The 144,179-nt window shown below is 39.5% G+C and overlaps 1 pseudogene; it reads right to left on the bottom strand.

The window, feature by feature from the left end:
* Window positions 1–76,435: 76,435 nt before the first annotated feature.
* On the bottom strand, window positions 76,436–138,583 carry LOC117981598 (ankyrin repeat domain-containing protein 36B-like; annotated as a pseudogene).
* Window positions 138,584–144,179: the final 5,596 nt, after the last annotated feature.

The following is a 144,179-nucleotide window of genomic DNA, read 5'->3' as shown; positions in this document are numbered from 1 at the left end:
GCAAGTGTCAGATATAAAAACACAAAAACATCATGTGGTTTCTATCAATGATTTTTCTCAAAGGTACTTGAGACATGAGAATAGCATTGCAAATAGCCTCAGTAGAAAAGACCACATGATCCCAAAGTTGAATCTCTACTTAATGGTTTGTAAATTAAGTTGGTCAAATGGAGAAAAAATATTCTCAAAATAAAAGGCAACTTGAGTGGACTTTACACTGATATGCCTTAATCCAGCTCCGTAACACAAATGTTAATCCTCAGCACATGGATTTCTCCAGTCATTGATCTGCATACTATTTAAAGGGGTGATTTTAATGCCAGAGGGGCATTACTAAATTTACTTTATACTCTAGGTATGATACAACTTATTGAATAAGCTTAAAGTAAGTCATTTTTCTTCCCTGTGTTTCATTTTACTTTATCGTAAGTAGAACAGTAAAATTTCATGAAGATGTCATGAGGATTAATGAGAGGTGCCTTTTTGAGTGATGTAAAAGTTATATATCTTGTTTTGATCTGTTTTTTTGACATATCTCAATATAAGCATGAGGCCATGGGCTAGTTTCTGGATCTTTCTTGGCCTCATTGTTTTTATTTGTTCAGTAATGGGGTTGACACATACAACTCCAAGGCTTTATGATCCCAAAGCCTGAAGCATCCCCTGGGAGCTTGTTAGAAATGCTGCACCCAGACCTACAGAGTCAAAATCTTTACCAAGATCCCACGGCAAATCATATGCAATTTTAGGTTTCAGAAGACTGTAGTAAGCCTTGTTCTAGCTTCATAATTGTAGAAATCCATGACATGGTAAGAAAAGCTAGCAAATGAGAGGCCAAATATTGTTATAGAAAAGTTAAAACATATCCCAGCCCCTCCACCCTGCCTCTCTCCAGGATTTCCTTGATGTCTCTACCTGATAGTCTCCTTAGGACTGAGGATCCAATGGTAGCTGAGTCAACGGGGATAGGCAAATAGAAAAATTGGTAAGTTGCTGCTCCGTTTACTCTTTTATAGTCAAAGCTACATGTGTCTTCATAAAACCTTCTGCTCAATGGGTCAAGCATTCAAATACTAAGAGGCAGCATAGTGTGGGGTTTCCTAGCACTGACCAAGGAGCCCAAGGTCCTGTGTGAGTTCTAGTTCTGCCATTAATGAGCTGTGTGATTTGGAGTCATTACTTTATCCCCTGTATTTCACTCCCCTCATCTGAAAACAGGGAATGATAAGGACCTCCCCACTCCATTTAAATAAATAACTAAATAATATTTGCAAAATTCTCTGGCCAGAGTCTGACCCACAGTAAGCACTACATAAATCTTTGTCCAATAAAATCCACCAACATGTAAGAAATGCTTGCATTTTCCTATTTTGCCTCTAACAGAGAAATCAAGTTCAACCAACACTATCTTGTGGTAATATCTTTGACCAAGGCAAAAGAAGTTTATAATTGGCATTCTGACAACTCATTATGATTTTGCTATTAATTTTTCCCTTCAGATATACTAAATGTATGGGATAGATAAACAATCGATATAGTTTAAATAACATATATATGCTATATATACATATTTAATAAGCATGACAAACTTATGAGATAGATATGACTGGCATCCCCATGTTACAGATGAGAAAAATGAAGCTTTAAGTGACTTACCTAAGGTCAGACAGCCATATGGAGAGTGGGGCTTTGAAATCAGGCAGCCTGGCTTTAGAATCTGCGTTCTTAAATATACTAGAGCATACTTTATACTATATACTAAATGCTGTGCTATGCTCCCTTTCTCATAGGGCTTCATCCTCTCTGGTTTTATTTAATATTTATGCCAGTGTTATTTGTTTTAAATTTATCTCAGATCACATCTCTTAGGGGCAGACTATTTCTCTGCTTTTTTCTGTGTAAAGTCAACCAAAGCAACCTGTGTAGTTAATCACTTACTAAATTCCTAGTAATAACAATGACATAATATATTACCAAATTCTAATAACATCACAGAAAATAAAACAACGTTGAAAACATTTCTTCCCTCTGATGTTCCCCTGAATGTGACTGAGGCATTTATGCTACAATTTTTACAAGATATTTACATTAGGTTTGTACAAAATATTTGGAAATCCACTTGGATAAATTATCCCAAAAGCTAGTAAATGACCCTTTTATGCTTCTTTGACAAGATCAGAGGCAGTAGCCAATCTTTACTATCATAAAGAGAAAGGGAAAAACAACAAACTGAAGCTGAAATGGCACACAGGGCCTCTAAAGTTATATTAGAGATGTTTCCCATCTTGTTATTCCTATTCTGTCATAGGCAAACAGCTTAAAAACAGACAAGGGAGCATTCAGGCTTCTGGCAAACACAGGTGGGTACAGCCTCCATCAACACTGGCTGTAAATGGCAGACTGGGGAGAAGGAGGGAAGTGGATGTTCAGGGCATGTGAGAGACAGGGCACTCTAGACTGGCTGCCTAGATGCAACTGTGAGAACAGCCCAACTCCCCAGTGACACCCACTATGCCTCCCCTGGCCCAAACACCCCAACTCCCAGTCCAGGTTGCCTTTTCTGTGATGCATCACCCTTCTGAACACACACAACACTTAGAATCTGAATTTCCACTTGGCCTAACCACAGATCAACGATCCTGTCCATTATCTCCTTCTGTGGGAGGCAATAGAATTTATTTAAAATGCAGCCTGGAGGCAAACTTTGCATGCTCAGGTTCTAAGCCCTGCCACTTGCTACCTGTGTGATGCTGACAAGCTTCCTACCTCTTTTAAAACCTCTGTTTTCCTATTCATAAAGGAGGGAAAATAATGGTTTCCCAATCCTGGGGTTATGGGGTTATTGCAAGGATCAATTCCAGCTAATGTGTGTGAAGTGCTAAGGGAAGTGCACTGGATAAATGTTAACTATTTTTGCAAAACTTCTTTTCTGCCTAATTAGGTTGTACATTTCTCCCCCTTGTACTCCTTGCTATCCTACGCAGCAGCACCGTCATAGCAGAGCAATTTGCATAAAGAAGGTGCTCAGAAAATGTTAGAAAGACACATTGGCACATTTTTTTTCAGCTCTTGTTCTCAGGTTCATGATTTGCAAATAAATGTCAGAGATCTAAGGACCAGCTGCATTCCAATCACGTCAGAAGCTTTTAAGAAATACAGATTCCTCACTCCTGCTCCAGAGATTATATGACTGAATGCGTGACACAAAGGAGACACAGGAAAATACCCTGAAGCAAAATCAGCCAACAACCAAGCAAACTCCCCATGCTGTAGAACTCTGGGCCAAGCTACCCCTCTTGGCAGGGTCTTTTCCTTTTGGGTTTTATATAACTAAGTGCTGACTTCTGGTGTAACTCAGAGAAACAAAGGCTGTGAGGGCTGGGCATGAAGAAGGAGGTGGGATAATAGCATGCGAGATCACAGAGACGGCGGGGAGCAGGAAGAAGAAATCCACATCCCACCAGTGACACCTAAAGCACTTCTCATCCTGGAGGCCTTGCCAAGCCTGAAGCCTCTGTGGCAGCTTTCCTCTCAGTTGAAATTTGTCCTGGCAGCCACATTTGGTGAAGGGTAATGGCAGAGATACCATTAGATCTTAAAGGGTGTGACTGTGCCAGACAATAGCAGGGGCCCTGCCCCAGAAAAATCCTGACTGCATGCCAAACGCAAAACAGAAATTTTAGGCAAAGCTCCCAGGTATAACTGCCTCTGATGCTCTTCTCCAACTCTGGCTCTGGCTTCTGCTCTATCCTCATTCCCCACAGGCTGAAGGATCTTTGAACTGGCAAAATGAAACCAAGTACCATTCTTTACCCCTCATCTGGGTGTAAAAATTTAAAACAAGGCCTCATACTCAAGCCTGGTAGATCCCCTTTCAATTCCCAATCCCTGACAAGCCTAGCTATTCCTTTGCAAGAGTGAACAACTAAGACAAAAAAAATGTACAAGGCATATAAAAAAGATATGGTAGTTCAAAAGCAAGGGATCACCATGAGAATTCAGAGCAAATGTCTTCCTATAAAATAACAAATTTACTGCAAGGAAAACAGGAAAGTGCTTTAGAACATCTGTATTATGTGCTTACAATAGGAATCAAAAGGACCTGTTTCTATAAAACTATATCAAACATGGAGGTAAAAAACTTAAATAACAAGCTTAATAAAATTAATGAAGGCTTACTGGCCAATGACTTATCTTAAAAATTCAAATTTGTAACCAGAAATTCTCCCCAAACTCAGGGAAAGCAGATTAAAATTGTTAGGGACACGGAAGGTTAATGTAGGGAATTCAATAAAGTTGCAAAGAGAGTCTAAGAGGAATAAAATAGAAAGACATGACTGAAGCAATGATTGTAAGAATAACAGAAGAAACTTTTTTACCTGGAAAAGAACTATTTTCAAGATTGAAATATTTTGCCCCCAAAAAAAAAAAAGAATTTAATGAAAAAACAAAACCTAAACATAAGCCAACATTTTTCAATTTTTCCACTAAAAATATCCCTCAAGCATAAAATATCCCTTCATGAACACACAGACACATATAAACAACCACCACACACAAACATATCCAAACTCAGGCAGACATTTGGTTTCCCTGTAATACTTAATAGAGAAGACAGTAAAGCAAAGGTTACTAGAAAGAGACTGCAACTCAAGAGATCTTAAGTTGTGTTTGTTTGTTTTTTTGTTTGTTTGTTTTTGAGTCTCACTCTGTCGCCCAGGCTGGAGTTCAGTGGTGCGATCTTGGCTCACTGCAACCTCCACCTCCTGGGTTCAAGCAATTCTCCCAAGTAGCTGGGAGCTCAGGCTCCCAAGTAGCTGGGATTACAGGCACGTGCCACCATGCCCAGCTAATTTTTGTATTATTAGCAGAGACAGGGTTTCACCATGTTGGCCAGGCTGGTCTTGAACACCTGACCTCAGGTGATCTACCCGCTTCAGCCTCCCAAAGTGCTGGGATTACAGGCGTGAGCCATCATGCCCAGCCAATTTTTTTGTTTTTTTTTTTTCAACAAGTCTATAAAAGAAACAGAAGGACATAAACATGCAACAGGTCAGGTAATATAAAACTGCGTATTGTTCATTTAACTCAAAGATGTATTCCAGCTGCCAATGGGTGAATTAAATTAAGCCTATTTGATTAACAATTTCAAAGGGTTAAATCTAGTTAATAGTCCCAGCTATTTTGAATTTTTATGAATACTAAGTTCTCATGAGCCCTGGGTTCAGTTCAGGATTCCCAAATTTATGCATCCTTATAATGATAATAATACTAACAAAAACATCTTAATTAAAATAGGCTAGGCATATTACATTCTGTTTGAAATGGGAAAGAAGCAATGTTTTCTTCCTACTCTCGTACTCTACCCACCATTCTCAATACAATACTTCACCTCTGGGTACCAAAATGTGTGTGGGGATGTCTCCTCACCAATTACCAATTCCCCAGTGGACACCAACTGGATGTCCTGTAATTCAATTTAATTAGGAAACTATCTACCTGGAGATAGTGGTGGAACACACAGGCTAAGGGCTCAGTCCCACAAGTCTTCCCCCATTCCAGATGCCAATCACAAGTACATCTGATACATCTGACCAGCCAGCTATAAATCTGGGATTTCTACAACCCCTTCCTTGAGTTTGATCAATTTGCTAGAGCAGCTCACAGAACTCAGGGAAATATTTTATGTTTACTGGTTTATGATAAAGGATACTATAAAGGATACAGATGAACAACCAGATGGAAGAGATGTATAGGGAAGATATGGGCAGGGAACACGGAGCTTCCATGCCCTCTTGGGCTACACCACTGTCCTTGCACCTCCATGTGTTCAGCAATGCAGAAGCTCTCCAAACCCTGTCCTTTTGAATTCTTAAGGAGGCCTCATTACATAGGAGTGTTTGATTACATCACACCACTGGATATTGGTGAGCAACTCAGCCTTCAGGCCCTCTCTCCTCCCTGGAGGTCTGGAGGTGGGGTGGAAAGTTCCAACCCTGTAATCACATGGTTGGTTCTCCCACCAACCAGCCCCCATCCTGAGGCTATCCAGGAGGCCACCAAGAATGACTTCATGAAAACAAAAAATGCTCCTATCACTCAGGAAATTACAAGGATCTCAGGAGCTCTGTGTCAGGGGTCAAAGATCAAATATTAGAACAGATGAGGAGAAGAAAATCCCAAAATATGGTACTTTGGCATTTGAGAAGACTGCAAAAGGTCTTTCTGACCTTCTCCCTTCCCCTTTCTCCTGAAGTGGGCGATAAAAACTCAAATTATCCTCACCCTTTCTTCCTGGAAGCAGACCATAAAACTCTCTGACCTTCCTCCCTTGTCCCCTGAAGGCCCTCAAGAGACACAGACATGGCTTGCCTTATACCCAGAGGGAAAAAAATGTCACACAGGGATACCAAGAAGAAACTGAATAAACGGGCCTTGCTAAGTTTATTACCATTAGATCAGACCTTTTTGTCCGCCAGTCATACTTCTGCATGGCTGTCCATAAAAATATAATTTTCCCGTTTCTTTGAGTGTTGATTTCTGAAGGCTCCTGTGTCATGTAGAACTTATATTAAACACATTTGTATGCTTTTCTCTTTTTAATCTGTCTTTTGTTGTAGAGGTCTCAGTCATGAACCTTGTGATGGGTAAGAAAAAAATATTACTTCTTCTCTACAGAGCAAAAGATTCTCCCAGCACCCTTATCTACAAGGGTTTTAGGAACTCTGTCTAAGAAAAGGTGGGCAGAGACCAAATATATATTTCTTATTGTATCACAATATCACAGATTCATTATACCAAATATTTACATAACCCTGATAGATTGATTCTATTTTCTGCCTTTCATAAATAGCAAAATCATGTCTTAAGGAGATTAAATTACCTTCCAAAGAAACTGTTAATAAATGACAGGGTCAGTATTCAATTACAAGTTTTCTTGTCTCCAAGGCACAGGCATTTCCTGCTATCCTATTTTACTTGCTTTTGGACCCACAAGTCTGTAAGTTCAGAATGGGGATGCTTGTGGATCAGCTTGGGTTAGAAAAAGAGAATGCATGTGACTAGATGCTAACTCCTACAATAGAAATAAGAGAGGCTGTGTACCAGGGAGTGTGTTAACTTTGTTTCTAGCTTCTGTAAACTCCATATTTAACATTTGTTCTACATGCCTTATTGTGCACAACCTAATAATATGCCTAAGTCACTTTCCTTAGCCTCCTGCCTCCCTTGCTACCTCCCCCTGTGCCCAGGAGGAATCTTCTTCCTGGGTACACTTCAACTAAAACCCAACACATTTAGTCTGTACTTCCTACAGTCTTATCTGGCTGTCACACTTTGATCCACTCTACACCTGCCCTAATCACCTTAAGGCCATGTACTAGACAAATAGGGACAACCCTTATGCCCAGAGCCTATTGAAATTATTCCAACTACCCAATCCTAAATTTGTTTACCCTGTATTACCTGTTCCTGCCTGCAGAAACCACAAGGAAAACTTGCCCAGTTTCCCCCTCTCCACCCTGCCTTCTGACCAAGCCCAGTACTCCCCCAAGTGGCCCCCCTGTGGTGGCTACTTTTATGTGTCAACTTGACTGAGACATAAGATGCCCAGATATTTGGGCAAGCATTATTCTCGGTGTGTCTGTGAGAGTGTTCTTGGATGAGATTAACATTTGAATTTGTAAACTGAATAAGGCCAATTTTCCTGCCTAATGCAGGTGGCCTTCATACAATCAGTTGAAAACCTGAATAGAACGGAAAGGTTAGCCTTCTTGTGAGTAAGGGGGACTTCTCCTGCCTGACTGCTTGATCTGTAATGTGAGTGTTCTGCCTTTGGACTCAAACTGAAACATCTGCTCCTCTTGGGTCTTGAGCATGTTGCTTGCAGACTGAAACTTTCACCAACATTTTTCCTGGTTCTCAGGCCTTTGGACTTGTGCTGAAACTACACATCAGTTTGCCTTCCTGAGTCTCCAGCTTGCCAACTAGGGGTTTTGGGATTTCTTAGCCTCCATAATTGTGTGAGCCAGTTCCTTATCTCTCTCTTTCTCTTTCTCTCTCTCTCCCCCTCTCTCTCTGTCTCTCTCTCTCTCTCTCTCTCTCACACACACACACACACACACACAAATATGCTTATTGATTCTGTTTCCCTAAAGAACCCTGACTAATACCCCTACCCTACCTCCAGGATGTGGCAGGCCCCTTCCTTTTGGGAAAATAGTTTTAGTACTAAACTAACTTCTCGATGGTGGTTATTTCCTGATCTGTTGGCCTTACTATACTTCAAATTATCTATCAATCTGCTGTATTTTAAAACAAAGGTTTTAGCAGCATGAGGTACCTACCATTTGTCTACATTAATCTTTTATAGTTAAAGTTTTATAAATTAGAAATCGTATGTGACCCCCATCTGCTAACTCTAGCACATTTAGGACATTTAATCAGAAGTTGAGTATTCTTCTTTACAGCTTCACATTCACAACTGTATCTATGGATTGAATATTAATGAAGCTAATGCTGTGTATGGGCTCACTTTCCTAACTCACCTTGGCACAATCTATATGTTAGAAGAACTAAAGCTAAAAAGCACTAAATCAGCAGTAATTGTCCAAACGACTGAAAAATACTTTCATCAGTGAATGGTTCTGTGACTGGCTTCCCTCACCCAGGTGTATTAGTCAGGGTTCTCCAGATGGACAGAACTAATAGGATATATGTACATATGAAAGGGAGTTTATTAGGGAGAATTGGCTCACATGATCACAAGGCATAGTCCCACCATAGGCTGTCTGCAAGCTGGGGAAGAAAGAAGCCAGTAGTGCTCAGTCCCAGGCCAAAAGCCTCAAAAGCAGGGAAGCTGACAGTGCAGCCTTCAGTCTGTGGCTGAAGGCCCAAGAGCCCCTAGCAAAATACTGGCGTAAGTCCAAGAGTCCAAACACCAAAGAACCTGAAGTCTGAGGGCAGGAGGAACAGATGGAAGCGTCCAGCATGAGAGAAAAATGAAAGCCAGAAGACTCAGCAAGCCAGCTTAGCCCACCTTCTTCCACTTGCTTTGTTCTAGCCCCGCTGGCAGCCCATTGAATGGTGCCCACCCACATTGAGGGTAGGTCTTCCTCTCCCAGTCCACTGACTCAAATGTCAGTCTCTTCTGGCAACACCCTCACAGACACACACAGAAACAGTACTTCACCAGCTATCTAGGCATCCTTCAATCCAATCAAGTTGACACCTCATATTAACCAAAACATCAGGGAACAGTAAAACTAGAGAGAAAACTCATACGACCAAAACCAGAAAAGATAAGGATGCCACTCTACTGAATCAAATTGTTAGTCTTAGAAACCAGAATGGAAAAGGAAAGGACAGGGAGAATTTGTGCAACTGTGCTACTTTCTTGTCACACTGCATGAGTCTTGAGTCTTGAGTCTTGAGTCTCATCAGCATCTGCCCAAGTGTTACAAAACACCCAGGAATAGAGAGGTGCCTTGAAAAGCCAGGACTTGGAACAACTGATTCACTTTAAGCCTGCTCCAGCCTCTGAAAGCTCAAGGAAAGACCATTCACTTGACTAAGTCAACACTGAGCTATTAGTTCGAATAACAGTTTTGTTATAGTTTTTGCTATTTTCAAATTCTAAGATTATAGACAAGTATATTTTTATTGTATTTATAGTAGAAAGTATCCCATAAATTTAAGAATTTTTAATGAGAAGAAAGTATTAGAATACCAATACCATTGTACCAATTCAGTTTCAATCAGGAAAACAGAAAATGCATCAGTTATTTTAACAAAAAGAAGTAACATAAGGAATTGAAGGAAGAAAAGAGCAAAAAAGGTGACATTGAAATACCTCAGAAGTAATTTCTGAGGATTGAAAACTGGCTCCTTTCTTCATGCATTCTGAGACACTGGGCAAGTTACTTGGCCTCCTTAAGTGGTCTGATATACCCAGAGTTAGTTAAAGTGTGAGGTTTGGAAGGCACAGCTGTCAAGACTTCCCCTTCTTCTAACATCAACTGCAAGTCTAGAGGGTTAGCAAAATCACTCTTAGCTTTATAATTCACTACAAGCATACACAGAACTCACTGAAAACTATCGTTCTCAGTTTATGTTTATTATAGATCAACATCAACCAAAGAAGAGATACAGAGGGCGGAGTCTTGAAGGGTTCCAAATGTGAAGCTTCCATTGTCCTCAGGACACCTTAGCCTTTTGGCATCAATGTATGGCAATATGCATGCAGTGCTGACAATCAAGGAAGCTTGCCTATGCGTCAGCGTACAGTTTCTACTGAGGCTTCGTTATGTAGGCATGATTTGTTGACTGATTGCCCATATAGCTAAACTCAGTATCTAGGTCAACTGACACCCTGTATTCCAAAGCCTCCACCCTAAATCACATTGTAGGTCTTTCTGGTGTGGCCAGCTCCCACCCTAAGGTTATCAGATATGGCCACCCTCATCTTAAGAGGCAGGCAGATCATCTGAGGTCAAGAGTTCGACACCAGCCTGGCCAACATGGTGAAACCCTGTCTCTACTAAAAATACAGAAATTAGCTGGGCATGGTGATGAGTTCTGGTAATCCCAGTTACTCAGGAGGCTGAGGCAGGAGAATTACTTGAACCCTGGAGGTGGAGGTTGCAGTGAGCCGAGATCATGCCGCTGCACTCCAGCCTGGGTGACAGAGTAAGACTCCGTCTCAAAAAAGAAAAAAAAAAATCTAGTGTGGTCAGCCCTAGCCTAAGCAAAGCATTTTAATCAGGTATGACACAGATTACCTTCTAGAGCTGATGGCAAAGGCCATACATCTCTTTAACAAAACTAAACTCTCTACTACACATAATACCTCCTAGGTAGAGTGATGATATGTGTTGATTTGCCCAGAACAGTCCCAGTTTATTCTTTTTTTTTTTTTTAATTTTTATACTTAAGTTCTGGGGTACATGTGCAGAACATGCAGGTTTGTTACACAGGTATACAAGTGCCATGGTGGTTTTCTGCACCCATCAAGCCATCATATACATTAGGTATTTCTCCTAATGCTAGCCCTTCTCTAGCCCCCTGCCCCCAAACAGGCCCTGATGTGTGATGTTCCCTTCCCTGTGTCCATGTGTTCTTATTGTTCAACTCCCACTTATGAGTGAGAACATGCCATGTTTGGTTTTCTGTCCTTGTGTTAGTTTACTGAGAATGATCGTTTCCAGTTTCATCCATGTCCCTGCAAAGGACATGAACTCATCCTTATTTACGGCTGCATAGTATTCCCTGGTGTATATGTGCCACATTTTCTTTATTCAGTCTATCACTGATGGGCATTTGGGTTGGTTCCAAGTCTTTGCTATTGTGAACAGTGCCACAGTAAACATACGTGTGCATGTGTCTTTGTAGTAGAATGATTTATAATCCTGCGGTTTATTCTTGATGCCCTGGAATAATAGCTTTTAAAATGTCACACTTCTTTTGACTCTCAAAACTGCCTCAATTTGGTTAATAAATCACGAAGTCATTTGACTTATTGGCATGAGTAATATTAGAAATATTTATGATCTAGTATAGCATAAACATTGGTCAAATTGCATGGGTACTTGCAGCAAACAAGTGGTGGGGCAATAACTATTACACATGGGTGAATTGTATGCTCTGCTCATCAGGTTGTTGTATAAAATTAACATGTACCTATAAATCTTAAAAAAGGACACTAGCAAATCTCTTTTAGAGTGAATAACATTTAATGCCTACCAAGCATCTATTCCCCACTTCCATATTTATAACAAAATCTTAATTTATTATTCCATGACCCTTCTACATCCAGGACTTTTTTACCTAGGGTAAGCTGCTCCCATCTCTACATCAATGGATGAATCCTGAGAAGTATAAGCTAGTGCTTCTCAAATTTTAGAATCACCTAAGGAGACCTTGAAACATCCTGATATTCAGGCTCCATGCCCAGAGAGTCTGACTTTCCTGGCCAGGGAAAGGCCCAAGTATTAGTACTTCAAGAGATACCACCCCACCCCAGTTAAAATGGCTTTTATCCAAAAGTCAGGCAATAACAAATGCTGGTAGGGAAGTGGAGAAAGGGAAACCCTCATACACTGTTTGTGGGAATGTAAATTAGTTCAGCCACTGTGGAGAACAGCAGACTCCTCAAAAAACTAAAAATAGAACTACCATATAATCCAACAATCCCACTATATCCAAAAGAAAGGATATCAGTATATCAAAGAGATATATGCACTCCTGTGTTTCTTGCAGCACTATTCACAATAGCCAAGATACAAAATCAACCTAAATGTCCATCAACTAATGAATGGATGATGGACATGCAGTATATATACATGATGGAATATTATTCAACCATAAAAAGAATGAAATCCTGTCATTTGCAACAACTTGGGTGGACCTGGAGAACATGTTAAGTCAAATAAGCCAGGCACAGAAAGACAAATCAGTTATATGTTCTCACTCACATGTGGGAGCTAGGAAAAAAAAAATTAAAACTATGGAGATCAAGAGTACAATGATGGTTACCAGAGGCTGGGAAGGGTGGCAGGGATTGGGGGCATAGAGTAGCAATGGTTAAGGGGTACAAAAATGCGATTAGATAGATTGAATAAGATCTAGGCTGGGCGCGGTGGCTCACGCCTGTAATCCCAGCACTTTGGGAGGCTGAGGTGGGTGGATCACCTGAGCTCAGGAGTTCAAGACCAGCCCGGGGAACATGGCAAAACCCCATCTTTACTAAAAATACAAAAATCAGGTGGGTGTGGTGGTGCATGCCTGTAATCCCAGCTACTTGGGAGGCTGAGGCAGGAGAATCACTTGAACCCAGGAGGCAGAGGTTGCAGTGAGCAAAGATCATGCCACTGGACTCCAGCCTGGGTGACTGAGAGAGACTCTGTCTCAAAAAAAAAAAAAAAAAAAAAAAAAATATATATATAGTTTTCAGCAGCACAATAGAGTGATGTACTTAAAAATAACTTATTCTCAAAAGAAGACATTTATGCAGCCAACAAACATGAAAAAAAGTTCATCATTACTGGTCATCAGAGAAATGCAAATCAAAACCACAATGAGATACTATCTCATGCCAGTTAGAATGGCGATCATTAAAAAGTCAGGAAACAACAGATGCTGGAGAGGAGATGGAGAAATAGAAACACTTTTACACTGTTGTCAGGAGTGTAAATTAGTTCAACCATTGTGGAAGACAGTGTGGCAATTCCTCAAGGATCTAGAACTAGAAATACCATTCGACCCAGAAATCCCATTACTGGGTATATACCCAAAGGATTATAAATCATTATACTATAAAGACACATGCACACATATGTTTATTGTGACACTGTTCACAATAGCAAAGACTTGGAACCAACCCAAATATCCATCAATGATAGACTGGATAAAGAAAATGTGGCACATATACACTAGGGAATACTATGCAGCCATAAATAAGGATGAGTTCATGTCCTTTGCAGGGACATGGATGAAGCTGGAAACCATCATTCTCAGTAAACTAACGCAGGGACAGAAAACCAAACAGAGCATGTTCTCACTCATAAGTGGGAGCTGAAAAATGAGAACACATGGACACAGAGAGGGTAACATCACACACAGGGTCTGCTGGTGGGGGGAGCTAGGGGAGGGATTCATTAGGAGAAATACCTAATGTAGGTGACGGGTTGATGGGTGCAGCAAACCACCATGGCACATGTATACCTACGTAACAAACCTGCACATTCTGCAAATGTACCCCAGAACTTAAAGTATAATTTAAAAAAATAATAACTTATTGTATATTTTAAAATAACTGAGAGAGTAGAATTGGAATGTTTCTAACACACAGAAACAATATACATTTAAGGTGATGTATACCCCAATTACACTAATTTGATCATTACACATTATATGTCCATATCAAAACATCACATGTACCCCACACACATGTACTATTTTGTACCCATAATAATATAAAAAACATTTTAAAGGCCTCCCTTGTGATTCTAATAAGCAGCGAGTGCTGAAAACTAGCAATCTATCCCAATCAGAGTATTCCCATACTCCTCGATGGGAATTGTATGGGAATGGGCTTGCAGCACACCTGCAAGCCAAGGAGATAGAGATGTGACAGAGTTTCTCCTGCCACTTCCAGAAGAGTTTCCTGCAAACGTCTGTCTATCCCGAGAAAAGAATTAGCAATATTGTAGCCTAATTGCTTCTGACAATCATCTAAAGGCCACACAGAAAATTACTCTCAGGATGAAGCTGATCATTTGGACATCACAGCAGAAAGGGAGAAGCTGGGTCCTTGAGGACATGGTTGAGCTCCTGTATCAGAATGACACCCACAAGCCCCTCCTTTCTTTGACTGACAGTTACATGAGCCAAGATATTTCCTCACTGAGCTTGCTTTTCTGAGGTTTGCAGCTGAAAGCCTCCCAGCTCCTCACTATCTTGTGTTTTACTCTGTGTCATGGAATTACTCTCTAATTACTCCACTAATAATAAAGGAGGATTAATATCATGACTACAAAACACATTTCATTCTATTTGAAAATATGTTTTGCTTTCCATTTTAAAAAGATTTTATCCCACACCATAGGGTATACTATTCACAATCCCTAAGATAACCAATATCTATCAATGAGTGAACAAACTCCACAAGCAGGTCCCTGCAAATTGGGAGAACTTCCACAAACCCTTTTGTGGGAGGACTGCTCGCGCTCCTTGGAGTCTCATTTCGGGTTGGCAGATAATCATTTTTCTAATGCTTCTTGAGTCCTCTCCAGACCACTCTGCCCTTCACTGTAAATGCCTGGCTCTAGTGCTCATCCTCACTCCAAAGCCTTCATGATTCACTTACCCTCTTTTCATTGCTCTTTGAGCCTTGTCCCCAGGGAACTCTGCCCTGGAATGGACAGAGCTTTCTTGCTCATCATCTTGAAATATCGTTATGTACCAGCAGGCAGGCTCTACTTTCAGCAGGGGGGTGCTGACCTGATCTAGCTAAAAAATAAAAATGTGCTCCATGCACTTCACCTTTTTCTCCCTGAGAAAGCAGTGACATCTGCCAAGTATGCTGCTTGCATTGAAAATGGTTTCCTAATGAGTCTTTCCATTCAGCTTTGCCCACAGAGAAAGGGCACTAGGATTGGAGGCAGAGAGATGGCATAACATCCAACACTATTCTCTCCTTCAGGATTGCCACAGACCCTCAGAGTTTCCATCTGTAAATGGGAATAATTACACCTACATCTCAAGGTAATTGTAAAGATTACATAAAATAATGTTTATAGCATGATTTGGGGAATTGGTTGGCATTCAATATACATAAAAATTATGTGCATAGATAAAATAAAAATATTTTAGCCAACATGAAGGTCAATTTTGCTGCCACTGACAGACTCTTCTGAGACTGGTGACTCCTGTTGAGTAAGCAGCACCATCCATACCAATTGGTTGTACCAGGGATGGCCTCTTGGCTCCACATGGGCAATTCATATTCTCTCTCCCAGGAATTAGGAGGCAGAATAAGAAGCCAATTCATTTAGTTGTAAGAAGCTGAGCTAAAAGATCATAAAAATATGGACACTGAGGTCACTGTCACGGAAACAGAGGAGTGAGCAGGAAAGGCAACAGGTAGAGAGAGAAGAGGGCAAAGCAGAAGCAAAGAGAGGAGCAAGAGTGAACACTATTTGTAGAGAGAGGAGAGAGAGGCCCCACAAAGTCCACCTCCATGGACCTGAATTTATGTAGTTCATGTATTTATATTTGAGGTCTCTTTGAGAGCATTTCTATTGCAACAAACAAACCTCAGGACAAACACTGAGACAAAGTTTTAGTCACACACTCAAAAGGAAAGGGAGGGAGAGTAAGAAAGAGAGAGAGACTACATATCTACAGTCATACATAGATTCAACTCTCTAGCCCTCCAACTTTTCAAGACTGGTATCTCTTTGCCGCCACAGACAGACATATCACTATTGCCTCAAGGACTGTGAGAGAAGAAATCAAATTGGGTGGTGAAGGAAAGTGGACTATTTTGAGATTTCCCCCAAAGAGCAAAAATAGGAGCCATGGTAAGGACCCACAGGCATTGCAGTCTAAATGCATCACACATATTCTCCTCTGTACAATCACTGCTCTCCAAAGAACAAGCCTTGGGCTCAAAGCCTCAGCTTCTCACACAGAGGCAGTCAAGTCTCAAGGGCTTAGGGGGAAATACATCAATCAAGCCATTCTTTGGTAAATGTGAGGAACATTAAGATGTTGGTGAGGCCTGTGGCCTGTTATTACCATCAACGGTAATATGTGCTTCTACAGAAGTTCTCAGATTAGGGGAATTTTATAAAAACAGCACCATATTATTATATATTATAATGAGGAAGGAAGTGTTTGGGAGAAGCAATTTTTAGAAAGTAGGATGACAGGGAGATTAAATATTTTCCTTATGGGGTGCCAAAAGGAACGAAATTTATCAGAAATTGGTAAAAGAGGGATGACAATGAAGTGAGGTGAAGGTCTCATGCCATTTACTAACTGGGTAACCTTAAGCAAGTTCCTTTACTACTCTGTGTCTTGCTTTCCTCACATGTAAAATGGGGATAATAATAATAAAATCCTTACCTCATAGAGTTGTTTTAGCAATTAGGTGAGAATCACACCTTGCCAGGCATCAAACACATCTCTACATTCAGCCGTGTTTACTGTTTTTAGCTGGGCTTTCCCAGAAAATGACAATGAGACTAGGGTTTCTGTGCAAATAATTTATCTGGGAGGTGATCTCAAGAAGCACCCGCAGGGAACTGTGGAAGTGAGATCAAAATGTAAAGAAATTAACTTAGGGAGCATCCAGAGCAGCTATCACTGCGGGCACTTGGTTCAGTCACACTAACAGGCCAACCAACTCTCCATCATGGCATTCAGACAATGCGAAGGAGACATATTCAAGGGACATTAGAATCATCTTGTTATCCCACAAATGTCACCATAGGGCATAGACCAACCTGTATTTGATCAACCTTGGCCAGTACTTTTGTTGGGAGACCTGAAATGCCTAAAATTATAGCTTTTGGGTTTGAAAGTATGCCTGATAAAAATTCCAAGCAACCTAGTCATTTCAGTAAAGCATGTATGTACATTGGGAATGAAATCACTAACTATATGGATTCCCCAAAGAAAATGAATATCCCTTAACTTTCTGAATGCATTCAAGCAAGGGCCTAGCCAATGCAATCTGAGGTTCCACATGGTTTTCACCCAGGCTTCAAGGGAAATAGGATCACCTTAACATTTACTGACTCATATTTCACCTTCATGTTCCCTCTCCAAGTCTGTTCTATTGTTCATCCTGTTATTTCTGGCTGCAGGATGAGGGTCTCACATCTGTTCCTGAATTCATCTGTCAGTTGACAACTCAAACCTACTAGAGCACCTCTATTCTTACACTGTGGCTCTTCACCACTGTACAAGAGTGGACATCCTTCCCAGGGTAAATGTCTCTGGATGCTCCCAAATGTCCTTTCCTCCAGGCTCCAGGGCAGCACTGTGTCCCCTAACCTCTCCATGCTGCAAAACTCTGTTGTGTTCTGGGGAGTATAAGGTGAGTGCCCCTCTCTGCTTCATAGCACTGTCTACTGCCTGAGGCAGAAAAGTCTGGGTCCCTAAATCTCACCAAGCCCCTCTTTCTAAACAGCTCAGTGAGCTTTCTGTCCACAAACACCTTATCCACGGGGCTCAGACACAGACACAAGCCAGTCAGGCACATAAATCCCTAATGGACCTACTATATCTTATAGGACCCCATATGATCCAGCCTCTGCTTACCTCTCCAACAGCATCTCCCATCAGTCTTCCTCTCATGCACTCAGCTCCACGCATACTGGCCTTCTTGATGTTTCTGGAGAACTCAAGATGCTCTTTCTAGCTTCAGTGACTTTGTGCTGGTTACTCTCTCTGTCTGGAATGTTCTTCCCTGTGATCTTTGGAAAGCTGACCCCTTCTTGTTATTTAGAGCTCAGCTTAAATGTCATTCTGATCATCAGTGTTAAATTGTCAGCTATCAGCTCAGTACCAAGCCACCAGGCCCATCTGAGGATGAGAACTATGTTTCCCAGAGTCCCCTTTTCTGTATGCTTCTAGATTAGGGTTTTCCAAGGAGAAGAGTTCAAGCAAGATGTGGAAGGCAGAAGTCGCTATTATTGGGAGGTCGTGAGTGTAAGACAAGGCCACTCTCACGGACACACTTCACAATCCAACTCAAAGAGCTAGTATTGTGCTACTTCTTGAACTTCGCTTTGAGTTCCAGCTTTTCCAGGTGAAAGTGCAGAGAGTTTCTCTGATTCTAGAGCTGAAGCTTTTCAGGCCTTCACTCTCCAACTCCTCCCACATTCATACCACCCAATATTCCTGGAATACTTGACTTGCCTCTGTTTTTCTTCCTGGAACCAGGGTTGCTACACCACCTATCTGAAGTAGCTCCTTATACTCAACCTCATCACCCTCTTTCAATTCTCTCCTTAGCACATCTCAGTGATATTTTCTTTCTTCATTTACTTGTTTGCTTTCCGTCTCCATTGCTGCCCTACTCCCACCATAGGAACACAATTGGGAACTTCGGCTATTTTCTTCACTTCTGTTTTGTCCAGTGTGTGGACCCAGAAAATCTGAGACAGGTGTCAGTTAATTTAGAAAGTTTATTTTGCCAAAGTTGAGGATGCGCCTGTGACACAGCCTCAGGAGGTCCTGATGACATGTGCACAAGGTGGTCGAGGCACAGCTTGGTTTTATACATTTTAGGGAGTCATGAGAACATCAATCAATATTTGTAAGAAATACATTGATTAAGTCTAGAAAGGTGGGACAACTCCAAGCAAAGGCAGAAAGACTCAAAGCGGGGAGGCGGCTTCCAAGTCACAGATAGGTGAGAGACAATTGGTTGCATTCTTTTGAGTTTCTGATGAGCCTTTCTAAAGAAGGCAATCAGATATGCATTTATCTCAGTGAGCAGAGGGGTGACTTTGAATAGAATGGGAGGCAGGTTTGCCCTAAGCAGTTCCCCACATGAATTTTCCCTTTAGCTTCGTGAGTTTGGGGGCCCAAGTTATTTTCCTTTCACAAGTGCATGGCTTCAAATAAAATCCTTCTTTTGAATAGAAGTTCTAATAGCTTCATAATTGTACAACTGGTCAGATGGAAATACAGGAGTAGGAAGAATATTGTTACATGAGAATTCCACTAAACAGCATTTACTTACAGAGTATAAACCAGTATAATTTTTACTTCCTTTGCAAAGGAAGTACAGATGCATTTATTGAGCACCTACTATAGTCATGCCAAAAACTGTGCTAGGCTCTTTAACATAAATTATCTCTTTCACTTGCCTATAAAATAAAGTTTCTGTATTATGAGTGCCTAGATTAATGTAGGATTCAATAAGCTTCTCAGAAAACTCAGACCAGATGTCTCTATCTTAAATTTCAAGATCTTACTTGGCCCTGGTCCTGTTCCCTCTAGCCAGAACACAACAGCAGGCTCCTAGAAGGAAAAATGAACTATTTAAGGATTTCCTGATGGAAGCAGAGGCTCACAACTTGACATAAACTCAGAGAGGAGCTCTGTGGTCAGTTCAGAGTCTGATATTTGAGGTTAGAAATTATGTCTCTGCCAATGCCTCATTTTAAAGCCCAGGATTGTTTCTGGTTGGCCATCTACCAATTAGAAGCAAGACAAGAATGAAATAAACTAAAACACTACTGTGATGACATACCTGAGATGAGTAGTAAAGGTCACCTTCATCTGTAAATAGCTTCTTTTTAATGAGCTCCTTTGCACATGTCAATCACTGAAATACAGTGGACTGTGGCTAAGAGTACAGTGTTCACCTATCTGTGGCTCTCTGCTCCTTCCTAGGCACATGGGACTATACTTCCCAGGTATCTTGCAGGTAGGTGGAGTCACATGACTGTTTCTAACCAATGGAAAGCAAGTGAAAGTGATTTGTGCCACTTCTGGTCAACGAACTTCAGAGTAGGTCTAAATGCTCTGTGTTCCCTCTTTCTTTCTCAGGTAGACCCTGGAAATCATGTTTGTGAGCTGGCATCAACATGTGATAGTGAGATACAGGACTAGCTGCATTTCCTAGGCTGACTTAAGAATTCCTAAGCTTAGCTGAGAAGGTGACTGCACCAACCTTTAAACAAGGGGTTTGTAACTCAGCTCACACCCGACCAATCAGGAAGTACAGAGGGCTCACTAAAATACAAATTAGGCTAAAAGCAGGAGGTAAAGAAATAGTCAAACAATATATCGCCTGAGAGCACGGGGGGAAGGACAATTATTGGGATATAAACCCCAGGCATTTGAGCTGGGAGAGGGCATCCTCCTTTGGGTCCCCTCCCATTGTATGGGAGCTCTGTTTTCACTCTATTAAATCTTGCAACTGCACACTCTTCTGGTTCGTGTTTGTTACGGCTGGAGCTGGGCTGGAGCTGAGTTTTCACTTGCCATCCACCACTGCTGTTTGCCGCCATCGAAGACCCGCCGCTGACTTCCCCACCTCCGGATCAGGAAGGGTGTCCACTGCGCTCCTGATCCAGTGAGGCGCCCATTGCCACTCCCTATCAGGCTAAAGGCTCGCCATTGTTCCTGCACGGCTAAGTGCCTGGGTTCGTCCTAACTGAGCTGAACACTAGTCACTGGGTTCCACAGTTCTCTTCTGTGATCCACGGCTTCTAATAGAGCTATACCACTCACCGCACGGCCCAAGGTTCCATTCCTTGGAATCCGTGAGGCCAAGAAACCCAGGTCAGAGAACAAAAGGCTTGCTGCCATCTTGGGAGAGGCCCGCCCCCATCTTGGGAGCTCTAAGGACAAAGACCCGCCAGTAACAATAGTAGGGCTTATTCAGGCCGGATCTCAGCATTTGCAGCAAAGCATCCCACTGTAAGATATACTGAATGAATATAAATTAAATCTTTTTTCTGTTAAGCCACTGAGATGTGGGGATTAATTTGTTACTCCAACATAACCTAACCTGTCCTAACTAATGTTAACTCCAAGATCCTCTTTCCTCATGATAATTCCTACTGTATAAGTGAATAATAATTAATGAGATCCTGGGTAATGATTCTGAAGGACACTGTACTTTTCTCTCGGGTATACAAAAGCACTTTGTATATATTGTCTCCTTTATGCATATAGCACTTCTGTAATGAAAACTAGAATGATCATTTCCATGTGAAAACTAAAGTAAAAGAAGTGAATTGATTATCCATAGATAATCACAGCTCATTAGAAAGAGCCTGTAAAGAAAAATCCATATGGACTTATTACCACCATCAGGCCTCGTTCATTCACAAAACAATCTCTTGGGCTTTTCTGGGCTAGCATCCATTTCTTGCCTCTCATAAAACCCCTTACCAGAATACAACAGTGCTAAAAGAATGGAAAAAAAAAAGTATAATAGCTTTTTGGATATAAAACCTGAAGTAATTGTATTGTATGGCATGTCTGTGGCCTTAATGTAAATTATTTTTTTCTTTTGATTTCTTCCCACTCTGCTAATAGCATGCCCTCTAGAGTAATCAAGTTACCCAGCAAACTAAGCTCTTGCATTACTAAAAAGTATTACCCAAGAACAGCATGCAACCACTAAAGCTTTTTCCCCCATCCTGTGAAAAATGTAACACTGGCTAAAAAGGAAAGCCATTCTTGGAACCAATTTGGCGTTTGTTGGTTTTTTTCTTCCCCTCAGCTCCTCCTAACAATTTAAAGACTGAAAAAGAGTCAAGGATTATATTGAATACATTGGCAACACTAGTTATTCTACTTATTGTTATATTTCGGAATATATATTCAGATAGATAGATAGATAGATGACAAATATTAAGTGGCTTTAAAATTTCCAACTGGAGCCTTTTCTTTTAAAAAAAATCAAATTGAATTTTTAAACGTTGAAGAAAGGTAAGTAATAAATAATAGGACAGTGAAATAAAATAAACTTATTTTCAATCATTACCATATTCCCTCTATGAGCTTTCTGGAATCATCTAATATGGAACAGAGTTATCCAAAAATAATGAAGAGGAGTGGCAATATAAGAAATCATTACCAATAATTTTGGACATAATGATTGAAAGCCTTTGTTTGTTTTGTTTTAATTTTTTATTTGCTCTCGGATCCATTTCTCTTCTCTCCCCCACTCTGCTCTATTTCCAAGCTCCCTGAACAACATATTTTTACCTAGGTCCCGCAAGGTAGTCACTGGCAGGGGATTAAAGGTGGAATTGCAGAGAAGCCGGGGATCTCTCCAACCCCACCCCAACTTTCTTTACTCCCCTCCTCCCCTCCCTTGGGCAGTCTCTGAAACGGATTGCATCTCTTCAGAGAGTTCTGGATATGACAGAGAAATTCCAGCCTCTGTAATCCCCATATTATTTCCTAGAACTTTTGTTGTTTTGCCTTTGATGTTTAGACCTATGATTGGACCCAGAATTTTGTGTTTGTGTGTGTGTGTGTCTGTGTGTGCGCACATGCATGCAATGTAGGATGGGAGTAAGATTCTTTTCTAAATGTGTGTATATGATTAACTCAGCACTATTTATTTAAAAGACCATCTTTTTCCTCACAGTGCTCTTCCCCACTTTGTCATAAATTAAGTGATTTTATATATGTGAGTCACTTTTTGGACTCTCCCCTGTTTTATTCGTATTTATATCAATATCACACTATATTACTTATAGCAGCTTTATGTTAATCTTCATATTTGAGAATGTTTTCCTCCAACTTGGTTCCTCTTGTTCAAGTTCATCTTAGTTATTCTTGCCTCTTTGCATCAAAAACTGTATATTCTTAAATACACATTTAAGAATCAGCATGCTACTTTTCAAGAGAAACAGAAAATAAATAAACAAACCTCGAATTGCATGGGACCTATAAGTCCATATAAGAGAACTAATATCTTTTTAATGTTGAGCCTTCCAATCAGTAAATATGGTTTATTCCTCCATTATTTTGGTCTTCTTTAACTTTTTTCTGTATAGTTACTTAGTTTTCAGTGAAGATTTACAAATCTTCCATTGCATTTATTCTAGAGAGTTGATGTTATTTGATGCTACTGTAAATTTTTTTAATTTAAAATTTTGAATCTCTTAATTATTTTGCTAATATATAGAAAATCAGTCGATATTTGTATATTGACATTTTATCCAGTGTTTGTTAAACTCACTTTTTAAATTTTTGTAATTTTGGGGGGATTTTCTGTGTTCTATATTCACATCATGTCAGCAGTGAACAACGAAAATTTTATTGCATCAATTTCAATTCTTATATACTTTCTTTCTTTTCCTTGCCTACTTGCAGGAGCTAGGACCCTATCTTGTTCCTGATAAGAGAGGAAAAGCTTCAATATCTCGCCATTAAGTATGATGTTGGCTGTAAGTATGTTGTAGAATACCCTTCATCAGAAAGAGAATTTCTTCTTTGTTATTCGTTTGCTGGTTGCTATTAAATGTTTCTATGATAAACCATTTTTAATTTTATCAAATACATTTTCTGCTCCTATTAAAATATATGACTTTCTTTTTTATTTTATTAGTTTCAATGATTTTTCAAACATTAATTAATCTTCTATTTTTAGAAAATCCAACTTGATTCTGATGTGTTAGCCTTTCTATATATCATAGGATTTACTATTGACATATTTTTGTTTATGATTTTTATAACTATGTTCAAGATGTTGACTTGTAATTTTTATGTATTTTGCTACCTTTGTCCAGCTTGGTGTCAGTATTACGTTGGCCACATGAAAATAGTAGGGAATGTTTCTTTGTCTTTCTTTTGATTTTTAGAAATTTTATCTAAAATTAATGTTATATCTTCCTTAAATATTTGGAACAATTTGGAAGTTAAGCCATCTAGAACTAGAGACTTATTTGTGAAAATTTTTAACTGTGGATTCAATTTCCTTAATAGATATAGAACTTTTCAAATATTCTATCTTTCCTTGAATTGACTTTGGTAAGCTGATATTTTCTATAAATTTATCTATTTAATCTGAATTTTCATATATAGGCATAAACTTGTTCACAACACCCTATTGTGACTTTCAATGACTGTATGATCTATAATGATGTCTCTCATTTATACCCAATGTTGGTAATTTGAGCTTCTCTCGTATTTATCAATCTTTCCACAAGATTATAAATTTTTGGTTTTTCATTGGGTTTTTGGGGGGGTTTATTTGTTTGTTTGTGACAGGTTATCTCTCTGTTACCCGGGCTGGAGTGCAGTGGCACAATCATAGCTCACCATAACCTCAGACTCCTGGGTTCAAACAATCATTCTGCCTCAGCCTCCCTAGTGGCTAGGACTACAGACACATGCCACTACACCTGGATAATATTTATTTATTTATTTTTGTAGAGACAGTGTCTATGTTGCGCAAGCTGGTCTTGAACTTCTGGCCTCAAGTGATCCTTCTGCCTCAGCCTTCCAAAGTGCTAGGATTACAGGTGTGAGCCACCTTACCTGGCCTGGTCTTTTTAAAGAGCCAAATTTGGCTTTGTTGATATATTCTATTTTAAATATATTTTCTATTTTATTAATTTCCCATCTTTTTATTTCATCCCTTTTATTATCTTTGGTTTTAGTATTCTCTTTATATTTTAATACCTCTTGTCTAATATACACAATGAACATTATAATTTCCTTAAGTGTAGCATTAGTGGTATCTCTGAAGCTTTGATATGTGATACTTTTATTAATAATGAGTTTAAAATATTTTCTAATTTCCATTGTGATAAATTTTTTGACTTTTAAGTTACTTCAAAAGAAAACTGCTATGTTTCCAAATATTTGGGGATTTTCAAATTATCTTTTTATAGCTAATTTCTATCTTAAATTTTTTGTAACCAAACAATAAATGCTTATAATTTCCATCCCTTGATACCTGAGATTTTCTTTATAATCCAGGACATGGTCAGTGTTTGCAAATGTTTCACATGCACCAAAAAAGAATGTGTATTCTAAAGTTATTGATTGCAATGTCATATGTATGCTAGTTCTGAATGATGGTATCTCTCTTCAGAGATAATTTCCTTTTCTTCAGGAAGGCAGTTAGATAGAGGGCTGATCATCTTTATCCAATCAGGGATTGAGATCATCTGAGGTTTGGTATTTGTTTTAAGAAGATCTGGTCTGTTTTCAGTTTATCCTTATTCTCAGGGTTTAGCCTTTCAGTAGACCCAACTTAAAGCATGGGGTGTTTATCAGAGTCCCTCATCTTTGGATAGCTATGATATCCAATTTATGTGTTCCTAGTGGCATGAAAATGTCAAAAATTCTGTGCCTTTTTCTGGTTGGGTTTTTGACCTCTTGGCCCATGGTTTAGGAATCAGCAAATACCTCAGGGGGAAATCTTACTGATCACTGAGCTCATTTCGTAGCAATTCTCCATTTTCAAGATTGTGACCCCTAAAATTCTGGATGCTTGGGTAAATTTGAGTTCCAATTATATTCTCAGTCTGCTAAGAATGCAGATAGCACTGAGCTGCCACTCAGCTTTTCTATCCTCTGTAGTCCACAATAACCTACGAGTATTAGTAGCAGACAAAGCGGAGCTCCTCTTCAACGCATTTCTCATCCCACTGGAATCCTGGCTCCACAAGTTCTGGCTGCTTAGTTGTACTACAATTCATTCAAACAGTAGGGGTTTTTTTTTTAATTCAGATTTCATTATTGTTCTCAATAGAGACATTGTTCTGATACTAAATAGTCCATCATAGCCAAAAGTAAAAATTTTGGATTTCTTTTTCTTTATCTTGTTTTTGGATTTATTAATCTTCCCATATTTGTGGATGGTTTTCTTTCATCAGTTCTGGAAATTTTCAGCCATTACCTCTCAGAATATTAACTTGTCACCATTCAGTCTATTCTCTTGCTCTGTCAATCAGATTAGATACGTGTCAGAATTTCTTACCTATCCTCAATGTCTAAAACTCTATTTCACAATTCCCATCTCTTGCTCTTTCTGGTTTACACTCTTGGTAATATTGTTTAGATTTCTTTCAGTTCACTAATTTTCATGTCAGCTGTGTCTAATGTACTGTTTAAACTATCCATTGTGTTTCCAATTACAATAAGTCCATTTTTTATTTTTAGAAATCTTACTTGGTTCTGTTTCTTATTCGCCTACTCAGCTTTTTTGATTTCTGGTTCCTTAATTACACTTTCCTTCCATTTTTATTCCTTTAAAAAATAAACACATTTGAATGTTTACTCTCAAATAATTCCAGTATCTATATAGTATTTGCTGGTCTGATTGTATCTTATGTCGTTTCTGCTGAAACTCAGAGTCACTTGTTTCTTCATGTTATTAGTGAATTTTGATTATGAACTCATGTTCCTTGAAAGTTCATCTATGAGAATTCCTTAACCTAGTGTTTAACATGCATGACTGCAGATAGAAATTTGTTTGTTTGTTTTCTGGCATGGGCCTAATAGCATTAACAACCTGAAATTTATCTAATCTGATGTGCTCTTCTGGCCATATTGGTGATTGTGCCTTTTTTTCAAATAATCTGAGAAGACTTCATTTTTCTTGCCAAATCCCAAACAGGCAAGTAGACAAAGTTTTGTGGTTTTCTTTTCTCAAAGTGCCAAATAAAAGTGGACTTCAGCTTTATATGTATGTGTGTTGGGGATGGGGGTGTGAGAGGAGTGATCTGCCATCCCATTTTCTTTGGATTATAGACTCTGTCTCCTATCCCTTACATAAGGACCTTTAAAATGAGTCTAGTTTGCAGGGTTCAGCACACGCCCTCAAGGCAAAAAACAATCTTCAGCTCATTCTTACCTCCATTTTTTTTCTGACTGATTCTGAACTCCAGTTATTTCTTATATTTTAACCCTAGCTCAGACACACAACTTTCAAATACATTTAAAAGGATTTTTTGAAGTATTATATCTGCCTTTTTAGCACTCGCTACTCTGGAATGGACTAATACACATGAGCTGTTAATATAGGTTATTACATTAACAGAGAAGAGAAAAGAGTAAAGAGAAAGATTATAAAATATGTTGTTTTGTATTTTTTCACATACATTTCATAAATTTGGGAGGAAAATTTAATGGGACTTTTGCAAAATAACTGTAACATAGAGAAAACATTTCAAAAAAGTACTCATGCAATCCACAGGGATCTCAAGCATCTCTAGATACTGAGATGAAGTGAGCTGAACTGCCAGAAAGTTACATTTTTGTACACATTAGGGTTATCCCTAAGAGTGTAATGTTTACCTTTAGCTTTTATCAAATGTCATCATATAGTCAAGCCATATGAAATTTAGTATTTTATCAGTTATAAAAATGTGATTGAGGTCAGTTTTTATTACATCACTCACTGCCCTCAAGGAATTATATAATGGCTTAGAGCCAAATTTGAAAGCCAGCTGTGGCAACAAGGTTTAAGCCTTATGATGTGGATAATTATGATCTCCTTTTTATTTGATCCTGATATTTTATATCTTCTTTGTCACTTTCATTTTGGTTTGCTATGTTATAAGCTGCCTCAAATCCTCAAAGGGAAAAAATAGGCAAATAGATTTTTTTAAAGAATGTGTGTTCAGCAAAGGAGAATTAACCTATAACCTTAGTATAATGACAAATTTTGATTAAAACAATTAGGAGTGATGTAATTATTATTTAATTTGGACTTTGATACAGAATGGTACAAAAAGGCAGTATATACTCATAGAAGCAGTATAAGGAAAAATCAATAGACTGAAATTCCAATTTTGAATTAAACAAGCCAACCACATAACTTGATTGTGCCTCGATTTCTTCATTAACATCTGCCTTTTCTACCTCACAGGATTACAGTAAAGGAACACACACACACACACACACACACGCACAAAAAGATTGTTTTGATTCTTCAAAAGATTGTTCTGATTCTCATATGAAGGAATGGAAAACAGCATTTACTATTAATTTTGCTAGGTATTCCATCTAAATTATCTTATTTAATCCACAGTACAACCCTCTTTGGTAAATATTATTATCCCCAATTTGCAGACCAGTAAACAAAGGCTCAAACTTACACAGTTATTAATCAGCAGTGCAGGATTTCAAATTTACATCTATCATAAATGACTGATATAGTCACCATACCAGGTGAAGCTCCCCATACGGGAAAGGTATTCAATAGATGTTTTGGACTTCATTTATTGCTCAATACAAAAGTCAATGCCATCTGTATTAAGCCATCATATGGAATCAATCATTTATTTTTGAGTATCTACTCCACAACTTGCAAATCTTGAAACTTAAATCCCTTAGTGACAGTTCATGGGCTAAGACTTTAATGAGGAAGGACCTGAGTTAATGTAATAGTTTTCTGATTGTTATAACAGCAACTTAAAGGAAATGAAAACAGACTTTTTGCTAACAGGGTCAGAGATTGAGTTATTTCTCTAGCTATCCCTAATATAAACCAATTTCTAGCACTGCAATTTAGGAAGCCAAGCAAGGGTTTTTAAAATTGGAACGTCACCATCATTTCACCTTTAGAAGCAGGCTAGTGAGAGCTAACCAATAGCCTCATATCAAAATAGTCTGAGAAAACTCTGCATCCACACACTTCCATTGCTTTTTCCCAAAGATGGCACAACAATTAAAAATCCTAAAATGCAAAATGTAAAAGGAAGCTTCATCATTGACAAATGGTAGAAATATCGGCCCACCGCCTTGGAACCCCTTCTGAAGCAAACCCAGTAGAGAAAAGCAATCAGTACCAACTGGAGAACCTATGCAGTTCCCATCTCCTCAGTCCTCTATGGGAGCACTTCGTTAAATGTTTCTAATAACATAAAGCCTGAATTTGCATTCCTCCTATATAAGAGCTTGAAATCAATTTATCGTCAGGCAACAGTGATAGTATTTGTCCCTTATATCTTCCGGAAAATAGTTAATATATAAAAAATGTTGATAACTTCTATTTTTAATGGAAAGATTTAATAAATATAATTTCATGTACATGGAGGAAGAAGGACTATGAATTCCAAGGCAGTCCAGGCCTGTCAGGAGCAGCATCACTTCTAATCCTGCCCAAGCAGACAACGTGATTGTATATCCTCATTAATGCTATAATTGGTATCTGGAATCTGTTCAAAAATGCCGATTTACTTTGTAACAGAGGATTATGGCTGAATTTGGAGTTCTTTATGGTCTGCAGATGCTTGTGAAATTCAAATATAAAAACTGTCAGTTAAACATCTCATGAAAAGCCGTACCTTATACTAATCCAAAGGAACATGAACAAGTGCTTGAGGGGATGAAAACCCACAATGTGTTTCGGTAGCTAACCACTTACAGAAACATTAACATTCCTGGACAGGGTTGCTCACTGAGTTTCTAAAGTAACTTAGGAGCTATCAGGATTCAGTTCTTAACAGACTTCAACACAGTAGGGGGAAAATTGTCAGTCACAAGCCTCCAGTATTTATGAATTATTAATGTTGGCTTTCTGGGTATTTTTTTTTCCAGTTTTGCTTTTGTGTGCGTGTTCAGCTGAGTAATTCAATAGACTGATGGAGACATGAATAGATATGCTAACTAGCACCAGGGTTAACCTTTAAAGTTCGTTAAAGCTGTCAGCTTTCAATGAAATATTTTCACGTTCCTTTTTTTTTTCTGTGAACTGGAATATAAACATTATTTGTACACTGGGATCAGAGGTGCTTAGGAGAAAAGGAGACTGCACCCTGGCATCAATTTTTTTTTTAACCAAGACACCACTAATGGATTCATCAAGAAAGGCATCTTTAAAAACATTTCTCATTTACAAATCATGCCACCAGAATATATTCACGGCCTACCTTTATTACAGTATTTTTCAACTGAAAAAAAAAAAAGTGATGGCATGTCCCTATTGCTACAAAAACACTGGAAAAAAGGGATAAGATTTAGAGACGAAATATGGAAAGCTAAGCAGTGTGCTACATCAGTGTGTGGGTTGCAAAAGGAACAAAAAGTACATCTTACGATTGTGGTAAAGATGACATATAAAGCTGGTAACCACCTTTTGTCTAAACAGAGATTCTTTGGAAAAACAGGGAAATAAGGAGGCTCCTAATTAAACCAATTATGAAGTTTTCAAAATCTTCAAGGATTTTGTATCTACATATACTTGCTAAACAAACCTAAATAATAAAACTCATAATAGAAACCTTCCTGCTTCACAATCTTTCCTGCTACTCTTTAACCATAAAGTACGTTACTGTCTCTTGCTATGGAATCATCTGTCGCCTGACACACACCCGGGCTATTCCACTGCCATGTCTAATGGCTGCACATTTCTAAGTCCTCCTTTCATCTCAATCTCTATCAAAACAAGAAATAAGCCAATGTGAAATGAAAGAGGAAGACATGCTGCTTTTGAAAGTCTTTAACTGCCCACCAGTTTGCAACAATTCCATTATTAAAGATACAGAATAAGAAAGCTGCCCATTCTTGATGTGTAACAATAAAGATGTAATAAACCTAATAACTCAACCTTATTCTACAGGGAGCTCTATTCTTCAATTTTTTTTTCCATCACATTCCTTTGAGGTCAGCAAGACAGATAAGAGAATGGTTTGATCAGCTTCATAAAAGTAAAGAAAAAAACTGAAGCGAAGAAAATTTGGATTACTTGCCATCGTCCCAATGCTCTTAGAAATACTTCAGCTTAACCCTTTAATCCTTTATCAGATCAAGGACAACTAGCCCCACATCTAATTTTCAAAGTAATTTTTGTCTCCCAATAGATGCTCCAAATTAGGGGCCCTGAAATATGGCCCAGACTCCATCTCTTCTTTCTCAGTATCTATGCCTTTAGAACTGCTCTCTCTCACCAGGATTGAAAAAAAAAAGAGCTCTTGGAGTTTATTATTTATTCTTCCTCCTTTCCTTCAAAACAATTTTTTCTCTTTTCTGATATCTATCTTTTATTATTATTTATAATATAGAAGCATATATCAGAGACAGTATTTTAAATTATTAATGCACTTTATTTGTTTTGCATTTCCAAGTACATGTCCTAGAGCATCCATATGCTTGGGGAGATGTGTTGGGGAAAGAAAAATAAAAATAAAGACTGATGTAATATTCAGCATCTGACATATGAAATAGGATATAACAGAAAGTCAATAAGCTTAAGAGCCATGCATTTTTTAGAGAGAAAGGATTTCCCAAGTGCTTTTATTTACTCTTTTAGGACATCAACAGCCAATCCTGAAGGACCCACGGCCATTGAGTTCTTCTTAGAGCTAAGAAAATTTTATTTCCCCCCAAGAAGGCAATGGCAGGAAAGCTCTTGCTCAACTGTAGGAAAACAAAATGCAGGTAAAGAAAAATAAAAGATTCCCCATTTCTGGCTTGGGGAATTACAGAGAGCAGAAAGGGAAGAAAGAAATGAAGATTCAAATGTTCAGTCTTGGGTCTCCTGATTTTCCCCTCAGACTTTTGCCCAGAGGGTGATTTGTGCTGAATAAGCAAAGAAATCTCAAAGAAAGGTGGGCTCTTGCCCCTTCTTCTCCATTTGGGATTGAAGGAGGAGATGACTATGAGGAAGGCCTCACACCAACATAAAGCCACTCAGCCCAACTAAGAAAGCAACCCATGTGGCTAAACAGAGGGTGATCTGGGTTAAAACTTCGCCTTCTCCCTGAAGGCCCGTGGGTTGTGGGTATCTGAGTTGAGAGTCAGCCACACTCACATGGAGCCTGCTGTCCTGGGCAAGATGACACCACAGGGGAAGGTGGAACTGAGCAGACTGGTCCGAGGGCTGGGTGGGAGGCATGGTAGAGAACACTCGAGAGCCAGAAAAGGACAGGGACCCCTCCAACCCACTAACATGGAGACACCTCATATACCCAGGTGCCATCCTGGAAAGCAAAATAAGGAGAGACAGAACCTAAGTAAATCTACCTAATAGGAGTGCAACACGACCTAAAGAAACAGCTTCAATGTTTTCATCAGACCAAATTGGGTACTGTATTACATTTTCCCCACTCTCCAGAAGAGTTTCAGAATTAGCTCCTCAGGTGATTCTTCTGCACATTGAGTTTTAAGTTTAAGAACCATTACCCAACTTTCTAGCTATCATTGCAAAAATAAAAACTATGTGAATCTCTGGATTAATTGATCATGAGAAGAGCAGATATTCTTGGTACTTGAGTTAGAAATTTCTCCCCAGGGCCCTCCTGGCAAAAATCCCATGCAATGGTCTTAGTAGTTACCTTTCAGGAGACACAGAAATGGGCTTCTTGAGGTTCTTCTAGAATGTTCTTTGCTCAATGCCGAGGACACCTCAACAAAAAGCAATTTGTTATAGATAAGCTAATGCCGAAATAACACTTGAAAGCTGAGGGATTCAGCTTCATGATTGAGCTTGGTAGAGAGGTAAGCTTTCAAATAGCTGGTGGAATTGATGAAACAAATACACTTTAACCAAACTTCCCTTCATAAAGGTTGTTTCAGCTTGATTTTTGCTAAATGGTGGGTGGGCCCGAAGCTAAAAGGGTGTTCATTATGGGGCTAGTTTATGTCACTTTTTAAATAGGCAAGTATCTAGGCAGACAATACAGATTAGTTTGATATCTTTTTATAAAAATGGAGTCACTTAGTAAGAGCTAACAATGCTGTATAAGTTTGGTAGGGCTGACTTAACAAAGTACCAGAGACTGGGTAACTTAATGAACAAAAATTTATTTTCTCACAATTCTGGGGCCTGGAAGTCTGAGAACAAGGTGTCAGCAGGGTTCATTTCATTGGAACCCCTCTTCTTGGCTTGTGGATGGCCTTCTCCTTCCTTTTTACTTGGCCTTCCCTCGGTATACGTCTGTGTCCTAATCTCCTATACAGAAAGTGGTCATATTGCATCAGGGCCCACTCATAAGACCTCATTTTACCTTAATTATCTCTTTAATTGTCCTATCTCCAAATACCGTCACATTCTGAGATACTGGAGATTAGGACTTCAGCATATCAATTTTAGGGGACACAGTTCAGCACAAAACAAATGTCTAAATAGGAGATCATATGGCTAACCGTAGAGATAGGTTCAGGAGTGAACACATTCCTCAAAGTCACACCACCAAGATTCTGTTTCTCTGGGGAAAATGAGGTTCTCTTCATCCATGGGGATTATCGGCTATGGGAATATAGCCAGGAGTCGGTCAAATGCCCATTCCTGTGCCTAAGGTAGGCTTGAGCCCCTCCACCTGAAACACATGAACTGTGTGGGGAGGTATGGCACACAGTCAAGCATGTTCATGGCACAAAGTTACCAGCAGAATGTTCAGATGGGTGAATGAAGCTAGGATCTGCTCCAATCTCCAAGCCAGGTGCCCCAATCTAGGGCATCTGCCTGGAGGGATCATCCCTTATAAATTCACAGAGAATCACTGTATGCATTAACAACCCTGGTATTCTTGTCAGGAGGTTAGGGATGTTTGCCAGGCAGGCAAAACTACCAGAGGTCCACTACTCCTTTCCAGAATGCTTCCATCCCAGTCCCATACTCTTTTCTACCTTTTCTTATATGCACTTTCTATGTTTTCTATGGGCCCCGGGTACATAAACTTTGGTTCACTAATTGCACATATGTAAGGTTCTATGTTAAACTCTCCAGAGCTCTTGTGTCTGGAATTGTGTCCCATGTTCCCAGGCCCATGGGGTCATTCCCCATTAAGCCTGAGGCTACTCCCGTCATCACTCTCACATCTTTCACATCTCATACATCTCTCACATGCAAGCTCCCTATACTAAAGAGTCTTTCAATCTCCACCCCAATCCTATCCCTCAGTGCCTGAGGAGGCCTAGCTGCTATGTGCATCTACCTTTCAGGTTCAATGTGTGTGCTTGTCTGTATGTGTATGAATACTTTTTCTTTTTTTCCTTATTACAACAGAATTTGATTAAAGAAGTAGAACTGGTATGAGTGGTCTCAGATAAGGAATTTCTTGTAGTGGTTACACTGTAGGTAATAGTGGGAGCTGAAGAAGCAATCTGTGCAATTTCCATAGGTCAGCCAGGTTGCAGTAGGGCAGGAAGCTGGATGAAAAGAAGAGCAAGAACAAACTGGAATATGGGAGATCACACTGGAACTTGCATCTGCTTTGCACCACTTCCAACCATGTTGCCACGGACGATCTGCAGGACGAGCTGCACCCTTCATTAAGGAGCAACACGCATATGGGACCCAGAGTTCACAGAACCTGAAGGAGTAGCTCTGGTGGGAGGTGCAGGTGGATGGGTGTGGGTGCTGCCCCACAACAACCAGGTGAGCTTGCAGAAGAGTTACAGTGTGCATGAGCTGCCTCCGTGCCTGGCATCCTGTGCCAACCTTCCAAAAATAACAAGATGGCTGTGGCTTGGCTTTGGCCTTCCAAAACTTGTGTGAATTTTTCTAGTGGCCAACTTTAACCGAGTACCAAATAGGAAAGAGTATCCTGGGACATGTAGTTCCAGGTAGCTATGCTCACACAATACAAGTCAACAGACTTAATACATCTAAAATTATTAATTCACTTATAAAGCCATTGTCCACTTTTTAAACTGCACTATACTTAAGTCCATATTAAGACTCGTCTAAGAGGCTAGGCATTGTGGCTCACGCCTGTAATCCCAGCACCTTTGGGAGGCTGAGGCAGGCGGATCACAAGGTCAGGAGATCGAGACCACCCTGGCAAACATGGAGAAACCCCGTGTCTACTAAAAATACAAAAATTAGCTGAGTGTGGTGGCATGTGCCTGTAATCCCATCTACTAGGGAGGCTGAGGCACGAGAATCACTTGAACCCAGGAGGCAGTGGTTGCAGTGAGCCAAGATCACGCCACTGCACTCCAGCCTGGGGACAGAGTGAGACTCCATCTCAAAAAAAAAAAAAAAGACTCTTCTAAGAAAGATGCACCCCACATTAAACTGTATAAACCATGGCTGATAATTAAATATAGGCCAATATCTTCAGCAGGAAATGACCATGGAAAGATTATGTTGAAAGATAGTCATTGCTGAGCCTTAATATGTCATATTTTGTGCATTTGCCACAGTTTATATAATGATTTTACATAAATTATTACTCAAGCATCCAGTTCTCCCCCAGGTTCTGTAGGGTGCAAGCCCTGCTGACCCAATATGTAACAATATGTAATACCTCACAGGGCTCTGAGTCCTACTCTCTTGGGTCTCCCATCAGTTTCATTTTTACTAAAAGTTTTGGAAACCTTAAAAGGTCAAATTGAAGCTTTTTCCGCATTGTAAGTCACCAACAGTGGAGATTCCTAATATGTAAATATAGGGGATTGATTAAGTATATTTTCATTTCATCCATATAATGGAGAACTATTTTGCTATTACAGCTGATATTGTAGAAAAGCATATTTAATTACTCAGTACTACGTTAATTAAAATGAAGCAAGTTACATAAGAAGATAGTCTCATTTTTGGAATCCATAGCCCATATATGTGATAGAATTGTCCACATGGAGCTAGGCCAACTCTAGGTGCTTGGCTGTAATATTTGTTGCTGGCAGCAGGGATTCATATGAAGGAGAGACATTAAGTACATATAGGATATGAACTAACTTAGGAACTTGGTTTGTCTTTTATCCTTCCACTCTATTTGGCTTTAGAAACTTCAAGTGCTGCAAGATGCGTAAAGTTTATCTGGATTATCTTGTCATTTGGAGCACTCAAGTGTCTGCTTCAATATGCCTTCGAATCACGAGTGCCAAATGAGAGCGATACTTTGTGCTTCTCACATAAGCTTCTTACCAAGGATCCCAAAGCACCAGCAAAATGTTAGTTTTGCCTCCCGTTGCTTCTCTGAAGAAACTCAGGAAAAAGCCTGGGGCAATTTGACTCATAAAACTTACCAATTAATCCAAAGATAAACTGTCAAGGGCATGCTTTTACAAATAGATGTGGTTATTCCCAGAGTCCATTCTCCCAAAAGATGTGAATCCCACAGAGTTATAAAAAGGATATGGAAATTAATAAAACCTGGATCCTCAGTCTAACGAGTACAGATATACATAGAAGAATATTACGTGTATCTGAAAAAATACCAAACTTCTTGGCCTCCTATGGAACACACAGGACTTTTTTTTTCTTTCTGCATCTTTGTGCTGGCCTTTCAACTTTTAAAATCAAATAACGATCCGTTACTATGTAAACTAATCATAGGAATGCAATCAGAGATAAAACATTTTTTTAAATATAGGTCTGTAGTCATGTGATGCTGATTTACATTGGCTTTAGTGATTTCTGGATGGAAGCTACACTTTTTAGCCCCCATCTTGCTTTTACCAGCATAAGGCATCCACATGGTACATGTCTTACCCAAGCTGGTCCCATAATCAGTGTCAGCAACTGACACAAAGACCTTGGTCTCCTCACCTCGCTTCATACTCCTATATACCAAACTATTTTTCTATTATTTTAATTCCAACATTATGATGAGGTCGCACAGGTCTCATAACTATAAACTTATTTTATGTCAAAATCCAGGATGTTTTGAAAGAATGAATCATCTTCATTAATAGGCCAATATTTTAAAGCCTATAAATGTGGTAATTCCTGAAATGTATCTATTTTTGGTTGATTTTGGCTTCCATGAAAAAATTTTCTTTCAATGTTTGTTTATTCATATGCACAATTTTAAGAGCCTAGGAGTTCTAAAAAGCCAAGAGTTACTAACTGTTCTCTGGACGTGGTTAAGAGACCTAGCCACTAATTTAGTGAAATAAGTTATAATAGGATTTATACATACATGAATGAATGTGAATCATATTTTAAAAACTGGGATTTTTGCCCCCGAGAATGTGGAATTTTTGGTTTTATTTTTATACCACACATTTAACTTTGAAATAAATAGGTTGCTACATACCATAGTAATTGTGGATGGACAGGGGTCACCAGGAAACAATAAAACTGTCAACACAAACTAATGACAACTGAGCACAGGGTAGCAAATAGGACATGAGTGTTTTATGAGAAAAGGTCAGGAGGTTCAAGTCACGGGGAAGAAAGATGGGTTGTGCCATCCAAACCGAATGCACTTTACAAGTTAATTAGGCTTCTAGAACTTGTTCCAGATGGCAAAGAAATAGCGTGGGAGACGGATATACACCAGCAATAGAGGAGTCAGGGATGAAACACAAAGCAAAGTCTGGTATTGAGACTGGGGAACAGGTAGAAAATTAGGAACAGAAGAAGACAGAGATATGGGACTTGGGACAGTAAGGAGAGATCAGGGCAACATAAAGCCAGAGGTGAGGGGCTGAGCAATCCCATGGAGGATCATGAAGTGGGAAAATAACAGTGGCCTCAGGGCAAGGCATGTAGCTACAGGGCATGCAGTCAGCAGTCTTCACTGGCTCTTTTTTTTTTTAGATAGACAGGGTCTCACTCCATCACCTAGGCTGGAATGCAGTGGCACAATTATGGTTCATTGTAGCCTCAACCTCCCAGGCTCAGGTGATCCTCCCACCTAGGCCTCCTGAGTAGCTGGGACTATAGGCACAGGTCACCAGGCCGACCTCATTTTTGTATTCTTGGTAGAGGCAGGATTTCGCCATGTTGCCCAGGCTGGTCTCTGACCCCTGAGTTCAAGTGATCCGCCCACCTTGGCCTCCCAAAGTGCTGAGATTACAGGTATGAACCACCATGCCCAGCCTCCACCAGCTCTTTATGACCACGTAGGACAGATGTAGACAACAGCTAAACCTCAGAACCAGATGTGGTGCTGTGCAGCAGGATTTCCAAGCTAAACTAAGAGATGTTGAGTCAAAAATGATGCATGTATGTTCTCTCTGTGTCTCAACCTGCTGACCCTCAAACACTTACTGTAAATTTTTTAAGGATCTCATGAAGTCAAATTAGTTACATACCAACACACACACACACTCACACACAAAATCCCAAATATTTATTATAACAATATGCATCCCATACACGCTAAATTATAAAATGATCAATTGCAAACATTTCTAAACCATGTGCTGTGACTTGTCACTGCAGTGTGAGGTGGGGCTGGGACTAGGGTGAGATGAGCAAGACACTCACCTCAGGCACAAAATTTAAGGGAGCATCAAAAATCTCAGGGACGGAGAGATAACATTTTCATGAAATATTTTTAAAAGATTAAAATTAATTTTTCCATGATGGGCAAAATATCAACATTTTGATATCTATTTTTCAAAAAGATTTTAGAGTCTCCATAAATTTTTCATTCAAGAGTCAAGTGCCTCACTGAACTTACCCTGGAGTGAAGTGTTTGATAATAGGATAGGGCATGCTTAACAGTCCTCAGTCTTTCTTAGTCTCTCTTTCTGTGAAGCCTCCAGCATTTCTGCAAAGCTGCAACAGTTGTAGGGGCAGACTTTACACAGTCTTAGGTGCAAGAGTCCCCTCCAAACTCCAGTCCTCTGCTGCTCTGAGTCCCACCGATCTAATGCCCTTGTTCTAGAGATAGAGCTGACATTATAAGAGTCATGCTGGCTTCACGTTACCTAAGTCCTGTGTTTTCCCACAGGACCAGAAGTTCCAAGGCAACTGAGACCCTCTATCTTCACTTTCATGATATCGCACATACATGTTCCCAATAAACATTTGTTAAGTAAATGAGGAACTCTTCCTTAGATCATACTCAGAGGTGAACCAAATCAGAGACAAAGCACTCACAAAATAAAAGAAAAAGGTAATGGCAGTTGACAAAATGAATTCGCAGAGTTGCCTAAACTATGATTTAAAGAATTTAGATTTAGAAAGATCCCAGTGGCTTAAAAAACAAATCAGCAAATGCATGTGTGACACATGTGTCTAGAGCAGGAGCGCTTTGCCTGAGGTCCAGTACAAAAATGGCTTTGAAAGGACAGAATCCTTGAAATTGATTGTAAACTGTATGTACACATTTGAGAGCAGACAAGGGATTGAAGGCTCATGTATTTTTCAAAGTTTTCTTCAGATTTGGTGAAAAATCACTGTGCTAAAAATTATTATAAATGGCAAAACTCATCCCAGATGGGGCTCAGTAAAACTTTTTCTATAAAAGTACTACTAATTATGGTACATTCAAGGTGAACCCGGTGGGCTTTTCACCCATCTGTGGAAGTTTTTAGGGGCTCCAGTGATACTGCTCTTTAAGTTCTGTTACTACCATGAGGACCAAGAACACCTCTCTCCATAAGTGTTCTCAAGTCAATTATTCAGCATGTGCTTGACAGCCTGGAGCTCTGCCCGAGACAGATAGAAAAATCACATAGAGTATCCCAATATTAAAGCACTTTACAAGCAGCCCTCACCTCTGGTCATTCGGCAACTTCACCAGCATTAGGGGGAGAAACTGCCTGTGTGTGGCCTCTGACTGTGTTTTCTTTACCTGTTAGTGCTTTCTCCTCCTCACTCTGCTATCCCCTTTGCCCCTGAAATTCCTACCCACCGAGTGCTACAAATGTTCATAAGTACAGAAAACTTAATAATTCTAAGGATTGGCAGGAAACTTTGAATCATCTAACCCAGAGGTTTCCACACAGAACAAGGGGATTAGAGGAATGTCAAAGGGGTCAGGTTTTATTTCCCACCCTCACTCCTGCCTCCTCTCACATACACAGCAGTATTTGTGTTCTATGTAATATTTAATTGGGAAAAAAATAGTTTCAATTATAAAGGATACACTCATTTTGCAGAGGAAGAGGCAGCATTCAGCCATTCTACAACTCAGGACTCTTTTGGTAGCAATGAGAGGAATGCAAGTCAAACTGCCTTGAGGGGAAAAAGTGGAGGGATTCACTAGCTTATTAATGAAAACTACAGGGCCCCCAAGAATCACTGGCTTCAGGCAAGGCTGGATCGGGGACTCGCAAAGGGTTCTTAGTACTGATCTCTCTCCCTCTTGTGGTTCAGTTTTCTCTGCATTGGCTTCATTCTTGGTCTGACCCTTCTTTGTGGTTCCAAGACAGCTGAAGCAAGCCCCAGACCTTCATCCTCTCACCTTAGCAGCTTCAGCAAACAGAGATCCTACCTGCACAATAGTTCCAGATTAAGTCCTGAAATGGAATCTCATTGTCCAGGGCTCTGTCATATGTGCATTCTTGAACCAATCATTGTGGGCATGGAACATACTGATTGGCCAGACCTGAGTAACATGCCCACTGGAGCTGGAGCTGAAGATCAGCTGCATCTGAACTGTGAGAAATAAATGTGAAGGGTGAGTGTTTTCTCAGAGTAAAGTCAGGGTACGGTTAGCAAAGACTATGAAACTGAGTGGTTTGAATAAACAAGTATACAAGAACTGGACCACACGGCAAATGGGAAGGCTGAGTGATATGCCCAAAGTCAAATATAATTCAGGAGTGACAGAAACAAGACAAAACCCTGTATTTCTTTATTTCCAATCCAGGTGAGTATATGAGTTTGTTAGAACTGCCATAACAAAGTACTACAGGCTGTGTGGCTTAAACAACAGAAATTTATTTTCCCACAGTTCTGGAGGCCATATATCTGACAAGATGGTATTGGCAGGGCCGGTTTCTTCAGGAGCCTCTCTCCTTGGCTTGTAGACAGCCATCTTATCCCTGTGTCTTCACATGGTCTTCCCTCTATGTCTCTGTCCTAATTTCTTCTTAGATGGACACCAGTCACACTGGATTAGAGCCCAAACATACGGCCTAATTTTAACTTAATCACCTCTTTAAAGGTCCTATCTTCAAATATGGTCACATTCTGAAGAACTAGGAGACTTCAGCATATGAATTTGAGAGGAACACAATTCAACACATAATGGTGGATTTTATTACACCAAGAGGGTAGTTTACGTAAATGAGTAAACATAAACACACAGAAGGAGGCCATGCACACAGATAAGGGTACGAATGCATACACTGCCCTGGCAATATGTGCACGGAGGAACATACATGTGCCATCCCGATACCTCGGTGCATACACATACCCCAAAGATAACCATAATGAGTCAACTGCCATTTTCCCTCCCAAATTTCACAAATTAAAGATTTTATAAACCCAACTTGCAACAAATCTAACATTTTTTCTAAGTAAACTACTTTACAAAGTAGCAAGTTCTTATATTAAATTTTTATTAAATAAGAAATTTTTATACCATTTATACAAATGTCAGTTTCAACATTATCTTTTTCACACTCCTTATGCACAGGGCAATAAGGAATGGAAAGTACAGAGATTAATTTAGGTAACAATTACCATAATTCACAATTGCATTAGCGCCTATTAAGGTTCATTGTTCTGTGGAAATTTTAATGATACATTCCTGAGTGAATAAAAGCAGAAGATGATTGGAAATAAAATTGTTTCTATGTATGCTGACAGGACTGCTGAGTGTAATTATACATTTTGGAGGCGACCTGTTTGGAGTTTACTCCATAATTTTATGTAAATGTTAAATAACTTCACGTGTTCTTCCTCCCAGGTTAAACGCTAATTTGTGTTATTTCAACAAGGGGAGTGCTTCGGGGTTATTAACAGACTTACTCTGCCGATGAAGCCAAAGTAGCTCCACATTCTTTGAAACGATAGAGCTATTTTTTAATTTTTCTTCATTTTACATCTTATTAGTGCGCTGGCAAACTTTTAGTTCTGAAAACAGCTCCCCATTCTTAAAATTGGTAGCAAAAACCCCAAAAGTGAGAATTTTTTCTCTTAAATACAATCAAGCTCGTTCACCATGCTGGTTTGCACTGACTGCTTCCATCCAAAAGAAAACAGATAGATAGAAGACCTTGAAATATTCTTCGGTACAACAATTTTAATATATGTAGATACAGATGGCTCAGTATGTCTCCCAGTTCCTAGAGACTAAAACGAAGCCAGCACATAGTAGGTGTTCTTAAGTATGCATTGACTATATGTAGGAAACCCCCCCATCTTTCCAAACCCTCATTAAACAAATGAGAGTTAAGCCTGCTGAAGCATAGTAGACCTGCTTTGTTTCTGCAGAAATGTTCACCCTTATTACCCACATGTATATTTCCCCAAGTCAACAAGGAACCAGAACAGGCATAAATGGAGAAGGAAGAGGACAGAAAAAACAACACATCCATTTAAGAGAGATGAAAAACTAATTATAATTTCTTCTAAAGTTTCATTATCACATTGTCACTAAAATTTCATTATCATTATCATCAGTGCATTGTAGAAATTGCACTGATGCCTTTTCCAACATTATGTGTAAACATAAGTATATTGTTCAACATTGGGATAATCTAGACTATGATTTTTTTTTATTTGTTTGCACAATTTTTAGTCTCACAAATCTCTGGAGATCAATATCCTACACTTCACTATTGCTTGGTCATATCAAATTATTTTTCTTTCAGATATCTGTCAAATACCTTAGGTGTCAGTGAGAGAATGTTGATTTTTCTATCAGTATAACAGTTTGTCAGGTCAAAGCCCCACTTTGAAAAACATTCCCCAAATAGAATATCATCATGAATGTCATCATCAAAATCACAATCAACAAACATTAACTGACTTCCTCCATGAGGCAAAGGCTTTATTCCAAAAGGAGCTTAAGTCTAGTTGGTAGAAACCATAAGCCATAGTAGGTCTATAGTTGTCCAAATTGCATAGGTTGTTGCCTAAATTGCATTTAAGTTCTCTACGTGCATTCTACTTTCCTTTGTGAGATCCTATTTCTCCAGTATCGCCTTCTCTGTTCTTTCTATTCCAAATGTGCTTATGCCTCCTGTTCTACTAATGCAAAACATGTTTCATAGATAGTTTCCTCTATCTCAAGTTTTGCCAACTTTATCCCAGTTTCACAAACACATATACAGAGATGTCACATGTAGTGATAACATGGCCTAGAGTAAGATAAAACATAAGCCAATAGTGGATAAATTTTAAAACAAGGCACTATTTTGGTGATTCAGATAACAGATGTCAACTCAGAATATATAGTGACACATATCAGGAGGCAACTGCTGCTGAGAATTTAGAAACTACAAATAACTATTGAATCATTTCCCAAACAACTCACCATGCTAAGGGAAAAATCAAAAATAGAAGTACATTCAGTACTTCAGTTTGTCTCCAAAGTTAGGGGTATTGATATATTTTTATTCTTAAACACTCTTTTACTAATAAGAGTTAAGTCTATACTTCCTCGCTACAAGAACTAAGTGTCCTTGTCAATATCTGTCTTCTTAAACAGTTATATTTTCCAATAAAGTACTTAAATTCTTGAAAATGTAATGTCAAGTTATTTTTTAATATATCTGTCTTTCTCACTAGAACCAAGCTGAATGGCAGCAGGAACTGTCTCTATCTTATTTATCACTGTATCTTCAGGACTAGAAGAGTCTCTGGCACAGAGCAGTTGCTTGATAATTTTTTTTGAAAGAGTAACTGAAGTGTGTGTGGTATTTGGTGGCAAGAGGGTTACTTAGATATCTGATCACCTGCAGGCATCTGGAATCACCAGCCTATAGAAGGCAGAGGTCTGGGGGATCAAGTAGTGATACCTTAGAATATTTTGGTAGAAATAAGGACCATAATGGGATTGGTTAGTTGCTTCTAAGTAAAATAGAGAACTTAGGGAAAGAAAACAATGAAGTCGGAGCTTTGAATTCCCAGCTCAAGGTCTGCATAAGGGAGCAGAATGCTTCAATGAGTACCTTCTTTGCTCCTGTAGACATAGGGCCAAGATTTCTGAAAAACAAATTCAAAGTCTGATCTTTCTGGTGGCTGAATTACAAGGCAAATTGAATTCATGTTGAACTTGGTACACTGACTAAGAGTGAGACTCTCTCTAACAATTAAAAGGGGACATATGGACAAATTCCAGTGAAGCTGGAGACCATGAATCTCTAAATTCTTCAGAGCCCCTTTTGCAGATGAAAACCCTTCCTCCAAGATTAAAGTTAGTATTCCTTTGCCTAAAGATTGTAATAACTTCTTTCAAGGTAATTGTCTTGCAAAGGATTGCCAACCTTCCTGAAAACCCTCAGTGCCTCTTGTTTCTACATTTGTAACCAGATTCAAGTCTCACCAGGCCCCAGAGTGTGAGTTACAAAGTGTGAACCATGAGAGGATGCAAGTTACATCTAAATATTGCAAGAGTTTATCAATTTATATAGACAGAAACCCGAGGAACATGCATGGAAATGGATCCTAAGGGTCTGATCAGGAGGAAAGGAATATAATATTGGACAAGGATGAAATCTTGATACAGAAACGTTAAGCCAAGATTCTGGATTCAATGTGTCCATTTGAGTGGCTCTAAGAGTTTGCTTGGTTAATTGACTAAAATCTGGTAGCCTAGACTAAATCCAGGTGAAATGCCAGAACTCCACTGGTATGTTGCAGAAGGTCTACAGGGCCCAGGGAAATTGAAACGCTATAGTAGATTTCTCATCGAAGAACCACTCACCTACCCGCTAAACTACATCCAAGAAGAGTCCAAAAGACCCTTTACCAAGGCAGTGAGAAATATAATTGTAAAGGGAGTCACAGCATCCTGAAAGGGATCCTCAGTGAAGCTCTTCTCTGTACACCAGTAATGACAGTTAGAACAGTTGCAACAGAACTAAAGCTCCCAGAATCCAATTGGATGCTGGGTTGCAGGGTGGTTAGAGCTATAGGCAGTGAGCTGAGGCAGGAATCAGATGGCTTTACCCATGGAGATTTTTGTTGCTGGCTAATTTGCTATATATTCTTAGAACTGGTTTGATTAAGAAAAAAAGCTGTTGGTGTAGTGACTGGAAGTCTAACAACAATCACCACAATAGATATCTGCAGCCCTGAAACCAAATTTCAGGCTTGAATTTCTTTTACTTTTCTTCTTTCTTTCTTATTGTGTGTCTCCAAGTCCTGAGTCTACTGGGGTTATGTAGAAAAAAAGTTTTAAACATTTTTTTGGGAAATAATTGCAAAGTTACAGCTAAATTATAGGAAAAAAAGAAGAGTTCTATACCTTTTTACCCAGGTTCTCAAATGTTTAACATTTTATCAGATTTGTTTTCTATATATACATATAAGTATCAATATTTTTCCTTAAGCTTTGAGAATAAGTTGCATACAACATGGTCCTTTACTTCTCTAAGTACTTCAGAGTATATTCATTCACAAAGAAGATACTCCAGTACGTACAGAGTTTATCAACGTGAACAAATTTATCATTACTAAAGAAATTTTATTGAATCTTCTTTCTGCATGACAATTCTGTCAATTTACCCAGTAATGTCCTTTATAGCACTGTCTTCCCTGGAGTACTGGTCTACCATAAGACCGCATCTCATATAGTATGTTTCTGTAGTCTCCTTTAACATTTGAAATTTTCCAGCAAATTTTTGCCTTTTAGAATACTGATCTGTTTTTTAGAAATATACTTCAGGCCATTTGTAAACCCTATTTTCTCACCTGAAACTTCTCTCTCTAGATCTTACCTATGTTCAGACTTTGAAGGGTATTTTTAGATCTAAGAGATATGGGTCTTTAAAGTCAGTCTCGGCCAGAATCAGGCTGCAAATGCCAAAGCAAGAGATGTCAGCAATGAGTTGGTCTTTGCCAAACAGCATCATCTGGCAGTGAAAGGAGAGCAGAAGAGGGGATTTTGAAGTGTAAGTCCTTTGATGGGGACGGATTATGAACAAGCTGTCTCGCCAGAGAAAACAAACAAAAAGGGAGGTTACAACTCTTGTGAGGTTTCATCATATGGGAGGAAAAAGTTTTGGCTGTGGTTGATTTATTAGAATTATCATGAGACTTGAGGAGATTAATGAGGAAATGATACGATGCTTGCTTCCACCAGGGTGGGATCTTAATAATGTAGTAGTGAGCATCCCAACTCTGTGAAACAGTGGGATGCTCACTCTTTTTAAAAGTACCATTGCTGGTATTCCATGGTGTAAATACTCCACCACTCTATCATTTCAATATACCAACATGACAGCACTGCTACAGAGCACTGAGAAGATCTGAGCAGTGGCTTTCAGGAGCCGGCACACCAATGAATGGCAATGCTTTTTAAGCTGAGCTAATTGAATCTATTAATATGAGGATATAAAATATGGGAGCAGTCGGGCGCGGTGGCTCATGCCTGTAATCCCAGCACTTTGGGAGGCCGAGGCGGGCAGATGACCTGAGGTCAGGAGTTCGAGACCAGCCTGGCCAGCATGATGAAACCCCATCTCTACCGAAAATACAAAAATTAGCCAGGCGTAGTGGTGGGCGCCTGTAATTCCAGCTACTCGGGAGGCTGAGGCAGGGAGAATCACTTGAGCCTGGGAGGCGGAGGTTGCAGTGAACTGAGATCGCGCCACTACACTCCAGCCTTGGCAATACAGAGCAAGACTCCATCTCAAAAATAAATAAATAAAATACAGCAGCGTGTGTGTGTGTGGCATATGTATGTGTGTGCGCATATGTATGTGTATGTGTGTATATATGTACACTCACATACATACACATCATAAAACAACCCTTCATGGGGAAACAACCACTGGTGTGATTCAAAACAAAACAAAAAGAGAGTGCTTTACATCACTGCAATTTCTCTCTTAAGTTATACCAAATAGAAGGCCTCCTATCTGTACTTCACATCTAGATGGCTTTAGAATGTGCAGGTAGGAATAGGGACTCCTGGGAGCTGGCTTGCTCTGTATAAAAATGGGAAAATATTTTAGATTGTTGGGAGAGAGGGAGGGACCCTGGGCAAGGGGAGGAGGACGCTGGCAGGTTGGGACTACATGGGTACAAGTGAGAGGCTGAGAGCCCTCAAGGGCCAAGCAGTGCAAAAGGGACTTTCAAAGGAAATTATCACTAAGAGACAGTTTTAAATTTGGGGCCACGGGGTGTGCTCACCGCTCCCTCCTCCTCAGTCGCTCTAATAAAGGCCACTTTGCTCACTGATGCTTCTCTGTAGATGCAGATTTGGGGGGAAATTGTGGAAGTAAACTGGGTGGCTGGGTTCAGCTTTGTCAGAACTCGGAAATAGCCCAAGGAGCTTCAACAGAGTGAAAGCTGAAGCAGCACAAAAGCAGCTTAAAAACAACAAGGCAGCTTTGCTGTGTGTTTCCTTGCCCTCGCCCCACTCTCTCCCTGCTTGGTGATGGTCTTGAAGAAGGTGGCCAGGTTCCCAGGATGGGACCCTGGTCCTTGGTTCCCAAGGGAGCAGAGAAGAACCTATTCTCAAAGAATTGTGTATGTTTGTTCTAACCTGTCTGGGGGTTACCTGAAGGACTGACACAAGGCCATTGCCTTTGTTTTACCTAACTCAGAACTCATTCAGGGCAGAAAAGCTGCAGCAATGGTGTAGTCAAGATGTGGGAGGATGCGAACTTTGCCAACGTCCTGTCCTGGGAGTGCTCCTGGCTGTAGTCAGTACCGCCTGTCTCCTGCAGCCATCTGGGGAAGTTCCCACTGAAAGTAGCCTTGTGCAAACTCCATCAAGATCTCTGCAGACAAGGGTGCCACAGAACAGCTGGGGGAGCAGGACATCCTGTCGTGAGAGCTGGTGAAGGAAGCTACTCCCTCTGTGTCCCCCTGGGATGCCGCAGCTTCCCTGCTAGAGTCCTTGCTAACCTTGGCCTTTTCATCTCTTGGTGTCCACCTGCCCACATGACCCAGCCACCTCATCACTGTCCTTTCTTTCCCTTCACCACAGGGTGTCTTTGTGCCACTGGCCCTCAATCTCTTAATGGTCTGGTTCTCACATCAAGGTAGTGATGTTTTCTTTTTAACTCCAAGGCACACTCAGACACTGTATTCTATTACCCATCCAAACCTCTTTTGGTCTCTGACCTAAGCTCCCCATGTGACCCACTCTCTGTCAGAATTTCAATCTTTCACCTAATTTAACTCATCCCAGGAATCACACTGATTCACTGGACTGGGATTTGCACCTACCACCCTCTCTGCTCCTCCTTGGGCAAACTCTGCTTTAACTCTGACTCATGGGACTCAGTAGCAATCTTTTTTTTTTTTTTTTTTTTTTTTTTTTGAGAAGGAGTCTCACTCTGTTGCCAGGAGGGAGTGCAGTGGCATGATCTCAGCTCATTGCAACCTCTGCCTCCTGGGTTCAAGCGATTCTCCTGTCTCAGCCTCCCGTGTAGCTGGGACTACAGGCGTGCACCACCACATCCAGCTAATTTTTTTTTTGTATTTTTAGTAGAGGCGGGGTTTCTCCATGTTGGCCAGGATGGTCTCGATCTCGTGATCCACCCGCTGTGCCCTGTCCTGAGTGCTGCTCTCCAGTGACCTCCGGCTGGGTGTTCCCTTCCTCCCTGAAGTCTCAGGCAAAAAGCACCCAGCTTACCCCTTCCCCTGACATAGATGTGTTCCATCCCCTTCTCCCTCTCCATTCTCTTGCAAGAGCTCATTTCTAGCCACCTGCCAGAAGCCTTCTCTGGGAGGTCCTGCAAGCAGGCATGTGGAAGCTGCTAGACTCCCCCTCTGTGATGTCCAGGAGCACCTGGGGAGACGTTATCCAGAAAGGGGATGTCTGGATTTGGGAGGACACATAAAGTGGGGATCATTTCCAAAACTCCTGAGGTCAGGCTACCAAATGAAGACTGGAAACACCTGAGATTCAGTTGTTGGCAAGCAGGACACCACAGGTGTCCAAACTTTCAGGAGCAACGAAGACAATGAAAGCAGCAGCGCAGGCCATAGCGGCATCTGCATCCCACAACCATGGGGCACCCTGAGCGGCAGGTGTGGGGCCAGCTATTCAGGGTGTCCTCTGCCTGCACAGTGAGACTCAGGGCTGATTCTCCCCATCTCTGGTAGCTCTTCCCCACTAGGGTCCCCTCTGTCTTAGGTGGGACAGCTCATGTACCCTCAGTCCTAAAGCAGGCTAAGTGGTCCCCACCCACTCCTTCCTCTCCCCAGAGCCTTCCCCACCCCACAGCTGTGCCACAGCTCTGGGCTGAAGCCCTGCCAGTTACCACCCCACATCCGGCCCTGGTACAACCTCAGGCCCCACTTCCACCCCAATCCTGCCTTGTGCATTGCAGATTAGAGCCTGCACTAGTTTTCAATGCAGAGGCCCTACACATATTTTATGTTTATTACTAGGTATTCAATGTTTTTGATAATGTTTTTAAATTTTATTTTCTACTTATTTATTGCTAATATGTAGAAATAAAACAGTTTTATTCATTCAATGTGTGTTCTATAATATTGCTACATCCAGTATTAGTTCTAATAATTTTAGATTCCACAAGAGTTTCTAGCTACAAAATTATGTCAACTGCAGATAGTTTTCCTTTTCCTTTCAAATCTTCATCTTTTCATTTTAGTTTTTGCACTTGGTAGGCCTTCTAATACAATGTTGAATAGAAAGGGTGAGAAAAAAACATCCTTTTCTTCAATCTTAGAAGAAAGCATTCAATCTTTCATCGTTATGATACTTACCATAGGACTACTTCTATGGGTGCCGTTTAACAGGTTGATTAAGTTTCCTTCTATTCCTAGTTTGCTGACAATTTTTATGAGAAATGAGTTGTATGTTTTGTCAAATGCTTTTTCTACATATAGTGATTATCTAATTCTCTTCTTTTAACCTGTTAGTGTGGTGGATTACATTAATTGATTTTCATACGTTAAATCAACCTTGCATCCTCGGACTAAAACCAATTCGTTCATAAAGTATTGTACTTTTATTATACTATTGTAAGATTTGCTTTGCTAATTTTACGTAATATTATGTTAAAGATTGTTCTTTAATTCCAATAAGACATTAAATTCTTATTCTATGAAAAGTGTCTTCAATTGAGAATTATCATTGTAAAAGAGAAATTTTGTATTTATTGACAGTAAAAGTACTCAAAATAGGTATGAGGCAGAAATCAGGCAATTATTGTCCTTCTGATATTATGATTGTTATTCACCTAATGGCTACCAGACATATTTAATGACACTTTAAGAGTTAAATGTGTTCACTTTGAGAGCTTACTGAGCAACAGCATAGTCATAAATACAAGCACAAATTAGGTCCCTGAGGTTGAGAAGGGAGTATCCTGTTATAAGGGGATTATTCAGAGAATTAAAAGATAAATATATTAAATTTGTAAATCCTCGTTTAAATAAAAATATAGTATTTTAGATTTCTCATAGAGAACTCTTGGTTCTTTGAGAAGATGTTTGTGGTTGAATCCCCCAAGGATCTATAGAACCCAGTTTGAGAAAAGACAACTTAGAAGAATGTAAGACTTCAAGGAAAGTGCTTAACAAATAAAGATTTAAGTGAAGAAAAATAGTATAGCATATATGAATGTTCGGTTGGCTAATTAACTTATTAACCTATTATTATGGCAAAAGACCATTGAGATTTTGTTAAATAGGCTTTCTTATCTGAAACATAAATTCCAATCAAAGGAATTTGTGGCTATTTATTCCTGCATTGTCCTTAATAGGACACAGTGTTATTGATAGGAAACAGTGTTATTCTCTTTAAGATGATAAGAAAAGTCAGGGTCAACATTTAAAAAGAGAGGACAGAAGATGAGAAGACAGAAAAGAAGAAAAGAGGACAGGGAGAGGAGGGGAAAGGGAGGAGAGGGAGGGAAGAGGAGGTGAAAAGGGGACAGAGGGGAGAGGTGGGGGGGAAGAAGGAGAGGGGAGGGAAGAGGGGAGAAGGGAGGGAAAGGATGGGGAGGGGAGGGATTGGGAGGAAAGAGGAGAAGAGAGGAGAGGAGAGGAGCAGAGAGGAGAGGAGAGGAGCAGAGAGGAGAGGAGAGGAGCAGAGAGGAGAGGAGAGGCTAGACAGGTAGCTATAGTTTGTACGGGAAACAAAAGGATTGAGAAGACATTCTAGACTTTGAGGCTTGTGGAAAGAGAGATGAGGGAAACCAAAGCCTTCAAGGCAGAAAAGCAGACAAAGATATAAAGAATACTCTTCCATATTTTCAGGCAACTAGTCTTTGATGCAATATTTCATGCCTTGCTTACATTTCAGTTGGTAAAAACCGTATATATATTTACCCTCAACACTAGTGAAGAATATGTTGTTTTCTTAATAACTTGCTCTAGTGCAATTGCCCTACCATCTTAACATTATTCTGTATTCATCTGACTGTACTACTTGAAAAGAATACACAATCAGAATCAAGCATTAAGAAGTACTGCAAATTGACATATTTCATAGACTATATGTAAATTGAAATTCCCTAAGATCACCTGCTTGTTTTCCCAAAAAGTCATTTCAATGGCAATCCCCAAAGTCTAGGAAACTACTCAGTCTCAAAGAATTCAGCCACTACTTCTGTGTCTCTTAAATAGTCCCTGAATTTGGGATCTTGAGGATCAGGGAGTGTCACACACATAACCAGAATTTCTGCAGGTGTCTTTAACTTGCTGATTTGTAGCTCTTCATGCAAGCTGGACATACTGCAAATATCTACTTCAGTTGTGACTTGCTTTCATTTTCTCTTTGGTGTATTTACATGAAGAGAAATTCTTCTATAAATTAGAACTTACCAATTTCTGTTTGCATGTTTTACATTTGTTTAAGAAAGCCCAGCTTTGCACTTATAATAGTCTATAATTATCCCTACAAATCCAACACTCTCATTTCTCAGATGTCCAGGTTACATTGGTCTGTTCCTATTAGTGATGTGTTCTGCTCCATTAGTCAATGTCTCCATCTCTCACAGTACAACAAAATCTTGAGTATTATAGCTTTATAACAACTCTTATTATCTAGTAAGGCAATCCCTCTCCCACTTTATTTTTGTTTGAGGATAATTTTGACCATTCTTGGCATTTATTTCTGCTATGTAAATTTTAGAATCATCTCGTCAAGTTCCTCAAAAATATTCTATCAAGATTTTGAGTGGAAGTTCTTGAATGTCCTGTGGATTGCTTAGAGCAAATTATCATCTTTAACAGTCTGAGTCTAATGAATACGAAATGTCTCACAATTTATTTAGATCTTCTATAATATCTTTCAAGACCTATTTTTAATTTTTTCTGTAGAGGTTATTTAACTTTGATTCCAATGTACCCTTTTTAAGAAAAATCAGTATTGCTTATTTCTTTTGGTTAATTGGCTTAGAATAATTTGTCCATCCTTTTATATAAAACGTTCTGTGCCCTTAAGTGTTATGCTTGTCTAATACAAATAGCATGTGTCAAGATTTTCTTTTTTTTTAATCTGACAATTTGTTTTCTAACCAGCTAGTTTAGTATATCCAAATTAATTGTGGTTAATAATATATTTAGACTTGCCTACTCTTTTATCCTTGCTATGTGTCCCTTTGCTTCAAGAAATTTCTTTTTTCTTGCTTTCTTGCCTTTCTTTTTCAACTTTAAAAAAACTTTCTTATTTTATTGATTCATAATAGATGCAATTTGAGATTACATGTGATAATTTAATACATTCATATAATTTGTGAAGATAAAATTAGTGTACTTGAGATATTCATCACCTTAAATATTTCTCTTGTCTTTATGGCTAGAAACATTAGAATTATTCTTTTCCAGCTATTTTGAAATTTGTAATAGATTATTATAAATCATGGTCACCCTACTGGTCTATCAGACACTAGGTCTTGCCTCTCTTTTTAATTTAACTGTTGTTTTGTTCGTTATTTCATTTCTACATACCCAGAGGCTGAAAAGTTATATATGCTATTTTAATTTTAGTTACCGATCTTAACTTGTTACCATGTATGCTTTTAAAAAGTTAGTATCTTAACCTTCCCTCAAAAACAGTATGAGAAATGTAATGCCTTCAGCTCTTCCCTCCTGGTGTGCATATCATTATTTGTATCATTTTTGTCATTTTCAACCCTGCTAATTAGACAACACTATGATTACTCCATATGACATGGCTTAATTTTATTTAGCTACATGTTTACCTGTTTCTATGCCTTCTTGATCCTACATGTGAGAATTTCCTTCTGATGTTATTTTTTTCTTCTTTCTTAAGTATAACTTTTAGAAGTTGCTTTACATAAAAACTTCTAGTTTTTGAGTGCCTAAAATGAAATCTTCACTTTACATTTATTCTAAAATGTATTTTTCCTGAGTGCCCAGTTTGTTGCTGACACTTAGGTTTTGTCTTCTAATTTCCATTGTTGCTATTGAGATGTTAATTGTCATGTAGCTTTTGTAATTTGCTGGATTATCTATATTTTCTCACTGGCTGCTTTTAACCTCTCTGTCTTTGATATTTTACAGTTTCTCTACAATGAATCTGGGTCTAGATTTCTTTTCACTTATATCTGTGAGTTCATGTCTTTAATCATTTCTGGAAAAAATGCTCCTCAAATATTGCCTCTCCTCCTTTCTCTCCTTATATAATTCTGATTAGATGTATGGTGAAACTTACAGTTCTGTCCTCTATACCCATTGGCCTCTTTTCATGTTATACATTTTCTTGTCCCTTTGTATTGTCTGATTTCTTCTGATCTGGCTTCCAGTTCACTAATTTTTTTTTCAGTGTGCTAATCTGTTGTTTACATAAGTCCTTGAGGATTTCTTTTTACTTTGACAATACATTTTTGTTTCAAAACCTAGTACATAGTTCCTTTTAATATCTGCACTGTGTTCTTATTGCTTGTTTAAATTTGTGATTACTTCTTTTATTTATTAACATCTAATAAGAGTCATTTTAATACTCCACACTGAAATATTTAATATCAGAAGAATCTGCTTTTTCTCCAAATTTTTACCCTTGGGGGCCTATTTTGGTGGATGACCTTTGGTTGTGAGTTTATATGTGCTTGGTTGACATTATTCTGTGGTTTTGCCTTTGTATCTGCTGGGAACCAGAGGGACTTCCTATCTTGAACTACTTCCCTATTCAGGGTTTCTGGTTTTATACACGCAACTATGGGTCAGATTTACTTATTTACCATTAGCCTGAGGCTTAATTCGCATGGTATGATACTAATGTTGGTTTTGCCCTTGGGAAAATCCAACTTTTATTTGCTTGCCCTTCACTGCTCTACTTTCAGCACACAGATTCTTGCCTTTCTTTATTATAGATGTTTAGAGGTTTCTCTTATGTCCTGGAAGACCAGCACTAAATCCAAAAGTATATTTAATGCAGAATCCAGCTGACTTCTAGCAGAAAGGCTCATGAGGGTACTTGCTTCACCACACTTGTTTTGAAGCCTGGAAACCCTCTACCTCTTCAGCCCATGGATATCATTACCAATAGGCTGTTTGGCCCACACCTATAAAAGCTTCAACTCCAAGCTCCAGGAGCACCTTATTTTAATGTTCTGACTCCCAAAGTTCCACAACATGTCTTTAGTTCTCATTTATTTTTTATTCTCTTATTTTCTATTCTTATGACACATCCATAATTAAGGCTCCTATTGAAAGAGTCCAGTCTATACTGTCCAGCACTCTCTGTAAAGAAAACAGATTCCCACTGAACGTCTTGGGCTTCCAGTGCCACAATTATTTAATGTCCACCTACAAAACTCTCTTTTTAGCAGTGTTTAGGCAGTCTAGTAGGAAATAAAGCAGACTAAATTCAGTCACAGCCTGACTCTCTACCCAAAATCATTATCCCTTTTGAAAAGTGGGTCTTATTTCTGACTCAGCCCTAGTAGACTCAATCCCTTCTGCACTTTCAGAGATTTTCTGCCAGTCACTGTCTGAAATCTGACTTCCATCATGACTTTTCTCATCCACTAGTTTGTATAAATCCCAATTATGATGATGTCCAAGGTCTTTTTCTTGAGTATATTTACTCCTGATAAAATCAGTGAGTGTGACTTTTTAATTAACAGTTAATGATATTACTTACCGGTCCAATCACACAAAGGATCTTAAGGAGGCTAATAATTATTCCATAAATAAGTGAATCTAAGTTTGGTTATTATATTCACTCCCAAAAGTGGCATTGAATCTGGGCAATACATTGCCATATTATTTGAGTACTTTTAAGCTAAGTTGATTATTGGGAAATGTATCAACCTAAGAGTAGTAATGAGATTTAATAGCGTATTTATTTTTCTCTTTTAAGACATTTTTAGATACCATAGTTAACTAAGGTTTAGATTAAAATATCAAATTCTTCAGAATCAGAGAAATTGTGTATAGATAAATTTTCTAAAATGAAAAATTAATCTTTGAAATTGTATTTAGCAATTTTTTTGATATTTGTTTTGTTTTGTTGTTTAAGACAGTGTATCACTGTGTTACTCAGGCTGGAGGGCAGTGCATGCTCATGGTTCACTGTAGCCTTGACCTCCTAGTCTCAAGAGATCCTCCCACCTCAGATTCCCAAGTAGCTGGGACTACAGGCATGCACCACCATGCATGGCTAGTTTTAATATAAACATTTCTGTAGAGATGAGGTCTCATCATATTTCCTAGGCTGAGCATCTTCTTTTTATAGTCAGAAAAGTTTTAGGAGTATTTCTATTAGGTCTTTAGGTACAATTGTGTTCTTTGAACCCAATATGAGGAATTGGCATGAATTACATGAAGTGAATTAGCCAGTGAGACTAGTATACACATTGCCTGCCTGGATATATTTGTGAAACACTCAAGGTGTCTAGATTTAAAAGTGGCATGCATCATGGATACCCATCTATCTATTCATTATTTATGTAATTTCTTTTTGACATATTTCAGCAGAATGTTTTTCCTCCTTAAAGATATGTTAAAAAGCTTATATAGAGCTCAGACTATTTTGACATGGTACACTTTACTTCTCCTTAGCTAGATTATATAATTAAAGTAAGGAATGTATATGCAAAATAGCAAAACAGGTAAACAGTGAAAATAATTTTCCCTCTCATCTTGCTGCTTAAAAGTTTTTATGTATATTTTCTGGAATTTTCTATGTAAATTATTGTGTCCTGTGTTACCTTCTTCTACAACTTTCGTTTTTTCTCTTAACAATATATCTTAGAGAAAATTATATTTCAGCATGTCAGAACTTAGGGAGGTACCTCATTTTAAAAGTGGCTGTAAGGTGATCCATTATATGAATGCACTATAATTATTCTAGTCAGTTTCCTATTAATGGGTCTTTTAAAATGTTTCCAGACCATTACTAATAACAATGGACACATATCTTTGCTTATGTGTTAGACACATCCATAGGAGAGAGTCCTTGAGATGGAATTGTCAGGTCAAATAGTATATACATTGAAAAATGTGAAAGATATTTCTAAATTGTGCTTCAAGTGGCTATCCCAATGTGCATTCCTGTTAAAATTGCCTGAAAATTTTCATTTCTCCACATCTTCAGCAATGATTTTTGTGATTAATATAAAAGTTAAAATGATATTTCACAGTTATTTTAATTTTAATATAAAATATGAATGCTACTGAGCATGTATTCATATGGTCTAAGCTATTTATATTTTCTTTTCTGTCAAACTATTTATTCATATCATTTCCCTATTCTCTATGGATATATTTACTCTTTCCTTTATGATTTATAATAGCACTTTAAATGATAGTTTAATTCTAAACACAATCATATGTACTGCCAATATTTTTTCTTCTTTTCTTTTTTTTCTTTTTGACATTAGGATAGTTGGCCCTAATAAATGTGAAGGTATTGAGATTTGTCAGCTTTCCCCTTGGGTCAGTGTTTAATTTTCTTTTATCAAAAGACACAATACTATTTTTGGAGGAATAAATGATTAGATTATTTCATACAATTATAGACATAGAACAAAGTTTTAGTTGCCTTTCATTTAAGGAGAAGTACATTTTAGAAGAAAACACAAGTAACTTGGAAACATGCTTGAATGAATGCTCAATTTCACCCATAATTAAATACTAAAATTTAAAATTTTTCATTAAAAAATTTAGATCATCATGATTTTCATCAATAGCACGTAAGAAAACCTTAGTTCTTATTTTTGAGAGTATTAATATAGGATTCTACAATAAGAATTTTGTTTCTACTGGTTTTCTTCTAGATTGAGAAGTAGCAGTTGCCCTGGTACAGGGCAGAGTTTAAGTAACACAGAGGGCCTCTCATCTAAGAAGCTCTACAGGTTCCAGTTTGCTCGGCTGTGGGGACCTAGTGAATTCAATAGGGCCTGGAATACACTATGTCATGAGGCACCTCTCTTATAGCGCACTTTAAAGTTTAACTTGCCCTTTGTTATCTTAACAACCTGTCTTACAGCTTCCTGCACACTTCCGACAACTTGATTGAACTGGACGCCCTTGGAAGTTCATGGCGTCGCCTATAACAGAGTCTGTGTAGGCAAAACCCCAGCCTATGCTGGAATTTAACTCTTAAAAAGCAACCTAAGTAGAACACAAGATTGTAAACTCTAAGGAGATTCTAACACCAAAAGAAAGTATGACTTGAGCCAATGAAATGCCAAAATCCAGCTCTAGCTGACAACGTCAGTAGTGGACAGACTTCCACTTGCCATTTGAGGAAAAAGCATGTGGATTCATGAGCGTAACAGCAGATACCCCACTACCAATTACCAAATCCTGTGCACATTCCTGTTCTCCAGTCACCTTTTCTCCATAAATGTTTGTTGTATAAAATGAAAACCTTCCCAAATATTAACCAGTAAACCTTTATTCTCTGATTTCTTTCTCTAAACTAGTGATGCCTTCATTTTCAGTGTCACTGACTTGCACCTAACAGTTCTCAGCTTATGTTGTAGGTGCTATCTCATCTTAAACTGATCCTGTTCTCGAGTTTCCAGAGTGAGCACAGCCCTGCCACCTCTGGAGTTCAGCCCAGTGAAAGTGCTTTCAGACTTCTGACCTCCAGAACTGTAAGAGTATACATGTATTTTGTTTCACGCCACCAAGTTTGTGCTAATTTGTTATAGCGGCCATAGGAGACTAACGCATACTTAACAGGAACTGTTACTCCAGGGAAAACATGTGGCTGCAGACACAGTGGAGAGCCTAACACACAACTGTTAACCCTGTTCTGGGGAACTGAAGCTTTGGTTTTAAGGGATTTCTGAAACCAGTACAATGCCTGTCACTTTTCCCAATGTTCATCCGGGGAATAAATGCCTAGACACCTGGCAATAAGAGGTCTTTCCTTCCCCAGAGACCCTCTCTTCTCCTATTACTTAAAGGGAAAATGTTACTGCTCATCACTGAAGTCACATTATTCTTTTCCTTTCTACCCTGTTTCCAATACATTTCATCCAACCTGCCTTTCTGAACTTTAAGGAGAACAGAGTCTTGTCTCAGAGGACTTACGTGCCACCCCAAGTTAATATTCAAGCCATATCTCAGGCCCTCTCCCAGGACTCATCCCTGAGAACTTCTGAACTTAAATTCTCCCCAGGTTCCAACATCACTCACTTTCTCATTTCCCTCTTCTGTCTTTAGTTCAGATTCTTGTCAATTTAGTCCTTTCCCTACACATGGTTTATAATGAGGTGGTACAGCCAAGTGACAAAAGTTCAGATGGTCTGGTTATAAATCTGGGTTTTTGCAGTCTACTAACTGTGTGACATTGAACAAGGTATTTAACCTCTCTGGGCCTCAGCATCCTTAAAAAAATAAACAAGTAGGATTATAAATGATACCTATCAATAGAGTTATTATGAAGATTAAATGAATCAGAATTTGCTAATGACTTACAATAGTGCTTGGCATAGAGTAAGCACTATTTGTTAATAATAAATGCAAATCCGAAGCTCATCACTTACTCCACTTTCTGTCATAAGTATTGATGTCCATCAAGGTTAGGCTCACAAATATCTCAGCATTTTCAAGGCTTACATTTTCTGTGCATATATGAGATATATATTTCGTGAAATCATCAAACTTCAAGGGAAATCAGAAGAAATACTTTTAGTGATTGTCCCTGTGGCTAACTTGGGCATTTCACTAGTCAGTGCTTCTAGCCTAGGCTAGTCCAATGGCAAGTTAGAAATTGACCTAGTATGTGTTTTGAACCCTTATCTTCAATGCAGTCTCCCCACAAAGCCCTATATTTTTACTCATAAGTGTTCATATTTCCCTCCATCCTGTGAGACCTAATTCCAGGAAAGCCTCTGATATTAGTCATTAACAAAAAAATAACAGCTTAAAGAAAAGGTGCTATTTACCTAAGACAAACCATTTTTTAGCAGAGATTCTGTTTGGTTTTATTTTTCTGGTCCCTCCCATGCCCCGCTCCCTGCCTTCAATAAATCCAGGATCTAGATTGTGGCTCTAAGATTTAGCCGCTATTTGATCCTAGGATCCTCAGTTTTCCTATCCAGAAGGCATTCTTGAAGATGACACTCCTGTCCTGGGACTTCTGGGAGAGTCATTCCCAGCTCTGTCTCAGGAAAAGAATGAGCTGTTGTTCAGGAGGCCCTCACTGCATCACATTGCCTGGGGTCACAGTAGTGACTGCTTCAGGGAGGGCCTGGGAACGCTCCTTACAGCCAGGGGCAGTTTCTAGATCTCTAAAATGAAAATATTTAGAGCCAGAAAGACATGCATCCACATCTCTGAAATTCTAAAATTTCCCACATGCCACTTTCTAGTTCCTGAGAAGTAGATGTATACTCTGCTTATTAGTAACTACGGTTTTGTCCTCACTTCCTATATAAAATTATTTATCTGATGAGATGAATGGGCCCTTGGTGAGCCTTCGCCTAAGGCCTGAAGTAGCATTTGGAGGAATATGAAATGTGGACTGTCTGCATCATAGTTAGCCGGAGTGCTAGTTGAAGTCCAGATTCTTGGCTCTACCACAGATCTAGGAAGTTAGGATGACGAGGTCAGAATCAGATATTTTTTGTAATGAGTGACTAGTGAACACTTCTGGCCTAGCCTAAAAGCAATTTGAGTGGCCACTTTGGCCCTCTTTCTTCTGAGACTATGTCCTTACTTTGGCCTTAAAGCTTCCAAATGGAGTTGGCGAGGCACAAGGTTTCTGGAAAAGGGAGTGATCCAATCACATAAACAATATTGAGTCTGAAAATACGAAATACTCTCTCATGGCAAAGAATGCAAGGATTTAAAAGAGACAAGTCAAATGGTAGGAAAAGCAATGAAATCTATAGGGAAAAATAACAGTTGAAGTAAAATGCAAAACAGAATATAACAACCATTGATGGAAAAGACATAAGTTGGGGCCCTCTACCTACAAAGAAGAAACTATAATCCTATCCCACTATTTTCCCCAGGACTGACCAATACTTAAATTGACAAAGGTGAGTTGTGCAAGGGAAAAGGAAAGGCAGAGGAGTCATGAGAATACAGTTTTGAGCATAAAGTCCTAAGATTAGAGTAAACATTGATAAAACAAGAACTTAATAGAAAAAACTTGAGATTGTGTATTGGATGCTAAAGTCTACAAATGCATTGTTCCACTTAAGCATCATGAGCAGCCCATATGGTAGATATTTGCCTTTTCCCTGATTGACAGATAAGGAGACAGAGGCATAGGAAGGCTCTGTAAATTACTCAGGGTTGCAGAACTGGTAAGCTAAAGAGCAAGGATTCCAAACCAAGTGGTCTATTTCCAGAGCCAATGCTTTTAGCCACTATACTACCATTTTCCCTCATCAAAAAAGCTTACAAAACTACGTGAAGTTATAAAACGAAAGCAGCAAAATTAATAAAATGAATATGACACATGAGAAGAGATGGGGAATATGAGTGGAAGTGGGAGTTTATCGTCCTCCCTTATGTTAGGGTGGTAGAAATATTTTCTAAAATGGATATTTCACGACACAGCAGAATAAGCATAAAGTTTAGAAATACGGGGGTAACAACAAAGTGGCTAAAGCCTATCTTCGGAAAGGGGAACTGGAGTAGGAAGGGTTGAATTTCAGTATTATTCAAATTTATATTATGCTTGTTTGAATAAAAACAGAAGAATCTATTTGTTCAGAAATAGTTACAGCTGTGTAAGTGCATCAGAACATAAAAATCAAATTCATCTTTATATCTCTCATATATTTCTTTAAAGTTTGTCTTATCAGAATAATAATTGAAGGTCTTCTCTAAAATGTCAAAAAGTATGAGTTTTTAAAACTTGTCCCTGGTAATATTATTGCCAGGCATGGTAGAGACAGGGGGCAGGACTATTAAAAGCAAACAGATTTTGTCCCTGCTTCTGCAAGGCAGTTCTGACCACAAAGGGAAGGTGATTCTCTGTACCCATTGCACAGGAACTTTGACCCTCTGGAACTGTGCTAAGCAACTGAGAGTAAAGGAATCAGGCAGCAGGGAGCCAGGAGGAGTCCACTAGATGGTTTTGTTGTTACAGGGCTAATCTCATACATATTGCACTAGGCACAATGCTGTGCATTTTTAGCCCTATTTATCATATTTTTACAGGTGCTTACTTCATAAAAGTAAACATTTTTATGCTCCCTTTAAAATAGGGTTCTTCTATTTGCATTGCCTAGTAAAGGCAAGCAGAAGACCACTGCTTAAGGAACTCACTCACAGAGCACACATATATAAGTATCTGCTCTCTATCTTCATTATGTATCTGTCTATCTATCTACCTATCAAGCTACCTAGCTACCTTCCTACCTACCTACCTATTTATGTTAGTCAGCTTGGGCTGTGTATTAGTCAGAGTTCTCTAGAGGGACAGAACTAATAGGATAGAGATATAGACAGATATAGATATAGATATAGATATAGATATAGATATATAGATAAAGATATAGATATGAGTTTATTAAGGAGTATTAACTCACACAATCACAAGGTCCCACAATAGGCCGTCTGTAAGCTGAGAAGCAAGGAAGCCAGTCTGAGTTCCAAAGCTGAAGAACTTGGAATCTAGTGTTCGCGGGCAGGAAGCATCCAGCACGGAAGAAAGATGTAGGCTGGGAGGTTAAGCCAGTCTAGTCTTTTCATCTTTTTCTGCCTGCTTGATATTCTGTCAGTGCTGGCAGCTGATTAAATGGTGCCTACCCAGATTAAGGGTGGATCTGTCTTTCCCAGCCCACTGACTCAAATGTTAATCTCCTTTGGCAACACCCTGACAGACACACCCAGAATCAATACTTTGCATCCTTCAATCCAATCAAGTTGACACTCAGTATTAACCATCACAGGCTCCTATAACAAAGTGACATAGACGGGTAGCTTCAACAACAGACATTTATTTTCTACAGTTCTGGAGCCTGGGAAGTCCAAGATGAAAGCAGATACTGTTTCTTGTGATGACCCTTTTCCTGGCTTAAAGGCGGTCACCTTCTTGCTATGTCCTCACGTGGCAGTGAGAAGAAGCTCAGGTGTTTCTTGCTCTTCTTATATAGGCATGAATCCCTTCATGGGGCTTCCATCCTCATGACTGCATCTAAAACTAGACCCCTTCCAAAGGCCCAGCCTCCTAATAACAGCACATTGGGGGTTAGGGTTCCAAAATATGAATTTTTGAGGGAATGCAAAATTTCAGTCTATACTTCTCTCATCTATCTATCCATCCATCCATCCATCCATTTATCCACAGAACAATAACAACAATGGCTTCCAAGTTACTTCCTTATATTATTTCATGTTATCCTTTTAGAAATTTTCTCAGGTAAACAGTCCATAGCATAAGAACTGACTTCACTGAGACTCTTGAAGATTGACTCTACTGTTTGTACAACTAATAAATGGTGGTGCAAGGAATTCACCCCACATTTTCTCTGTCCTCCTCCCCTCCCTCTCTCCCTCCCTCCCTCCTACTGACTCCATTCCAGCCACATTGCCTCACTAGCTGCTCCCTGAGGACCTGAGAGGCGTCCTTCCCCTGAGCCTCTGCAGTGACTATTCCTATTATCTGGGATGCTCTTTGCTCAGATATCTGGCTCAGTTGCCTCTGAGGCTCACATTTCACTTTCCCAGTGAGGCTTGTCTTGTCCACAGTTTAAATGGAAACGCCTGCTTCTCTCTATCCACAATCTCAATCCCCCACGTACTTCTTTGTTCTCCATAGCATTTCTTACTGGCTAACCTACCAGATAATCTCCATGTTTGCTGCTTCTTTTCTCCACTTCAACTAGAATGCAGAGTCCACAAAGTCAGGAATTTTTCCTTTCTTGTAATTGACACTACTACCTACAGTAGTCCACAGCACATCCCAGTTGCTCAACAGATACTTTAAATTGACTGAGTAAATGAACTGCTTTCCAAATAGAATCTGGATTTTCCGCCATCGTCTCACACTATGAAAAGTAGAACTTAAATTTTTGCCAAAATCACTTATGTTTGTTCACTCAAGGCAGACGATGAGGATAGGCCGGGGCTCGTTGCTGTCACCCATTTCACTTCCCTCTTCTCTGACCTCCTCACTATCCCTGCTGTCAGGTTCTTTAGACCAGGAACTCATTGCTTCATCTTTCCTTGACTCACTGCAGTGTCACTAAGCTTCCTTGTCTCTGCCCTGGCATCATTTACTTCTTCTTTCTCACACAGTCACAGGGAGATTTCTACAATCTACATATAATCTTGTCATATCTTTGCTTAGAATCCCTTCATGACTTCTCATGCTTTCAGAAAAATGAACAGGTGCCCCACTGTGGTGTTTAAGTTTGTTTTCTATCCACCCTTGCGGAACCCTGCAGGTGCACCTCCCACCTTTGGTTTCACTCTTCAAACACACCTGACTACCAGTCTAGTGTCCCACTGACTGGTCATCTACATTCTTTCTCTAGCCTTTTAATGCTATTGCTTTGACCCAGAAGTAGTCCTTATCCACTCAACTGTCCCCTTCTCCTCCTTGAAGGTGCAGTTCATCCTTCATTTACCCCAGAAGTAGTTAATGTTCTTCTTACCTGCTCCCATTATCTCAGCACCTACCTATCCAGTTAATTGTTTGGTCTGGTCATCTGTCCCCCAGAATACATTGTAAATTTTCTGGGGCAAGAGATGTCTTTCAACTCTGCCTAGCACAGAGTTTATTGTAAAGTCATCACTAGCAAATGGTGAATATGCTAGAAGCTGAGGGAAATGCTTGTACTTTTCTTCTTTCCCCACCTTGAGGTGGTTCTCCTGGGTTGTGAAATACCTTAGAAAAGATTGTATTTTTGGCATTTCAGTCTAGTGGAGACCTAGCAGAATGTGAAGGTCAGCCAGATCTGGGTGTAACTGTAATTCTTGTGATTTGATACCTTGGTGATTTAGACTAGAGCCAGAGCAGTTTTTAAAAAGAATCTTTTCTGATCGTTTTAAGCAGCATGATAAATTCTAAGTAAACATGAATTTTCAATAATGACAGAGTAGGCATGAGTGCTTCCTTTCTTGATGGCTCTATGTGCAAGAAGCTGGATGCTAAGCCCAACCTCTCTTGGTGAAGCGGGAATCTGTAAGGATGACGTGCCTAAGTCTAAATTAAACAAAAAGACACACACAAAAGACATTTAAACAATTTTTTAAAATGAAAATGAGAAAGTGCAGGTTCCTAACACACATCAGGAAATATATTGCTTCCAATGACGTAGGAGAGAAGAACAGACAGAAAAGGCAAGGACGGGCCACCTGGTCTCGCCCTGGTCTGAACCTCATGTTTCACTATGTTGTCATCCCTCATGCTCAAACCTCACACAGAGGCTTCAGGACTCAGCCTGTGAAGTCAGAAAGGGTGGCTGCTTCCACATCCTATTCCCTGGCATACAGAAAGTTTTGCGTAAATTCTGCCTCAACACATCATTCCTCAAACATGTAAATTCTTTCTCCACAGTTGAGTCAAAGAGCAAAGACACATGAGCAGAGGCACATCAGCAAGAGCAAGCTTTTAAGACACAATTGGGAAAGATAAGGGCTTATTGTGAAAAACGGGCAAGTGGAAAAGTAGCACCTGTAAATAACAGGGGATATCCTGCCAGTTCAAAGATTAGAGAACTGGCTGGGCACTTGGGACAGCCAGGTTAACAGTCAAGCCAGAGAAAGCACAGCTGACACATGCTGGTTTCCTCTACCTTCCACAGGGGAGTGTCTCAAATACACTGTGGTTCTGACTGGGCTTATCAGCCTCCTCATGCCCTCCAACACACACACACACACACACACACACACACACACACATCCATTGAGGTTTGGGGCCTCTGGCTTCTAAAGGGAGAGAGCAGCTTAAGTTTAGTTTAAAGAGACTAAGCCCCTTTCTCCAGGGGCAAAGTTTGTTCATGGAGATTGCATGTGGAGGGGAACTTGCTTCTTATTTGTCCCCCATCACACCACAGGTGGACCTCAGGTGCTCTTTGTGAATGGGGAACTATAAGTGTGACCACTCACAGCATTTGTGCTGTTGTCCCCCATGACACCATCTAATCATTGTCCAGGTGGCCTTGGGAGCTTGGCTGCTGTGACGGCACATGAAGGCCTCTCATTATAGCTATGGTGGAATTCACTGTAGATGCACTACCTGTGTTTTGTCCAGGTGGACCGACCATGGACTGATGGAAAAAGGAACCACGAGGACCTCCAACAATGGGAATGTGGTTGCCTTTTCCTAGTGCAACACCTGGGTTCTGGAGTGGTGCATGCCAGGTATTTGGCATGAAGGTGGAACAAGCAAGGATGGTGCTGGTGTTTGTAGCCACAACCAATGTGGTGTGAGCAGGTGAGCCCCAGGCTACCTGACCAAATGGGGGTACAGGCTGGTGCTGGTTGTTCCCCTCCATCCTGGTATAGTTTTCGGTGTTCTTGATGTGGAACTGCAGAGACATGCTAACCCCAATGTTTTCACCATGTTTAGGGGCTCCAGGTCTCATTATCCCCCATGGGCCTAGAGTAGAATTGTCAACCGATGCAGTTACTGTCTCCAGTGCCAGGCATTCTGATGGTATCTCTAAATGTAGATGACTTGGCTGTGCCAATGAGGAAAGCACTTGGTTTTTTAATCATACCTGGCTGCACATTGATAGGCAAATCACATGCAAAATATGGTAATGTCACACTGGTGAGATCTGCTGCCATTGTGCTGTCACTGGGTGGCTGGCTGCAAGAACACCTTAGGCCTATAACTGGTGCTGGGGTTGCTGGGTTTCCCAGAATAAAAGAACGGTCTGACTTATCCTGCCCATGAGAAGCCCCAAATATTGGCTGGGAGGTGGATCATGGATTTACATCATTGTGGGAAGTTGGGATCGGTCCCATGACTGACTGTGCAGGCAAATTGGTGAAGATGTGGGCTGAGACAATGTTGCCACTGGGTTCTGTGTTACCAAAACCATGAAACACCAGACAAGATAGGATGCACTTCTTCCTTGAGACAGCAGCAGACTGAAAGACAACAGCTTTTGAATAAGGAGTCGTATCCACAGTGCTGCTGCCAATGGTAGGAATGGATGATGATAATGCAGAGGTTCTACTACCTAAACTGGAGGTGTCTAGAGGAGCCATCATGGGAAGGCTCAGAAAAACAGGGGTATTGGGGAGACAGGCTTTCCAATGCTGCCCATCAGAGGCCCCCAGTGTGAGCTGAGCAGTGGCTCCCGGATGTATAACGTGATGAGAAGTTACAGTTGGTCCTACGACTGACTGTGCAGGCAAACTGGTGGAGATGTGAACTGAGGCAATGTTTCTACTGAGTTGTTTGTTTGTAGAAGCAGAGAGCCCCAGATAAGACAGGATGCACTTCTTCCTTTAGACAGCAGCAGAGTGGAAGATGGCAGCTTTTGAAAAATGGGTGGTATCCGTAGCCCTGCTGTCAATGGTAGGAAGGAAAGATGATGTTGCAGAGGTACTGCTTCCTAAACTGGAGGTGTCTGGGAAGTCTCAGAAAACCATTGAGGAGAGAGGCTTTCCACTGCTGCCCATCAGGGGCCCACAGTGTGAGCTGAGCAGTGGCTCCCTGATTTACAGTGTGGTTAGAAGTTACAGTTGGTCCTACCACTGACTGTGCAGGCAAACTGGTGGAGACATGAACTGAGACAATGTTGCCACTGGGATCTGTATTCCCAGAACCAAGGAGGCTCAGATGAGACAAGGATACATTTCTTCTGTGAGACAGAGGCAGACTGGAAGATGACAGCTTTTCAATAAGGGTGGTATCCACAGCACTGCTGTCAATGGTAGGAATGGATGATGATGCTGCAGAGGTTCTGCTCCCTAAACTGGAGGTGTCTGGATGAGCCATGATGATCCCATCATGGCTCAGAATAACAGGGGTACTGGGGAGACAGGCTTTCCACTGCTGCCCATTAGGGGCCCCCAATGTGAGTGGAGCGGTGGCTCCCAGATTTACAGTGTGGTTAGAAGTTGTCATTGGTCTCATGACTGGCTGTGCAGGCAAACTGGTGGAGATGTGGGCTGAGGCAATGCCCAAGTCAGGGGTGGGAGGAGGACCTGGGACCTGGGAAGTGTAGGTGGCCAGGCACAGGGAGTATGAAGTCTCTGCAGGTGGGGAGACAGCAGGTGCAGGCTGGGGGGTGCTGCAGTTTGCCTTGGCCAAATCAGGGACCCCAAATTTGGGCTGAGGGGTGGGGCTGGGGAATATAAATGTAGCTGGGTGATGTAGGTTGAGTCTTACCAGGGGGCCCCTGCTGTGCACTGCCATCAATTTGGGAAACTAGTAGAGAGTTCATCCTGGATCTTGAGGAAGTTCTGAACATCACAGCCTTAGGTGGGAAAGTGGTGTCCCTATTGAGGACCTGAGGATCTGAAGGAGGCTGCAAGGTGTGGTGGGCAGATGTGTTTGCTGTGATGGTGAAAATGACTGCTTTGAAATTTATCTGCTTGCTGGTGGTAACAGAGATCCTGGTGGAAGGTCCTGGAAGAAGGGTGGGAGAGGAAAGAGGAGGAAGGGAATGCACACACACAGCTGTAGGGAACTCCCTTCTGAAGGGAGGCCGGAAGGAGAAAGGTGTGGGGCTAGGTGTCAGGGGGTCAGAAGTGGGAGATGCTGAAGCTACTCCAGAATGAGAAGAACCTCCTTCCTCATTAGGTGGAACCCAAAATATGGGAACAAGGTCAGTGGGAAGAGACAATGGAGACTTAGGGATTTTGGATATTCTTGGTGTGACAGACAGGCAGCGGGGTCTGGTAGCCGGCTCAGCCAAGTCAAGGGTGGAAGGAGGAGCTGGGACCTGCGAAGTGTAGGTGGCCAGGGACAGAGAGTCTGAAGTTTCCGCATGTGGGGAGATAGCAGGGGCAGGCTGGATGGTGCTGCAGTTTGCCTTGGCCTCTGTTTTGTCCTCGAAATTGTCTATTTTATCCTCCAAGATTTTGCTGTTCTGTTTACACCCCATGCTGTTCTCCAAGTTGCCCAGGTATCCCTCAGTAGACAGGCAGGGAAGATTAGTAGGTGGAGACAACTCACTTCTATCCCACGTCAATCACAGGGTGGGGCCAGGGGCAGCAGCGGTGGAATCCACATTTTCCTTTCGCAGGGCCTGTTGCTGGCAGCTCTGAGTGGAGAAGAGTTCCATGATGGAAGAGCTGAAGGCTTCTTGTCCTGCATCTTCTTCCCCGACATCAGCAAGCTTGGAGAGCTGGGTGGGTGGTCTTCATCCAGCACCTTCCTGGCCGCCTTCTCTGGCTGCAGGGAGCAGCCCGGGGCCGGGGCCGGGAGCACTGCTGGAGCTGGGTCAGGCTTCCCAAGGGGAAGGCCACCTCCAGCAGGGCTGTGTGAGCTGGGGGCCTCATGGCCCTCCCAGGAGGAGCCACTCAATGGAGACACCTGGGCCTTCTCTCTCAAATGGTTTTCTGACAGGTAGGGGTGGGCATTTCCCTGCAGAGTCCCGGGCCTGCACCCGAAGGAGGTGAGGTCTCCCTGGGTCTCCAGGGCCCTAGACATGGATGAAGTCCTGCCGTGGCTACGGGGGCTCTTTTCTTGTCATCCTGCTCCTGGGTCTCTACGTGATGCTCCTGCGTCACTGTTCTGGGCTCCTCTTCGGCCCTACCCTCAGTCTCCTTTGGGAGCCTGGCTGGGACCTGCTTAGGTGGTGAAGGCAGAGGGAGGGCGAACTTGCGGCTGGGAGGAGGGTCCTCAAGGACCCTGGGTGCAGCAACCTTCGGGAGTTCCCAACAGGCGGCTCAGAGGCCACAGCCTGCAGGAACTCCAGAGGGTCACCCTTGTCATGTGGGAGAGGACAAGGGGTGCCACATAAGCTGCCTGGAGAGGAGGGCCTAGGAGGCCACCGTGGGTTGAACAGGAATAAGAAAGGGCCTGGCTGTCCCGGGCAGGCGCGGAGGCCTTTAGGGCAAGGGGTGGCCGCTGGCCCGAGAGACTGCAGGCAGACCAGAGAAGAAACGTGTGAAGTAAATTGCCCATCTCCACCGAGGGACAGAAGCAAGGCGACGAACCTCCATCCGGCCACAGGAAAGAATGAGAAAACACCGTGTCTCCACAATAAGGAGGCACACAGGCCAGAGCGTGAGCTGTGGAATCACACAGCCCAGGTTCACAGCCTGGCTGGGCCACTGCCACCTGAATGACCTGGAGAAGAGTCTCAGGCCCAAATGTTGTTTTAGCAATATCCAGTACAAAACGAAGGAGTGTTTTAGCAAATTTGTAAAAGGAAGTGAGCACAACTTGCTCGAGATGGGCAATTTACTTTGCAGGTGTTTCCTCTGGGAACTTTGCACGGTGGCATATGTGTAATAAGCACATGCACTCCTAGGATGAGGCCTTTACCTCAACTCATAAGTTGACCATGGCCCACAGTGGGCTCCAGTCCTCTAAGAAAATGTAGGGCAGGGACCAGCAATTGTCCCACAGGGTCATGCCACATTTCTCTTCTAATGGAGCCTTGCAGCCCAGATGATCTTTTTGATCCTGTGTGAAGTATCCAAGTATATAAAGATTATGTTCTAGACCCATTATGGTCTATCCTGAAAGAAATTCACCAGCAGTTTATTTATTATGGATAAGAATCCATGTTCTCCAATGAGAACACTTGGACACAGGGCGGGGAACGTCACAGGGTGGGGAACGTCACATGCCAGAGCCTGTCAGGGGCTGCGGGGCTGGGGGAGGGATAGCATTAAGTATCAGGGAACCTGCCCCGATAGTCACAAAGGTTCTTTTCTATTTTCCCTAAGCATTGGCCGGTTTGAGAAATAAGTACAAAAGAGAGAAATTTTAAAGCTGGGCCCACTCCCAAGTCAGGGGTGGGAGGAGGACCTGGGACTGGGGGAGACATCACATGTCAGTAGGTTCCGTGATGCCCCACAAGCCAAAAACCAGCAAGTTTTTATTAGGGATTTTCAAAAGGGGAGGGAGTATACGAATAGGTGTGGGTCACAGAGATCACATACTTCACAAGGTAATAGAATATCACAAGGCAAATGGAGGCAGAGTGAGATCACAGGATCACAGGACCACAGGACGGGGGTAAAATTAAAATTGCTAATGAAGTTTCAGGCACCATTGTCACTGATAACATCTTATCAGGAGACAGGGTTTTGAGAGCAACCAGTCTGACCAAAATTTATTAGGTGGGAATTTCCTCTTCCTAATAAGCCTGGGAGCACTATGGGAGACTGGGGTCTATTTCACCCCTACAGTTTCAACCATAGAAGATGGCCACACCCAGGGGGGCCAGTTCAGACCCACCCCCAAGCACGTATTCTCTTTCCCAGGGATGTTCCTGAGAAAAGGAATTCAGCGATATTTCTCCCATTTGCTTTTGAAAGAAGAGAAATATGGCTCTGTTCCACCCGGCTCACCGGTGGTCAGAGTTTAAGGTTATCTCTCGTTTCCTAAACATTGCTGTTATCCTGTTCTTTTTTCAAGGTGCCCAGATTTCATATTGTTTAAACACACGTGCTCTACAATTTGTGCAGTTAATGCAATTATCACAGGGTCCTGAGTCGACATACATCCTCCTCAGCTGACAGGATTAAGAGATTAAAGTAAAGACAGGCATAGGAAATCACAAGGGTATTGATTGGGGAAGTGATAAGTGTCCCTGAAATCTTCACAATTTATGTTTAGAGATGGCAGTAAAGACAGGCGTAAGAAATTATAAAAGTATTAATTTGGGGAACTAATAAATGTCCATGAAATCTTCACAATCCACATTCTTCTGCCATGACTTCAGTTGGTCCCTCCGTTTGGGGTCCCTGACTTCCCGCAACAATTAGGAGAAATACCTAATGTAAATGATGAGTCGATGGGTGCAGCGAACAAACATGGCACATGTGTACCTATGTAACAAACTTGTACGTTGTGCACATGTACCCTAAAACTTAAAGTATAATAAAATAAATAAAATAAAAGAATCCATGTTTTCTGGTCTTCCTGAAATATGTCTAGAAAGCAAGTATATCATTTATTTGCCAGTTAATGTTGGAGAAATGTATTGAATTAAAATATGATCAACACAATTTGGTCATTGTGAGCATGCCAGCTGGACCTACTCCTCACCACACATTATTGTCACCTAAATATCACTCTAAACTTTCTTATGCCCAAGAGAGGAGACATGATCTTCAGTGTCAGGAAAAGAGAAATGTGTGTTACTGTCCTAGGAGCTAGAAGCTTCAGCATGACAAGAAAGATTTGAAAATCCTACAGAGATTTGTCTAGTTTGAATCTTGTTTCTCAGGCTTATTTCAGTAATGTATTTTTCTCTCTTGGGGCTGATGTGATGTATCAGATATATGACATGCGGAAGTTTCAGAACCAAGAACAGAGCTCTCTAAAAATTTTTCATATGTTACATTTTAAAACATCTATTTAAAATAACACTGTACATAATTAACATACTATAAAATTGGTTTTAGCCCTCTTCTCATAAGATTCCTTTTATAGCATGTCAGAGCAAATTTGGAGTTCCATTCCCAAAAAGGCTGAGGTTGGTAGAACACAAAAAGTTTTTGCTCAGACCCAAATTTTGTTTGAAAAGAGGAGAAATATTATAAGCCCTTTCTAACCACGGCATAAACGGTTTACAGTTATGGCATGTAACCATAATTCCTTGCTATCGTTTGGAGAGAGTTCAATTAGGAATAATCTCTTGATTTTGTTTTCTGGAACAAAACAAACTGGTACAAATTTTGGACAAAGATTTCCTAGAGGAACTAGGAAGAAAGATGATATGTCAGATGTATTGAAAAATAATAAATTAATACCATATTATTTTCATTTTTTCTCCAAAAAGGAAAAAATTTATTAGACATAATAATGCATATTTGGGCTTCAGGACAATACAAGGAAATTTGGACAAGGATATTCCACAAAAAAATCACCTCTATCTTTTTTTGAGGAGAAAAAGGAACAATTTTCAATCATAGAAAATGAACCTGGGGTTGGCCAGTTTGGGATGGAATTGTGGTAGTGACAATAAACCATAGCTGGCAAACTGTGGTTGACACTCTCACTCCCCCTTTTCTTGTCTTGATCACCAACAATCCATTTTAAGTCATATAGAGTCAATATGGGGACATACTGAGTCCTCTGGACTTTACTGACCTATGGAGTTCATTAAATAAACTTTTTTCCTCTAAAATACCTTTTGTCTCCTTGCTGTCAGTCACTACACATTCCTCTCCTTTCCTGGATTGCTTTAGCAGTTTCTTTGTGTTGATTTCCAACTTTGTCTTGGATCTTATTGAGCTTCCTTGCAATCCATGCTTTGAATTCTTTACCTGTCACTTCTGAGTTTCCATTTTGGTTAGGAATCAAACCTAACTAAATCTCCATCCATTGATGGAGAGCTAGTGCAATCCTTTGGTAGTGTCACTACTTTCAGATTTTTCATGGTTCCAACATTATTTGACTGGTTTCTTCTCACCTGGAGACACTGGCACTTCTAACTTTTATAATTAGTTCCGTGCAGGTAGTATTTCTTCTTTTTCTTCTTTCTTTCCCTATAATAATAGTATTATTGTTCTTTGTTTCATTTTCCCTTTCTATCCTCGCCCCCCTTCCTAGGGCCTAGGGGGTGTGACTGTAGACAATGCTGAGTAGAATCTTTTTTTTTTTTTTTTTTTTTTTGAGACAGAGTCTTGCTTTGTCACCCAGCCAGGCTGGAGTGCAATGGCATGATCTTGGCTCACTGCAACCTCCACCTCCCAGGTTCAAGCCATTCTCCTGTATCAGTCTCCTGAGTAGCTGGGATTACAGGCACCTGCCACCATGTCCAACTAATTTTTTGTATTTTTAGTAGAGACAGGGTTTCACTATGTTGGCCAGGCTGGTCTTGAACTCCTGACCTCATGAGCCGCCTACCTCGGCCTCCCAAAGTGCTGGGATTACAGGCATGAGAGTGTAATCTTTTGGCTTTGCTTCTATAGCCCCATGCAATTCTTTTGGTAGGTTTTATAATAGGCTACACGGTTCACCCTACAGGGAAGGCTTAAGTTTTACAGCAGAAATTTTCTGTCTAGGTTCCCATTCAGGTCCATTTACACAAATGAAAGGTTAGAAACTTGCTTAATTCAGATTGTTCAACACAGCTGAGTTCCAATAGTTTGATGCAACTGAGCTCTAATTAGCTGATACAGACAAGCCCTGCCTCGTTCATACAGCTGAGCCCTGATTGGCTTAGGCAGGCGAGCTCTAATTGGTTGGTTCAGGTGATGTCTGAAAGTTCCAAAGTTGAAATGGTGTGGATTTTGAGGGAATTCAAAGTACCTGTGTGACCTCTAGTCAGCCAATGGCTGCTTGGAGTCCAGTTAACCAATCAGGGTCCGGGATTGGCTCTTTCAGTTTCACTTTGTTCACACACTTCTGCCTTTGACTATACCGAAGGCTCAGCAAAAACAGACTGGCTTTGTGCAGTTGCTTCTTAAGATACTCTTCTTGATTGTTTTATTAATTATCCCTCCAGTTCACTTTTTGTTTTCCAGACATGTAACAAAACCTTTCTGTGGTTGATGACTTCCACAATCTCTTGACTTTTATTGGTCTACTAATTTTGGTATCTTTATACTTTTATTTAAGTATGTTTTCAGGAGGAACACAAGGCTAATATGTGTTCATGGTCTACCCTTTTTTACTACAAGTCCCTGTTGATTTTAGTATCCAATGTTCTCATAGGAGAAAACCAACCTCTGTTAACAGATGTAGCATTTATGATGTCAACTTTTTTTGAGCAATCAATCACTAAGGATTTAGGATACAGTAATTTCTAATAAGGAAATTATACCTCTCCCAAGCAGTTGATTTGAAGGTGAAATGAGGTAATTAACATGAAAATGCTTTGTAAAATTTTAAGTTCTCTAAAAATACTTTGTGTTATTATTTTTGTTATTACTATACAATTTTATGTATGACATTGTCTAGGTGACACAGTGCCTTTTTGTTTATTCTTTTAAAAAACGACCATATTTTTCAATATCTCAGTGGAAATTATGACATTGTGAAGGTTGGGAATGAAACCATAGACGTTTCTTAACACCTATCGCTTCACAATGTTTTTAGCAACTATTTTCTCATGTATTTCTGTTTCCAATTTTATTGAGAACCTACTTCCAGTTACATCCTTTACTTGAAGATTTAGCAAATATTTTCCAGACTTTAAATATTTTATGTTTTGTAGGCCGTAAACAGTTTCTGTAGTTCCCCTTCCTCCTCCTTTTTCTTTTTCTTCAAGAACCCTTTAAAAATGTAAGAATCATTCTTAGCTCACAGGTCATACAAAAAGATCTATGGGCCATTTTTTTGCCCATCACTGATCTATTTCTTTACTGAGTAGAAAGCAAATCTTTGAGTAAATCACTTCTGTGAAGGAATTGGTCTCCCTAATTTTTTTTTTTTTTTTTTTTTTACTTTTCTACAATTTTTAATTAACATTCATCCAGAGAGATCCTGTTAAAACCTAAATCAGATTGTATCACTCAAACCTCTATAATGGCTTGCTCAAAGCAAAAGCCAAAGTCCTCTAAATGCCTCCAAACCCCTAGCAACCCATGCTCTCCGTTTCCTTGCTGACATCATTTCCTTCTCCTCTCCACTCTGATCCCTCTCTCCCTCACACACTGGTGCCCTTTCTGTTCCCTAAATACTCACAGACATTCTTGCCTCACGGCCTTCCCATTTGGCTGTTCGCTCTGCCTATAAGGCTCATTTCCCAGATATGCACATTATTGTTTCCTGGAACACCCTCAGGCTCCTTCTTAAATTTCACCTCCCCCATAATTTCAAGTTGCAACCTCCCTTCACCATCTAACAGTCTTTATCTCCTTTCCCAGTTTTCTACTTCGCCCTAGCAATTATCTGATGTACTATTTATTTTACCCATCTATTTTTATTTATATATTTATGTATATGTTTATAAGATTATTCATTTATTTATTTTTGTGTCCCCCTCCAACTACAAAGGTGAAGATATTTATCATTTTTTGTTTATGGCTATATTTCCTCAATGTACCTGTGAAACATACCAAAGGGCAGTACCTGGCATTTGGTAGGGGATTAATAAATTATCTTGAATGAATAAATGTATGCATGGATTAGTAAATGAATCCCCATAGTGTCTGAATTGAGGACTAGTGTGAAGAAGAAGGTAGCATGGTTGGGACAGGGTACTGCAAGAAGCAGTATTTGGAGTTCTCTTCTATGTTTGTAAATATATAGGGTGTTGTTCATTTAGGTAATTTTAATGGAGTCTGGAACTATTTGAGGGAGACACAATCACGATTTTTTATAGTGCATTCTATAGAATTCATTTTAAATATTTGTAAATATTGGAAATATATGCATGCATATACACCTCTATTGAGTTTATTATAAGAGCCCCTTGAGGTAGAGACAGCAAGTATAAGTATCTTTCTTTTTTTGTTTGTTTTGTTTTTGAAAATTGAACAATCATTCTTTATTTAAAAAATAATCTCAGCAAACTAGGGATACAGAGAATTTCCTCAACCTCTTGAAGGGCATCTTTAAGATATCTACTGCTAACATCCTATGTAATGATGAAAGACTGAATGCTTTTCCTTAAGATTGAGAATAAGACAGAGATGTCAGTTCTTACCACTTCTATTCAACATTGTACTGGAAATTCTAGCCACTGCAATCATTTTTTAATTGGGAGTGGGGAGAAACAGGGAGGGAAGGAGAATAATAAAAGGCCTTTAGATTGAAAATAAATAAGTAAAACTGTCAATTCACAGATATGATCATCTATGTAGAAAACCAAATAAAATCCATTACCAAGTTACTGAAACCAGCAAGTGAGTTTTGCAACACTGCAGGATGTATAATTGATATACAAAAATCAATTGTGTTTCTATATGTTAAAAGTAAACAATTAGGAATTGAAATTTTTAAAATAATACTATTTTCAATAGCATTAAAATATAAAATTCTTGGGAATAAACCCGACAAACTATGTGGAATATCTGTACACTGATAACTAAAAAGCATTGCTAAGAAAAATTAAAGAAGACCTAAGTAAATATCTTGTTCATAGGTTGAGAGACTCAACATTGTTATGATGTTACTTCTTTTCCATATTCATCTATGGATATAATGCAATTCCCATCCCAAGCCAAGCAGGCTTTTTTTTTTTTTGTAGAAATTGAAAACTGGTTTTAAGATTCACATGGCATGCAGATGATCCACAAGATCCACAATAACTCTCCTGCTGTGTAGCCTGGTTCCTAACAGGCCATGGACCTCTCTGTGGCCTGCAGGTTGGGGACCTCTGCTATAGAGGATCCAGATTTAAATTTAGAGGCAGCTTCATCTACTTCTGTAGTTTCATTTTCTCGCGACATCCGTTGCATAAAACTTGAACTTCACCGGATTTTCTGAAGCCAATCAATTTGGTCATCTTAGTTTTTAATTGTATTTTTTGACGTAGAATTTTCTATGTCAAGCTTTTGTACGTGGCCTTGCTTCTCCTTACTACGTCTTATAGTCACTGTAAGTTGATCCTGTATTTCTTTTATTTGTTTATTTATTTATTATACTTTAAGTTTTAGGGTACATGTGCACAATGTGCAGGTTAGTTACATATGTATACATGTGCCATGCTGGTGCGCTGCACCCACTAACTCGTCATCTAGCATTAGGTATATCTCCCAATGCCATCCCTCCCCCCTCCCCCCACCCCACAACAGTCCCCAGAATGTGATATTCCCCTTCCTGTGTCCATGTGTTCTCATTGTTCAATTCCCACCCAAGAGTGCGAATATGCGGTGTTTGGTTTTTTGTTCTTGCGATAGTTTACTGAGAATGATGATTTCCAATTTCATCCATGTCCCTACAAAGGACATGAACTCATCATTTTTTATGGCTGCATAGTATTCCATGGTGTATATGTGCCACATTTTCTTAATCCAGTCTATCATTGTTGGACATTTGGGTTGGTTCCAAGTCTTTGCTATTGTGAATAATGCTGCAATAACCATATGTGTGCATGTGTCTTTATAGCAGCATGATTTATAGTCCTTTGGGTATATACCCAGTAATGGGATAGCTGGGTCAAATGGTATTTCTAGTTCTAGATCCCTGAGGAATCGCCACACTGACTTCCACAATGGTTGAACTAGTTTACAGTCCCACCAACAGTGTAAAAGTGTTCCTGTTTCTCCACATCCTCTCCAGCACCTGTTGTTTCCTGACTTTTCAATGACTGCCATTCTAACTGGTGTGAGATGGTATGTCATTGTGGTTTTGATTTGCATTTCTCTGATGGCCAGTGATGGTGAGCATTTTTTCATGTGTTTTTTGGCTGCCTAAATGTCTTCTTTTGAGAAGTGTCTGTTCGTGTCCTTTGCCCACTTTTTGATGGGGTTGTTTGTTTTTTTCTTGTAAATTTGTTTGAGTTCATTGTAGATTCTGGATATTAGCCCTTTGTCAGATGAGTAGGTTGAGAAAATTTTCTCCCATTTTGTAGGTTGCCTATTCACTCTGATGGTAGTTTCTCTTGCTGTGCAGAAGCTCTTTAGTTTAATTAGATCCCATTTGTCAATTTTGGCTTTTGTTGCCATTGCTTTTGGTGTTTTAGACATGAAGTCCTTGCCCATGCCTATATCCTGAATGGTAATGCCTAGGTTTTCCTCTAGGGCTTTTATGGCTTTAGGTCTAATGTTTAAGTCTTTAATCCATCTTGAATTGATTTTTGTATAAGGTGTAAGGAAGGGATCCAGTTTCAGCTTTCTACATATGGCTAGCCAGTTTTCCCAGAACCACTTATTAAATAGGGAATCCTTTCCCCATTTCTTGTTTTTCTCAGGTTTGTCAAAGATCAGATAGTTGTAGATATGTGGCGTTATTTCTGAGAGCTCTGTTCTGTTCCATTGATCTATATCTCCGTTTTGATACCAGTACCATGCTGTTTTGGTTACTGTAGACTTGTAGTATAGTTTGAAGTCAGGTAGTGTGATGCCTCCAGCTTTGTTCTTTTGGCTTAGGATTGACTTGGCGATGCGAGCTCTTTTTTGGTTCCATATGAACTTTAAAGTAGTTTTTTCCAATTCTGTGAAGAAAGGCATTGGTAGCTTGATGGGGATGGCATTGAATCTGTAAATTACCTTGGGCAGTATGGCCATTTTCACGATAAATGATTATTCCTACCCATGAGCATGGAATGTTCTTCCATTTGTTTGTATCCTCTTTTATTTCCTTGAGCAGTGGTTTGTAGTTCTCCTTGAAGAGGTCCTTCACATCCCTTGTAAGTTGGATTCCTAGGTATTTTATTCTCTTTGAAGCAATTGTGAATGGGAGTTCACTCATGATTTGGCTCTCTGTTTGTCTGTTGTTGGTGTATAAAAATGCTTGTGATTTTTGTACATTGATTTTGTATCCTGAGACTTTGCTGAAGTTGCTTATCAGCTTAAGGAGATTTTGGGCTGAGACAATGGGGTTTTCTAGATATACAATCATGTCATCTGCAAACAGGGACAATTTGACTTCCTCTTTTCCTAATTGAATACCCTTTATTTCCTTCTCCTGCCTAATTGCCCTGGCCAGAACTTCCAACACTATGTTGACTAGGAGTGGTGAGAGAGGGCATCCCTGTCTTGTGCCAGTTTTCAAAGGGAATGCTTCCAGTTTTTGCCCATTCAGTATGATATTGGCTGTGGGTTTGTCATAGATAGCTCTTATTATTTTGAAATATGTCCCATCAATACCTAATTTATTGAGAGTTTTTAGCATGAAGGGTTGTTGAATTTTGTCAAAGGCCTTTTCTGCATCTATTGAGATAATCATGTGCTTTTTGTCTTTGGTTCTGTTTATATGCTGGATTACATTTATTGATTTGCGTATATTGAACCAGACTTGCATCCCAGGATGAAGCCCACTTGATCATGGTGGATAAGCTTTTTGATATGCTGCTGGATTCAGTTTGCCAGTATTTTATTGAGGATTTTTGCATCAATGTTCTTCAAGGATATTGGTCTAAAATTCTCTTTTTTGGTTGTGTCTCTGCCCCGCTTTGATATCAGGATGATGCTGGCCTCATAAAATGAGTTAGGGAGGATTCCCTCTTTTTCTATTGATTGGAATAGTTTCAGAAGGAATGGTACCAGTTCCTCCTTGTACCTCTGGTAGAATTCGGCTGTGAATCCATCTGGTCCTGGACTCTTTTTGGTTGATAAGCTATTGATTATTGCCACAATTTCAGATCCTGTTATTGGTCTATTCAGAGATTCAACTTCTTCTAAATGCTCCAATTAAAAGACACAGACTGGCAAATTGGATAAAGAATCAAGACCCATCAGTGTGCTGTATTCAGGAAACCCATCTCACATGCAGAGACACATATAGGCTCAAAATAAAAGGATGGAGGAAGATCTACCAAGCAAATGGAAAACAAAAAAAGGCAGGGGTTGCAATCCTAGTCTCTGATAAAATAGACTTTAAACCAACAAAGATCAAAAGAGACAAAGAAGGCCATTACATAGTGGTAAAGGGATCAATTCAACAAGAAGAGCTAACTATCCTAAATATATATGCACCCAATACAGGAGCACCCAGATTCATAAAGCAAGTCCTGAGTGACCTACAAAGAGACTTAGACTCCCACACATTAATAATGGGAGACTTTAATACCCCACTGTCAACATTAGACAGATCAACGAGACAGAAAGTCAACAAGCATACCCAGGAATTGAACTCAGCTCTGCACCAAGCGGACCTAATAGACATCTACAGAACTCTGCACCCCAAATCAACAGAATATACATTTTTTTCAGCACCACACCACACCTATTCCAAAATTGACCCCATACTTGGAAGTAAAGCTCTCCTCAGCAAATGTAAAAGAACAGAAATTATAACAAACTGTCTCTCAGACCACAGTGCAATCAAACTAGAACTCAGGATTAAGAATCTCACTCAAAACCGCTCAACTACATGGAAACTGAACAACCTGCTCCTGAATGACTACTGGGTACATAACGAAATGAAGGCAGAAATAAAGATGTTCTTTGAAACCAACGAGAACAAAGACACAACATACCAGAATATCTGGGACACATTCAAAGCAGTGTGTAGAGGGAAATTTATAGCACTAAATGCCCACAAGAGAAAGCAGGAAAGATCCAAAATTGACACCCTAACATCACAATTAAAAGAACTAGAAAAGCAAGAGCAAGCACATTCAAAAGCTAGCAGAAGACAAGAAATAACTAAAATCGGAGCAGAACTGAAGGAAATAGAGACATAAAAAACCCTTCAAAAAATTAATGAACCCAGGAGCTGGTTTTTTGAAAGGATCAACAAAATTGATAGACCGCTAGCAAGACTAATAAAGAAAAAAAGAGAGAAGAATCAAATAGACACAATAAAAAATGATAAAGGGGATATCACCACCAATCCCACAGAAATACAAACTACCATCAGAGAATACTACAAACACCTCTACGCAAATAAACTAGAAAATCTAGAAGAAATGGATAAATTCCTCGACACATACACCCTCCCAAGATCCTGTATTTCTTGAAATTGACTTCTCGTCTGGCCTAATTTCTTCCTTGAATCCTGCATCTCACATTCTAGATGGATGCAGTGACGCAATGAAGCATCCAGCAGAGCTTTTGTTGTTGATTGTTTGTTTAGGATATCATCCTGTTTTTGTTGAAGTTGTCTCACAACTACTCTTTCTGCTTTTTCTCTTTCATATGGACATTGTTTTTCTTTCAAATGATTAAATTCATTGATCAACTTCTTATAATCTTCTCCTAGCAAAAGACAGTGCTTTCTGCACTCAGCTTGAAGGTTTTGTACTCTAACATCACATTTGGCTTGAATATCAATTATTGTTTTTTCTTGATTGTCAGATTTGTTGTGAGCATCATCCAGTTACTGTTGAAGTAACATATTTTGTCTTTGTAGTTGACATAATTTTATTTGCTTTTCTATGCATTTTTCTACTTTATCTTGGCCATCTTTGTACATTTTTTCAGTGTCCTTCATTTGACACTGTGTTTGGTTTAGCTCTCTTTGTACGTCTTCAAAAACCAAAGCCTTTTCTTTCAGAGCCTCTATTGTGTAATGGAGCTCAGTTTCGAGGCCCCTGGACTTACTCTCAGCTTTAGGAAGTTGCTGAGAAAGAATCAGAATATGAGAATTCAAATTTTCCTGTAAATGACACAATTTATCTACTGTGTAAGTATCTTTCTTTTACAGACGAGCTTAACTTGCTGAGGGCTACATTACAATTTTGTTATAAATGTAATACTAGACTGAGAGTTTTTCAGCAGATCTTCCCTAGAAACCTGTGACTTATAAAAGTGATACTAGTAACCCACAAAGATTTATTCAGCTTTCAACAGTACATACACTACAGACTCAATTATAGCCCATCCATTTAAATGAATGGAAAAAATTATTTAGCACAAAACCAAGAGAATATTAAATGCTATACTATATTAATATTAGTAATGGGAAATAGGCTCCATCCCTTCTAACATAATTTGAGCCCATCATATCCACATTATGGTCATGGTGATAGTCAGGCTGCCCTTCTCTGTCTCTAGAAGAATTCTCATATAATTGTACTTATTGAAACAGACAAGGCACATTGGGTAATTAAGAGTTTGTCAGCTTGATTTTTCCAGAAGTCTTGCCTATAAAGCAAAGATAGTTGGTCTGGATACTCTCAGCTACAAAGAGGTTGTCAGGTTCTTAATTTTCATGGTGAATGAAGTGAGCTTATTTCATCTCCGTGGCCTCCCATATACCTATATTCAGTCTCTGTTCTATGTTTGGAAAGAATGAAGTAGAAATTAAAAATCAAGAAAAGCAAATGATAGATGATACATGGGATATTTGATTGATTTACATCAGTGTATGTAGATGTATGCATGTCTGCATGAATGCATGTAGAACTCAATGTGATCTAGTTGAAAAATTTATTTTGTTTTAGAGTTGTATGTTGGGTTGGAGCCTTCAAGGTACCAGAAGAAAATAACTCAACTATCCTATTAGAAACTACAGTCCTCATACACTTTTATTTACCAGTTCTGCTCATCTACAGTATCAGAGGTCTGTATCCTACTTCATTTTCAGAATTTTCCAAATGCCTCTTAATACTCAGTGCTGCAATTTTGATATTGCCAAACCCTGCACAAGTTACATAGAACAGAAGGATTTTATTTTCTGTTTATGCATCTGTGTTTAGGACCCAATGAAAGAACAATAGAGTGGAATTGAGGAGATCTAGGTTTTTGTTCCCAGTTGGCCAGAAAATAATTGTGGCCCCTTGGAAAAGTCAGTTATTCTGGGGCCTCTTTACTTTTGTTTCCACAGAGTCTACTAGATGACCCCAAATAACATTTGAATTGTCTGCAGTAATAGTTTAGATGTCCTTGGTATTCTAAGATAAATGAACACAATTACACATAAAGCTGTGCAGCATCTCTCACTACGTTTTTAGAGCTTCCTCTATTTTATAGATGATAAGCTGACAGAGATATAGCAGAAGTGAATAATTTGACCAGAGGCTCCATAGTAAATGGAACTAAAACATAAGTTTCTTTCCCTTCTTGAGCTCACTTAGCCAATACATAGGTCGTTGAATATTTAACTGCATTTTAAAGGAGGCTGTTCTTAAAGGCCTTCCAACCAACAGCAGGAAGTATTGAAATTCCTGAAAGATCCCTAACTTTGAGAGATTTCCAGCTCTATTTTCATGTCAAACATGTTGTATAAGTGTTCAGATAATAACATCTCAATGCTTCTCTGAACTAAAGTTCTGAACCTCATAAGGTTTGCTCCTTGCTGGCTTAAGTTTATCCCAGATATCAAGGAGCAAACCAAGGAGAAAAGAAAAGTTTTCTATTTCAAAATAGAAAAGTGGTTAACTGGGTTTTGATGCCAAATAACTGTATGTTTACCTATAACACATTAATTTATTGTACCTACTAATTGTGTTCTCTTTGGGAAACGCAAAAGTATTTGAGGCATAGGCTGTTGGTTTTTTTCTATTTTCTGCAGACTGTAAGCTTCTGTGGTAAAACTATATTTCACTAGCATCTGTAACCAGAACTGAACACAATGTCTATGAAACAGTCAATAAATAAGCAACAGATAAATTGACAGATAGAGACATGACTTTATTTCCAAATGAACACATTATTAAGAAAGATCCAAGGCATAAGCAAAGAGAAAAATTGTATTTCCAGTCACAGAGTGGCAACTGACATATTTATAAATGATACAGATAACAAGTGCTACAGCGATTCGAAAGAGGCATAAAAGTTCTTATTGGATTTCCATAGGATAAACCATGCGAAAAAAAGGGAGAGATGGATTTTGAGTTATTGGTGGGGGGTGGGGTAGTCACAAGCCTAATCTTGATTTTTAAATCAAATTTGCAAAGTGATTATATTACAGGTAAAATAATGAAATAACTCACTATACTGAGACTTGCAGAGTTTATGATGGTTGTCCAAGATACAAAAACAAGTAATTATGGACCAGAATTTTAACCAAGTCCTGATGATCTCAAAACCCCAAGTCCTTTCTCTGTCATTAAGTTGCCTTTGACAGTAATTTTTGGTGGAATGGTAGAAACTGGCTATAGGATGTGGATGGAAAATAATACCATTGAGGACTGGTGAAATATGTATCAGTGGTGCTTTAGAATGAATGGCCCCTATCCTGTTATCAATGAATGAGGAGAACTCATTAAAAGGTTCAATGAAAAGACTAACTGACAAGAGTGACATTAGCAAAATGGCAGACTAGGAATCTCTAAGCTCTGAAAACACCAAAAACACCAAGGAAGAACCAGAAACTGGCTGAACTAACCTTATAGAAGCTCTGAAAAAAAGTCAAAGATTTACAGCAAATGAATGTACACTCAATCAGGAAAAGGCCACCTTCATATGGTAGGATATTTTAAGGTGTTTTCACCTGCCTTTGCCCAAATTCCCATCTCCCTTCTGTGTTTCATGGTCTTGGCCTGGAAGAGGTGGCAGCCCAGCTACCAGTTCTCCCCCTCAAACTGGAGAGAGTGGAGAAGATTTTATCTGCAATGTTCTAAACTGTTCAGGGACTGCTCAAAGGCCTGGTTTCTATTTCGCATAACTCACATCTTAGGTGGTATAAGTACCAGGCTCTGCTTTTGAAAGCCGCAGGGAGACTTCAGACCTGATGATGTCTATGACAAAAGATTACAGGTAGAGACATAGAATACACCATCTAAGGCCCTGAGGAGAATCTAGGGTAAGACTCTTTGGAAAATTAGGACGTTTGAGAGAAGTCATGTATATTTTAGAGTTGAGAAGGCCAATTTCAGACCCTGGAAAGATGAATACTCAGAAAATACCTTAAACTTCCACCTTTAGCTGATCCCTAGGCTCAGAGAAAATCCAGCTAATCAGTGAAGTACTGTCCTAGACAGAGTCTGTCTTCAAAAACTGGAAGATGTGTCTGTTTTTCAGATGCTCACCTTTCAACAATTACAACAAATTACAAGGCATGCAAAGAAACAAGAAAACATGACCTACTTAAGGGAACAAAATAAATTGTCAAAAACTATTGATGAGAAAGCCTACAAAAAAGAATGAAAAAAGTCAAAAAAGCTGCAGATACCTGTGGCACCCCATTAAGAGGACCAATATATGCATTATGAGAGTTCAAGAAGGCAAAGAGAGAGAACAAAGGGCAAAGGGATTATTTGAAGAAATAATGTCTAAAAATCTCCAAATTTGATTAAAGGTATGAATCTACAAATCCAAGAAGCTCAATAGACTCTATGTGAGCTAAACTCAAACTACACTGAAACACATCATTACCAAACTGTTGAAAAACAAAAACAAGGAAAAAGGAACATGAAAGCAGCAATAAAGAAGTGATTTATCATGTGCCAATCATCAGCAGTAAGATTATCAACCAATTTATTAGGAAGAAACTTTGGAATCCAGTGTTGGTTGGCTAATATATTTAAAGTACTAAAAGAAAAACAAAACTGTAAACTGATAATTCTATGTGCAACAAAACTGTCCACCAGAATGAGGGAAAAATTCAGACATTTTCAGATAAGCAAAATCTGAGGGGTTTATTCCCACTAGCTCTGCTTTACAAGAAATGATAAAGGGAGACTTTCAGGTTGAAATGGAAGGATGCTACATAGCAACTCAAAGCCAGCCTTTATCAAACTTTTCTAAAACTCAAAGAACAGGAAATCACTTTCTAGCTTTTCCTGTAGGGCCAGCATTATCCTGATGCTGAAGCCAGACAAAAATGCTACAAAAAAAATACAGATCAATAACTCTTATGAAAATTAATGTAAAAAACTTTAAAATTTCAACAAAATATGAACAAACTGAATTCAGCAGCATGTGATTATACACCTATGATCAAGTGGGATTTGTTTCTGGAATGCAAGGATGTTTCAACATATGAAAATTCATCAAATACATCATATGATTTAGCAATTCCACTTCCAAGTATATACGCAAAATAATTGATATCAGGGACTTGAGCATATATTTGTAAACCAATGTTCATAGAAGCATTATTCACAATAGCTAAAAGCTGGAAACTGACCAACTGTCCAATTATGGAATAATGGATCAATAAAATGTGATATATACATGCATACCTTATTTTATTAAACTTCACATTATTGTGCTTCACAGATACTGCATTTTTTACTAATTGAAGATTTGTGACAACCCTGCATCAAGTAAGTCTATTGGTACCATTTTTCCAACAGCATGTGCTCACTTTGTTTCTCTATGTCACATTTTGATAATTGCCAAAATATTTTGAACTTTTTCCTTACTATTTTATGTGTTACGGTGATTAGTATCAGTAATCTTTGATGTTACTACTATATTAATACTTTTCTAGGTCTGCCATAACAAAACTCAGTTGCCACTCTATATTTGTGGGAAATTGGTTCCAGTACCCCCATGAATACCAAACTCCAGGGATGCTCAACTCTCTTATATAAAGTGGCATAGCATTTATTAGCATAGAACCCAAAAATGCAAAAGCCACAGTTACGTTTGCACCAACCTAGTAATTACTTTGGAGCGTCACAAACCTCACCCATATAAGATAGCCAACTTAATCAATAAATGTTGTATGTGCTCTGACTGTTCCATGACCAGCAGTTCTGCTATCTTTTCCCCTCTCCTTGGGTTTTCCTATCCTTGAAACACAATAATATGGAAATTAGGCCAATTAATAACCATACGGTGGCTATAAGTGTTCAAGTGAAAGAAAAAAATTACAAGTCTCTCATTTAAATCAAAAGGATTATGCTTAGTGAGGAATGCATGTCAAAAGTTGAAATAGGCCAAAAGCTAGGCTTGTTGTACCAAACAGCCAAGTTGTGAATGCAAAAGAAAAATTCTTGAAAAAAGTGTTACTGCAGTGATAAGAAAGTGAAATAGACTTATTGCTGATATGGAGAAAGTTTTAGTGGTTTGGATAGAAGATTAAACCAGCCATGACATTCTCTTAAGCCAAAGCCTAATCTAGTGCATGTCCCTAAATGTCTTCAATTCTTTGAAGGCTGAGAGAGGTGAGGAAACAGCAGAATAAAAGTTTGAATCTAACACAGGCTTGTTCATAGGTTTAAGGAAAGAAATCATCTTCGTAAGATGAAAGTACAAAGTGAAGCAGTAAGTGCTGATGTAAAACTGCAGCAGGTTATTCAAAAGATCTAGCTAAGATAATTGATGAAGGTGGCTACACTAAACAACAGACTTTCAATGTAGATGAAACAGTCTTCTATTGGAAGATGTCATCTAGGACTTTCATAGCTAGAAGAAGTCACTGCCTGGCTTCAAAGTTTCAAAGGACACAGTGATTCTCTTTTTAGGGGCTAATGCAATTGATGACTTTAAGTTGAAGCCAATGCTCATTTACTATCCAAAAATCCTAGGGCCCTTAAGAATTATGCTAAATCTACTCTGTCTTTGCTCTATAGTTGGAGCAACAAAGTCAGGATGACAGCACATCTGCTTACAGAATGGTTTACTGAATATTTTAAGCCTACTGAAGAGACCTATACCTCAGGGAAAAAAAAGATTTCTTTCACAACATTACTGTTCATTGACAATGCACCTAGTCATTCAAGAGTTCTTGAATGGGGACGTACAAGGAGATTAATATTGTTTTCATGCCTGCTAACACAACATCCATTCGGCAGCCCATGGATCAAGGAGTAATTTCAACTTTCAAATTTTATTATTTAAGAAATACATTTTGTAAGGCTATAGCTGTCATAGATAGTGATTCCCCTAATGGATCTGGCAAAGTACATTGAAAACTTCCTGGAAAGGACTCCCCATTATGGATGGCATTACGAACATTTGTGATTTATGGAAGGAGGTGAAAAATCAACAAGAACAGTATGGATGTTCTTATTTTAAGACATTGCCACAGCCACCCCAGCCTTCAATAACCACCACTATGATCTGTCAGCAGCCATCAGCATTGAGGCAAGACTCTCTACTAGCAAAGATTACAGTTCGGCCGAACAAAGTGATTCATGCCTGTAATCCCAACAATTTGGGAGGCCGAGGCGGGCAGATCACTTAAGTTCAGGAGTTTGAGACCAGACTGGCCAACATGGTGAAAACCTGTCTCTATTAAAAATACAAAACAATTAGCCAGGTGTGATGGAGCATGCCTGTAATCCTAGCTACTTGGGAGGCTGAGGTGGGAGGATGGATTGAACCCAGGAGGCAGAGGTTGCAGTGAGCTGAGATCCCAACATTGCACTCCAGCCTGGGCGACAGAGAAAGACTCTGTCACTTCAACTAGGTGGGAGGGAGGTGGCATCTAGGACCAATCTCTAGTTAACAGAGCTTAAGATTACAGCATCACAGATCTAAATAACCACAGCAGAGTCAAGAGTACTTTTTATCCAAGAATTGGAGAGGTTAGTAGAGTAAGAAGATTCCATTAAGAAGCTCTCATTTAGGTAGACCAGGAAAGAGAATAGAGATGCTTGGAGCTAGTTTAATTTATTTTTTGGAGAGACAGGGTCTTGCTATTCAGCCCAGGTTGATCTCGAACTCCAGGCCTCAAGCAATCCTCTTGCCTTGGCCTCCCAAAGTGCTGGGATAACAGGCATGGGCCACCACACCTGGCCTATTTTAATTTATTTTTATAGTGAACAAAAATATAACACAACAATTCTCCTCATTGCTCTTTAACAGTAAAACTGGAGAAATACAAATTTATTATACTTTAACAATTCATAAACATTATTCAAAGCTTTTTATACATTTCTTGCATTTTGATAACCAGCATTTCTGGTTACAGAGACTTTGCCACAACTTTTTACTGGTGGAAAGCTGTTTAGAAAAGCTTTCTTTCCACCAGTAAGAAAGTGATCTATTAATATTATATAAATTTGATAATTTTATAAGCAGGAACTAAAAAGCCTCCATGGTGATGATATTTTAATCCAAATATCTCTGTTGTCAGCTACGAAAACACAAAAATATAACTGAAATCCCATTAACAATATTAACAATTTTATTGCCTACAAATTTAATTGACTTAGTAGTAGTCTTTAGAAGGGTGATTTTTTTTTTTTTTTTTTTTTTTTTTTTTTGAGCTTTGCCAAGATGGCTGACTACAAACAGCCAGGAAGAGCTTCTCCCATCTGGAGAGACCAGACCATCAGGTAGACTGGCACACTCTGAGCAGATCTGAAAGTAGTTTCTGAATGACTTTTGGGCATTGGGAGTTGACAGAGTGAGGATACAGGCTGCAGGATAAAAGGAGAGATAGCTGGGAAACCTGCATGGGGTTTCTAAGAACTGGCACTCATACCTCACCATTAGCAGCTCCTAGGAAAGGAGCAAGTGAAACAGGTGTGGACTGGCCAACTGTAGCCATGGTCCTCTGGGATTGTAGCTGCAGCAGACCCCATGATCCCCACAGACATCTGAGCTGGTAGGGAGAACTGCCCCGAGAGTTTGCAGAGGCAGAACTCCGGCCTGCACAGAGCCCAGGAGGTTTGGCATGGGAATGGCTGCAGTGGAGAATGGTTATTGGTGCCCATCCTCCAAAGCTCAACATACTCCCCCAGGTAGCTTTAGCTTTTATTAGCTGCTAGATGTGGACAAAGCAGGGCTGTCTTGCCAGTGGGGTGAGGCCAATGTGATCTGAACATTCCTATATATGTCAGCCTCTCCCAGGGTCCCTGCCTGGCTGCACCCATTAGCAGCACAGCCTCAGCTTGCTAGTGGCCACCACCACAGCTTTTTCACGGACAGACATCACCTACCCATCATAACACTTTTGAAGCTAGATCCCCACCGATCCCCACCAGCATGGACCAACCCACAGCCTTCCTTGTCCTGTGCCCACTCACCCTCAGCCTCCCCACAACTAACCCACTGCTGCACATGTGCATGGGGCCAGCCACTGCCCCATCAGCATGCATACATGCACAGACTTGCAGATGCACATACACCTGCAGATCCATAACCAGTGCATATGCACACAAGGACCCCTGCCACTTTGCTGGCATGCGTATGTGAAGGAGGTCACTACCGCCCCCCTGGGGTGCTTTTGCCAGCAGCCTCCATTGGAATTTTGATGCCAGCAGGCTGGGAACCCCTTAACCCCTCTAGTGCAGCAGGTGCTTAACCTTGAGAGGCCAAATAACAAAGCTGCAGGCGGCCTGATCCCAGCCCCCAAGAGTTAGGGCATGCAGCCCAAGAATGCCAAGATAAAATTTGGCCCCCTGAAAGCATGTAGAAATGATGCCACTTGACTAAACCCAACCCATACCACAGTCAAATGCTTAAAGGCATCAAGGAATACAAAAGCAAAAAGCCTCATCCAAAAGACAACAACTTCAAAGAATAAGGGAACATTAGACCACTCAGATCAAAATGAACCAGCACAAGAACTTTGGCAACTCCAAAAGCCAGAGTATCTTCTTACCTCCAAATGACTGCACTGGCTCCCCAGCAATGTTTCTTAACCAGGCTGAAATGACAGACATAGAATTCAGAATCTTGATGGCAAGGAAACTCATTGAGATAAAATAAGGTTGAAATTCAATCCAAGGAAAACAATAAAATGGCCCAATAGTTTAAAGATGACATAGACATTTTAAGAAAGCACCAAACTGAACTCTTGGAAATAAAAAATTCACTATGGAAATTACAGAATTCAGCTTGAAGCATTAATAACAGGATAGATCAAGCTGAGGAAAGAATCTGAGAGCTTGAAATTCCTTTGAACCAGCAAAGGCAGTCAAAAAAAATTGTTAATGATTTTTTAAAATGAACAAAACCTCCAAGAAATATGGAATTACGTAAAGAGATCAAACCTATGACTCTTTTGCATTCCTGGAATAGATGTGGATGAGAAAGCGATTTGGAAAACATTTGAGGATATTGTCCATGAAAATTTTGCCAACCTTGCTAGAGAGGTTGACATGCAAATTCAGGAAATTGAGAGAAGTCCTGCAAAATACTGTACAAGATGGCCATCCCTAAGACATGTAATCCTCAGATTCTACAAAGTCTACACAAAAGAAAAAATAATACAGGCAGATAGACAGCATGGGCAGGTCACATGTAAAGAGAACACCATCAGGCTAACAGTAGACCATTCCGCAGAAAACTTACAAGCCAGAAGAGATTGGAGTATGTATTCAGCATCCTTAAAGAAAAGAAATATCAACCATGCATTTCATATTCAGCAAAACTAACCTTCACAAGTGAAGTGGAAATAAAATCTTTTTCAGAGAAGCAAATGCTAAGGGACTTCATTATCACCAGTCCTACCTTAGAAGAGGTCCTTAAGGGAGTGCTAAATATGGAAACAAAAAACAGTTCCCTGCTACCACAAAAAAAACACTTAAATACACTGCCAACTGACACTATAAAGCAAGTACATAATCAAGTTTACATAACAACCGGCTAACAACACAACAACAATATCAAATCCTCACATACAAATATTAACATTGAGTATAAACAGGTTAAATGCCCCACTTAATAGGCACAAAGTGGCAAATTGGATAAAGAATTAAGACACTACTGTATGCTGTCTTCAACAGACCCATCTCACATGCAATGTCATCCATAGGCTCAAAGATAAGGAATGGAGAGAGAGCTATCAAGCAAATAGAAAACAAAGAACAGAAGTCACTATTCTTATTTCAAAAAAAAAAAAAAAACAGATTTTAAGCCCATAACAATAAAAAAGACAAAGATAGGCATTACATAATGATGAAGGGTTCAATTCAGTAAGAAGACTCAACTATCTTAAATATATATGCACCCACACTAGAGCACACAGATTCAAAAAGCAAGTTCTTAGAGACCTAAGAAGAGACTTAGATAATGGTACAATAATAGTGGGAGACTTGAACACCACACTGATAATGTTAGACTGATCATCAAGACAGAAAACTAATTAAAATATTTAGGACCCAAACTCAACACTTGACCAAATGGACCTAACAGACATCTACAGAATACTCTACCCAATAACAAGAGAATATACATTCTTCTCATCTGCCCATAGCACATACTCCAAGATCAACCCCACAATCAGCCATAAAAAATTCTCAACAAATTCAAAAAAACCAAAATCATACCAACCACACTCCTGGACCACAGCACATTAAAAACTTAAATTAATACTAAGAAGATCTCTCAAACCATACAATTAAATAGAAATTAAACAGCTTGCTTCTGAATGACTTTTGGGTAAAGAATAAAATGAAGGCAAAAATTAAAATTTTCCTTTTTTGTATGTTGTATCAAAGCAAAGATACACATACAAGAATCTCTGAGACACAGCTAAACAGTGTTAAGAGGAAAGTTTATAGCACTAAATGCCTACATCAAGAAATTAGAAAGATTTCAAATTAACAAGGTAACATCACACTTTTGAGGAACTAGAGAAAAAAGAGCAAACTAATTCCAAAGTTACCAAAAGAAAAGAAATAACCAATATCAGAGCTGAATTGGATGAAATTGAGGTGGGAAAAGCCATACAGAAGATCAATTAAACCAACAGTTGGTTTATTGAAAGAATAAATAAGATTGGTATACCACTAGCTAATGAAAAAAAGAAGATCCGAATAAACACAACCAGAAATGACAAAGATGACATTGCCACTGACCCCACGAAAATACAAAAAAAATCAGAGATTCTTATGAATACATCTATGCATGCAAACTAGAAAACCTACAAGAAATGAAGAAATTCCTGGAAACATATAAGATCCCAAGGTTGAACCAGGAAGAAACTGAAACTCTGAACAGACCAATAACAAGTTCCAAAATTGAATCAGTAATAAAAAGCCCGCCAACCACAGAAAACCATGCACCAGACAGATTCACAACTAAATTCTATCACATGTATAAAGAGCAGGTACCAGCCCTACTGAAACTATTCCAAAAAAATGAAAATAAGGGACTTCTCCCTATCTCATTCTACAATGATAGCATTATTCTGATACCAAAACCTTGCAGAGTCACAGTGAAAAAATAAAACATCCCGCCAATATCCCTGATGAACATAGATGCAAAAATCCTCAACAAAGTATTAGTACACCCAATCCAACAACATATCAAAAAGCCAATTTACCACAAACAGGCAAGATTTATTCCTAAGATACAAGTTTTTTTCAACATATGCAAATCAACACATGTGATTCATCACATAAACCTAACTAAAAACAAAAACCATATGATCATCTCAATAGATGCAGAAAAGGCTTTCTACAAAATTCAACATCCCTTCACGTTAAAAAAAAATCCCCAACAAACTAGGCATTGAAAGAATATACCTCAAAATAATAAAAGCCATCTCTGACAAACCCACATCCAACATCATAGACAGCAGACAAAAATTGGAAGTGTTCCCCTTGAGAACCAGAACAAGAGAAGAATGCCCACTCTCACCATTTCTATTCAACATAGTACTGAAAGTCTTAGCCACAGCAATCAGGCAAGAAAAAGAAATATAAGGCATCCAAATAGGAAGAGAAGAAGTCAACCTATCTTTCTTCACAGATTATATGATTCTATACCTAGAAAACCCCATAGTTCTGCTCAAAAGCTCCAAGAATAAAGAACTTCAGCAAAGTTTCAGGATACAAAATCAATTCTATACAATAGTTACATCCAAGTTGACTGCCAAGTCAAGAATGCAACCACATTCACAATAGATAAAAAAATACTAACATGGCTAGGAATACAGCCAACTAGGGAGGTGAAAGATCTCTACAGTGAGAATTATAAAACACTGCTGAAAGAAATCAGAGATGACACAAACAAATGGAAAAAATGTGCCATGGTCATGGATAGGAAGAATCAATATTGCTAAAATGCCTTATTGCCCAAAGTGATTTACAGATTCAGTGCTATTTCTATCAAACTACCAATGTCATTTTTGACAGAACTAGAAAAACTATTCTAAACTTTATATGTTATTAAGTAAGAGACTTAATACCCAAAGCCATCCTAAGCAAAAAGAACAAAGCCAGAGGCATCAGATAACCCAACCTCAAAATATACTACAAGGCTACAGTAACCAAAATGGCATGGTACTGGTACAAAAACAGACACATAGACCAGTGGAACAGCACACAGAACCCAGAAATAAAGATGCAGATCGACAACCATCTGATCTTTGACAAAGTCATCAAAAACAAGCAATAAAGAAATGACTCCCTATTTAATAAATGGTGCTGGGATAACTGGTTAGTCATATGCAGAAGATTAATATTGTACCCCTCCCTTTTGCCATATACAAAAATCAACTCGAGGGAATAAAGACTTAAATGTGAGACCTAAAACTATAAAAACTCTAAAAGAAAACCTAGGGAATATCATTTTGGACATAGGCCTTGGCAAAGATTTCATGATGGAGATGCTGTAAGCAATTGCAAAAACCAACAATTGACAAATGGAACTTAATTAAACTAAAGAGCTTCTGTACAGCAAAAGAAGCCAAGAATAAACAGACAGCTACAGAATGGGAGAAAATGTTTGCTAACTATGCATCTGACAAAGGTCTAGTATCTGGAAACTATTAGGAATTTATGCAAATTGACAGGTTTAAAAAAAAAAAAACAAAAACCCAAACAACTCCTTTAAAAAATGGGCAAAGGACATGAACACTTCTTTTAAAAAGACATGCATGTGACTAACAAGCATATGAAAAAATGCTCAGCATAAATGCAAATCAAAACCACAATGAGGTATCATCTCACACCAGTCAGAATGGCTATTATGAAAAAACAAACAAATGAACAAAAAAAAAAACAGAAAATAACAGATGTTTGTGAGGTTGCAGAGAAAAGGGAACACTTATACATTGCTGGTGGGAATGTAAATTAGTGCAGCCACTGTGGAAAGCTGTTTGGAGGTTTCTCAAAGAACTTGGCGCTACCATTCAATTCAGCAATCCCTTTACTGGGTATATACCCAAAGGAATATAAATCATTCTACCAAAGGACACATGCACACATATGTTCACTGCAGGGCTATTCACAATGGCAAAACATGGACTCAGCCTAGATGTCCATCAACAACGAACTTGATAAAGAAAATGTCGTACATTTATACCATGGAATACTACACAGCCATAAAAAATAATGAGATCATGTCCTTTTCAGCAACATAAATGTAGCTGGAGGCCATCATGCTAAACAAATTAATGCAGGAACAGAAAACCAAATACTGCATGTTCTCATTTATATTATTATATTAGTGAGAGCTAAACATTGATTACACATGGACACAAAGAAGGGAAAAATAGGCACTGGGGTCTATCAGAGGGTGGAGAGTGGGAGGAGGGTGAGGATCAAAAAATTACCTGTCAGATACTATGCTTATGGCCTAGCTGACAAAATAATCTGTAGACTAAATGCCTGCAACATGAAATTTACCCGTGTAAAAAACTTGCACATGTACCCCTTGAGTCTAAAATAAAAGTTGGAAAAAAAGAATCCTATCAAAAAAAAATAGACATTGAGGACTGCTAGAGAGATAAGTGAGGGAGGGGGAAAAGTGCTGAAAAATTACCTATTGGGGTACTATGCTTGCCACCTGGGTGACAGGGTAATTTATACCCCAAACCTCAGCATCACACAATATACCCATGTAATAAACCTGCATATGTACCCCTTAATCTAAAATAAAAGTTGAAATTATAAAATGAAAAATAGTGCTGAAATTAAGAAACCCTGCTCTAGGATACTTGGAGGCCTAAATCATGACTTGCTCATCATTGTATCTCCAGAATGGTGTCTGGCAATAGACGGAATTAGATAAATCATTTAAGAGGACCAAAGGCAGTAAGTACTCTATAGAATATCATCATTTAGGGAGGTTTATTGAAAAGAACATGCACTTTCACCTCATCTGATTTTTACGTCATTCACAACATGCTCTTTCTATTCCAATCCTTTAAATGTTAGTGACCCTGAGAATTTTCTCATTGGCCTTTTCTTTTCTTGTATCCTCTTATTTCCTCTTTTCCTATTCTTTTTGGAGTCTCATGCTCATAGACTTCCTAAATAATCTCTTCCAATTGTATAACTCACTATGTATATTAGAAGACCACAAAGTTCTATTTTCAGCTCAGACATCTCTCTAGGGCTCTAGTATTACCTATTCACATGTGAATGCTCACAGTCTCCTTTCTGTACAGAATCCCTATACACACCACTCATGATGAACACAAGACATACAAATCAGATCTCCCTCCCAATTCCCTGTTTCACAGATGAATGACCAAAAACCCTGTTTGTTGCCCAACACCTGGACTCTTCTCTGACCTCTCAACCCCATTTTCAATCCTTACCATGTGTTGTAAACTCTACTTCTTAAACAGACTAAATTGATGATGAATTTATACCTTGTCTTCAGCTTGACCCCTAGAAACACATTTCTTACCTGGATCCTGTCCACTGTCTCTTATCTTGCCTTCATGTTTCCATTTTTGCCTCTTCCAGTCCCTTCTTAGAGTCACCTCCTTGATCTTTCTATAAATACATATCTTCTCATATCCCTCTCTATCTTAAAATTCTAAGATTTAAGTATATCAATAAAATCTAAACTTCCTAGCTCTAAAATGCAAGACAACTTATGATTTTTTCAGCTCACCTTTATAAATCTTTTCCTTCTTCACTCTGAGTTTTTCTTTCTTTCTTTTTTTTTTTTTTTTGCCACCTTCCATCCCACCCACAACACTCTGAGTTTCCTTCAATGCTTCTATGCACATGCTGTTCCCACTGTCTGAAACACCCTCCCCCTCACAGTCACCTAGTTAGTGGAGAAAGCTTGCTGTTTTCCTTACTATTTGTGATGGTCCATTTCCTGTGTCAACTTGGCTAGACTGTAGAATCTAGTTATTCAAACACTAATCTAGGTGTTGCTGTGAAGTATTTTGTAGATTGGATTAATGTCTATAATTAGTTGGCTTTACAGGAGGAAAATTATCCTGGATAATCTGGGTGAGCTTCATCCAAGCAGTTGAAGGCCTTAAGAGCAAAACTGAAGTTTCCCTGAGGAAGCAAAAACTTCCCCTGTGAACTGCATCAGCCGCTGGTTGAGATTTTCAGTTTGCCCTTCCTGATGATCCACCCTACAGATTCTTGATTAGCCTAGTCAGTCCCCACAATCACATAAATCTCACTTTACACACACACACACACACACACACACACACACACACACATGCAATATACATTCTACTGGTTCTGTTTCTCTGTTGAAACCCTGGCTGGTATGCTACTCATGCCTCTCAATCTGACATTCTGCACACAGGAGGAAGCATTATAATAAACAGGCTTGCTCTCTCTCTTGCTGTCTCTCTCTCTCTCCCCCCCCCTCAACTGTTCCCCAAGCTCACTCTTTTCCAAGGAAGAAGTAGTGACTATGGTAAATAATTTAAATAGCCAGGGCTGGTATTCAAAGCCTCATGCTGTTTTACTAATGAGTGGAGTTACTCTGTCTTGTAACGGGAAACAAGACTAGTATCCTGCTCAAGCATGTACAACTGAGTGGGATGCTTCTGTGGTTTAGATAGGATTCGTGTGATCCCTGCCAAGTCTCATGTTGAAATTTGATCCTCAGTGTTGGAGATGGGGGCTGATGGGAAGTGTTTGGGTCTTGGGGGTAGAATCCCTCATGAATAGCTTGGTGCCATTCTCATGGAAATGAATGAGTTCTTGCTTGATTAGTTCTTATGAGAACTGATGGTTAAAAAGAGCTTGGTACCTCCCTCCCTCCCCTCTCTCACTTCCTCTTTTACCATGTGATCTGCATATGCCAGGTCTCCTTCACCTTCCACCATGAATGGAAGCAGCCTAAAGCCTAAAGCTCTCACCAGAAGCAGATGCTGGCACTATATTTCTTGTACAGTCTGCAGAACTGTGAATTAAATAAACCTTTTTTCTTTATAAGTTCCCTAGCCTCAGGTATTCCTTTGTGACAACACAAATGGGCTAAGACAGAAGATTGGTAGCAAGGAGTGGAATGCTGCTGTAAAGATACCTGAAAATGTGGAGCAGCTTCAGAACTGAATAATGGGCAGAGGTTGGAAAAGTTTGAAGGGCTTATGAAAAGAAAGACAAGGGAAAGTGAAATTTCTTAGAGATTGATTAAGTGGTTGTAAGTAAAATGTTGATAGAGATATGGACAGTGAAGGCCAGGCTGACAAGGTCTCAGATGGAAATGAGGAACTTATTGGGAACTGGAGCCAAGGCCACTCTTGTTACATTGTAGCAAAGAACTTGGCCACATTGTGTTCATGCCCAAGAGCTTTGTGGAAGGCAAGTTTATCAATCCTAATATCAGCCTTTCACGAAGGCTAGAGTGTACAACATGTTCACTTAAACTCAATTGGAACAATTTTCCCATCATGAAGTTCAACATACTGCCATATGCTCCTACCTGAGCCTTACATAAAGCCAAAGCTTCCTTGCCTGAACCGCTGCTGAGAACTTTCTTGTTCTGAATCCTGACAAGTGAAGACCTCTGCCTGCCATGTGCTTCTGCTCCCAAACTTGCAGTGACTGTGGATTTCTTCAGCTCCTTCTGGCTGACATAACCTCCCCAAACCTGTGACTCAGTGGTCCCTGAGAAATAATGAACCTAAAAGCTTTTCCTTTTCTCAGTTTTCTGGAACAAGAAATGTCTAAGCAGCAAAGCATTCAAGAAATGTCATAGCTGCTTTTAGCAGCTTACGATCAGATATGGGAGCAAAGAAATGACCTAAAGTTGGAATTTATAATTAAAGAGTAAACAGAGTGTAAACATTTGGAACAACTTGCTAGAGAGATTAGCAAGAATAAAATGGAGCCTGACGCCTGTAATCCCAGCACTTTGGGAGGCCAAGGCGGGTGGATCACGAAGTCAGGAGATCGAGACCATCCTGGCTAACACGGTGAAACCCCATCTCTACTAAAAATACAAAAAATTAGCCAGGTGTGGTGAAAGAAAAGAAAGACAAGGGAAAGTGAAAAGCTGTAGTCCCAACTACTTGGGAGGCTGAGGCAGGAGAATGGCGTGAACCCAAGAGGCAGAGCTTGCAGTGAGCCAAGATCGTGCCACTGCACTCCAGAGCCTGGGCAACAGAGCGAGACTACGTCTCAAAAAAAAAAAAAAAAAAAAAAAGGGGGAGCCGGGTGCTAACAGTCAAGACAATAAGGACAAGGCTCTGAAGGCACTTCAGAAATCTTTGAGGCTACCCTTTCCATTATAATCCCAGAGGTCTAGGAGGGCAGAACAGTTTTGGGGAACCGGTCCAGGGTGTCACTGCCCTGTGCCACTTCAGGATGCTGCTCCCTATCTCCCTGCCACTCCAGCTCCAGCCACAGCTCAAAAGGACCCCAGGTACTGTACAGGCTGCTGCTCCAGAAGGCATAAGCCATAAGCCTTGGAAGCTTCCATATGGTGTTAAATCTGCAGGCTCCCAGAATTCAAGAGTGATGGAGGCTTGGCAGCTTCTACCTAGATTTCAGAGGATATATAGAAAACTCTGGGTGCCCAGGTAGAAGCCTGATGCAGGAGCCCATGCAGAGAACCTCTACTAAGGCAATGCCAAGGAGAAATATAGAGTTGGAGCTCCCACAGAGAATGCCCTCCAGAGCCCTGCCTAGTGGAGCTGTGGAGAGGGCTGCCATGCTCCAGACCCCAGAATGATAGAACCACTAGCAGCATGCACCCTCAACCTAGAAGCTGCAGGCACCAGACTGCAACCCATGAGAGCAGCCACATGGGCTGCACCCAGCAAAGCCATGGGGGTGTGGATGCCCAACACCTTGGGAGCCCACCGCTCACACCAGTGTGCCCAGGATGTGGGACATGGAGTCAAAAGAGATTATTTTGGAGCTTCAAGAATTAATTTCTTGGCTGGGCACAATGGCTCATGCCTGTAATCCCAACACTTTGGGAAACTGTGATCAGATAACTGCTTGAGACCAGGAGTTCAAAACCAGCCTGGGCAACATAGTGAGACCCCATTTGTACAAATGGCTTTTTGTTGTTGTTCTTGTTGTTGTTTAATTTGCCAGGTGTGGTGATGCATGCCTGTGGTCCCAGATAGGAGGGTGAGGTGGGAGGGTTGCTCGAGCTTGGAGGTTGAGACTGCAGTGAGCCGTGATCATACCACTGCACTCTAGCCTTGGTCACAGAGTAAGACCCTGCCTCAGAACAAAAGAAAAAACAAACAAAAAAAAGATTTAATGTCTGCCCTGCTGAGTTTCAGACTTGTGTAGGGCCTATTGCCCTTTTCTTTTGGCTGATTTCTCCTTCTTGAAATGGAAATGTTTACCCAATGTCTGTATCACCATTATATCTTGGAAGTAAATTACTTGTTTTTTATTTTACAGGCTCACAGCTTAAGAGACTTGCCTTGAGTTTCAGATAAAACTTTACACTTTGGACTTTTGAGTTGATGATAGAACAAGTTAAGACTTTTAAGGACTATTAGAATGGATGATTGTATTTTGCATGTGAGAAAAACATGAGATTTGGAAGACCAGGGGCAAAATCCTGTGGTTTGGGTATGATTTGTTTGGCCCCACCAAGTCTCATGTTGAAATTTGATCTCCAATATTGGAGGTGGGGCCTGATAGGAGGTGTTTGGTTTGTGGGTGCAGATCCCTCATGAATGGCTTGGTGCAGTTCTCAGGTAATGAGTGAGTGGTTGCTCTATTAGTACTTGTGAGAGCTGGTTGTTAGAAAGAGCCTGGCACCTCTCTCCCCTCTCTTGTTTCCTCTCTTGCCATATAATCTCTGCACACACCAGCTCCCCTTTGCCTTCCACCATGAGTAAAAGCTTCCTGAAGCCCTCACCAGGGACAGATGTTGGTCCCATGCTTTCTGTGCAATCTGCAGAACAAAGAGCCAAATCAACCTCTTTTCTTTATAAATTATTCAGCCTCAGGTATTCCTTTATAGCAATACAAACAGGCTAATACTGACACATATCTACATATCTGCATGGGACCCACAAACTGTCTTTTACAGGCAAGCTTTTAGTCCTTGTTTATGGAGCTATTTGGGACAAAGGACAAGACATTCATTTGACCACTTTTAGTAGAAGGCAGGATCTCCATGCCTCCAAAGCATAAACTAAATGATCAGCTTCCTTTTTCACTCCCACATGCTCAAGAGAAGCATGAGCTTTTTTCTAGTTCCATTGGTTATGGTGAGTGAGATGCAGGCCACACTCCTCTCTCTGTTCCAATTCTTCTGCTGCTTACAGTATAGATCATTATGGCAGCTCTAGAATGGCAAGGCCAAGGAATCTGGACCTAGCAATCATAGGCCCCAGCAATTGAGAATCATCTGCACCTGTGCCAGGGATCCTAATGCAGTTGGCCACAGGTGGAATTATAACTAAAAGGAACTCACTGTTTATTTGGAATCTCAAAATGAATAAGCAGGGATCTGGTCTGGAGCAGTGATAAAGACTTCTCATCTGGCATCAGTTAAGTTTTCTTGGACCATCTAATTTCTCCAGGAATTCAGGATCTCACAGAGCCTTTCACAGACTACAGCCCTAGAAAGAATAAGGCCTTAGGCCAGGCGCAGTGGCTAATGCGTGTAATCCCAGCACTTTGGGAGGCTGAGGCAGGTGGATCACCTGAGGTCAGGAGTTCAAGATTAGCCTGACCAACATGGAGAAACCCCATCTATATTAAAAAAATACAAAATTAGCTGGGTGTGGTGGTGCATGCCTGTAATCCCAGCTACTCGGGAGGCTGAGGCAGGAGAATCATTTTAACCCGGGAGGAGGAGGTTGCGGTGAGCTGAGATCGCGCCATTGCACTCCAGCCTGGGGAACAAGAATGAAACTCTGAAGAAAAGGAAGGAAGGAAGGAAGGAAGGAAGGAAGGAAGGAAGGAAGGAAGGAAGGAAGGAGAAAGAAAAAGGCCTTTAATAGAGTTAAAGAAGACTCATCTCAAGGGCCTAGAAACATTCAAATGTTGGAGAATTCAAATGGATGAGATGTTTGGAGAGTTGAGCATGTGAGAGGCAAGGTTACTTGCTTAGTTTTTCCCCTTAGTCCATTGCTATGGATTTAATGTATCAGGACATGAGTGGTTAAAGGGATTTTGTGCTGCCACTTGGGCAGCTAAATTTATTCAAAGCCTGGGGGAATTAAGAAAAAAATTGGAAAAAGGAAAAGCTTTTGGGGTTCTTATTTCTCAGGGACCACTGAATCACATGTTTTGGGGGTTATGTCAGCCAGAATGAGCTAAAGAAATCCACAGTTACTGCAAGTTTGAGAAAAGAAGCACATGGCAGGCAGAGGTCTTCACTTCTCAGGATTCGGAAAGAGAAAGTTCTCAGCAGCGGCGCAGGCGAAGGAAGCTTTGGCCTTATGTAAGGCTCGGGTAGGAGCATATGGCAGTATGTTGAACCTCATGATGGAAAATTTTTCCAATTGAGTTTAAGTGAACATGTTGTATACTCCAGACAGCTGGCATAGAGTAACTGGCACACAGGCAAATCCAAAGACAAGATGATTTTTCCCTTCGTACTTTTTTTTTTCCTCTGTGCTACTTCCTCCACATAACAACACCAACTCTCTGCTTTGATCCATTGCTGGCTAAAGTAAGAGGGGAACATCGCTTCTATTTGTGAAATGCTTTTGCTGTGGAGATTATGTATAAATGGTGTTTGTATGGGTCTGATGCTCTGATCAATCATCTCATGAGTCAGGGTGACTTTTTGACCCTTTGGGAACCTGGGACACATTAGAGCTCTGGGGTTGGCTGAATCTACTCTTAGGAGGATATAGCAGCTGCAGCACTTCCCTAGAAATCAGAGCAGCCTGCAACAGCCAGGCAAGACTGACTCTGAGCAGAATGGGAGATGGAGGAGGAAGGTATTTTAGAATTATGCTTCTTTGGTTGACAAGGGAAAGGGGAGTTCCATTTTTATTTCACTTTTGAGCTCTAATTTCTTCTAGGACTTTAGTAAAGAGACAAGTTATCTAGTCTTGATATTGGGGAACCAATAGTGCATTATTTTGATCCAGTCCCTAATCTTGGATAAGCTATTTTGGTTAGTGTGCCTGGGTATTGGCCGAGGCATGAACTCAGCCTAAAATTCAGCTTGGCCTTTGAAATAAGTTAACATCTTTTTGTAACCCTTCTCTATTCTACTGGAGTAAAAACTGAACTGCATGGCTCTCTAGGGCCAGGACACGATCCTCAGAGTCTTGTCGGGTATTGGGCAGTGGCCCAGGAGAAGGAGCAGAGTGGCCCTGGTGCTGCTGACCCCTTCTCTCTGGGGACAGCTATGTGTCCTTGGCTGATCATATGCTTGACCATCAGTCCAAAAGTTTGAGAGAGAACAGAAAGCTGAGGAGAATTTGGGAACACCTGGCCACCTCTCGACCTGTCTATGCTCATGCTGTCTCACTGTGCAGGGATGTGTTGGCAGGAGAGATTCTGGTTTTTCTCCACTCACATCTTTATCCACTCACCCTTCAGGGATGGAGAGGAAGTCGCTAGCCTAATAGGTGAGAATTTGAGGCCCTCAGTTTGCCTCACAGCACTAGTGGTGCAGTTACTGGGCTCACGCTCCCGCCCCAGGGTCTGGGCCAAGGGAGTGAGATGGTGGGTACTGGGAGATGACAGGAGATGTCCATGTTCATGTTGAGGAATGTTCTATCCCAAACATTGTCTAGAAGTGTCAGAGCATGATGATAATATGAAGCAGAGGACTGTCATTACTACCACTGTCTTTAAATTCTCTCCAGACAATGCACCCCCTATTGCAGGCACCAGGACAGACCACACCCACTGCCCTTCCTGGGTGCACCACTGGGTAGAGGTCCCCAAGGCTTCCCTCTCATATACTACATTATATTCCAGATTCACCCAGCCCTCTCTATCTCTTTCTTGCCACCCTAGCTACCACCATCGTCTGTCTTCTCTTTTGGACTTTTTTTTTTTTTTTGAGATGGAGTCTCACTCTGTCTCCCAGTCTGGAGTGCAATGGCGCCTTCTTGGCTCACTGCAACCTCTGCCTCCTGGGTTCAAGCAATTCTCCTACCTCAGCCTCTCGAGTAGCTGGGATCACAGGCATGCACCACCAGGCCTGGGTAATTTTTTTGTATTTTTAGTAGAGAAGGGATTTCACCATGTTGCCGAGGCTCGTCTCAAACTCCTGACCTCAGATGATCCATCCGCCTCGGCCTCCCAAAGTGCTGGGATTACAGGCATGAGCCACCACGCCCAACCTCTTTTGGACTTCTATAAGATAAGTCCTCCTCATTGTCCTTCCTGCTTCCTATTTGCCCATTTCATTCCATTCTCCTCACGGCAAGTAGAGTGAGAATTCTAAACTTAACCCCTGCCCCCCGTAGTGTCCCATCACACTGAAAACCACATCCAGCATCTTTATGCCAGTCCTCAAAGCCCTGCTCATTCTAGTCCTCTGTTACCAAGTGGTCACAAGGCTTTAGCCATACTGGTTGACTTAATCAGTTCAGGCTGATTAACAAAATACCACAGACTGTGTGGTTCAAACAATATGCACTTATTTTCTCACAGTTCTGGAGCCTGGACGTCCAAGTCAAGGTGGCTGCAAGTTTAGTCTCCTCACATAATCTCCTCACTGTCTCCTCACAGTGTCTTTCCTCTGTGCACACACATCCCTGGGTCTCTTCCTATAGGAACACCAATTCTATTGGATTAGGGCCCCACCTTTATGACCTCAGAAAGCTTTAATTACCACTTTAAAGGCCCTGTCTCCAAATACAGTCACATTGAAGATCAGGGCTTGAACAGATGAATTTTGGGAGAACACTATTCAATCCCTAACGCTGGCTTCCTGCCCCCAGGACCTTCGGCCATGCTGTGCCCTCTGCTTGCAAGACCTCTCCAGGTCTTGGCATGGCCAGCTCTCTCTTGTCATTTAGCATTTAGCTTGAATGTCATATCTCTGGAGTGACCCTCTGGCCACTGATCTCAATATCCCCCAGCCACTTGCCATCACTTCGCCCGTTTTGATTCCACCACAGTACTTGCTCTCTCCTGCTATTGATCATATATCTGTGTGTTTGCTTGTTGCCTGCCTTCCTCCATCAAAATAAAAATTCTTTGAGAGCAAAGGCCTTGCCTGCCATGCCCACTGATTGCTACTGTGTTCCCAGAGGCACACAGCAGCTGCCTAACAAACATCCATTAAATGAATGAAATAAAATTGCCTTTGCCTTCAGAGTTAAACTGATACATTGATTCATAATGAGGTAAGTCAGACAGCTTTCCAAACTGAAAAATAAACTATCATTGGTGCCCAAAGAAGATCTTCCTCTGATCAAGTTAGCAGAGTGTAGCTCGAGGCCAAGTTGCAGGGCATTAGAAAGTTAAAACACTGGCAAAATTCTTGCTGAAGTGCCTTCCAAAACAAGTGAGATGGTTCACACCACCATCAGGAAGGCACGCGTATGCTGGGTTCCCACCCTCTCACCAATGCCATGTGGGATCAAACTCATAAATATTTATCAATTTTATGAGTAAAATGATATCTTGTTTTAATTTTCATTTCTTTAGTGATGAGTAAGATTGTGTATCTTTTCATTTGCTCATTAACCCATTGTATTTTTTCCCTGCCACTTATCTTTTCCTTTACCTAGTTTTACATTTTTTAATTCATCGTTTACTTATTGGTTTGCTGGAACACTGTGAACCTAAAATAAAATGCCTTATTTATCAAACTAAAAATATATGCGTACATTCTTTAAACCAGAAATTATACTTTTAGGCGGTTATCCTTTCATTGTTGTGAGATCAAGCAGTTGCACCTCAAGTGCATTCACTGGTATAATTTCTAGCAGGACAGACCACTTCATTCCACATTGGTGCCCCACTCATAAGGCAAGATAGATTTGCCTTAGTGCACAAAAATACATCTGCACAAGGAAGTCCACCGCAGTTTTGCTGTAGTAGCTGCAAAATAAAATCTGCCTAAATGTTCATCACCAGGGACTGGTTGCCAAAGGTGTTCCTGTTAATGAAACTGTTCACAGTGGTTAATAGTTACAGTAAGAGAAGAGGAAGCAAGTGAGAAAGAGATCTTAAGGATTCAAAGGGTTTTATGTTTTTTTATGACTTTTTTAGAGCAATTCTAGGTTCGCAGCAAAATTGAGAGGAAGTTACAGAGATATCCAATATATCCCTTGCCCCCATAACGTGAATACAACCTCCCCCATTATGAGCATCCTCCACCAGAGTAGTACATGTGTTGTAACTGATGAATCTACAGTGACACATCACATCACCCAAAGTTCATAGTATACAACAGGGTTCGCTCTTGCTTTTGTACATTTCATGGGCTTGAGCAAATGTATAATGACACATATTCATTATACATTTGTGTAATTACAGTATCCTGCAGAGTATTTTCACTACTTTAAAGTTCTCTGTGCATCACCTATGCAACCCTAACCCCCAACCCCAAACCCTCTGGCAACCACGGATCCTTCTACTGTCTTCGTAGTTTCATCTTTCCCAGAAAGTCATATAATTGAAACTATAAGGTATTGTTTCATTTTTAAAACAGGCCTTAAAGAAGCAAATCTCTTTTTGTCATCCCTCTAGCTCTCTGCAGATATTCAAAATTGCCAATAGCTGTCCAGAGTTTTCTCTATTACCTATTTATTTGAAAACATAGAATACTTCTTTAAATTCTAGAATCAATCTTGACTCATTAAAAGGTATTAATTTTTGCATCAGGCCATTCTCTTGCCACTTATTAAGCCTAGCTGTGAGGGAGGCAGTGCATTAAGGCTTGTTGCTCTGCATGCAATATTACGCCACTAAAGGCACATTACAAGAATTCTATTTGCATTCAAGCATTTCCACACAAAGCAATGGCTCACATACAGTGTGAAAATTGAGTGTGCACCACTCTCAAAACTTGGAATTCTTGCCAGGGTTGAAGAGGCTTCCACTGGAGCTACCTGTTCTGAAAGTATTTTGCATCCAAGCCAACTGCTTTTTGGTAGCCCCCTCTCTGCAGTCCAGGTGTGCATCCCCAGAAAAGTATGCCTTATTGCATCTTCGGCACACTCCTCACACCCAGGACCTGTGCTCAAGCCACCAAACCATGCTGGTTCCTAAGAGCATCTCTGCAAACCAGATGTCTCTTTGTATGGTACATGCTGGGAGGATGAGTGGGGCACCAATGTGGAATGAAGTGGTCTCTCCTGCTAGAAATTATATCAGTGAATGCACTTGAAGTGCAACTGCTTGATCTCACAACAATGAAAGGATAAATGGACACAAATTTAGCTGCTTTTGATATGCTGAAGACAGGCCCCCATTTTTATTTATTTCTGAGGCTTAATGTTAACAAGAATAGAAAAGTGGAACTGTTATTACCACCCTGTGACTTTTGAGCTGGGCATGGTTTGGGGCATTGAAATTAGAGTAGCCTTGACTCATCTACTCCTCAACTCATTTCCAACACCGTTTTCCATTACACACTTTCAAATCTACTCGATTGAAGAGCCATCCACACATTCAACTGAAAAAGATTAAACTCCCCTGGTCTCCACACCTCTCCCTGATTTCCAAGCATTCAGGATAAGACTGCCATCCTGGGCCCCACATCACCACTGTCAGGAATAAAGAGAAAGGCTCAGAACACTCCCAGCAAGACTCCACCACTCACTGTCCTGGAACACTCCAAGCCTTCTCCTCAGTGCTTACATTGAGAACATCAAGGCAAATCTTGTTTTGCCATTCTCTCATGTACATCAAACTTCACAAGGAGCCTGCAGCTCCCAATCAACTCTGATCTTCCTGGACCCTTATTCTCAATTATCTCTATAGTCTCCCTTTTCTCATCCACTCTGCCACTCATCCCAAATACCTGAAACCAGTCCACACTGTCTTCTGGAAGTCATGCTCAATTGTTAGCTCCTCCTTACTTCTTCTCAGAACTTTTTTTCACTTCTCGCTGTAAATGGACAGACTCTCAGGAAACCACTTGCTTTTACCCAACAGTCTGAAAGTGGTAGCTGTGGTATCTTGCAAGGTTCTCGTAATGCCAGATCTGGAGGTAGGGGCAGGTGTTCTGCTTTCATACTGCCACTGGAACATCCTTTTTCCCGCCACAAGAACAAACAACAACACAAAGTTCTGATCTTTTACTACCATGTGATTAGTCCTTATCAAGCACCATTTTAGCTTATTCCTGTTACCTACAGATCCACAGGTCACTCCCGTAATTCCTTGAAGATTTTAGCACCTAACTCACCACCACTTCTCCAACATATTTGGTAATTTCAATATCCATATATATATATGATCTTTTCAATGTCCTAGACTCGGTTTTTCGAGGCCCTCTTTTCCAACTCTCACATTTTCCACCCTGCCTCAACCACTCCCTCCAAATGCCATACTCTATCCTTATCATTACTAGTAAAGCAATCCATAATTACAATTTCAACCATTCTGTCTTTCCAGCTCACTCTCACCAATGCCCCAACTCCAAGAAACCTTGACCCCACTAGGAGCTATTAGCCATTGACTGCTTAAGCTTTTCTTGGTCCCTCAATTTCCTCCCCCACCTAGATTAGATCTGATGGTCCATCATCTCACACTCTTGCATACATTCTTAACAATCTTGTTAAGAAGATTAACAAGGCCCAAGGCCAGGTTAAATCAACTCAGTTTACTCTGCACACCAACACAGATGGCCATGGCTGGAGAAAGCCACACAGCTTGCTGACTGATCTCATTTTAAGTTGATGACCCCTACCTTCAAAAAGGTCTCGAGCTCTGCCCATCAATCATTCAATATTTCCATAATCCATTCACTCCCCTGTTACCCTAAACTGGTGATTTTCAAACTTGAGACTGCCACAGAATCACCTGGAGGATGTGTGGAAACTCAGATTGCTGGGTCCTGACCCCTAAAGTTTCTGAATCAGGCAATCTAAGGTGGGCTTAAGAAACTGCATTTCGAAGCCAGGAGCGGTGGCTCATGCCTGTAATCCCAGCACTTTGTGAGGTCGAGGCAGGTGGATCACGAGGTCAGGAGATCAAGACCATCCTGGCTAACATGGTGAAACCCTGTCTCTACTAAAAATACAAAAAAATTAGCCGAGCGTGGTGGTGGGCATCTGTAGTCCCAGCTACTCGGGAGGCTGAGGTAGGAGAACGGCGTGAACCCAGGAGGCGGAGTTTGCAGTGAGCCAAGATCGCGCCACTGCACTCCAGCCTGGGTGACAGAGCGAGACTCCATCTCAAAAAAAAAAAAAAAAAAAAAAAAAGAAACTGCATTTCAAACAAGTTCCCAGATGATGCTGGCCCTGCTAATCTGGACCACACATTGATAACCACTGCCCTAGATGATTATTTCATGACTTTTTCTTTCTTCTCAAACCTCCAACACATATTTTCCATCCTTACTCTCCATTGATGACTTAACTTGCACTCACGCACACACACACACACACATCAGAAAAGAGCTTCCCAAGCTCCTGACCCCAAATCTCCTTCCTTACTGGAAACAGTGTCCATATGTTTGTCCTTCCCTCCTGCTGCTATAGCCGAACTGTCTAAGCTTCTCCCTAAAGCCAACACTTCACATGCATCCTAGATTCCATCTCCTCTCTCTTACGTAAACCCAACTCCTGAAACTTCTCCTCTCCTATTGCTCTCCCTACATCAAGAATTTCTTCCTCTGTATTGGGTCATGCCCATCAGTGTCAAGTGTCTTAAAAAGAACCCCTCCTTACCCCCATATTATCCTCTATTTCCCCTTTACAGCAACATTCCATGAAATTTGACCTCCTCAGTTTTCTTCAAACTCAACCAGGTACACCCTTACCTCATGGCTTTTGACTTGATTTGTCTCCATTCTGAAGTTTCTATAAGGCTGACTTGATCCTCTCCTTCAAGGCCTTAATCAAATGCCATCTTGTCAATGACATTGACCAACTCATTAAAAATTGCAACATCTGATTCCCAGTGGCCAGAGCTCCCACCTCTCAACTCCGCTGACCACCAGTCTCCACTCCTCCTCTCACCTTTACTACTCACAGTCTGAAATTCAATCTCAGTTGGAATTAGGTGATAATTGGCATTAGGCAAAACTAACATCTTTCAGACAGGGCTTCTAAGAATGCTCTTTGACAACATCTAAATTGGTTAAGGCCTTCCTGTTTTTTCATCCTCTTTGTTTCCACACTTTGTGATGAAGTTCATGACCAATTTGACACTTCATGGCTTTGTCTTGAGTGTATTTAAATGTCATTGGGTCTTGGAGACTAACAGATTTCTCCTGAGGCCTCTTCAAATGTAGCTTAATTCTTAATATTTTTGTGGCTTTTGTTAATTTAAAAGACAGATCTGTAAGACCTACCTCACCTTCCTTTCTGTCTACTCATCCATCTCTATATTAAATCCTGCCTGGATACACCAGGAAAGAAGAAGAAGAAAAAAATGGCATGTCCTTGTCCTAAAAGAATCACCATGTCAGTTGTGTCAGAGGAATTCCTATGTCATTCAAGAGGTGCTCAAGTGCTCTTAAGAAATCTAGCACTGGCTTCAAGCAAGATCCCTGGTACATCACATCATCTGCAACACAGTGAACCAGAGGGGAATGAATTTAGCTGAATCCAGCAGAAAACATATGCTGTGTAGTACTTGGGAAAGAAAATAATCAGAGTGACAAAACCAACAGATCACCCTGAAGATTGAAGGACACGCAATTTCTCCTCTGCACAGTGCCCAGATAAAGGAGAGAGCTCATACGAAAACCCCAGACATTAACGAAGGAAAAAATGATAATTAAAATATTTGTGGAATCTCCTTCTAACTAGAACTCTACCACTTTCGCTTATGGGGATAGTTGGTCAGCAATAAGAAAAAAAATGAAATCTCCATGTTAAAGATTTAAAAATAGGTGAATTTTACATACCATGGTTTCTCTATTTGAGTGATCTAAAAAATAAAGACCCACTGAGGCTTTAAGTACTGCAAGTGCCCCAGGCAGAAAGATCAGGCTTGGTTAAATTATTACATAGTCCATCATTTGTGTATCATGTCATCAGAGGTGCCAAAGTGACAGAAATCGGTGTTCAGAACTGAAATGATGAGCGCTTCAGATTAGAAGAATGCACATTAGAGCATTTAGACCTTTCAGTTCTCTTATGTTAAAACAAAATAAATAAAATAAAAACACAAAATTTTAAAGGAAGAGGGGAAAATGCTAGGGCAATCAGATCAGGAAGACAAACTCTCCCCCTCTGGCAAGGTTCAGAAACATTCTGCAGCAGAAGTTCTCCACTTGTCAGAAGAATTTATTTTTCCAATTCCTTTCTCTTGGGGAGCATGCGTTTCCCCAGCAGATACGAGAATGACCTGATTCTCCCAAGGTAGCAAACTCTCAACTGGAACTCTGTTGCAGTCACTTGTAGAAAATTTCCTGTTCCATTATTGCACCAAATGAGCTCTGGGCTAATCAGACCCTCTAGGGAAAGGATAAAAAATAAAAAGCACCCATCCCCTAAAGCGAGACTCTGAGCTGCTTTGAACTACATTTACAGCCTTAATATAACCCAAGAGATTTCACAATTCACATGAGAAGCTAAACCTTTCTTCTAATGAAATATTTATTGGGTTTATCATGGAGAAAAGGAGAACAATTTTTGATGAGCATATTCTTCTATTTATTGTGTTCATTAGAAGTGCCAGTGAGAGGTTTCAAAGTAATTTTTTTTATTGTTGCTTGGGATGAAACATATAATTTTCATCATAAGCAAGATGACCGTAAATAGAATACAATTCTTGCTGAGTGCTGCCCAGGTGTTTGGTGAAGAGGAGGGAAATGTGTATTAAATGCCTCCTCCTGCACCTTACTGACTAAGCCTTATGTTGGCAACTCACCCCTGGTATGCACTCTCTGCATTCTGTAGCTTAGTGAAGGATTTTGCCAGGCCAAAAAGACTCTAGCAAAGAAATCAAGATCCCAAAGCAAGCAACTAGTGAAAAACACACTGGGGAGATGGTGCTGCTTGCCCTTAGAGCCTTGAGAAGACAGAGGGTTGCAGCCAAGCAGTCCTGGTGTCCACCAGACAGGAGAGGGAGGGTTTAAAACTCCACTGATTTCGTGGTGCTCTCTTTTGCCTAATAATATGTGTATATTTAACGCTCACTTCATACTAAGAAAAAGTAACAGACTCATTATTTTATTACAGGCAGATATTCTTACTCCGTTTTTTGTTTTGGTGAAAAGTGTGCCGACACAGCACTGAGCATTCCTCGGCTTCCAACTGCCACCTCTTCTCCCAAGGGGTAAGAAAGCTGTTATCACTTCCATGCTAATAATAGAAAATTTAGCACAACTGCCTTCCCATCTTTCAAACCACTTCAATATTTTAAAAACAAAAAACAAAACCCCCTTGGCTCAAGAGGAAGAAAGAAAAGAAAAATTAGATTACAGTTGATCAGATCTGAAAGCAGTTGTCTAACGTCTCTGTGCAGGCTTTTTTTCCTGTAATTAAAAGAAAAAATTTTTTGATGTCTCACTTTTGTCCTATCAATTATGAGAAAACTGAAGTACCAACATTACACTCCTCGTCCTGCATTTCCTGCCTGTCCCACCAGGCTGTTATTTATTTCTTCCTTAGACATCAACTCTCACCTAATGAACGGGTGCTGTTATGAAAAAGAAATTTAATCTATATAAACATTAATGTAATACCCAAGGAACTTGCTAAAAATAATTTTTTTTTTGAGATGGAGTCTCACTGTGTTGCCCAGGCTGGAGTGCAATGGTGCAATCTCAGCTTATTTCAACCTCCACGTCTCAGGGTCGAGCAATTCTCCTGCCTCAGCCTCCCAAGTAGCTGGGACTACAGAAGCCCGCCACCAAGTCAGGCTAATTTTTGTGTTTTCAGTAGAGATGGGGTTCCACCATGTTGGCCAGGATGGTCTTGAACTCCTGACCTGAGGTGATCTGCCCCCCTTGGCCTCAAAAAGTGCTGGGATTGCAGGCGTGAGCCACCGTGCCTGGCCAAGATATAAATTTTAAGTGCATCTCTGGTTCATAGTCCAAGTAAGTACAGCTCACTGGGTCATGTAAATTTTTTGTCCCTCAATATTAAAATGTAAGATTATTATATTAAAATGTAAGGTTATTATTATAAAAATATAATCATGGCACTATTTAGAATTTAGATAACACCTTTCCTCTTAGGAATAACATATCTGGAAATAGATGACCTTATTTCATATTCATTACAGTCTTGTATGTTAGAAGAGGTATTCTATGCTGGTATACTTATAAAAAAGAAAGAGGAGTCTTAAAAACTCAAGGATGTTACGTACTAGAATGGAATTGGAGCACCAGAATTAAAATATTACATGGGAAATTCACAGAAGTAAGGCTACTCAGTCATTCATTGAGTTCAGAGTTTGTAATCACCCCCACATGGTGCTAAAAACTTAAACCTCCAAAGTGTTCCCAGTCCGCCAGACCAGCGCATTTGCCTAAAGCAATTTTCTGACCTGAAGAAGGACCAACTGAACCAACTGCATTAGAATTCAACATGGTCCAGTTAGCTGGGCTTGGTGCTGCTTGGTTTTCCTGGGATGTCTGGCTGGCAAGAACTCTACCTTTAATGGCAAAATGGGGAATGGAAGGATTGTAGAATTGAGCTCTAAGGATAGAACAAAAACTGCTCTGAATATTCACATTTCCTTTCTTTTGTCTCTCAAATGTTGTTGTAAATGAAATTATGTCAGAGTAAAACACTAATAAACCAAAGTGGGTTGTTTTTGTTTTGTTTTGTTTTTTCCTACTATGGAGAGCAGCCAGTCAGCTTTACACCAGCTAGATGTGGTTTGCTAACCCTGGTTTAAAAAGCAGTGCAGGTATGTAGTCATTTACTTTCAGCCTGCAAGTCCTTCTGATAAAAGAAGCCCTTTGCAAGAAGCATTTCTCGCCTGTCCTTATAAATCAAATAAATAAAAATAAAAATTTCTGCCAAGCCATATGCTTCTGTTTCTCTCCTTCAACTGGCCTAAAATAAAAAAGATTACCCTTCTCTGTTCTTTTTCCTATCCCTCTACTTGAGGGGGAAAAAAGAGCTAGAGAAAGAAAAAGAGAGAGAGAAATCAAACAACTGTCTAAACAAATCAATCCAACATTTCCAAGGGCTTTTGACCTGCAGCAATGTCAATCTCGTCTTTTTTTCCCTTTCCTTCTTTGAATCAACATAACCTATGATTCTGATCACTCCAATATGTCAGTGCCTGCTGAGGGCACATTTTATTGTTCATAAAGCCCCAGACAATAATGAAAAATAAGCAAGAAAATGATAAATTCATCAAAGTTGTGAGAATATTCAAGGAAAAAAGGAATTTCCTGAGGTAACTATCCTTGACCCGGCTCTTTAATCGAGTGAAATTTCATCACTTTATCTAATATCATGCTTCATGCTTCAGGTTCCCAGCAATACTATTTTAGTGTGGTCTAATGGGCAGCTGACACATCCACTCAGCACCAGACTGCATAATATGTGCTGACACACTGTGTGGCAAGCTGCCTTGCAGGGGCTGTTTATTTGAGACTCGCCAGGAAGAATGTCATCACAAAAAGGTTCTTTATAATTCCGGGCTCAGCTTTCCGGGACTGGGTGGACTTCCCACTTTAAGAGGTCTGGGAGCCCTTGCAGGAAGGCAGGCAGTGATTTGGGTGGCTGTGCACATTTGACTTTAGGTGAGAGGTTGGGAAAGCCCCGGTTATGGTTGTCTGAAACCTGAATCTAGATAGTGTAATGAAGAGTGTCATTCTAACGGCTTTGCAGGCTGCTCTTCTCAGAAACTCTGATTCAATTTGATATTCTGAGGTTAACGTACTGTATTGGGCCTGAAAACAGGAATGCACACGAAAAGCTTTTATACTTATTCAGTTCAGTAAGCATGGCAAACTCATCAACAGCTATTTGTACACTGTAGGCATGATGGGACTTACTTTGATGTTCTGATTTATGCTTGCTATTTTCCCCTCGGTATTACTTTGGAGTTGAAATGCACTTAAAAAAAGTCAGCTTTTGACATAATAGCTAAGGATATTATCATAAATGAAGCAACACACACATGCACACACAAATATAGAAATGCCACAATCTTTGACTCTAAATTTCCAATGTAGACAAACCTCAAATTTTTAAAAAATATAAAGGAGACTAAAGATAACTAGATGAAATGTGGGACCCTGGACTGAATTCAGTGCTACAGAATGGAAAAAATGCTATCAAGGACATTATTAGGACAACTGACAAAACATGAACTGTAGATTAAAGTATTGTATCAATGATAAGTTTCCTGAATTTAATTATTTGTTGTGGTTATGTAAGAGAATGTGTTTTCTTAGACAATTCACAGTGAATTAAAGGTACTAAAGAGTATGAGGCATGATGCATACAAATTACTCTCAAAGGGTTCAGAAAAATTTAATTAGAGAAAGAGGGAATGATAAAGGATATGTGGCAAAGTGTTAAACATTAGTGAATCAGCAGAGCAATGCAAAGTAATTCTTGTCGAGAGGCAGTAAATAAATTCTGTCAAGTAGAGGCTGTCTTCCTTCCATTTCTGCAGAAGAAGCTAGCTTGCATCCATATGCAAATGTATTTTGATATTCCTGATCTATAAATGAACCTTTGAACTAGCTGTAATATTTGCCTGTTTCCCTCACTAATGATGAGCTAAAACCTCTAGCACGTGTTCCTTCAAAATAAAATTGGTGAATCCAAATAAAGTCCTTAATTCTCTAAACCAGTCTTGTGACACTTTCATAAGTCCGAAATCATTGCAAAATAAATATTTTCTAAAATTACTATTCACAGCAAATAACAATGGGTGGGGAACTGGTGTAAGAATAAATACCTGCTGCATGTGCACGTATTAAATAGAAATGTGCTTTACAGGGAGATAATATGCTTACCCCAAAATTGTGGCACCAGTAAGGTTAAGCAAGCTATGGTCAGTCTAATACTACCACGACTCTGATCATAATGGAGTTCTGTGATTTGTGGCCTCATTAGAACCCTGGGATGGCTATTTAGATCTCCATGTATGCTATGCCTTGCTTCACCTCACAACCTTTATATTTAAGAAACTGGAGTACAGTAGCTTTACATTTCCCAGAAAGATCAAATTTAATCTCAAATGGAGTAAGACATTTCTATCTTATGGGAAGTAAGAAGTCACACTGGGACTGGCCTAGTGATCCCCACAGTCTATCTACGGAGGAAGAGTCTTTTGTCACAAAATACTGGTAGTTGCAGTTAGGGAGGAAGAGCACGGTGGGGTGGGATGTAAAAGCAGCAAAGACATCTGTCCATCAAAAGGTTGAAAGCAGGGCATTTCTTCAGTGGTGAAATAAGAACATTGCTCTGTCTTACAAATTCCAACATTTACACCACAAACATTTTTCCCTTTAAGCAGGAGTGCTTTAGTAAGACCGATCAAATATTCCTTCCCCAGTGATTTCCAGCTTTGCTTTTTTCTAGAAAGCAATTAGTACTAGTAGCAGTATAATAGGAGCCATAATGATAATAGTCTTTATATTAGATTGAGCCCTTACAATGTGCCATATACTCTGTCAACAATATCACATTACCCCTTCATTCTTCACAGTTCTCTGAACCAGATATTATTAGCCCCATTTCACAAAGCAGTAAACTGAGGGACAGGGAGGCTAAGTGATTTGTGACACCAAGAGCTAAGCAGTGGCAGAGTTAGATTTCATATTAGGTTAAGTCTGGTTCCAAATCCAGAATGCTTGCATTTATACTACACAACCTCTAGAACACAGACTTGATGAAAACAAGCTTACACATTAATTTATTAAAAGCTCATTGGGCCACACATGGTGGCTCACGCCTGTAATCCCAGCACTTTGGGAGGCCGAGGCAGGCGGATCACCTGAGGTCGGGAGTTCTAGACCAGCTTGACCAACACGGAGAAACCCCATCTCTACTAAAAATACAAAATTAGCCGGGAGTGGTGGCGCATGCCTGTAATCCCAGCTACTCGGGAGGCTGAGGCAGGAGAATTGCTTGAACCCGGGAGGCGGAGGTTACAGTGAGCTGAGATTGTGCCATTGCACTCCAGCCTAGGCAACAAGAGCAAAACTCAATCTAAAAAAAAAAAAGAAAGAAAGAAAGAAAAAAATGCCAATTGAAGAAAACAATACAAATTAGGTGCTCACAATATGGTACTGTTCATGTCATGGCCATGGTGATCAATGGTCTTGTGGAACATCATGCCAATGAAATAACTAGTTTAAATAAAGCAGGTAGATTATTTTGAGCGAAGACTGCAAAGCGGGTTTATTTCTTTTTATTTCCTTAGATTAGCTAAAGTTACTAAGAACAGAAAAAAGGAACTACTCTTTAATTTTCCATTTTGAAGATTTTTTTTTTTTTCCTTGAGATGGAGTCTCGCTGTCACCCAGGCTGGAGTGCAATGGCACCATCTAGGCTCACTGCAACTTCCGCCTCCTGGGTTCAAGCGATTCTCCTGCCTTACCCTCCGGAGTAGCTGGGATTACAGGCATGCATCACCATGCCCGGCTAATTTTTTGTATTTTTAGTAGAGATGGGTTTCACCATGTTGGCCAGGCAGGTCTCGAACTCCGGACCTCACAATCCGCCTGCCTTGGCCTCCCAAAGTGCTGGGATTACAGGCATGAGACACCGCACCTGGCCCATTTTGAAGATTTTAATACTCTACTTGGAGAGACCTTGTATTTTCTAAAACTATAAAACAAAACTGTCAAATTATGATAAATTTTTTAATGCAAGCATCAAGTGTTGTTGTTTTAGTAATGGTAATAAATGATATCAACATTTTTTCTAGTAACAGCAATAATTTTTCTAAAGGGGAAAACTTTAGTTTATAATGGCTTTTGCTAGCCAAATCATGGCTAGAAGTATTTGGGGTCTGATATTTTAAGTAAATTGATTGTATCTCAAAATTAATCCTGTCCACCATTTTATGTGAAGGCCAATTTTCCTTAATTACAGGAAAGTATCAAGTCTCGTCAATGAGGCTTTAAAAAGGTCTGAAAGAACATAAGTCAAATAAAATGGTGACTTTAGATATTATTTCATTTGTTGTCTGCCTGTTGGGTCCTTCATTCAGCTAAGAGACAAACATTTATTAAATGTGTTTTGATTCTTGCTCTCAATAATCTTAAAATTCAAAGATCAGATACAAATAAACAGTTAGCTGTAACAGAGGGCAAATGAAAGTACCCAATAGAGAATGTAACAAATAAAAATTACTTTTTTTGGAAACCGTTTCTCACTCTACATGATTCTGCCTGTTCATCACATGACCCTACCTCCTTCATCATAGAGACAAGCTTATGACCTGGACTGGCCAATCCGATAACCCAGGCTTCCCAGAGACAATGATAGCCCCAAGGTAGACACATGTCCCACCTCCAAACAATCCAAGTCATATGACGAGTTGATATAAATGCTGTGAAAGAGGATTTCTCTCCTTCGGAGATTGAGAGCTAAAAATACTATGTAAATCTGGAGCTTCTGAGAACCGCTTTCCCATCATATATGAGTGTAGGGTCTGCTTAAGACTGAACCCCACATGGAGAAAATCAGAGCCAGGAAATATAATAAGGGACAGATCGCTGAGAACATTAGCCAGGCACTGAATTCAGCCAGCCGAACTACTGGATTTTCAGTTACTTGAGCCAATAAATACTTCTTTTATTTACTCTCATTTGTATCTTTCATTGAAAACTAAATTGCCTCTCCAATACCAAGATGATCCCTGAATGGAGAATGATTGAAGTGTAAAACTTTTTCCATCTCTAACATCATATTAATTTACTTCACGTAGGGGATAGAGGAAAGAACAATTACCTTCAGCTGAGTAATACACTCAGGGTTTCATGGAGGAAGTGATATTTGAGTTGAGCTAGGATTTCCAAAACTGTAAAAGCAGAGTAAGGACTTTTGGGATGAGGAATTAACATGAACAGAGACAAAGAAATGTGAAAATATCCAGTGCATTTGTGTAACTGATTGGTACAGAAATATAACAAGGAAGGGAGGAGAAGTTGAGACTGAGATGGTATTTGAGAAGTCAATGATAAAAGATCTTGAATATTTACCAGGTACTCCAAACTTTTGTTATATAAGCAAATACAAACCACTGAAGGGTTTGGAAGAAAAAAACAATTCAGGATGTATCGTATTTCCTGGGAAAATAATCCTGCTAACAGCCTAAAGAAATAATTAAATTAGTGAAGATTGGAACGGAAGGCAACCTAGGACCTAGTGACAGGCTTGGTGAGAGGTGTTAAGGACATAATGAAAGTGCCTAGAGGGATGGATAAAAGCAGATATATTCAAGAGACATTTTAGAAATAAAATTAATAGAGCAGGGTAACTAATGTTAAACCTTTTAAATGATAATATCTGCCAAGAGATAATTTTAAAAAAGAAATTGTGATCTGACGAAGTTTTGAGCCAACAGTTTTTAATGGTTCAAAACACGATCTTTCAGACAAAGTGGAACTAACCTTTGAGAAATGCTTAGAAATGATCCAAAACAGGCAGATGTACTACGCTCACTCTAGTATCAGGAAGTGAAAGAATTTTACTTCTAAGTTTTGACTTTATAACACATTTTAAACTGCAGACAAATGAGCTGGCATAATGATAGAGTCACAAAATGAATTGCAAGTTGAATGTTAAATGATGCTTGCTTCCTTTGGGTTTTCGTGTGGTCGGGCTTAATCTCAGGACAGCAACCAAATGCGGGTGCAGACTGTCTTCATTTCCTTCCTTCCTCCCTTCTCTTTTCTTCCTCTGGCTCTCTTCCTTTTTTCTTTTCTCTTTCTTTCTCAGTCCATCCTCTTACTGCTCCATTATTATTAAATTCTTAGCTAGATTTACACAGAAAACTTTTTATTTTCATAGTGGAAATTAATCAGCATGCTGTTTTAAAGCAACACAAGAAAAATTAGTAAAGCTTTCCATGACTTTAAGAGTGGGTGACCTTTTCAATTTTAATGCGGCAAATATTTATAGAGTGCTAACAATGTGGCAAGCACAGGGCCGAGTGTAGTCATTGTCTCCAAAGTCTCAGTGCCCAGAATCTTTGCTTAGAGAGTGGTGACTCGTCAAATTTAATAATTAGAAATTTTCTATTTCAGCGAAATTACACTTCTAATCATAATACGAAATTTTAGGATGATTTTCTTTCCTGAATTGACTATATTATCATTTGAATTCAAATAGGGAGTATGGCAACATTCCAGAAATTTCCATAATAATTTTTCTAAAGGTATATGCAAATGTTGATTTCAAGTTGTAACCCCTGGGATCGGGGGTGGTGCTTCATAGCCGGTCTTAACTTTCAGGTGGCTGGTAAGCATTCATTGGTCATATTTAGTTAGGCATTGAACTTAACAAACTGTAGTATTCATTACTTAGTATGAAATAACAAGTACTCGGGGCGGGCATGGGGGCTCACGCCTGTAATCCCAGCACTTTGGGAGGCCAAGGCGAGCAGATCACCTGAGGTCAAGAGTTCAAGACCAGCCTGACTAACATGGTGAAACCCCGTCTCTACGTGGCACATGCCTGTAATCTCAGCTACTGGCAGGGCTGAGGCAGAAGAATTGCTTGAACCCGGGAGTCAGAGGTTGCAGTGAGCTGAGATCATGCCATTGCACTCCAGCCTGGGCAACAAGAGTAAAACTCCGTCTCAAAAAAAACAAACAAACAAAAAACAAGTGCTCATGTCAGGGAGGGACAGCAAGTGGTAACTACAGGATGACTGAAGTTGAAGGGAGAACAAAAAGGAAATCTAGTTGTCAACACCAGAAATCAGTTGGCAACCATCATCCATTAGCTACCTCAGTGATTTTTTTTTTTTTTTTTTTTGAGACAGAGTCTCGCTCTGTCGCCCAGGCTTGAGTGCAGTGGGGAGATCTCGGCTCACTGCACCCTCCGCCTCACATATTTAAGCAATTCTCTGCCACAGCCTCCGGAGCAGCTGGGATTACAAGCGCCCACCACCATGTCCAGCTAATTTTTGTATTTTTAGTAGAGACGTGGTTTCACCATCTTGGCCAGGCTGGTCTTGAACTCCTGACCTCGTGATCCACCTGCCTCGGCCTCCCAAAGTGCTGGGATTACAGTGATATTTTTAACTGTACCTAAATCTAATAGCATTTTTGAAAAATAAGAATTAAAATTTTCTTAATTCATAGCATCTTTTCAGGTAAATACCACATACTATTATTATTACTCTAAGTAATCATCTAGGAGTTTAAACTTCACACAGATAATGTTTTCTTCATCTTCAAAATGCAAAGAGGAAAAAAAATGAATTCCTGTAAGCAGCTTCAAGTTCTCCCTCAAAAAAATGTGGGAAGCTGGGATACAAGCCAAGAGAAAAATCCCATTTTAGAACTTCAAGATCAAGTACCTAGGCCAAGGGTGAAAAAGGCATCCTTAAAGAGACCAAAGTCTTAGAAACCAGTTCTGAGAAATTTGTAAGTTTTCTTACAAAGTTGAACTTGGCCAGGCGTGGTGGCTCACGCCTGTAATTCCAGCACTTTGGGAGGCTGAGGCAAGAGGATCACTTGAGCCTAGGAGTTGGAGATCACCCTGAGCAACATAGAAAGACCCTATCTCTACAAAAGATATTTTTTAAAAAACCAAAACACCTAGCTAGACCTGTTGGCACTTGCCTGTAGTCCCACCTACTCAGAAGAATGAGGTGGGAGTATCGCTTGGGCCCAGGAGTTCCAGGTGGCAGTGAGCCATAATCATGCCACTGCACTGCAGCCTGGGCAACAAAGTGAGACCCTGTCTCAAAAAATATGTACATATATATAAAAACAAAAAGTTGAACTCATCAAACTGTCCCAGATGAACAAACCAGTTAACACTATTAAAAACACTTTTCAATAAAATATAACTTCTAAATTATAAATTACAATACCACACAGATTAATGCATTAATTAAAAAATGAAAGATATATGTCACTCAATCAAAATTCTTGAGTTTTCAGATCTTAAAGAAAATTATGTTCTTACAATTTCCTTTTTCAACTTCATAATCAACTAACAGTCTAACAAAAGGCAGAGGAGAAATCTGTAACATGCATTAAACTTTCACTTTCATTAGCAAAACAAACATTGAACGAATGTGCTTTTACCACATCTGCTTAACCTTGAAGACTCTGTATTTTTTTCACTCTTCTTCTGGAAGTTTTAAATGGCAAAAACATTCCTGGTTTCATTTGCAGTCTGAATGAGTAATTTCAATGATAACAATGACATTTGAAATATTTGTGGTTTTGTGCAGCCTTTCCTCCAGGAATAATAAAAAAGCCAAGAACAGTGAATAATCCAAAGAAGACCTTCCTTAAGAATCATAGAGGAAAATAAAATCCTGTGCAAAAGTCATTTGTTTTGGCTGTGTAGCCCCGTTCAGAGTGGAATTCATACTACCCAGACTTTTTTTTTGGACAATTAATTTATTAATAATAAATTTAATTAAACAATCAATGAATCAGTATTTAGGTCTCCATTTCTGAGCTGATAATATTTGTCCAGCAGTGGTTAAAGTCCAGTTGTTATTTGTTTAAATTTAGACTTATATAGGTTCTATATGTTCAAGGGATCTTTATCTTTTACTGTCCTCTCTGTTAGCCAACATTCGAGCATGGGAATTGGGGAGTGGTACGTGATGTTCTAGTTCAAAGGACTTTTTAGCCAAACTGAGCTTAAATATGTACATAGGCATATTTTAAGTTGAGTACACAGTATTAGCTGGTCTCTCAAGCTATATATTTTTAGATAAAAAGCACTTATACTAAATACAAATTCTTTCTGAACTAATCAGACCACCAACCACAATATCAAAACGCTTTTAAAGAAACTTCACAAAAATACCAAGCTTAAATTGTCTCCTTTACTTGTAGCAAAATGAAATAAACCAAGAAAAAGGAAATTTCCCCCAAGCCAACCCATAGACAGGAAAAGACTTCAGAAATCCAGGAGGAATGACAAACATTTTTAAAATAACATCAGATTTTAAATTAAAGTCTTAACTAAAAGTGTTCTAAAAATCAATGTGTTCTGCTTAAGGGAAAGAGGGAGGACTCCAACACACTTCTAAGCACACAGTAGGCACTCAAGAAATCACTGTTGATTGCTAGCAAAGCAGTGACAAAAATCTTGTGTTTTTCTAGAATAGAAGCTGAATCAAGGTTTTCTCTCTGTCTGGATAGTGTGGATGTTCCAGAGAGTGTAACGGTAAAAGGACAAGAAAGTAAGAAAGAAGCACTTAAGGGAGTGAAAGAGAGACTTCGGAATTAGCAAAGACAAGATCCGTTTCTCATTTCCCTATCCCTTCACAAAAGCAGGGGAGAGGGACTAGTTATCTCATCATTCTAATAAAGCAATTGATCTAGATGTACTCTTAGAGGGCCATAAAATGCCCAGTAGACAGCATTCAATCGATTCTCACTATATTGTTTTATAATTTTTTGAAAAAAATGATGGTATTTTCTCTATGTTCCTCATAGCATGGAGACAGATCTAAGAAGGACCTAAGAGCTCCCTAATCAATTGGTCCTCATTGTTCCAGGAAGTTAATGGATAAGAGATTGCTTCCAGTTTTGAGGAATTATTGAGTCATTCAATTCTTTCACCTCTCCAGATCCTTCTCAATATCCAAAAGTAAATAAAATGCAGAGATAGTGGGACCACCAGAGGAACTCTCCTCACTGTTCCTTTAATATCCAGTTGAATGGCACTGTCTAGTCTCCAGGTAAATATCATTGCTCCATGCATGCACTTTAGCCATATGTGGAGAAGGTGTAACCCTGAGAAGGCTGAATAAGAGAGAAGCTAAATAATCACAGTTATAGACAACACAGAAGATTCTAGATGGCACGTTCTTAAAAATCAAGGACTTTTTTTTTTTCCAAGCTCACTGTTCAAGCAGGTAGACAATACATGCAGATTCATTGCACTCTAGACACAGCCACCAATGTTTCCCTGTCTTAAAGCGTTACCATTAAAAAGGAATTATCCTACTTAGGAAAAAAGGCTGTGTGTATTTAACTTGAAAACAAGATTTGACAAGGTGACCATCTGTTTTCTCTTTCCCACTTAATTACAAAAGGAATGGCACTTGAAGCCAACCAAAATACCCAGGGAAGAATTGGGATTATGACATATTCATTTTCTCTGCAAAGTGCAAACCTAACACTTGCTCATATGGCCACATTGAAGGGGAGCAGAATTAGCGCAGCTGCAACTGATCTCCCACCACAGCCACTGGGACTGAAGTTAGTTAACCTGAAAACCTGATGCCACTCAATGTAAGCACACTGAAGGGCACCCAAACCATTGGTAAAGCCTCCCCTTGGGGAGGAACAAATGCTCCACTGGATAACACCTCATTTCACCAGCTTGCATGGGATCATCTCCACTCAAGTTCTGAGTTTCTTTTCTTTCCTTTTCCTTTTTCTTTTGTTTTCTTTCTTTTCTTCCTTCCTTCCTTCCTTCTTTCCTTTCTCTCTCTCTCTCTCTCTCTCTCTCTTTCTTGACGGAGTCTCGCTGTGTCTCCCAGGCTGGAGTGCAGTGGCACTATCTCCGCTCACTGTAACCTCCTCCTCCCGGGTTAAAGCGATTCTTCTGCCTCAGCCTCCTGTGTAGCTGGGACTACAGGCACGCTCCACCACACCCTACTAATTTTTTGTATTTTAGTAGAGATGGGCTTTCACCATATTGGCCAGGCTGGTCTCGATCTCCTGACCTCGTGATCCGCCTGCCTCGACCTCCCAAAGTGCTGGGATTACAGGTGTGAGCCATGGTGCCCAGCCCAAGGTCTGAGTTTCTATCAGCAGAGTTCGTTTGGAGATATATGCTTGAATCCAATTGTATAGAAACAACCCCTTGCAATGGAAAACACAGAAGACTGAAAGTCACAAAATCTAGGTACCAGTTCCAGGTAAGTCAACTCCTTACCTTTGTGGCCCCAAGCAAGTTATACAAACTCCCTGAGTCTCAATTTCTTCATCTGTAAAATAGGAACACTAATACCAATTCTGCTTACCTTATAGGATGTCTAGAAAAGTTTTATAAGATAATTGGAAACTGATAGGTAAAATATAAATTATTTTACCAATATAAAATATTAATAAAAATATCAACAAAAATATGGTCACAGTAAACCTAAGTAAACTTAAGAAGAATCCCATAAAGGACATCTCTACATCATAAGTAAATACCCTTTGCAATAATAAGATAATTTTTCTAGCTGCTCCCTTTTGTTTAAGCAGAGATCTCCTGACCAGCTTCCAAAAGGCCATGAAAATAGTCAAACTGTCCCAGAGAAGTAATTACTTCAGAATATTTGCACTTGTGTAGACATGACTTTTTGCAAGAGGTTTTTGCATGACTTTTTGCAAGAGCAAAAAGTGAATTCTGTGTCCCTTAATTCTTTGGTATTTTCCTGAAAATACAGTTACCTTCATTCCAGTGCTGCCCTATTCAGTATGGGAGCCACCAGCCACATATGCCTGTTTAAAATTAAATTAATTAAAATTAAATAAAATTAAAATGTTAGTTGCTGAGTCACACTAACCTCATTTCAAGGGCTCAATAGTCCCAGGTAGCTACTGGCTATACCATAGTAGACAGCTCAGATGGAGAACATTTTCATCAGAGAAAGTTCTTTTGGACAGCACAAGTAAGGCTTTAAAAAGTAAGGCTTTACTGGGATGAAATTGGGGAAGGAAATATAGTATGTGCTTTCAAATTCAAACTTTGACTCAGTTCTGCCTTTCACTGGAGTGAATGTTAAGTTTAAATTCCCTAAGTCTCTGTTTTCTTCATCAGTGTAATGGGGACAATAACGGTAAATCTTCATAAAGTAATTATAGTAATTACGAAGACTAAGTGAAATAAGTAAAGCATCAAGCATATTATCCATACTCAATAAATGTTATTTATTACTGAATTTCATCAAGTCTAAGATGCAGAACTTTTCACATTTTAACATATCTCAAATTCGCATGTAATTTATAACCAGTGCCAAAAGAAACTTGGCAGAGGAGGGAGTTGTGACATAGATGTCAATGCCTGCACATGTGCAAATTTAGCATGTGTGTAGAAGGTTAGAGATTCATCTGAGTCTCACCTAAGCTGAGATATAAGCCTTGTTAGTATGGCATGTTGTTGAACCTTTTTTAAAATTTGGATTTCAATTGTCATTTAAAATGTCTTCGAAAAGAACATACGAAATTTTACAGAGAAACAAATGAGTATTGTTTTTGCAGAATTATCGTGCTCTGTGCGCACAATTACATGCAATAGCAATTGCCAAATCTCTTAGGATGGGCATGTGTTTCTTAAAACTATGAAGGTTTGATGATGTCTGTTCTTGAATCCTAAATGACTATCACTCTGATACTATCATCCATCCATCAGAAATTCCCAGCTGACTCTTAAGAACTGTCTAATGTCCATCAATATGTGATTCAATTAAAAGGAAAAAAATGTAATGATGATTTTAACCACATGGGAACTGTTCATGAAGCCTGAAATACTGTGATATGCCTTGAAATTAGTCTTTTGTTCCTGAACATGCTAAAGAGGAACAGACTATAAAACTCAGGTTCTGAGAAGTGGAGAAGTCACCATGATCCCATGGACGGTGTCCAAATAGACCCAGGAGAATATTTGGACTTTAAATGCAAAAAAGCTTATGCTGTAACCAAACTTATGAACTGAAGAATATATATCTGTCAGGAAAAAGAAAGTTGTGCAATTTTATAGGTACCTATTTTTTTCTGAAAAGCTGTTATTCAGTTCATGATGTATTTAGCAACTTATGGTGTCTGCTGTCAAGGAAATGTGAGATTATCAACAAGAAAAGACATATGATGAGAGAAGAAAGAGATAAAACCCCAAATCTCCTAATCTTAGCTGTAGAGGAGAGAATTTATTCAGTTTTTTTCTTTTTTTTTTTTTTAGTTTTGTTATTATTAATATATTTCATCAAACCTGATAACTTAGCTGAAAAACACACAGTTATTTTAATAGCCACCAAGGAAAAAAAACTTGCCAATTAAACTGATAAAAATGCCTTCTTATTATTTACATTTTTTTATTTTATACTTATTGAAATTATTTCTTAAAACTTATTTTTCCAGACTCCTCTGTATCCAAAACAATGAAAGTGCTAGCTAAAATGCTACCAGTTAAGACACTACCAAAAAAAAAAAAATCTTCATGGAAAGAACCCAAAAAATCTTCATGGAAAGAACCCAAGCTCATCATCAGAACATTATACCTGGGTAATCTGGAAAACAACCAATAAGGATTGGAGAAAATCCCTCATGAGTCAGCATCAAAGACTGCCAGAGTCAGGGATGGATAGGTTGCTTGCTTCACAAGCAGGAAGAGGCAGGGTCCATTGACACAAAGATTGTCGAGGGCCTCCACAGTCAAGAAATATAATTCACCCCCAGTCTGTGAGCCTGAGGACATCCAGAGCTTCTCTCACAAAAGCCATCCCACAACCCGGCATATTAGTCTTCTGACATGGTGCCTTCACAAAAATAATATTTGCTGGGGTTTGTGGGGTTTTCTTCTGGTTTTGAACAGTCTCCTTGTTTATTATAAAGAATCCAGAAAAACAAAAACAAAATATAAATGAAAAAATAAGTGTCCCAGAATCTCATCATTAGTAGCAATTTGATATATTTCTTTCCAATCTTCTCCCTGGGTGTCAATTAGGATAATATTGATTCTGCAATGCTGTTTCTTATCATTTTCACTTAATATTTCTCAAAGCCAATAAATATTGTGAAAAAAATTCTAAGGAAAAAATTCAGCAGGAATCACTTTTATACACAGAATCACCAATGATATGCCTTGAAATTAGTCTATGTTTTTCTTTTTCATTTTTTCTTTTTCTTTTTTTTTTTTAAGATGGAGTCTTGCTCTGTGGCCAGGCTGGAGTGCAGTGGCACGATCTCGGCTCACTTCAACCACTGCCTCTCGGGTTCAAGCGATTCTCCTGCCTCAGCCTCCTGAGTAGCTGGATTACAGGTATACGCCACCACACCCAGCTAATTTGTGTATTTTTAGTAGAGATGGGGTTTCATCATGTTGGCCAGGCTGGTCTGGATCTCTTGACCTCGTGATCCACCCGCCTCGGCCTCCCAAAATGCTGGGATTACAGGCGTGAGCCACCGCGCCTGGCCTCTATGATTTTTTAAATAGTCTCTCTATGTTTTTCTATACTGTTTTGTTGAAAGATAATACACAATAGAATCCTCCACTATTGACTATGGAATTTTCTTCCAAAGGACTGACACCCAGTTGGCAAGTGTTGATACTGGTGCTTCCTTGATCTTTTCAGGCAATATCAAGACACACATTCCTTTCTCAAATGTTCTTACTTGGCTTGCTGTCACCAATGTCAAGGAGTTATTGAGGTCCAGTCATGAATATATCAAATTTATAACCCTCTATTCTGTTTCTGTGTTTCTGCACACACAGTAATTTTTCCTTTCAATACATAATCATAGCATAATCTTTTTGAAAAAAAATATATGGCATTTAAACTCAGCACACGTAATACCACACAACTCAATTGATGCAATAAAAATATAAATAGCCAAGACAAGTTTGCGCAGGCTGGGCAATGACAACAGTATCATAACTGTCACCTGAGAAATTATAATACAATGCCATTGATGATAAGATGTGTCCTAATTTCAATTTGTGAAAAATGCTATCTTAAAAATAAATGATTATCAATTTATAAGGAAATATAAAGGACATGATAAATGAACACCACAGGGATCCAACTGGCAAAACCCAGACTACAGGAAACTGCAGGTCAAACAAGCTGGCTTCTTCAACAAGTAAATTGCAAGAGAGAAGAGAGAAATAATAGATTAAAAGTGACTTAACATATATTTTTAAAACATAATCAATTTCAATGCATCATGGTAGTCATGAGACAACTGAAAACTTGAACACTGGATATTTGAGAATATTTTTGACATATTTGGTTATGTATTTTTTGAAGGAGCCCTTATCTTTTAGGCAAGTATGTTGAAATATTTACAGAAGAGATGACATGATATCTGGGATTTGCTTTAAAATAATGTTGGAGGGTAGAGATGAATGGAGGCATGGCAGGCGGACTTCAGAAGTGGCCTCCAAGGATTCCTGCCTCCTGGCATGTAATCCCCTCCCCTTGGGTGTGGGCTGGACCTAGTGACTTTTTTCCAAGGAGTAGATATGGCAAGGGCGATCAGGTACCTCTTTCGTGAGACTGAATCTTCCCGTCTTGCTCGCTCTCCCTTGCTCTCTCTTTCTTGTTGGCACTCTGATGAAGCAAACTCCATATTGTGAGATGCTCTCTATAGAGCTGCCCACGTGAAAAGGAACAGAGGGAGGTCTACAGCCAACAACTCATGAGGAACTGAATTGGGCCTAGGAAATGGATCCTTTCCAGGTGAATCTTGACATGACTGCAGCCTGTGAGAGAACCACAGCTAGAGAACCCGAATAAGCCCAATGCAAAGACCAAGTCCACAGAAACTGTGAAATAATAGATGTACTTTTTTTAAGCTGCTACAATATGGGATGACTCATTTCATCTTAATAGAAAACTAATGCAGTCAAGGCCATGGATGGTTGGCCTTTGGGGCTGAGTGACAAGTATATGTTCATTTACTATTCTTTCTAATTTTGTATATGTTTGAAATTCTCCATGATAAAGAGTTCTTAAAAAGGAATCCGTGAAATACAGCATTAACAATTCACCATTCTTTCTGTCCTGCACCATTTAATGGCAGTAGAGTTCTTTTCCGTATAGCTAAGTTTTGTCTATCTCTTCTGTTTTGATGTGTTTTCTACTCTGATTTGTCAACTGAGCTCTTTATGACAGTAAACATTTGCTGAGTGTCTAATAACTACTAATGAAGAAATGGCCTAATGCACAGATTAAAATAGAAACTAAGAGGAAAGTCTCTTCCTACATTACTTTTATATGCAACTTGGGGAATTGTAGCATGATAAATGGAGATAAACTGAAGGGAAGATTTAAAAAATGTATAAATAGAGGAGGAAAGGAACTCTGGCATTGGACTAAGATAACACAGATGACGGCAAATTTGTTAGTTCATTTTCCAGGCTGTGGATTAATTGGTGCCTCTGTTTTCATTGTTTTATTTTGCTCAATGTTTTTGACTCTTGACCATTTCACTAGTTTTTAAACCTCCACTAGCGGAACAAGAGAGAGAAAAAAAAGGTAATGCGGTAGTCAAATATTTCTCCTTGTCACCACATGTAGATAATGTTAAAGATGATGGAAACAAACAGCAAAATTAAACACTGAGTTAATTAATGCAAAGTGAATATTGAGTGGGGATTTGGATTCCTAGTGAGCATGTAGCTTGCTGATACATTATAGGTCTAAGTTTATAAGGTCACAGCTCGATAAAATTTAACAAGTGTTTTAGAAGAGATATAAAATGTTTTTTATCAAACCCACACGTAATTTTCTTATCTTCTTTTGACAGGGATAATTTTAAATTAGCTATTTGCCACTTTGTTCTCATAAAACGATTATAGGATGTGACTCATTGAGGCCTAAATTATGTGAAAGTGCTAGAAAGAAATCTGCTGAGCATCAGCTGTTGAGGACCAATAACAGTTCAGACCTCAGGAGCAGGCTTCCTTCCACTGTGATTCAGCCACAGAGGGAGAACTGTGCAGAAGGACTTCAACATACAGGCTCTGGGTGAAACCACTGCCACCTACAAACCGTACAAGCTTGGGAAAGCAGTTTAAATGTTCAAAACTCCAGTGTACTCGTCTGATAAGAAAGTATGGTAATAATATAGTTAACCCTACATTTGTCATGAGGAGCAAGTGAAATAACACACACAGGTGACTTAGCACATGGCTCAGTTTCTCAATATATGAGAACTAATCTTGTTGCTATTACCAAAACAAACAGATGATCTTGCATCCTTGGCCACCCAAACTTGCACGCTTAGGATGTATGAATGTGAATTATGGGGTAGAGTACAATAAACATCCTCCTCCTTTTCAGTTGATATTTCAATGTTAAAACTGAGGAGGTAAAGTTGGGAGGATGGGTTTATGCATATAATTTGCTTCTTTATGATATTTCAATGTAATATCCTTTTAGGATCTTTGTATGCCCCTAACTTAGTGGTTCTGCACTGAGGGCAATTTTGCCCCACAGTGGGCCCCAGGGGACATTTGGGATATTCAATTTGGGACATGTGAAGATATTTTCATTGTCATGACTGAGCAGGTGCCAAACATCCTAAAATGCACAGGACTGCCCCCAATAACAAAGAGTTATCTGATCCAAAATGTCAAGAGTGCCAAGGCTGAGAAATTCTGCCCTAGCTACAGCCAAGGACAGAATTCTCTTAGTTCATCTTTAAAGGTTTGGGGCAAACATTTCACAACAGCTAAGACTGCTTTTAAACTCTCTTACTTTCAGCCAGTGGAATTACTCATGATCCTTTAATTACACTGACCAAGACTTCAGAGGGCCTCTTTCTGGTGCTGTTAGCCAAAGCAGACTTTACTGGGAGAAGAAACAGGGAAAGAATAGACATGCCATGAGTGAACAAAAGCCTCTCATTATTCCTCAGCATTGTGGCCTGGGAAAACAGATGCATATTGCACTCTCTCTATAATAAATGTATAGCATATAACTACAAATGATGTGCTATTTTATACCTTCCAGTGCCTAGAACTTGTGGTCCACATGACCCAATACCATTGAAAGTGAAGGGTGGGCAGGAGAAGGTAGGAATTGAGCACCACTGAGATCTCCTCAGTAGCTCTGATCTTCCAACCCATCTTCCTCTCCACTCCAACCAAAACACTTCTAACAGTCTCTATGGGTGTTTTTACACTAAAACCAACAACAGATCCCCACCACCATCAGCTTCCACAGCATTTCACAACACCTATTATTTGAAGAGCTTGAAACCAGAAGCCCTGTTTTTCCACACTGAAAATATTTGAATGGGCTGTCAAAAAGCCTCTCAGAAATACGCCCCATCCAACAGCAACAAACCCTGTGCAAACAAATCAAGTGGTGCAGAAATCCTTTGCACAAGATGATAGGGAGGCCTCCATGCTGACACTGTAGGCGAGCCAAGTTTTCATGTACTTGGATGGCTGACCTCCAACTTCTGACATATTCATTATATTCCAGCATGTCGGCTGCAGATTGCATTGAAGTGATGACAGCTACAAGACAGCCAACAAGGAATATGGCCATTCTGGCAACAGGTGGCCTTTCACTTGTACTGGGAAAGTTAATCTAGTTTATCATGAAAGTATATTGTGTTCGAGGAGTGTCATGTTTTGAGAGCTGTAGTGACAGATCAAATAGAGAAAGCATTCTTCCATGGAACGTGACATTTTAGGGAGACCAACCCTTTCAAACCACTTCATTGTTTATGCTTGATTCAAGTCTGTTAAGTTACTCAGTTGTTTCAAGGTTTACATTACAGGTTGCGAATTATGGTTTGTGTCTTCTGTCAAAGGCTGACAGAGGTATCCACAGTCTTACCTTAAATAATCAACTGCCTCTACTGCAAGGAATTTTTAATGGCCCTAATTTGTCAGCAGAATAATATATTAAAGAAAAGGCCAGCAGCAAAAGTATATTCCTATCCATGCAAACTGACTATCACATTTCCAGTCACATTTTCAAATTATAGATGCTCAAAACCAACTCTGCCTCCTACCAATCAAAATACAATTTTAAAGTAATCAATGAAATTACATGGACCCAGGGGGTGGAATCATAGACATTGGAGACTTGGCAGGGTGCGATGGGTGGGATGGTGGGGGTGAGGGATGAAATACTAGCATTGGGTACAATGTACACTATTCTGGCTAAAAGCCCAGACTTCACCACTATGCGGTATTTCCATGTAACAAAACTGCACTTTTACTCCCTAAATCTATCATTTAAATAAATAAATAAATAATAGTCCATGAAGGTTCATAATGGAAGAACAGTGGCCCCTGAACTAGACTGCCTTCTCTCTGGGTTTAACTTTAGATTTTGGCAAGAAATCCCTCCCCAATCTTGCCCACATCCTACTAAAGTCTGAGAGAAATGATGCTAGATGGTAGTATTTATTCAGTCATCCCATTCCATGGCCGTCTTCCAAGTGGGATGATTATGTTCTGCTGCACTTTGGACCTCATCTGAAGAACTCTTAAGATGTCTACAACATAGGGAAATAATCCAAATGCTCATTTGCCTTGTGAAAAATAATATTCCTTTGCTTGAAAGTCTTCTACCCTATTGGGTCATACTTTATGAAGAGTCTTAGTATAGGAGGAATGGAATCGCATTGTTTAACTTTCATTTCTACATGAACTCCTTTTTGCCCAGGAATAGTCCAAGACATTGAATCTCTAAAAGCAAATTCATCTCTCTAATCCACAACTACCTTTCTGTACTTGAAAGGATGGCAATAGTCCTATAAACATATAGAAAGAAGGCCACCTATTCATGATACTTCTCTACTATTTGTGGGCTCTACTGAAGAATCTAAAAGTAGGCATCTGCTGACTCATCTCAGATGTTGATGATTCTGAAGCAGTAACCTCACACCCTACCAGTGCTACAAGTGCTTCCTTGGATATTGGTCAAGTTGAGGACCCTTCAGGCTAACAATCTCAGATTTTGCAGTTCAGCTGGTTACTGAACACTCCAGAGAAAAACAAATATTGGCACATGTAAGAAGATGGAGTGACATGATTTAGTTTGTTTTGTAATTACACCATTCACTTTTTGCTTTAAAAATGTATTATGCATTTTATTTCAGTCAAACAATCACTTAGATAGCAATTAGTAGACATTGTTCTCAGTGCTATCAATCTATCTATACATATATATATACACATATATATATATACACACACATATATATATATATCTCCTCATAAAAATGCCATGGGGTAGATAATATTATTATATCCTTTTTGCAAATGAGAAACTGAGGCATAAGAGGTTACATGCCTTTCCAAGGCCACAGAACTAGTAAGTGGCAGGCCAAGTTTGAACCAACAACCCTTACACCAGAGTCCACAATATTAACTATCATGTTTGGCTATGTCCACCAATAATATAACAACAATATTAATAATATCTAAAATTCAATGATCCAGGCTAGCCACCGTGCATAGTATGTTTAATCCTTACCACAGCCCAATGAGGAAGGTACAATTATTACTCCATTTATACATGAGGAAACTGAGGATTAGGGAGATTCAATAATTTGTCCAAAAACTCACAACCAGCAAATGGTGGAGCTTGGGCTGAATATTGTGGAGATAAAGAGATGAAATGAAAAATTATTCTGTTCAAGTTTATAATCGTTTATAAAAGGAGATATTTGTTGGTCCGGAAGCATTTGGAATATTTTTAGAAGTGTGATTTTTACTATCCCTAGAAATGGAAAGTGAAGCTGAAATTTTGCTTTTCTGGCCTTCCTGAGATATTATGTCTCATTCCTAAAGGATTTGGAGATTTAGTTATTACTCTGTTAAGTTAATAAGACCCTGAATCTTTAAAAATATCCAAAGCTAATTTACTCATGATAGGAAACTCAAATAATTGAATTCTTTCACAAAGGTAAAATTATATTTCCTTTAAGAATACCAGTGTTCATTATTCCTTTTTTGAAAGGAAAATAATTAGATATCTAAGACATCGACTTTAGAAAATATGATAAAAAATAAATAATACTAGCAAATGTCATTGTTTCATCAGGAAAAATACAAGCCTCCCAGGAAAAAAAAACACAAATTTTAAAATTATCAACAAAATATTAAGTGTAAAGGCTATACATATGCTTAAATATTAAACAAGCATTTAAAATTGTGTTTATGAAGATTTTTATAAACTTGGGGTGATATGCATTTATGTTAAAGAAAAAAAGTAGCCTAAAGCTCTGTACACAGAGTATAATTAAATTCTTTTAAAAATCCATTCATTTAGTAATTTATATGCATAGAAAGCTTAAGTAGGAACTGTTAACACCATGCACCAAAATGCTAACAAAGGATACTCCTGAGTGTTAGAAGTGGAATACCCACTGAACAAGGGATACCCACTGACTTAGAAGAGTGCTTAATTTCTCCTTTATGTTCTTTTTATTTTTCAATTTCCTACAATTACTTGTTACTTTTATAGTCAGGAAAAAAACCCTAATTAGAAAACTATAGAATAACTATCCCAATCTGCATAGGCCCTGATTCCAGTCTGTCTGCTGTGAGCTCTTCACCTTCAGCCCAGGTCCCGGGAGTACTGGAGACAGATTCCTACACTGGACTGAAACTACCTAGAGAGGGATGTTTAACTGAAGAAAAACATGGTATAAAGGAACAATAAAAATCAAACACATGAAGCCAATCAATGGATGTTTCAATGTCATATGTGGAAACACAACAGTATCTACCCTATGGGGTATGAGGAGGAAAGTCCACAGCCAGAAAGACCAGAAGCAGAAGTGAAGAGCTGGAGCTGAGCAGGAGTAAGTTCGGAAAGAGGACCAGGCATCGCAGGAAGCTACAGAGCTTCACTTTATGCATTGTTGGTGCATGTTTCTAAGATGGTCACAGTAGCTTAAGGGAGCTATGCAAGTCAGGACCAGCTCATGGCTGGTTTCCTAACACAACCATGTGTGCCAGTTACACAGCAGGGAAGGATAAGTCCTTGACACCTAGAGCAGAATCACCCAAGGAGGCCCCTGTCTTCTGCCATATCTTTGAATTCAGGACAACTTTAGCATTCCAAGAACCATCCAGACACTCAAGCCTGTACAGAAAAAGGTTGGTGGGTCCAACGACCATAGCTACTTTTGGAAAGCTAAAATGATGTGGATTTTAGGACAAGTGTAAGAAGAAAAAAATTCTAAAGAGATTTACAGATTCCAAGAAATGAATCACCCTGAAGTGAATTGCCCAAGTTACAGGGATCCCTGACTTGTTCCTGAAGAAAACCAAAATTAGCCTTGTTCAAGGGAACTCCTAATCACGAACAGGTGAGATGAAAAGCCTATCCCAACCCCAGATATAACCAAAGACATTGAGCTTGTTCAGACACAGCTACAGCTTCTTGAAAATACTGTTAGTGATACTTCATTTTTCTAAAGTCCTTTTCTTTCCAGCCTGCTATCTTTCTTTTAATTATCCCTTAGTTCTCTTTTGTTGTTGATTTATTCCTTGATTGTGTTGTGGTTAAAGTAATCTGTGGATTACCAATCCTTTGAAATTTGTTGAGTCTTGTTTTCTGGTCCAGTACGTGGACAGTTTTTGTAAATGTTGTATGCACATTTTAAAAGACACCATGGCTTGCAGGAGTCTATATATTTTCATTAAATAAAACCTCTTAATGGCACTGTTCAGATCTTTTATACTTGAAGTTTTGTCTACTTGATCAGTACATTAAAGGGAAAAGTATATTACAATCCACACTATGACTGTTAAATTATCCTCTGCTCCTTGAAATTACATCATTTTCTTTATTAGGTATTCATGTCCAACTTTTCATTTTCTCACCCATACCTGCTACTTCTCTGCTGTTCTCCTTCTCAGTAACTGACAACTCTTATTTTTCTGGTTCTCAAATTAGAATTCGTGAGGTTATTATCTGCATTCCCCTTTTTCTCTCACATCAAATCCCATGGACTCTATTTTGAAATTTACCCAGAACCCGATTCCTTCTCTTCACCTCCAGTGGTCCAAGCCACAGTTGTGTCTCATCTGGACCATTGCAATAACACTCAAACTGGTCTTTCTGCTTCTTTCCTCGCCCTCCAAACAGTCCAAACTCTGTACTACAGCCCAAGTAAGTCTTTTAAAACAAAACACACAAAGACTTTCCATTTCACTCTGAAAAATAAAATCCAAAATTGCTAAAATGGCCATCAAGGTCTCCATAATCTGACCCCTGTGACTTTTTGGACATTATTTCTTGCCACTTTCTGCACGATACACTCCACTCCTATCACACTGGCTTCCTCGGTGTCCCATGAACACATTAGGCATACTCTTACCTGAAGGACATTGCACTTGCTAATCCCTATGCTGTGAAAGATCTTCCTTCATATGTTTACATTGCTTATTCCTGCCCTTCCTTTGGGCCTTAGCTCAAATGTCATCGTATTTTTAAAAGCTTTCTTTCACCACCCTATGAAAAGTAATACCCCTGTATTGTTTTTCTTTCTCCCCTGACACTATTTCATTATTTTTCATAGCACATATTATCTCCTGAAATTTTTTTCTGTGAGATGGGGTCTTGAACTGTTAACCAAGTTAGAGTACAGCAACGAGATCACAGCTCACTGTAACCTTGAATTCCTGGGCTCAAGTGATCTTCTCGCCTCAGCCTCCTAAGCAGCTAGGACCTCAGGTACATGCCACAGCACACAGCTAATTTAGTAGTAGTAGTAGTAGTAGTAGTAGTAGTAGTAGTAGTAGTAGTAGTAGTAGTATTTAGAGATGGTGTCTCGTTGTGTTGTCCAGGCTGGTCTCCAACTCCTGGCCTCAAGCAGTCCTCTTGCTTCAGCTTCCCAAAGTGTTAGAATTACAGGCATGAGCCATTGCACCAGGTCTAGTAATCCTTTTAACCCTAAAGATGCTCTTGGCCAGAATTAAATGTAGCTATACCAGCTTACTCCAGGTTAATGTTTCCGTTGCGTATCTTATCCCATTCCTTTCCATTCAGCCTTCCTCAATCCTACATTCCCCTACAAATCTTTTGTGTTTGCCTCTGTCAGACCACCAAGAGATATCATCAGACCCAGACTGATGTTGACCATAAATTCTTGACTTGCAGATTACAAAATTGTAAAAGTAGTGTAACAAACCTACTTGAGTATAGAGCCATAATTATGAAATCACACTTTTTCCCCCCACCAAGAACACAAGTCAAAAAACAAGATTGTTCTCCCCCTCTCCTTGGGCTGATAGGTAGCTTTGTAGTTTGGTATTCATTTCTTTACATTTTCTTAGTTGGCTTCCCCTACACCATTGTCATTTGGGTAATTCTTGTTAGGCTTCTATATGTCGAGATTTAAGATAAAGTCCATTTCTCTTCTATTTCCATTCCTTACATAGACCAGAGATTCAGCTCCTCTTGTCTTCCTGGTGGTCATTAAAATATATGCCCATAGTTTTCAGAACCAGCACTCCACCTCCAACCCAAGGCAGTCAAAAGTTAACTCCCACATTCAGCTCAGTTCCTCAGGCTCCTTTTCATCTTTGGTCCCAGGACTCCTTTGAGTTTCTGCAGTGCTCAGTTCTTCATTTAGAAATGCCTTTGTTATATTTTACCAAACAGTTTCAGCTGTTTTATAGCCCAAGATTTTCTTGTTATTGTTATTTTTATTCCATCTAGTCTGCCACATATTGCCAGAAACTGAAATCCCAATCATCTGTCTTTAAAATATATTTCCTTTCCCTTTGTAATCTTTGCTACTGCAAAATCAAGCAGCTTTCGTGTGTAACTTACTTTTGATCTTACTTAAAATGTCTTCATTCTTTATGGTTGGAGTTGGCACAGTCAGCCTCTGCCTTGATTTGGCTCTATGCCTGGTTGAGATTTTCTCCAACACCGTGTGTTCCGCAGTCTGAGGCTCCTTCAAAGTGATGTTCTTTTCCTCCCTTTCTCCTTTCATAGGTGTCAAACCTTTATTATGATCTGAAGGCTTTCTCCACTTGTATCTGTTCCCTATCCTTTTTATCATTCCGGACACTTTCCCCAATGTTTCTTAGTATATCTGTCTTGGCATCTGACCCATTCAACCCATTACACTCAGTGAAAATGAAGTTTGCTCCTTATGCTTGTTCATCTTTGTCATATAAATTTCATGGTACTTTTGCTTAAATTGCAATAACCTCTGTCAGATTTTCTATATTTCTCTGAAGATAGTCTTCCATTGTTATTATTCACTCACCAGGACTCATGCGCTCCAAACTGATTTGGAGAAGCTGCAGATCATGAAATACTTATGGTCTGTGTTATATTTGCAGGATAACCTTCCTAAATAGTTGTGGAACTCCCTTGCACAATTGCCATCCTATGGCTTGATGAAAAGAACAGTGATTTGGGCAGGACATGCTTCATAGTTTGTCCATGTAGGAAAGCTTTGTTCTTTACACACCTTCCATGGGTTCTCCATGTAGCCACTGATGAGGGAGGTTTGGATAGAATAAAAATCCCTTGTCTCTCAGGAGTTCTTCCTGACACACTCCCTAGCCCACTCCCAAAACAATTAGGCTGTTTATCAAATTATACTTCATCATAAAATTTGATTAAAATTTTTGTGTTTATATAGTATTACTTGTGACACTCAGATGGTCCAATTCTCCAATTAAATTGAGGTTTAGATAAATTAATCAACATTGTAAAAGTCTATGTTTTGCCTCTTTCATTTTGACTATTCTTTGAATGCAGTGAGTTTACCTCGCATTTCTTTTTATTCTGTGCAACACAGATGATCATTACATATTTGATTAGGTGTCAAATTAAAACCTAAAAATGATTTACTTTCCCACTCTCTATATTTATTGGCCAGGTTTCTCAAAAATTAAACTAAGTTTTATAAGGAAATATGCAGAGATTAAGCACTTTTACTAGAAGTGTTAATGGGTATAAAAATTTTGAAGTAATAATAATAATTCCTTTTTATTTTATAGATGATTCAAAACAGAAACTTAATTTATTTCTATTTTTACATAAATTGGTTCAGATTTTGAAATTACCCATTGGTGTAATCCTTTGGAGAAGAATTTAATATAATATCTTTCGGTTTGTAAGCAATTCAGAAAATATATTCAAGAAAGTAATCACATAATTCAGTCTATTTCTTCAAATTAACATTTCACTATTTAACTGCCACATTAACTAATTTTCAATTAAAAGAATGTACTTTTAATTTAATAAATAAGAAATTAAGTTTCACTAACATGTTCTATTAAATACTAACACAATACACAAATAGACAAGGTGGAGGGAATAAGTATTCATTGACCTTTGGTATTATAATGAAACATATATTAATTGGATTATTTTTAATAACATAATACTGAAAAATGTATTATGTCAATTTTTAAAGATCAGTAAAAAGGAAAAGATAAAAGAACTATGTATTTGCAGGGCCTCTTTTTATTAGAAAACTTTTTCTGTTCTGGGATGCCAAGATGTTCAGAGAAGTCTTACGTATAATGATTTAATTGGCCACAACCTAAAATTAGCTATGATTTGAAATGTTTAGCAAATTATTTAATGGGATGGAATGGGATATAATCTGAAACAAAAGATGTTAATAATATTCTAACATAGAAAATACTTAACGATTACCATTATACTAGTAGGATAAACTTCCTGAATATTCATGGAAACTCTTTTCAGAATTACCAGACTAGGGCAGCATTCTAGAAACTCCTATGGATTAATAAAATGAGAAATGATTTGGGCAGGTGCCCTTCATGTTCCGTCATTGTAGGAAAGCTTTGTTCTATACATTCCTAGAGCAAGCAAGAAGAATGAATAATGCTCTCTTATTATATGATCTAAGTCAAGATTATTAATTCCCATTGCATAAGGTTAAAATATTGAGAAAGAGAAAAGAAAAATTATCAAACAGACCATAAGAAAAGTAACAAAAATTAGATAAACTCTAACTACAGTCCAGAGTCAAAAGTTTGACTCCCCTTTTATCTTCTTGCCCCTCAAGACCTCTACAGAGGCAGCAGAAATCAGGAGGTAGAGAAGCTTTGGCATTCACTGAGCAGATAGAGTGTAAAATTGGCAAAGTGCAAAGAGTTCTCTGAATGTCATTATTTCCGCATCGAGGAGTAGCCTATTCTGTGAAATGCAAGAGACAGGGAGCCAAGAGAATTGAGGTGGGGGAGAGGATTCCTATAAAGGAGGTAGCTATGGGTTGTGGAAAATGAAGGCGAGAAAGGACAGATGTTAGAGAAGAAAGGTAGTACAGAGAACTGTGGAATGCTTTTTCAGTTGTTGCCTTAAGTTGACATTTGCCTTTTGGTGTTAAGACTGATGACCAAGACTAAATAGAGGCCAGATGTTTATTAACTCTGGGTGACAAACATAACTCTGAAGTTCCTTTTTAATCTGTACATAACAAAAAATCAAAATTTCCATGAAATTCACTTCTACAAGTTTTAGAATCCTGTCTCCTCACCTAATGCTTTGGTAGTGAGGTCTCCTGTGTTATACAAGGTAACCAGATTAGAGTATAATACTTGATCCACCAACCCACCCTCATCCTGCCCCACCCTATCTCCAAAGGGCATTAACAATCACTACCTAAACCCCTTCTTTCAGAGACGTGCTGGTAAAGAATTATCTGGCCCATGGAGAAGAATGGTTCCCTTTCTCCATGGCTGTTGATAGATATTGACCACCTCCTTAGAGATGGTTAAGGATATCCATCTGTGAAAAGCTGTGGACCCCCACGTGTTGAGAATTCAGGAAAAACTCACAGCAACTACAGTAAATCCAACATTTCTAAATTCCTTTTTACCACTCCTTCATATCCCAGAGTAGGTAAAAATAACTCTCAGGGACAAAAGAGGTTAGGGAGCACATGCATTGAAAATACCAGCAAAAATAAAATTCATACTGTGTTCAATGACATCATGTTCAAATTAAATAGCAAAATATGTTTACTTATAAGCATATTATTATTGTGTTTGTTTGTTTGTTGTTTTTTTTATGAGACAAGATTTCATTCTGTTGCCCAGGCTGGAGTGCAATGGCGTGATCTTGGCTCACTGCAACCTCCACCTCCCAGGTTAAAGCAATTTTCCTGCCTCAGCCTCCCATGTAGCTGGAACAACAGGCATGCACCACCATGCCAGGCTAATTTTTATATTTTTAGTAGAGATGGGATTTCACCATGTTAGCCAGGCTGGTCTCAAACTCCTGATATCAAGTGATCTGCCTGCCTTGGCCTCCCAAAGTGCTGGGATTACAGGTGTAAGCCACCACACTTGGCCTACTTATAAGCATATTATGTCTTCCCATATAATACAGGTATTTTCACACCCTTTTTGAATCAATGTACAACTACCTGTTTCCTTTTGTGCAGTGTCAGACAAGTGAGCCTCAGGACCCAGGCTGCTGTGGAAACAGTAGGAGAGGGGAAGGATAGAGCAGGGAAGTCTTAATAGAATATGCATGTATCTTTTTTGGCTATAGAAAAGAGGCTAATCACATCATTTCCCCTTAATTCCTCCTGAGTCTACAGGTTGGGGAATAGAAACACAATGACACAATTCAATGTGGTTTTCTAGCAAGTGAGCTGCTACATTCTCCTCTTATTTTCTCACTTAAGCCAGATAAGGAGTATAAGATGAATGGGGCAGAATTACAGGGAATGCTTTGTAGAACTTTTTTGTAAGAACAGAATGCTCTATATGTTGAAGTGAGCAAGAAGACAAAAAAAAAAAAAAAAAAACTTGGAAAACGATGGCTCTATTTACATGTTATTTTTAAATTCTTTACCTAGAAAAAAAAAGACTAGAAGGAAATACTTTCAAATAACACTGAATTCCTTTGGGTTTCATACCTCTTTTTATCTTCTTTTCACTGTTCTGTTTGTTCCAAATTCCCTTTCATGAGCAAGTATTGCTAAAACTTTTAATATATTTAATAAAATTTAATAAATACTTGTTTAAGAACCAAGGTACATGGTGATTTCAATAGATTTTAAAATTGGTATTTTTAAAATGTTCTTTTTTCTTAATAAGCAATATAATTTTTATCTCAATTTGATACATTTATCCTAAGAAAATGAGAAGAACTTTGCCTTTTGGAATAAACATCTTTATAGTTGAAGCTGGGCACCTGTGAGTGGAATATACTTAATTTTTTTTAGCACACTTATTCTACTTAGGCCCAGCATTAGGAAGACCCCAGAGACCCTCTGGAACAGAGCTTTATAGATGCTGTAGATCTACTTCCCCAAAGGCTGGAAAGAATTAACATGCACCCAGCAGTATCCAGAGCAGTGATTTCAGCGCTATTGTCTTCGTTGTGCAACATTCAGAAGGTGGAAATTATTTTAAATCATTTTGTATAATTTTTAGCAAACTGTCAAAACAGAAAGTACTAATGCAAAATCTTGGAAGGCATTTTTAAGCAGAGTCATAGAGGGAGCATCATAAAACTAAACAGGCACTGCGAGATAAATATACAAATGGACAATGGCTGGACCATAAGTAAAAGTAGAACGCTGACCCACAACCTGAAGCAACCTGCCCAGGAAACCAACTCTTTACCTACCATAAGCAATCCAGAAAGCCAGCCTAATATAAATCAGACTTGTAGGAAGTCAGACTCCTATCTCTAGTAACAATCCAAGAAGCTTAATGATAACTTCTATAACAGCACAAAATGGCAAGAATTTGCTTAACCTGACAGCTTCCCTCATTTTTGTCCCCATTTCTAACTTAAGATCAACCAGACAAAGCCAAATACGTACCCCTAACCAATCACATAGGATGCCCCACTTCTAGTTAGCCTGCCTACCAACTTCCCCACGCCAACAACCGTCAGTCAGAATATACCTGAACCCTTCCCTTTTTTCCACTATAGAGCTTTCCTACCCTTCTTCCTGCCTTTAAGTCTTTGCTAAAATGCAAGCAATGGTAGCTGACTCCCTTGCTATAACAATCTCTGAATAAACAGTCTCTGCTTTTGGTTGGTCTTCACATATTTCCACACCATGGAAGAACAGAAAATTCCATGACCAACCTGTAGAAGAATTCATTGAAAGGCACAGGAATTTAGCAATTGCAAACTGTGTACATGAAATTTACACCTAAATATGACATATAAGGTAATAAACACACATACACTTTATAGAGCACTCCTTGGGGAATCGCTACAGCAACTCTTTTTAAAATGCATTCTCACATACAGTGATCTTCAAGCATTTTTAATTCAGCATGCCATCAATAAATGTTTAGCAAGCATTCCAGAAATATAGATACTTATTTATACATCTTATACGCAGCAAATTTAGAAAATTTAAAAGATGAAATAAAGTGTGTGTTAGTTCACTTGTGTGTTGCTATAAATACCTGAGGCTGTGTAATTCATAAAGAAAAGAGGTTTATTTGGCTCACCATTCTGCAGGCTGTACAAGAAGCATGGCACCTGCATCTGCTTCTCATGAGGGTTTCAGGCTGCTTTCTTTTATGACAGAAAGCAAACAGGAGCAGGCATGTGCAGAGATCACACAGCAAGAAAGAGGGAGCAAGAGAAGGGGGAGGTGGGGCCTCTTTTTAACAACCAGCTCTCTGGGGGAC

Source organism: Pan paniscus, chromosome 11, assembly GCF_029289425.2.
Source record: "Pan paniscus chromosome 11, NHGRI_mPanPan1-v2.0_pri, whole genome shotgun sequence".
Taxonomy (NCBI): domain Eukaryota; kingdom Metazoa; phylum Chordata; class Mammalia; order Primates; family Hominidae; genus Pan; species Pan paniscus.
This window is presented reverse-complemented; position numbering and strand designations above follow the sequence as displayed.